The sequence below is a fragment of the Chelonia mydas genome, chromosome 2 (genome assembly GCF_015237465.2).
Source record: "Chelonia mydas isolate rCheMyd1 chromosome 2, rCheMyd1.pri.v2, whole genome shotgun sequence".
In the NCBI taxonomy this organism is placed as follows: Eukaryota; Metazoa; Chordata; order Testudines; family Cheloniidae; genus Chelonia; species Chelonia mydas.
Window position 1 is genome coordinate 200,324,283 of NC_057850.1, and position 138,848 is coordinate 200,463,130.

The 138,848-nt window shown below is 39.3% G+C and overlaps 10 protein-coding genes and 2 long non-coding RNA genes across 20 annotated transcripts; 10 read left to right on the forward strand and 2 right to left on the reverse strand.

Annotated features, from left to right (window-relative positions):
- Positions 1–9,314: 9,314 nt before the first annotated feature.
- LOC119565394 lies at positions 9,315–11,841 on the reverse strand. The gene is made up of 2 exons (XR_005224018.2): positions 11,202–11,841; positions 9,315–10,657 (listed from the first exon to the last, which is right to left on the reverse strand). It is a non-coding gene; the product is annotated as an uncharacterized LOC119565394 (long non-coding RNA).
- A 1,842-nt stretch (positions 11,842–13,683) lies between these two features.
- Positions 13,684–17,775, forward strand: HOXA11 (homeobox A11). Its single transcript, XM_007053654.4, has 2 exons — positions 13,684–14,422; positions 15,901–17,775. Exons 1-2 carry the CDS (start codon positions 13,741–13,743, stop codon positions 16,131–16,133), a joined length of 915 nt encoding a protein of 304 aa, XP_007053716.3. The 5' UTR covers positions 13,684–13,740; the 3' UTR covers positions 16,134–17,775.
- A 7,567-nt stretch (positions 17,776–25,342) lies between these two features.
- On the forward strand, positions 25,343–28,331 carry HOXA10 (homeobox A10). Its single transcript, XM_007053653.4, has 2 exons — positions 25,343–26,229; positions 27,388–28,331. The coding sequence occupies exons 1-2, from the start codon at positions 25,404–25,406 to the stop codon at positions 27,660–27,662; spliced, it is 1,101 nt and encodes a 366-aa protein (XP_007053715.2). The 5' UTR covers positions 25,343–25,403; the 3' UTR covers positions 27,663–28,331.
- A 5,976-nt stretch (positions 28,332–34,307) lies between these two features.
- On the forward strand, positions 34,308–37,172 carry HOXA9 (homeobox A9). Its single transcript, XM_027826295.3, has 2 exons — positions 34,308–34,913; positions 35,744–37,172. The coding sequence occupies exons 1-2, from the start codon at positions 34,361–34,363 to the stop codon at positions 35,980–35,982; spliced, it is 792 nt and encodes a 263-aa protein (XP_027682096.2). The 5' UTR covers positions 34,308–34,360; the 3' UTR covers positions 35,983–37,172.
- Positions 37,173–42,989: 5,817 nt separating this feature from the next.
- HOXA7 (homeobox A7) lies at positions 42,990–46,252 on the forward strand. Its single transcript, XM_007053652.4, has 2 exons — positions 42,990–43,605; positions 44,538–46,252. The coding sequence occupies exons 1-2, from the start codon at positions 43,230–43,232 to the stop codon at positions 44,819–44,821; spliced, it is 660 nt and encodes a 219-aa protein (XP_007053714.1). The 5' UTR covers positions 42,990–43,229; the 3' UTR covers positions 44,822–46,252.
- Positions 46,253–47,320: 1,068 nt separating this feature from the next.
- On the forward strand, positions 47,321–53,545 carry HOXA6 (homeobox A6). 3 transcript variants are annotated; one of them, XM_043541020.1, is made up of 3 exons: positions 47,321–47,458; positions 50,309–52,066; positions 53,207–53,545. In XM_043541020.1, the coding sequence occupies exons 2-3, from the start codon at positions 51,631–51,633 to the stop codon at positions 53,464–53,466; spliced, it is 696 nt and encodes a 231-aa protein (XP_043396955.1). In that variant the 5' UTR covers positions 47,321–47,458; positions 50,309–51,630; the 3' UTR covers positions 53,467–53,545. The 3 variants fall into 3 exon arrangements, with proteins under 3 accessions (XP_043396955.1, XP_043396956.1, XP_007053712.1); XM_043541021.1 differs by having other exon boundaries at positions 47,375–47,467; XM_007053650.4 differs by lacking the exon at positions 47,321–47,458 and adding an exon at positions 47,872–48,165.
- On the forward strand, positions 47,321–91,089 carry HOXA3 (homeobox A3). 7 transcript variants are annotated; one of them, XM_027826264.3, is made up of 6 exons: positions 47,321–47,458; positions 58,610–58,713; positions 72,213–72,396; positions 76,392–76,472; positions 87,462–88,038; positions 89,482–91,089. In XM_027826264.3, exons 5-6 carry the CDS (start codon positions 87,579–87,581, stop codon positions 90,249–90,251), a joined length of 1,230 nt encoding a protein of 409 aa, XP_027682065.1. In that variant the 5' UTR covers positions 47,321–47,458; positions 58,610–58,713; positions 72,213–72,396; positions 76,392–76,472; positions 87,462–87,578; the 3' UTR covers positions 90,252–91,089. The 7 variants fall into 7 exon arrangements, with proteins under 7 accessions (XP_027682065.1, XP_043396953.1, XP_043396954.1 ...); XM_043541018.1 differs by lacking the exon at positions 58,610–58,713 and having other exon boundaries at positions 47,368–47,458; XM_043541019.1 differs by lacking the exons at positions 47,321–47,458; positions 58,610–58,713 and adding an exon at positions 59,731–59,761.
- Positions 53,878–57,770, forward strand: HOXA5 (homeobox A5). The gene is made up of 2 exons (XM_007053649.4): positions 53,878–55,964; positions 56,734–57,770. The coding sequence occupies exons 1-2, from the start codon at positions 55,403–55,405 to the stop codon at positions 56,982–56,984; spliced, it is 813 nt and encodes a 270-aa protein (XP_007053711.1). The 5' UTR covers positions 53,878–55,402; the 3' UTR covers positions 56,985–57,770.
- On the forward strand, positions 68,640–70,698 carry HOXA4 (homeobox A4). The gene is made up of 2 exons (XM_027826280.3): positions 68,640–69,271; positions 69,670–70,698. Exons 1-2 carry the CDS (start codon positions 68,725–68,727, stop codon positions 69,996–69,998), a joined length of 876 nt encoding a protein of 291 aa, XP_027682081.1. The 5' UTR covers positions 68,640–68,724; the 3' UTR covers positions 69,999–70,698.
- LOC119565395 lies at positions 81,595–84,448 on the reverse strand. The gene is made up of 2 exons (XR_005224020.2): positions 84,313–84,448; positions 81,595–82,933 (listed from the first exon to the last, which is right to left on the reverse strand). It is a non-coding gene; the product is annotated as an uncharacterized LOC119565395 (long non-coding RNA).
- A 3,265-nt stretch (positions 91,090–94,354) lies between the features above and the next one.
- On the forward strand, positions 94,355–97,998 carry HOXA2 (homeobox A2). The gene is made up of 2 exons (XM_007053656.4): positions 94,355–95,842; positions 96,374–97,998. The coding sequence occupies exons 1-2, from the start codon at positions 95,461–95,463 to the stop codon at positions 97,111–97,113; spliced, it is 1,122 nt and encodes a 373-aa protein (XP_007053718.1). The 5' UTR covers positions 94,355–95,460; the 3' UTR covers positions 97,114–97,998.
- Positions 97,999–101,856: 3,858 nt separating this feature from the next.
- Positions 101,857–104,431, forward strand: HOXA1 (homeobox A1). The gene is made up of 2 exons (XM_007053657.3): positions 101,857–102,594; positions 103,000–104,431. Exons 1-2 carry the CDS (start codon positions 101,955–101,957, stop codon positions 103,353–103,355), a joined length of 996 nt encoding a protein of 331 aa, XP_007053719.1. The 5' UTR covers positions 101,857–101,954; the 3' UTR covers positions 103,356–104,431.
- Positions 104,432–138,848: the final 34,417 nt, after the last annotated feature.

Genomic DNA, 138,848 nt, shown 5'->3' on the forward strand with positions numbered 1-138,848 from the left:
AACTAGCTTTACTAAACTATAAATGTTTCAGTCAGGTTAAAGAGTCAGGTATTTTGAATGGGGGAAAAAATGACATCAGTGTAGTGCCGGAGCCCCTGAATGAAAATGAAAAACAGTTGTTAGAAAACCTACAAATGCAGAGATGGCAGTGTTTAAGGTTTATTGCTAGGACTGGATATGTCTACGCGGGAAGGTTTTGGAATCTGTTGAAGTGACAGGACTAGGAAGGCCTTAAACCTTGACCTTGACGAAAAAAGACAATTTGTGACCTTGACTTTTGACAGCTCATGAATAGTCGTCTCTAGGATTAGTAGATCAAGGGCGCCACCTCGCGTTTCCAACTCGTCCTTGTAGCGAGAGAGCTCCAGTGGAACGAAGGCCGGTCACCTGGCCTTTATTTTACATGTCTTACCTCTTTTTGTCCAGATGGGACACACACACACACACACACACACACACATATCAAGCTTAAGAAAGAAAATAGAACATATTATGTTGTATATGATATTGTACTTCATATCTATATTTATAGAGCTATATTATAGACTGAACTGTCCTGAAATCGGTTTTCATCTAATCTGAGCCTAGAAGACCATAATTTCTATTAAGAAGCTGCATACCAGCCTTTGATTCTTGTGAATGTCTTTGCCAGTTGACAGGACTTGTGATATGCAGAGAAATTGTCTTCAATAACGTTTTTTTCTGTCTCCTAAGGTGGTCTGCTACCCTAATTAGAATTATTGGGAAACCTTTACGGCAAATAAAAGTATCGTATACCGTACTAACTATAGACTTCTAGGATTACAGTTCAGAAATTCAAAGGAATCTACCTCTTCATAGGTCAAAATAGAGGCCTTTCTGGAGCTTAGATCTACAAGTCTGACTTTAACGCAAATCTTGGATAAGTATACAGGGCAGAAATGTCTGTTTTCCAGGAACTTCTTGTGTCTGAGAGATTTCACTTAATAGGTTTTGATATTTCAGAATATCAGCTGACTTTCTAAGAACTCAAACTTGTGTAGAAAACGTGCAGGATTTTATTTTGGTTTTTCTCGCAGGTTCCCATAGTGTGTTAGGGAAGTGAATTTTTGTATTTTTGAAATGCTATAAGACTAAATCACACAACAATCCAGTAACAAAATTAATATTTACTACGGTCACTTGTATCTCTTCACAAGTCAGCCACTATTACGTGACACTTACTAAAAATATGCTAACCTACATTTCTCTGGACTGCTAAGAAAATCATTGAGAATAAAAACATACAGTATTTCAATTACAACGTTTTATATTGACTTCTATTTTTTTAAATAACTACATAAGAAATGAAGTGAAAGTGTTCTGTAGCTAAGGGTTAGGAGAACAGGCCGAAAGGAAGAACCTGTCTTTGCAAAGTATCAAAGAGTTTCATTTTATGATTTGCTGAGACGGAATTATTAAGGGGCTCGGACAGTTATACTGCTGTTGCAATCCATTCGTTCGGAAGCACAGATTCGGATTGTGCAAAATTCTAATCATCTCCTGAGATGTGCTGTGGTCCCTCAGTACCGACTGAACTAGAAGGCAGTTAAGCGAGCTCAGCATCTTGTTGCATTGGGCTATTAGGAAGGTATTCTGCGGTCCCATTGATGTCCATGTGAGATTTGTTTGAATAAGAACTGCAGGAGTGGGTGTCTGTTGACGGGGAAAGGGGGTAGGAGAAAACAAACATCTACTGATGCATCAATCGAATGATACTGTGTACATTTTCCTAATAAACCGTGGAATGCTTATGCTTCTATATTAAGAAAGAGAGTAATCAGAATGGCCTACCATTGCATTTTGCAGGGGAACATCTGAAGGCCCAGTTCTGCTCAGTTACACCGGAGTATTTCTGGACCAATGCCATTGACTTCACAGGAGCTCTCCAGCTTTTCACTGGTGTAGCTGAGAGCAGAATCTCACCCTGAAGCTGAATTGAGTCATAATTTTTAATTTGTTTTTGTAGCACTCTAAGATGTAGTGAAAGGAAATGTAAAAGCGTTCACTATACTCTGGAATTAGTTATAATTCTGAATTCTACAGATTCCGTGTCTAACACTTTTGATCACCGAAAATATATATGAATGTAGTAAATAAACAGCAATTATGTATATATATAACCGTAACTATTTCTATATCTAGTAAATTATATGTGTATGTGCGCATATATGTATATACACACATACACTCATTCACAATATATATAGTTAGCATTTATTTACTACATTCATATATATTTTCGGTGATCAAAAGTGTTAGTTTAGATACTGAATTGTCTGCATATTTTCTCGGTTTTGTTATCATCGTAGTTTGACTGAAGAAGTACCAATACAAACACACACATTTACACTCGTATGTACTTTGTATGTATATTTTTATTTCTTTAGTTATATACTGTGTATACAACATGCTTCAAATTACATATAATTTACACGTAATTTATATATGTATTGCACAATTCAAGTTGCATATAATTTGCACTTAAATATATTATACTAATATATAGTTTAGCAAACTCTTCCAAAAGCAGTAGCAGTGACATATTACCCAAGAGTAATTGTTTAAAAATGTGAATAGGTTTAATAAAATAACTTAAAATCATTTCTAGTAACTCTTTATCAGAACTAATGAAGGAAGATTTTGTTCAGATTGACTACCTATCAGCTAAATCTGCTAAGTATCCCTGTGCTGAAACTGGGTTAGTGGATTTAAATTTCCACTGGTGTCTATATATTTTACAGTGTACGTATTTTATAGTGTAAAAAGTGTGCAATTTCAATTGTGATGCTTACAGGAGCAACATAACATTTTGGACCTGACCCTGCTCTCATTGAAATGCATGGCAAGTTCCCATTGACTTCAAAGGAAGTAGGATAAGGTCCTCTTTCCTAACAAATAAAGGTTCCTCTCCTGCTCCCGTTTAAGTATAGAAAAATCCCATTGACTCCAGCAGGAGCGGGATTAGGCCCAAGGCGCAGACGTATGACAATAATTCAAACCAGGGTCTAGCTCTTATGTAGTCTTATTGAGTTAATGGGAATACACCAACACCTAAAAATGGAAGGATCGTGCTTTATTAAGAATTGTTATCACAGTTATCGTAGTTAGCAAGACAGAATGCGCTTCTTTTTTAAGGCACATTACGTCCCCCATTAACTGTCTGGCAAGCCATCTTCCGATTTAGGCTCCGACTCTACCAAACATACAGGGGAAAGAGCAGCAGCCGTGTTAGTCTGTATTCGCAAAAAGAAAAGGAGTACTTGTGGTACCTTAGAGACTGAGCAATTTATTTGAGCATAAGCTTTCGTGAGCTACAACATCCGATGAAGTGAGCTGTAGCTCACGAAAGCTTATGCTCAAATAAATTGGTTAGTCTCTAAGGTGCCACAAGTACTCCTTTTCTTTATACAGGGGAAAGTTAATAGTCAGGTGAGTTCTTCTGGTCTTGCTGGGATTATTCACTCGAGTAAAATTATTTACTTGCTACGGATTTGCAGAATTGGACCAATAACTGACCTCACGTACGGATTTAGCATGATCAGTTGGTAATTGTTTTACTTATCAATGCGTCAGCTGATTTAATAACAAATTAAGAATGAGCTGCGCTTATTGATTTATTAATTGAATAATTATTTAAAATTGACCTCGCTATAAAATGTAGGGAGAGGGAAATTCGCTGTATCTTACTTATCGAATAATCTGCCAGCAAACATGAAGAGGTATAGGTTAAGGCCATGATTTTAAGGCACTTCACTGATTACATTTTATTCTTTTTAATTGTGAAACATATGATCGTCTGCTTTATTTTCGATTGTCTCTCTATCTCTCTATCTATCTATGCTGTCTTCTTGAGTATACATAAACACACCTATATATGCATGTGTGTGTGTGTGTGTTATTTATTACCTTAATTTACCATCCAAAAGCTGTTGGCATATACATTTTCAAGTACAAATTGCTGTTGTATTATATATTCCCGTCTCACCAATCTGACGCCAACGTTCTAAAATATGTCCGTAATATGTGTTTTATAGGTAAATATATCACCAAGGAAAATAATTAACAAACGCAATACAGTACTTCACAAAGTACTCCCATGCACATAGATCTGAGAAAAACATTATTTATATTCTCAACATTACCAGGAATATATTACCATGGGGGAGGGGGGGAGTTATTGTATCTGTAATGTTTGATAGTGTTATACACATTCAACATTGTATTTGCCTACATGTAGATATAACCCAAAATATCCTGGGAAGGTTGTTGTTGTTGTTATTTATTTATTATTATTTTATTTATTTTAAAATCAGAACAAATAAAAGACACCTAGAGGTTTTAACTTTGCTTTCCCAGATCCCTGGAAAATGCTGAATATAGAAGAAAAAGAAGGCAAACTAATGCTATATATTTAGAGCATTTATGGCAACAGTAATGTGAAGGTAATATTTCTGTCTCAGTGCAAAATGCAAAACATAATTAAAGATAAAAAGATTAGCGCAGCCTCATACTTGCAGGATTCAGCAACATAAACCTTAATTCCAAGTGTCTGAATATATTGATTTATAATCTTCTAATGCCTGACGTCCTTAGAACATTGGATTTAGAATTCCCAAAGACTAGAAATGTTTTATGATATTTGATGAGGACGGAAGAGTAAAACAAATGTTTTGTATTTTTTCCACAGCAAGAGAATAAGATGGCATTTAATCTATCTCCGCCTTTAACTCCTGGCAATAACAAAGGTGGTTTGCAATGGGAAATAAAACTTGACAGCAACATATTTCCTAAAAGGTATTAGTTTAACGGCAAAAGTATGTCTTTTTCCTTTCTTAAAAATACTTCCGTTTAAAATTACTGGATTTCTAAGAAATCATTTCGAAAGAAACCAACTGTGGTGCTTAAAACTGTACTTCATAGGGATATAAAATTATGTCAGGCTTCTACGGAAATGACTTTATTTTTTGCATGTCTGAACAAGCGGTAAGTATTTAGACCTCCAAACTATAAATTTAAGTTTACAAAATGTTGCTGTGTCTTAAGTAAAATACACATTTCAGTGTCTGTGTAGGCAGCGTTAGCAATGAAATCAAAACAGTGTTTAGTACCAAAAAAGATATGCTATAAAAAGGCGGTTTGTCGTCATTCGGAACTTTTAAATGAACTTAAAATGATGATTTGAAGAGATGTCCTTACAGATTTTCTTGTGGTTAAAGAATAGAAAAAAGGTGAAGGATAGTCGTTTTCTTTCCCAAATTATACTTGTTCCCAAATAAACTTCGGACCACATTGACTCCTTGCACATGTGGCCAGTTTTGTTCACATTACAATTATTTTCTGACGGGACAGTTCCCCCAAAATGTGGGATTGGCTTGGGTGTTTTAGCCTATTGTTGCTTATTTTCCTGGAAGCCTCCTATTCTCCCTTCCTTGCTAATTGCCCCCTTTGTAGGGATTTGGCTCATTAACTGCAGCTACGAAATGCAAATGTTCATTAACGCTCTGTGAAAAAGCACCAGTGAAAATATGGCGTGCTGAAATGCAATGGTCTTTGCCGCTCCTAGATCTGATTTGTGATTAAAGATCCCCTAAGAGAGCATCTTCCCTTCCCCCCTCTCCTCCTGCAGCGTGAAAGAAAGCACCCTCCTCTACGTAGTAAAGGTCAAGTCCTACAACGCACAATCCACGGTCATTACTGTACTGTGACCCACGGTGTATTGGGGAGGGAACGTCAGGGTGTCCAGTGATCAAAAACTCTTGGACTTTTCCTCTAGGGCGATGGGATTATACTGCAGTTAGCCTATTGCAATTACCTTGTTGTATTAGAATTTCAGTTGGAAATTTTACCAGGATTGAGAAAAGAAATATTTAGAATGTTACACTGGTGCATTTTCCAAGTAGGCTAAGCTGAAGTCTGAGAAAGCTCATGCACCTTAGCGGCTCCGTTTCTTTGCCTGCCTGAGTGCGATTAAAAACCTTTCGAGTTCCAGAAGAAATACTTTTGTGGACCAGGTGTACTGTATGTATAGGAAAATCACTACTGAGTGGGCGTCTGGAGATCTATCAATCGAGGCGCGGGATCCTAGCTATTAGTCTCCGGTTTTTGAAGGTTGCACAGGGGAAGAAGATCTCGGACGCTGGGGTAAGATTTAAATGCTATTCCTCGATCTTGCTCATTGGTTTCCCTCTCCCTGCTGCTGATGTTGAATTCAAAACAGTGTGGGACCGGTGATTTGTACAGCAATGTCATTTGGAGGGCCTCTGCGGCGGTTTTTCAGCCTTCTGCCCAATCCTCCTCCTCTTCCCTCTACTTAACCCTCTAATTTATCTCTCTCCCAAGATATACACAGAAGTACAGATTTTGCTTCAGAAGTTTGGGGGAATGAGAGTGCCGCTAATGGTGACGATCAAGCCACTGATAAAAGTATTAATTCTGATGGTCGCTTGGGGGCAAGGCTCCAACTTGCCCAAAGATGCTACGGAGCACCACATATGTGGAAACAACAAAAGGATTTTAGCATTAGAGAAAGATGGAAGGTGCTGGGAGTGTCAAACCCAAGATTAGAGGGTGCATGTAGTGACTGTGCTGAATAATTGGATTTGCATTTGTCTGTTTCTCTAAGAGTTTGCTCAAATTTAATTGAAAAAGAATCGGTTGAGTTTCTTTCCGAGTATTTTTTTTTCATTGTTTGCCTCTTTTTGTTATTATTTAATCTTGCAAGAGAATTAAGGAGAGGGGAAAAACCCTACAAGAATAAAGCCATCCGTTGGCGAATTTCCTTAATACTTCCTTAGGATGGTTATTTAACCTGCCTGGTTTTGGCTATATGTGGAATGTCCGAAAACAAATTTCCACCGGATTTTGTAACTGACCAATTTAAGTGAATCCGAAGTTAATTTTAATCACCTTGATTCAAACTCCCCAAGCATACTTTGATTTGTTTAGTATATCAGAAATTCGCCGCTGTGCCCAGCCTAGGTTAAAAATAATCGGAAAGCACAGTGGTTTAGGCCAGTCTGTTCTTAACCTTCGGGATGCCGCTGGGTAGACGTAAAAATGAATAGGTCTTAATACAAAGAAGGCTTGGATTGCTTTCAGCCGTAGCTAATGGTTGGCATATGTCTAAATATAAACAGCTTTAACAATCTCAGCCCTGCTTGTTTTGTTAGAATTTGAAAAGTTTACATACGTGCATGGTATAAAATGTATTGTTGTATTGCTAAATAGTTTCATTTATATCTATACTGATGTTTGAACCATTGCTAAACAAGTGCCAGGAAAGGGAAATTGACAATACGATGGACATGATGAACCCGGAATATTCAAGACAAATCAGATTAGGATTTTTGGGGAAACTATTTGTATAAGCACCCTTGTATTTTATTTGCATAGCTAAAATTCACAAAAGGAAGAAGACCTTACAGAACAATATAAAACATGTGTGGTAAAGCTATTGCATTTTACAATCCACAACTTCTTTTAAACTTGTGTTTTACAAATATAAGATTGTAAAAGTTACATAAGTACAGGTAACTTTTATTATAATACAGTTCTTAGCGCCCATCAAAATATGTTAATGTTCGAAGTCGTTGGTTTGACAGGCTCAGTATAATGATACTTCCTGTACCCGCCCCCTGAAACAATCCTTGATGAAGAAATGTCTTTAGGTCGGTATGTTTCATGATTCTTGAGTAGGGCTTTCCTATACAGAATGGCATAGTAGAATCAGATATTTTTTCTTGGTGAGTGGACAAAATATTGTTTAAAAACCCTGTATTTATCGCTGTTAAAATTCAGCTTAAATTAGACAAAACACTGAGTATTATAAAATCAGATTTAGCTGAGAATTCAAGGGACTGACTTTTTTTTAGGATGCACAGCAAACTGCGGATCTCCGCCCCCAAGAATAACCAAAATAAAAAGAGTTTGTCTCCCCATAGCGACATTTTATTACCTATAACTTTAAAATCTTAATACTAAGAGCATACTGTATATACCACAAGAACTGAACTTCGTTGTTGTAACCCTGAATTCCAATATAACAATATAACCTTCTATAGGAGGCAATACAATCATATTTTTCTCCCAGCATGTATTTCATTGATTAACATACCTAAGGTCAAGTTCAAGGCATCACCTGTAGCAATACTTCTAAATATATGTGGGCACTGGAATGTTCTGGCAGGGTTGTTTCTGTTGTTTAAATAAACAGCATTGCAGTTCCCAGACGGCGCATCAATTTTGTGAGCAAATATGGTTGGGGGTCAAACCTCTGTGGACTTTGCATCAGGAGATCACGAGTCTGTATATTTTATGTAAGGACAGAGGTATAGTCTTATTGTTTTATAACTCGGGTTTTTTTTAAATAAATCTTGGAGATAGTCACTAAACCACTATGATTAATTCCACATAAAATAAATCTGCCTGAAAGGTGATTGGAACCTGTTTACTACAGGTGAGGTTAATTATCCTAGTCATCTGTGGATATGAATATGGGTGGAACTCAGTTAAAAGTGTCTGACTTTCTATATCAAAGGATAACAAGCGAAGAATTTTGCTTTCGTAGACACTTTAGAGTAACTGGTTTAGACACCCATTCCCTGCACTCCACATTTATCAGAAGTCTCTTGCACCTGTATGTGGATACACGGAAATAAGTTAGTTACTGTATGTTTTCATGTATTGGAAAAATACAGCTGCACAATCAAGTAGAGAAGGGAAGATATTTATGGTACCATCGACAGTTAAACAATTTCAGAAACACCTAGATGTCCAGGATAACAACTCTTTATGCCCACCTTATTTCTGACCCTGCCTCGATTCTCTTACAGACGGTACACAAAAATACCATGACACTGTAGGCAAATATATACTTTGGGTCTCAACGCTTTCCAGAAAAATACGTTTTCAGAAACAGAATATTGAGAGAAAGACGCAGCCCTTAAAAGGGTGCTTGTGGTATGTTATAAAGAATATCTAATATTTTGGTTAAAAAGAACAGGAAAATAACATTTGAAATTGATTATTCTATTTAGTAGAATAAATTCCTTGTTAAAAGAGAAACACCTCTGTGTTTATATTTGTTACAATTATCGGAATGTTGCCTTACTTTCAGTAACAGCTATTCGATATCGAGCATCTAAGTGAATTTGAGACAGTCTTGATAAATGCTAAAACCGTGTAGCTTTATGCATATCTTCATAAGTCTTATTTAAGTACTAAAAGAGACCAAGAGAAAGGAAAATCATTTTTCCAAACACTGTAACTTTAACATGCAACATTTTCAAAGCTAATACAATCATGTACAATCTTCAACCTGGTAAGTAAAATTGTTTTAAAAAGCTTATTCGTCAGAATTAATATAATGCCGTTAAATATACCAAGACTACAGTTGAACTGTGACTCAGTTTTGTATTTACATTTGCTTTCTCTTTATATATAAATTTGCACCTCCATAGTATGACTACGATTACGTAGCGCCTGGTTTTGAACAATAAACAGACTATTCCATATCATAATCTTGGAAATGCATCTTGCTCTTTTGATAAATCCCTACTAGCTGTAATAGCAGAGGTATTAGTGTTTGAAATCCATTATCAAAATATTGTTATAATTATTTGTTCTTAAAATGTTAAAGACGTGTTTAGGTGACAAACTATATTTTGGTTATTACTGTATAGCTCAGTAGTACAGTGGTCAAAAAGGAAAAGAGAAAAACAGCTGAGTAGAGAACTAGTAAGTCTTAAATAATGTTTAACCCAAACAATCGGCAGGAAATTTAAATAATTACTTTTAAGACAAATGTTTCGAAGTGTTGCGACCTTATAGACATTTTTCATTAGAAAGAAAGAAGTTATGATGTTTTCGTTGGCCAAAATATGTTGCATATTTCCTAATATTGTCCTACTATAGTAACTGCATGTATATAGAAAGTAAAGCATACAATAGCTATATGCTATAATAATTAATTAGTGCACAATTTTGGAGATATCAAAATTATATCAAAAAGCATAATTATTGAAAATATGCTAATTTTCAAAAATCAATAAAAATGTAATATTTTAGTTAACTCGTTTTACACATAAAATCCACTTAGTATACACTTCTACTGTGAAACACAGGTATTCACCCTAATGTTTAATATAAATTATAGTGCTATTTGTTTTTATGAAAAACCCACAAATAAACAGAAAGTGGCAACGTTTTGCACATTATAGAACTTGACCTTTTAAAGATCCCCGGTATTGTTTTTAAAAGTTCCTTCTGCACACCAGATATATACAAACTCTGGACGTGACATCCTAGCTTTGTTTATATCGCTCCAAAGTATGGATTAATTTTTCTTCGCTTTATATAGGTAGACACGACCCAATCTGCCCATAAAGTCTATTTACCTACTAGCGATATCTGCGTCCATTGTAAAATGTATCTAGAATGTAATGCAGCGCAGTTGCAAAGCACATAACATGATTATACACGTTGCCCTTTCTCAGCCAGACGAAATAGTTGTAAAGGAGGAATGAATGGATTTTGCTTCTCAAAATGAAATGCCTTCTTTTGTTTTTGCTGTTCTCACCGAGGTTAGCAGGGGCAATGCACGGTGTTATTTGCTTTCTAAACGCAGAAGTCCCAATGACTGTATTAAAAGAGCAATTCAAAATTAGACAAAATAATAAACACTATAATTGTGTTTAAAACAGCAACATAACAGTTTTACTGCAATTACCTAGACATTCCGGGGCTTTAAGCGTACATTATGTCTGTTTCACTTAGCAGCAAATAAAGCAGAGAATTAACTCCGCCTTGGGTCTCTGCTTATTCTTACATTATCTGCACCTTTAAATCTTTTCAATAATAGTTTCTAATTGTTCTACAGATATAATCATTTGTCAGGATGCATTTTGTTTTCTCTTGTGTGAAAGCATGTTCTAACAAAGTACCCTACTTCTCTGGGAAAATACATAGCAAACCATCAAAACTAAGCAAGTATATTCTGCATAGGCTGTGCAGTGTCTTTTAATATAATGTTAGCTGGACTTGCATTATTAATTGCGTTCTTGCCTTCAACCCATGATTTCCCTTTGTCTCAGATAGGCATACATGAAAACAGCAAGTCAGAGTCTTTAACGGCACGACAGAAATTGAATGTAAGTAGGAGCAGGAAATAGGCACATACAAACCTTTTTTCAGAACTGCAGCCCGTTCTCTCCCCAACGTTTGTGATTTATTTAATTAAGAGGGGACTGCAGCGATTCCAAGTAGGTGGTGTCTCCCGATTAACCGTTGGTCCGTTCTGTCATGTCTGTTCTGACACAAGCTGAAGTTGACTGCCAAAAGTGCTATAAAACCGCAGGTCAGTCTAGAACTGTTTTCGGTTCTCCTAGACGCGCCGTGTTCAATTATAGCCTTAAAAGCCCTAATACAAGTGCAAGAATTTGTTTGCCATCAAACAGAGGCGGGGCGAACCTCTGCAATGGTGGCGCCTTTGTTATCTCAAAGTCACTGAAATCCTTTATACATTCCTTTTGTCTGGGAAAGGGGGAAATAGATTTTAATATCAAGAATTGAAAGGGAGGGAGAAGGGAGATGAACAGTGCTCAGAGAGCAAAATAGCCTCTTTTTTTTTTTTTTTTTTTTGGAAAAAGGCTAAAGGGGAAACTAAATAAAGGCAAAAGTGTAGAATTAAGAAAGAAGTCTAAGCATGGATGCTGCAGAGTATTTCTGCGGCTTAAAAACATTTTTACAATCCCCAAACGACAATGGAGTCTTCAGGTAGCACTTTGATGACATGCATATCTCTTACTTCCATCCACTTTCTGGCAAATATGTCAAGTTTGAAGATTAATTAATAATTTCAAGTTCAGCTCACAAACACTGAGGGAGCATAAAAGTTCTTGCAGCACACCAAAATAAAGAGTTCATTAAAGGGATATGTCCAGAGCATTTGATTTGTGATTCGTAACCCTTGTAAAATAAAAAAGGCATATAAACATTAACGCTAATAAATTAGTTTACTCCACTACAAAGTAATTACTTGATAATGTTGATATTTACAGCTTGAATTCAAATGTAATAGTTAACTATAATTTAGCGAAAATACATAATGAGAATATTTAGTCAGTGCACAACATAAGATTTGTTATTAAGTCAGTTACGATAAGCTAAGCAATAAATAAACAAATCAATGTTGACATTTAAATACCGAAGATCTCCAAAATTTGCAATAGAACTTTCCCCTGATATATATAAATATTTCCACTACATTGTGGACCTAGAAAAATTCAAAATGTTGTTGTCTTATTATTTTTAGATTTCCTTCCATTGCTCACCCAGGTCCACAGGAACAGAGATGGTGAAATATTTCCAATTTCTTAATTACGCCAACTTCACAGTAGTTGTTTGTGGCCTTAGTGTAATTCTGTTTTGCTGTTTTGATTAAAATGAGCCAGAACCTAAACATTTCTTTTCCTTCTGATATCGATCAGCAGAATAGAAAAAATGTTCCCCCCGCCCCCCAACAGTGTAAGGTTGTTCATGCCTCAAAAGGTGCTGGCTTATTTCTCTGTTTTCTTTGGCAAATATCATTCGATGGGATGTGCATTTTTGTTGGCAGATAAATACCTTTTAGTCTTTGCCCTGTACAGACCGCTTTCCACATCAGCCCTTTCATGTAACAATAGTAAAAGCTTCTCTACGTTTTTAAAATAGATCTATCTGGATCTCAACCTCCAGCGATGGTCTGAAGAAAAAAGAAAAGTATCTGAGTACTGAATGTTTGTTTCTAGGGGTTAATAGGATATAAAATATTTTTAACTAGGCTTCTGGCAATTAAACATAGAATATTTGTGAAATCGGGATAGCCATTGGTTTCCCAGGTATTTAGCAGCACTGTTTAGGCAAACAGATCAGCCTTCTCTACCCAGTGGTCTGGAATTTAAAGGACTTCCTAACACTGAAATAAAGAAAGCAACGCTTTGGAGAAAAGGCAAAAAGGGAACCTGCATGATGGGAAAAAAATGTTATTAAATATCTCGAGCAAAACTTGGGTGAAACCGGACAGGGTATTTGAGGTTAATATGTTAAAAAGGGAAGGAAGACACTGAGCGCTTCGGAAGTGGACATGAATGCGAGCATGTAATCTATTCACCATGAAAATCAGTACAGACTTGACCCTGGCACATTCTTCCAAGCAAAAGCCTGCAGGGCGACTATCTTCTGCACAAACCAAAAAAATATCGACCAATTGCTTTGGAAACATTCAATGCTAGAAATCAAATAGCAAGAAAAAATCAGTTAATTTCTTTTGAACTTCTTTTTGCAAATATACAAATTAAAAAGGTCTCACCTAACATGTGGGAATTGCTAATTCTTTCTACTCCACAGCGACCTGGTGCAATTGGTCAAACTAATAAGTAGGAAAAAGTGTCATGCGTCTTTTTGTCCTCTAAGGGTACACAAAGCAAACATGAGTTATATTTTAGATTACGTGCTTTTGGTGAGAATACCAAAGTGACGATCTGTTGCTTCCCTTGAGATGGCTACAAAGAAAAAAGGGCCCATACTTGCAGCTTGTCAATTTCAACATTTGGTCACATGACCAGCACCTCCCTGCTAAGGATGGGGATAGATTTCCACGTCAGCTTACGTCTCCAAATTTCTTACTTCACGGATCTGCTTCAAAGAGGCAGCTGCATTAGAGAATCATGTTAAGCTCAGCTAATGCGGAGAACCCGAGGTAGCCTAATGATGGATTTTGATGAGCGTGTTCCTTGTTCCTCTAACATGTATTTGCCAAGTTGTACTTACTACGTCTCGGGTCCTGATTTCTCCAGCCTCCCTTCTTTTTTGCCCCAGACCCCGTCTTCTCGCCCTATGACATACTCCTACTCTTCCAACCTACCCCAGGTCCAACCTGTGAGAGAAGTTACCTTCAGGGAGTATGCCATTGACCCCTCCAGTAAATGGCACCCCAGGAACAATCTGCCCCACTGCTACTCAGCAGAGGAGATCATGCACAGAGACTGCCTGCCTGCCACCAACACGGCTAGCATGGGCGAGATGTTCGGCAAAAACACAGCAAACGTCTACCACCCCACCACCAACGTCTCTTCCAATTTCTATAGCACGGTGGGGAGGAACGGGGTCCTGCCCCAGGCTTTCGATCAGTTTTTCGAGACGGCGTATGGCACCACGGAAAACCTGTCCTCAGCGGACTATTCGGGAGACAAGAATGGCGAGAAAATGCCTCCGACAGCTCCTGCAACTTCAAGTTCGGCAGGCGGCTGCGGCAGAGAGGCGGCAGCGGCAGCGGCGGAGGAGAAGGAGAGGCGGAGGAGGACAGAGAGCAGCAGCAGCCCGGAGTCATCTTCCGGCAACAATGAGGAGAAATCCAGCAGCTCCAGTACGTATAAAGGCAGCGCCCAAGCGCTTTATGAATGGGAGTTTGAAATCTAGCGCACCACCGCTGTTAAATTTTTATATGCTGTTTTATAAGCATATAAGGTTTATGAAGGGCCTTTAGATTTCCCCCAACAAAACTTTGTTATAAAAGGCAAGATCACGTGTTTAGTGCTGAAATTGGCCGTGAAATACCCACCGGCCAATGGATGCCTTAAAAAAAGCGTTCTCCTTCCCTTTTTTTTTTTTTTTAATAATAATAAAAAAGGGGCTCTGTGGTCAACTCTTGAAAATATAATAACGTACGTTTGTGCCTGTAAAGTCACCAAAAAAGGATCCTGACTCCTTTGATATCAAGGTAATCCAGTGATTTTATAAAAGCCATGTGTTGCACCAGAAGTCTAGTTAGGGGCTGAATTCAAAGCCATCACCATGTTAACGATTGCACTAGCATAGTGTTTAGCAGATAAAGTAGCCGCCTGAACTGTAGCAATATATTAAAAGAAACAAATTAACCTAAAGCTGGCCTTTTTGTCTAAAGGAAGCCATTTTACTTAGGCATTATGGCAATTACGTGTTGCCTTCTGTCCAACAGTCTGTTACTTACAATTGTTATTCAATCTGTCAAAGTCTGATTTTTATATGTGTTTTTTAAAAGGCAAAGCAAGTAAACAACTTTGAAAAATACCTCTACAGTGGCCTGTACCAAAAAAGGAAGGGTTTTTTTTTTAAAAAAAGGGATAAGACCAATATTTAATTTAAAGAGCTTTTGAACCTTGAAAACCTTCCAAACAGAACTACTCTGCGCACTGCGCTTTAAGCCTATTGCGGCACACTGAGAGAAGACTTTGCCCTTCTAGCGGCATACCTGCATTTTAAAAAACAGCGGAGTCAGTCAGAATGCAATGGTTTAATAGCAGCCTTAGTCGCAGTGCCATTTCCACTGATTAAAAAAGGAGGGGAAACACATTCATGGAAATGTAAAGCCAGTATCTGTAGACAGAATAAAAAATCAATTGTAATGGTCTGGAGAAAGACTGGGGTTGAAAATGTGTTTACTAAAATGTGTTTACTAACGTAATGTCAGCTGAAGTGAACCCGGTGATTAACACAGAAATGTCTGTGTGCAGCTGTTTGTTTAGTCTGTCACTGCACAGTACCAAGCATCGCATATAGCCTTTGAAAAGTGCGGGCTCAAACAGTAAGGCAAGGTACTCTCATACTTGTTCTGTATTATGCCTGTCCACGTTGCCGAAGTGACCCGTTGTTTGCCATCATTGCTTTTTCACATGAAGAAGTGTGTGCTCTGCATATTCTTTACCCTTTCCCCACAAAAAGGTCGGTAAGGTAAAGAGCTAGCCTGTAGAATAGGACCTAACCGTTATACCCATGGAGTAGGCAAAACACTTTACATAGTTGCCCCTTGACCGAGCTTTTTCCAGTACCAAGTTTCAAACAGTTCTGCCTTTTTTCATTCCACAGGTGGACAACGTACCCGTAAAAAGAGATGCCCATACACCAAATATCAGATTAGAGAATTAGAAAGAGAATTCTTCTTCAGTGTCTATATAAACAAAGAGAAACGCCTCCAGCTTTCCCGAATGCTCAATTTGACCGACCGTCAAGTAAAAATATGGTTTCAAAACAGAAGAATGAAAGAAAAAAAAATTAACAGGGACCGATTACAATATTACTCAGCTAATCCACTACTTTAAAACTCATAGCGTTTTTCAAAATGAGATTAAATTCAAATTTCGCCCTTGACAAGGTCAAGCCGCAGGGTTACATTTAAGAAGGAGGTGTGTAACTGAAGGGACTATGAGAACTATGATTTTACATAAATGTAAATCAACTCTGGACTTTTAATTTTTTAATTTTTGATATTTACGTATCAACTGGAATCGATTTGATGTTGACACACATGGCTTCTAGCGCCAACAGGCCAGCCACAATCTTTGCTCTGAGTGCAAAATTCATACCTCTTACCTTTATAGACAGTTCCGTTCGTTCTGTTATGGTTTCAGTAATTAAAAGTGGGAACTGAACCTTTGCCTATTCACTGTTTAACTATTGTTTATCTTGTTCCTTTGTTTTACTGTGGAATGTGTGTGTGGAAATTACATGTCGAGTTTACGTGCTGAGGACCACTGCAAAATAAAGCTTCGCAAAATATTTTTTTTCCTTCGGAAGAGAATTTCTATCTTAGAGCAGTGCTCCATTACTAATTGATTTAAATAAAAATAAATACATATTCCTTTACAAGGCCAATCAAGAAGGTTATAGTACAGACGAAGTGATGGAGATAATCGTGTTTTATTGGGTTCGGGGGGGAATGATATGAAAGACTTGATTATTTACTTTAAAAATATGTCAGGCATAAATTTGCCATATATCGTAAAGAAACAATCACTGAAAATAAAATGTTTAGCAGTTGTCATATTAGCTCTCGATTTATTTATAATAACTGTCTATACCTTGCCATCCTTTAGAAACTAATCATGATGTCCATATTTAAACGTTAAAAAATGGCAAAATGAATTCCAAAGTTTTAAAAGACAAAAATAAATAGAAAACTAAGATTCTGGCTTCTGGCGCACAAACTTTCTTCAGGAAATACCTGTGGAGAACGAGAGTATGGTAAATACCACACAACACTTAAATGTAACTTGGATTTGTACAATACACTAACATTGAATCACCAAAATAATTTAATCTTCTGTTTCTTTAGAAGGTTGCTTGTAAGGAATTTATTCAGAAGCCGAACAATGTAAATATGGTAATTTTGTTTTCATGTGTTGTTGTCTACTTTAAATGTCATGAGCTCTGCTTCGTCCCTCAGGCGACATATACAAAGAATCGATAGTTGTTTGGAGTTATTTTAAACATATACATATATATATATATATATAAATATATATATTGTCCTGCAGGAACCAAAGCGAGAAAAATGCAATTAAAAATATTTAAAATTCTATATCAGTTTACAAAGGATACGATAATCTATCGTGAAGGTAATTTGCTGTTGAGAGTACGTGAATGTATATTTCATACAGGAACAGTGTTTTACAAGACTTGTAAATAAAAAAAAACATTACCTATTTTGTTTTAATACATTTTTTACATATTTTTTTCCTTTGGGATGAGAGGGTGCCTTTTTTTTCTCTACATGAGCAACTAATTGGTGATAATTATTTTTGAACAATCAACTTACCAAATGGATGTAATTTCTTTTTACACAGTTCACAAAATGCAATACCTTTGTATTACATCACTGTTTTCAATATCTATCATCTATATGTATATACAGTTTTCTTTTAATATGCGAAAGTATTTGGTTGCATGTATACAATGGAACAACGCACAAGGAAATAAAAAAATGGAAATTTATATTTTTATTCTGGTGCTACATTACTGTGTATTGTTTTAGCTAATCTAAATTTTACAATCAAAATCGACTGTGCAAGTTACATGCCTATTTTTTCTAATCCTTCACAATCAGCCAAAGCACAATGTTCACACTGGTGAATAAACTTGCAGACCGAGGCTCATTTAAATCTAAATTTCAATGGATTTTAAAAAAGGAAAAAATAATGCGTTTAGTAATTCACTGTAATTATCACTCCTTTGTTCTCAGCTGTAAAATACACACAAGACGATAACTTGCTATGTTCTAGGACTTAAAAATCTATTGTTTATTTCAGACTACACATGTCTGGAAAAACCATTTAAAATTATTTTTAGTATCAGTAATGTTCGGGAATATTTTATCACCATAACCCTAAAGCGAAGTTTAAAATGAGCTGACATGTGTGCGTAAAGGAGTGAGAGCCCTAAGAACACTGTGTTCTTGGAAAAGCCTTCCATGTGTGAGAGTGGTGGAACTGGGCTGTACGAAATTGTCCTTGATCTCGAAGGGGGGAAAAACAAAAGTTGGGAAAACAATGTCTAGATGAGACTATGGTATGGAGAATGGCATTTTAATCTCTAATTCTTGTCCTAATCTTAATCAGGAAAAGAAAGTACATACTGTTTTTGAATTGTTTACTGGCTTTGAACTTCTGTATTGCTTTGGACATCACCCATAACCTTGAGGTGAAGGGCTAAATGGCTCTGGACCTCTGGTTGACAACCCCCACCCAGTCAGACAACGTCTCGTCAAAGGATTTTCTTTTTAAAAGGAGGAAAGGGGCAGTTTGCTTGCTTGTTTGTTTGTTTGTCTAGAATGCTACAATAGTATGAAAGTTTTAAAACAGATGGACGGATAGATACAACCGGAGAGAGAGAAAGAGAGAGAGAGAAATAGATGAATGGCAATGAGTGTTTAGCAAGAACCTTCCTTTCCTAGTTAAAAATTAACTGATATTCATGGCTACTCCTGTAGGCAGTTGAGTCATGGCGTTTCTCTGGTTGGGATTTGATTTCCTAACCCAATAAAAACACATCCTCTGTGTTGCTGTGACAATGTGATTATAAAAAGTGTCCATGACTTGTTTATTTGCATATATGGAATGCCCTGCTATAAACTAAGGAGAGGTTCTACAGCAATTTCTTAGATATAGAAATTAGATCTGAATAACACTTGTCTGGACACCTTCTCTAGCATCCTTTTATTGGAATAGTGAGTCTGAATTAGTTAGTCAGTCACTGTTCCTCAGGTGCTCGATTGCCACAAGATGGCGTGCTTCAGATCAATGTCAAAGCCGCAGCGGGAGAAGAGAACCCCTGGAAAAAAAATCTTGGCCTTTGTTCACTTTACATTCTAGCAGCAGCACGTTAAATTATTGCACTTTCTATGCTACGGTTGGCAAAAGTAGCTTCGGTGGATTGCTTACTTGACGCATGAAGTTAAACATTTCGCAAGGCATTCCTGAAAAATTTAATCTCGATTGACTTTGGTTTAGAAAAAGCATGAAGGTAAGTGCTTAGATCTGCCCTATGTACAGAAATTAAAATGGAATGGGCTGTTATCAAACTAGTTCTTGAAAAGTTTGCATGAGCTTTATTTGTTTTGTTTCCGTTAAGCATTTTGGAGGAGAACTATAGGGAGGAAAACTATTCCAAAAAATTGGTGGTTAAACTTAATACATGAAAGAATATTTAAGAGACTTTCTAAGTTTTAGTTGACTATTTTTTTTACTTAATAAAGTTTTGGCTAACAGTATGGAAAAATCCACTTTATGGGGAAAAATTTTCAGAAGAATCCTGTAGATTTCTTCTAATTATACAAATAGTTGCACTGGAAATATGATGAAACTTGACATTTATGTGTAGAACGCTAAGGGTCTTCAGTCAAATAGAGCTATGATAACATACACTGAAAATGACAGGTAATTTTGATGTTCTTATTGGACTTGAACCGTAGTTTGCTTATTGGTCAAAATTTTAATGGAATGGCTAGGACAATGTTTAAAAACGTCACTATTCTGAGGCAAACTTTACTCTTTTCTTAGTTGCAGCTGGCAATAGATGTTGGTAAACGTATAATTAAAGTCACTTGCACAAGGAATAAAATATTTGCGTATTAAGTCAGTGTTTGAATAAGACTAACTTTAAAATATTCACCATCTAGCTATCGCAGATAGAACACTGTTGCAGAGGGATATAAGTCAAACATCCCCATTTTCTAAGGCATGAGTTGGGATGTAGTCTCTAAAGTATCTTCTACGTGTAATTTAGCAGCTACTTCTGGTTATTTCTCCTGTTTCTACAGTTCCACGCGTCTTTAGTAAGTCTGTATTTGAAAAATGTGTGGCTCTATGTGAATTCACTAGTTTAGCCACACATTTCAATACACATGGCACCACAGTCTGAGTACTTTGCTTTTAAATATCAGATTCAAACACAGTTAACTTACACTTTGCTTTCTGATACTGTAATACTATGCAACCGAAAAAAGAGACTAATGAACCTGGTCTGCAATATTACACGAAAAGATCATTTAAAAAGTAGTTAGAGAAATGTTGAGTGAATTGTTAAAAACCCACATGCCATCATTATAGAGTGTATTTTAGATCACTATCAGAATCTATGTATTAATTAAGCAAATATATTACATTAAAAGTACAAGAATTTTGATCTTTTTTTTACTTCCACGGATAGGCGTCAATGCTTAAAAAGGCACCTCAAAATAAAGCAGGACGAATACCGAAAGCCCTTTTAGTAAATTCTATTTTACACCACTCAGATTAGGCTCAGCATATTTGATAAAATATTTTCCTTGTTGTTCCCTTCCCCCATTCAGTACTCAAATGAATAAATCAAAGAGACCCCAGCAGTAGTTAAAGCGCCCTCTGGTTACAAATTGTTTACTGATGGTCTTGGTCATAGGACAATATTTAAAAAAAAACAAGCTTGCTTCTTACAATAACTGTTTATTATTTCACATGGTTTGGGATAGCGTGTTTTGGAGGAAAGAGTCTAAAAGAAGCTCAGTATTTACTTTGCGTTAATTCATCATGGACACAATTCTACTTCTCGTGCTAGTGATACCACTTCCTATACTAAGGCGAGGTTTTTCATAATGTTTTGTCACACCCTTTTCATCTAATGGTCTAAAATTGCAATTTGAGGCCAATGTCTACCTAGCCATCTAGCTAGCTAGCTCTCAAGCTGCCTCCACCTCGAAAAGGGATATTTATACTTTACATCAAAACTGTATTTAAAGATAAGGTAGTCACAAAAAAAGACAGTAGCTATATAACTTGAAATGTTTAATATTACTGTCTGTCCTAAATCTACACTAAAATCAGATCTCTACTTCTGTACCCTATTAAGGGCTACATAGACGTTAGAAAGCACTAGAAGGCAGCGTTCTCACTGGGGTCAGTGAATAGGTAAATCCTTAAAAATGGTTCTGGTGTAATTTTTTATACTGTATAGTAATCATAGGGGTCTAAAATTCGGAAAGGGCTCATCAGAGTTATGTGCAAAATACATTGCTAATCAAAATTAGTAAAATGGCACACAAAATATAAAATATATTCAGATGATAGAAGGCCTTCAGACGGCTGCAATACAAATTAAATTGCAACCTAAATTTCAAAAAGGATAACCTGCAAAAACATCCCAAGGTTCATTTTGTCCCTTACAACGTGAAACAATTTCTAGTAAAGATAAAAATTAGTGAGCTAGTCATTTATCACCTTTCTTGGCATAGACACTGTTTCTAAACCTCCTGATTGAAAGCCGCCTCCTTTGGACCAAATCCAGAAAGAAAAGTAAATCTGGCACACATACACGGTCCTGACAACTGACAGTTCTAATATTAAATAAGTATTCACTGACTGCATTAGTTTTTTGAGATTTATACAATGTAATCTACCTCTATATACTCATATAGGCGGCGTACACACGCCCATGACAAACTTCAGGAAGATTTACATTTTAGCATATTGCAATTTTCCCACGTCAGAAACAAAAGCATATTTTAATTAGCATACAAAATAGCATCAACCGATTAACAGTGTTGTACCTTTTGCTTTGTCTAGGAAATAAGAAAGAGATAAATCATTATTTAGCTTGCTACATTTCAAAATTTCGAACTAGAGTTTGCATGTGGGTGAGGTGTCCTTTTTAATTTATTTCTTTAGTTTTTAATTTTTAGCCTAACAAATAAAAGAGTTTAACGACTCTATTAATACATCCATTACACTTTTCTTAGATCGATAAAGTTTTATTTTGATCTCGTTGTCTGTGTATGCAATTAATTTAGATTCTCCACCAAACAACACTTTTACTTGTTTTGATGCTTATTAAACTGTACTTGCTTATTTGTATTTACCTCCAGATGGTTTTGCTTATATAAACAGAATTAAGAAGAAACTATTTCTCGTCCCTTGGAATACACAATATTATTCAAAATTTCTTTAAAGTCAGGGTTAATCTTCAAGAGACACATTGTTAAGGGTTTAAAATGTAGTAGCTACACACGATGCATGCCAAATTAGTTTAGTTTATCCAAAATTGGCCATTATCTTTTATAGGTAAGAATCAAGTGAACATTATTAGTTTTACTTCACTGGGTTTGATGATGTTAGTTACTATTTGCCTTGGCCTTGTTAGCGATTAAAGAAAGCACAGATAATACACAGCAGAGTTGAGTTCATGATCTAGACTAAGTGCTTTGACCATCAAAGCAACACTGTTCATTACTATAAACAAAACAATAAAGGGAATAGATTTCTGTTTCCTGTTGCAAGTTATTCGTGAATAACTATCCTTTGGGTTAAAGTAATCAGCATTACTAATGCTAAAAAACAATCCCTCTGTGGCAGATCTTTTGCTACAAAGGATAAAAGAAAGAGTTGGGTTAAAACCTGTTTTCTTTCTTTGATTAGTCTGTGTCCTGTATTTCATCTCCCTGATTTCTTTGCTTTAGCTTTTTTAAAAAAGGCAAATCCAATTCTTGTTATAAAATGTGCAATTATTTTATTTAGGCTGACAAGGATTTTACATACTTTTTCTATCATCCTTTTTCACTTTATTCCAAAGCTAATTTTAATTTTAAAAGCTAGCTGGTTATTTAAAAAAAAAACAGTTTTGGAAGGATTTCAAGCGTTACCCTTCTATTAGTATAGTTTATAGATTTGCAATCCATTTCTATTTAATTTGGCAAATACAAAATAAACATGCCGCAATAGCAGACTCCCCCCAGTGTAAATTTTATACCTGATTTGTGAAGAGAAATACATTTGGAACGTGGAACTAAGGGTCACATTTCATTTTATTTAGATCTGTATTTATAACTTTAAGCCTATTGATAATAACCTTCCTGTATACTAGCCAATAAACTGGTTCCTTATATGGTATTAATTTTGTTAGCAGTGATATGGCCCTCACAGGAATCTGATAAGGGTTTGTCTATCACACATTAACACAATGTGGGGTAAGTCGAGTTTGGGAAATACACACAATATTACAGCAGGAAAAGAAAAAAATAGAGGGGTTCCGATAGGCTGCTTGATGTCCCCAGATCACTGCATCAGACCATTACGTCCAGCTTGGCAGTCGTATGTAAGCAACGGTATAATGCTCATTAGATAACATTTGAAAAATAAGCAGCATTTCCATAAAGATTTTATGGGCACTGCAAAGTTGTAACAACCTCTACCAGCTCACAGCTTTTCCAGCTGACAGGGAAAGAACCTTAGGAGGGCCCCTTCAGCTTAATTTGCCCATGGAAACTAACATTTGTGTCCCGCTGTTTTCTGTACGTTTCAAAATAACTTGTCTAGGGGAATGTCAAAATGTGGAAAGGAATTGCCTCGTTGTAGGCAAACACTGAAATATTAAACCACGTGAGGCTCGACAGATCAATAGATCGAGGGGAAATGTACAGAGTACAGTTGACACTGTTATTCTTGTAATATTCTCCTAGATGCTTTGAACGCCAAGGGTATGCGCTGCAGGAGTGTATGGCTGAACGCCTGCCGGTTCTGACTGACACAGTCAAGCGTGGTCAGAAAGGAAGCCAAATGACCACTTTAACTGTTTCCTTGGCATTCTTATTGGTTACGGCTGGCTTTATGGCAGAGCTGGGTGCCAGAAAGAGGCGAGCATTAAGATTTAACGAGCAATATTTATTTTTCAAACGGTTATTGGTACTCATCGGGAAGCCAAGACAACCGATCCTTTGCTTCTAGGATCTGAGAATCAGCTTTGTGTTTTACACAGAAGACCCATATGCTAAGCGGGAATGTGTCACCGAATGCTTTAAAAAATATTTAAAAATCCCACGCAGCCATAGACCTTGCACAAAATACCATAATTTCTCCAAGTCAGTGGTATGATTTTAAAATAGCATAAATGAGAGATGATATAGCTTTAAGTGAACCATCATCCAGCTATTTCATTAGAAAGTCTATCTAACGCTCCGTCTGCATGCCTGTCTGTCTACGCTCTGCCTAGGGGCTCCGCTACAATTACATATTGGCTGTACAGCATTGTCTAATATCCCAGGATTACTTGTCTTAGTATTTTACTGAGGAAATGGACGGTACATTTTCACAGATTCATAGCGAATCATCCACTTGAGAAAATTTAAAACATAATTACCAACATATAAACACATAGGGCGGGTGGTATCATGTGGGAAACCATTTTCATTGTGTAGATTTGGATTCTTTCTGTGACGTCTATCTTTTCATTTGAAATGTAAACCAGATTTAGGGAAAAATCCAAAGTGAACCATAGTATGAGAAGATGCAATCACAATACCAGTTCTGCCCCAATGGCATTAGTTATTAATTGATTCTTCAGTACTCTAGCCAACAACTGTTTATCTCTAGTACATTTCCGATTAGTTTACAGTAATTCACATTGGTGTTGATGTTATTCTGGAAATTGCTAATTTCTTCATAATTTAAGGCTACAGGAGCCAGAATCCTTTATAGCGTCAAATGGCGCAAGATAAATAAGAACAATTTTTAAAAAGTAGACAATCAAATAAAATGTCACAGACTAGCAGTAAAAACAGGGGATTCCTGGCTTTATTAATATCATCACAAACACATGCTGTGCAACGAGGCGAGCACGCCTTACTTCCGGAAAGCCCAACTGTAGGAAAAGAAGTGATAATAAAAGGTTCATTTATATACCGTTTCATGTTAGGTAATAATAAACTTCAGACTGCTCTGCTACTTCATAGCAGTGAATGTGATAATAGAAGAATATAAAGTATGCTAACACTAAAATAAGGTAGGAAATGGTTGTATACTTTTCAGTGTGCAACTGTATCTCCTCATACACGTATACCCTATATCTACCTATAGATATAGGTAGATTTAGGTGTGCGTCTATATGGAAATAGATATTACACATTAATATACATATATATTCTAAATACAGAGGTCGACCTGAGACCAGCTCTCTGCATACGAAACCAAACTGGGAGGGGTTGCTAGTAAGGCTTGGGTTTCCATTGGCTGTAAGCATTTGCCGTGGTGCGGGGGTATCTCTAATCATATTCAGCATGTTTTGCACAAGAAATGTCAGCCAGAAAGGGCTATCGGCTCCCTTCGCCAAATTATTCCACAACAATGTCATGCTCAGAGAGCCCGGCTGCAAACTCTTTTTTGGTAGACTCCTTGATCAGCTCAGGCAGAGGGGAAGGAGGAGGAGGAGGAGGCGGAGGAGGAGGAGGCGGCGGCGGCTACTATCCCAACAGTAGTGTCTTTTTGCCACAGGCGTCCGATTTGTCCTATGGGCTGCAAAGCTGCGGACTTTTCCCAGTTTTGAGCAAACGCAATGAAGGTGCTGCTCAAAGCATGGTCCCCACTTCTCATCCCTACATGTCAGGGATGGAGGTCTGGCTAGAGCCCCCAAGGTCCTGTCGCCTGGAAGAGCCTGAAAGCCAGCAGGCTACCTCCTGCTCTTTTGCTCAAAACATTAAAGAGGAGAACTCTTACTGCCTCTATGATTCAGACAAATGTCCTAAAGGTGCAGCTGCCACAGATCTATCTACTTTTCCAAGGCTAAACGCTGAGGTCTGTCCCATGAGCAACGCTAGTGGGGTTCCTGTCCCAGGCTACTTCCGCTTGTCTCAAGCTTATGGCACTTCCAAGAGCTACAATGCTGGGCAAGTTGTTGCTTCCCAGTTCACACCGCAGCCCCAAGTTCGTTTTGATGCGGCTCCATCTTTGCCTTCAGTCCCAACAGAAGCGGGGAGGACAGAGACCGAGGAGGCTTCCCCCAACACCTTGGCTTGCGTCTCCCAGAGGGAGGAAGACGCTCAGGCTTCGCCTTCGACCGCAGAAGAACTCTCCCCAGCTCCGTCAGAAAGCAGCAAACACTCTCCTGAGAAAGAACCCATAGGTAAGCAAATAAAAGCCGTGTGAGGATGATAGTTACATCACAAATGGAAAGGAGGATTCGAGCAGCCTGCAGAGCTGGCAAGAAGCGCCGCTCAGACTGACCTTCTGAACTTTTTAATATTTGGGCGTGGGGATGTAGTAAAAATTAATGTCCATCCTATAGTTTAAATGTTAAAGCCTCCGCTCTGGGCAAGCCGTAACTTGCATGCGGTTTGAACATATAGAAAAACAGAGATCCATCTTCCCAGATGATGTGAGGGTGCCTAAGAGATAACATAGATGTTTGTAAAGCATCCAAAATAAGCAATAGGCAGTGCCAATAAATAAACCTATTAACGGGGTAAGTTATATTTTACGATCCAGAATGCTTTTCAAAATAACTGGCGCGTTGAAATGTTCTTTCTATGAACTGCTATCAAATTAGACTGATGAATGCTCCACGAATATCCTTCAGTGTCTTCAACAGATAACAGGGCTGTTATTATTTATTATTGTGATCCCTTGGCAAAAATAAAACCCCAGTGGGCGATATTGTCAGACTTTTAAGTTGCTGATTATTTTACAATTGATTTTTTTTAGATATAATACAGTTGCTCTATTAAACAAAAAAGGAAAAACAAAACCATCACCTACCCCACTAACAAATCAATATCTAAATAATAGCAACAAACACTTACGAAGGTACCTTAGTTTGTTTTTAAAACTGGGTAGAAGCTTCCTAGTTAAGAGGAAAATAAGGCGAAATAGCTCATCTTGTCTTCTAGCTGCAAAGCTCGCTTATAAAGTTTAAATCCGCAGTTTTTGCTGGAGCAGTTTTGAAAAACAGAAAGAATAAACTAAACTGCAATACGAGGGTTGGGAGGGGGAGCCATTTAAAAAGCCACTTCCATTAAATTAACTGACCACTAACGTATCTCTATCACTGTAGGAGCCAACAATTCGTTTCATTAGGAAAATGGAAACTCAGGCATTCAGTTTTAATGATCTCCGCGGGCTTTTGGAGGATAGATTTTTAAAGGAAACGCCAGCTACTCTAAACAAGAGGCTGAGGTGCCCACAAGGACTCCCTAAATTAGAACTATGACCAGGGGGCCAACTTGAGGAACCCCTTTGCGTCGTGTCATCTGGTAATGTCCCTTTTTTACTTTCTTAAAACTAGGCAATTCAAAAGGAGAAAATGCAGCAAACTGGCTAACCGCAAAAAGTGGCAGAAAGAAACGATGCCCCTATACCAAGCACCAAACTCTGGAGCTGGAAAAGGAGTTTCTATTCAATATGTACCTGACTCGTGAGCGTCGCCTAGAGATCAGCCGCACAGTCCACCTAACAGACAGACAAGTTAAAATCTGGTTTCAGAACCGCAGAATGAAACTGAAGAAAATGAACAGAGAGAATAGAATTCGGGAACTCACAGCCAACTTTAATTTTTCTTGATAAACCTATTAACACATTTTTTTTATGGTTTAAAGAGCCAGTATCATTTTCCTAGGCTTTAGTAATCTGCACCTGTATGGATTAAGGATTTTATACATTCTCAGTGTGTCCATAACTTCTTTATAGCTATTTCTGGGGGGGTGGGGGGGAGCCATAATGATGCATAAAATTCTGTGTGTGTGCCGCCCTTGTTCCATTACAATTGCCTTGATGTTATTTGCTTCTCTAACCATGAAACAGAGACATATGAGTTCAAGAGCTGCAAATATTTTTTTCCACTTGAAAAAGTAAGCAAACCCCGTTAAAGGCGAGTTTCAATTTTAAACAATAAAGGGTATATGTGGACCGTGTGTAGCTTAATAACGAAAAACTGAAGCCTTACCATAGTTCTATGTAAAGGGACTTAAACTCCCCCCCCCCCCAAATGGCAGGAGTTCCAATAATTAAATGCAGGCATACTTTAAAAGAAGGGCTTCGGGGGAACTGGTGTTAGGCTCTGTTTTCTTTTTCTTTTCCTTTAACGTAACAACCAGTATCTGAAGCTTTAAAATTGGCTAGGAAAATGAGACGTCTTCTCTTTAAGGATATAAAAGATCTCGTGTTGCTTATGGACTAAATTATTACACTTACCTCTGAATTTCACCCACTCTGTCTGGTGTAGATATTGACCATAATGTAGTTTTGCTTAAATATGTGGAATTAGTGGATTTTTGTCTATAAATGACGTTACCGCTGGTAACGCATGACAAGCACACAACAATCCCCCCCGTCTTGAGAAAAAAAATAGTCCCTTTTGCTAGCTAAGTTCATTGAACATCAGAAGGACTTGCTGAGCCAAAGAGCGAGGCAGAATGTGTCCGTCTATCCTTTATACTGTGAAGTTACATGCATTAAAAAGGTCAAACGTGTAGGTGCAAAAAAGGGGGGGGGAATATAAATACAGATATGTATAAATGTCTATTATTATAAAAATGACGGTACTGGTTTAAGCAAATGCATTCTATCGTTATTATAAATGTTAGTTCTAGCTCTATCTAGTACTTACCTTAAATCGGAATAAATTAATATTGTAATGCTGCTGTGCGTGAAAAGACGATGTTTATGTTCTCATAGAAGAATAAAAGACGTGGAATGAATCCTTTTAATTTTACCTCTTTTTGTGACTGTTTATCCTCAGGTTCTACTTTATGTCTTCAAGAACTTTTACAACAGGAATAGTTGCCTAAACACCCTGCAATTACTTTAGGAATCTATTTAAATATTACCTAGACGGTCGTAATTTGTCTGGGCCATATAGCAATGGTGCAGTAAGGTTTGTCGGCTTTTGTTCAGTTTTATGACTTGCTAGTATATCTGGATTGTTGCTGTCTTGGACGAGTGGTTTCAGTTGAGTGAGGAGCTGCATAGACAGAGGAAGCAAATTACTATTTCTTGAGTGTAGCGTATTGATTTTTTATTTTATTTTTTTTTGGAAAAATAAAACACCTTGAAATATGCTGACGTCTTTGACTCCAAAGGACGGTGAAAAATCTAGCTTTAGCAGATGGCTCAGAAGAAAATCATAAAGGTGAGCACATGTAAATGAGGGTATTATTAAGGTCTTGTTCTTCTTATCAAACAGGTTCTAGCCATATTTACACATCAGTATCCTCTGCCTTTCTACCTGGCTGCATGTTGTCAGGCTTATTTAATATGCTTTCTCTTTTCTTACTGCATGTTTAAGTATTAAAGAGTTTTGCACTAGGAGGAAACAAAATATGGGGCCTGAATAAGGGCTTCAGCTAATTCTTTCTTTCGGGCGGGGGCCGGGGGGGGGGGGAGAGAGAGAGAGAGAGAGAGAGAGAGAGATAGACTTAACCCGGGCTTATGGCGAGTCTTTAGCTTTTTATGATGTACCATTACCGCGCACGGCTTTTCTTCACTTTTTCATGTGCATGGAGAATTAGAAGAAAAACTCACAAGAGATTATCTCCCTCCCCCCCCACACACACATTTTAAAGAATCCTGTCCAGAGTGGAGTCGGTGACCGGTGTAGGCTGTGGGGGAGCGAGGGGAGGTGGAATGTTTTGGTCACATTTCTGGTTTTATTTTTATAGCGGGATCCTTGCGTAAGGAACACGGCTATGGGAGCGTAATAATTAGAGCACTGAGAACTGTTCTGTGGTTTAGGTAGTTTCATGTTGTTGGGGCTCCACCTTTCTCTCTGCAGCACGAAACTGCCTTAATTACTTCAGTTGAAATCATCACCAGGTATAATAGTGCGAGTTGGCTTACTACCGAAGAAATCTTACAGCTGAAGCTATCTGTAGGCGTCAAGTCCCAATGCCATTGTTTCCTATCTGCAACGAAGGCTTCATTCACTTCCCAATAAACAGCCAAGGGGAAAATCTTGGGGAGTTCTTCAAGGTTAGCTAGTTCTTGAGTAAGCCTGCTTGCTTATGGAATTTTTTAATGTATCTTGTAGACTCCATTCAAGGTCAGGTGCGCTTTACATTCTGCTCTGCAATTGTTCTGGTTTTTTTGGGGAGGTGGGGGGGCTGGATTTTTAAATTGCGTTACAGTTTAATTGCGTGGCAATATTCATACACTCTGTTATCCTGAGTCCCTGTAACGTAGTGTCAATTTAAGTAAACAAAGGGACCGATTGCAACCAGACCAGAGACAGAGTCTCTTTTTTTTTTTTTGTTAAGATATTTTATGTCATTGTGTCACTTTTTTTATTTTTTTGCCTGCACACTGTTGTGTTATTCCGTGTCCATCTCTGCCTTGAGTGTTCCTAAAATCTAAATCTGCTTCTACATATGTCCAGGGATTAATCGTAAATTACACAAAAGTACCTTACCGGAGGTGAACCGGTAACCAGAAGTGATTTAAAATCGGCCAAAACCCATTTCCCTATAGCTCACAAGGCCTCGGTTACGATCATTATTACAGTGTGTCCAGGCGCCGACATTCCATTGAGGCTGAATGAGCAACAGCGACCTCATTGGGCCTTGTGCAGGGGATCTAGGGCTGCCGGCTATTGTGTACATAGACCAAACAGAAATAGGAGCTGCAGCCCTTCTTTAGATCACAGGCACAACATTTATCCTTAACGTACATGATCAAGATTTCTTCTGGCTGCAAGGACCTGGGAAGTATTTGAAAATTGAATATCCTTTTTGATCATTAGTTTTTAAACTATTCAGGGCTCAGATAGGCTACAGTGAATAAAAATAGTTTGGAAACTGGATTTTCACTGATTATGTAGATGTGTTATAATTAGATTCTCATATGAAGGGATGCATTTACAAAGAAAGCGTCAAACCTTTAAATTGCAGACATATGACTCTGAGTTTATATGTCTGTATACACACTGTATGTATGACGATGTATACGTATGTATGTATGCTTGTATGTATGTATATATGTATATATATATATATATATATATATATCTATAGCATAGTCTATCTATCGATCGATCGATCTATCAAGTTATAGTGTGTGTACATAGGCTTGCCTCTGCTTTATTTAAAAATTTTAATGTATAATTCTAATTTCATGAGAACTTATCCCAAGTTCTATACAAATTTCCATTATAAAATTTCTGGAACTGGTTAGTTTTAAATGGAAATAAGTTATTTAAGAGGCGATCCAGCAATTTCCATTCAATCAAGACCGAAAATTCCTACAGACTGTTTATCCAAATGCGATAGCGTATATGCAAGCTTTATAGTGCATTAGTAGATAAATTGCATTTACTATTTCCCTTCAGTTAAAAATAGCAATATCCTTTCTGTTACACTGGGTTTAAAAATCGCATCTAAATTGCAGCTTTACTGTTGTGATTATACAGATACGGAGGACAGAACCATTTTTTAAAATTTCTACAGATAAAATGTTCCTTTTCTAAATATCCCGAGATACCATATACACAGGCGAATTTTATATTAACTTTTTCTGGTGGTGACTATCTGTCTACGAGATTATGTTTCCTATAGTTTAAAATTATTTGTGATGCAAACTATATTAAATTAATAATTTCAGTAGATATTAGAATTTAAAATTGATTAAAGAAAAACTCACCATAAAGGGGGGAAAAGAAAGGAGATCATACTGAGTGTTTTAGTCAGAAACCTACCTGAAAATAACGTTATTTATTATTTATTATTATTGTAACTCCCGGTGTCTTTAAGTTTCCTAATGCTCCTTTAATCCTGCAGCGAGCAATTTTCGGAATACATAGGGTGTTTAACCCATATTCTTTTGCATTCTGTGTATGTGTGAATAGTCAAAAATGAAACACGCTGCAGCTTCAGAACCCAAATTCTAACACAAACATCCAGGACTCCTGGAGTTAAGATTATTTTTCTTAATGGAAAAAGGAAGTTCTGCAATCACATTTCACCCCAGTTGACTCAATAATAAATACAAATGACGTGGAGTTCCGTCTTTCAGTAATAGACATAGACTTGTTTTTCTATTGCGGTATGTCAGTACATGCATGAAAAAAAAGAAGCTCTAAGGAGTACATAGAACTTTATTTGCATTTTAAAAAATGGTTTGAAAAGAACTGATTGCCATTCGCCTGGTCTGTCTTTAGGGTTTTTTTATTATTATTTTAGTTTTTCTGACTGTAATGTATTAAATAATAGTTTCATATATACCTTGTGATTTCAAATCAGGATAGAAACTGTTGTTAAAAATTACATCTCAGTAAGCTTTCTGATGTAGTTGTTGGGAAAAGTTGAAAAGAAACAAAAATAGAGCGCGCTAGAGAGACCACATAGTGATGTAAAACTAATGAGAAACATATTTTTGCATGCAGAATATTCACACATGAATTTAATTATTATGCAGTTGCTCTGCCGTTTGCTGGTCTCTATGCTGAATAAGATTTTTCAAATGCAGTTGACAGAGATGTTTTCCCTCTCCCATTGGTCTCTTTTTCCTTGCAACAACAGGAGATAAGCAGCACACACATTAACAGAAGAAGATAATGAAATCAATTCTCATACTTTCAAAAATTTCAGCCATTAGTTCAATTCATAATACTGCACTTGATCTGAGAGCCGTATCACTTTTTTTGTGTGTGGGGGGGATAGGGCTGTAACCCTCCGCTTAGTTTTCATGCTATAGTGTGTGCACAGAAGTCAAAGAACGTGCCAGCCTAGATTTGCACATAAATTTGATTAATCAGAATGTGATACAACATAATGCAAGTGCCCTTTTTACAGTACAACTGAGAAGAAGGGTGCCTTTCGGCGATGAAGAAGAGAATGCTTTTTCCCCTGCTGGTTTGGTGCATATTTAAGAATTAATCGTCTTGATAAACACTCCTCCCCCTCCTCCCCTCTCCCCTCTCTTCCTCTCTTGTTCTGGTTTAGATCCGTTCTAGATATAGTATTAGCTACATTTCAGGAAGGCAGGTCTAAAAATCTCTTCCGTGCAAACAGACGTAAAAGTGGAAATAGATTCAAACAGCTTAAATACATTCAAACAATTTGGTAGAGAAATCAACCACTGTATCTGTTCTATTAAAGTCGATTTTACTTCACTCGCTTTGATTATACTTTTCCTATGATAATTTTGTGTGTGTGTGTGTGAGGTGTTTTAATATAATGTCATTGGCAAGGTTCCGGGAGTGCATATTCGTTCAAATTTCCTTTTACACCTTCTATTAAAAGATAGTTTCGAAACGCGGTAAATTTATCAGGAGCACAGTGTTCCCAGTATAATGCAAATGCATCGATTAATTCTTCTGTATCTGGTTATATGATTTTTTTTTTTGAGATTCTTCTTGTGGTTTTGAATCTGGTGCATTAGGGATTTCGAACTGGAGTTTGTTGTCTTGAAATGTGAAAAAACAATTGTTTAGAAAAGTCCAAGATCCAAGACTAGTCTATAAAAATGCAAATTTAAATATCGATTTAAAATATTTATATATTCCTCCTCTGGTCTGTGTGGTAAGGAGCAACGCTGCAGATCAGTTTCGGTAAGAGACTAAGATGAATTTGACTTTTCATTGCCAGCTCCAGTTAGCTCGGAACTAAACGGAACGGTATTATTTACAGTTAGTTCCCAAACTAAACACAATAGTATAATTTAACCTTTCCAAGCACTCGTAAATTTTTACTGCTGTGAAACACAGCGATGCAAATGAATATGCTCATAGTTACTGACTTAATAACATGCCTGTGGCTCCTGAAACAATAACTCCTTATGAAATATAATAAATATATATTTAAATACAGTATACCGCAACTGCTATTTTGCTTTTTTATTACTTCAATTATTGTATAATTTTATGTGAAGGTCTCCGATCACAAGGTTTTTGCTGGGAACACGAACCACTGATGGGATGATTAATTATGATATAAAATAGTCCGTTTAAAAAGGGTAATAATACAAAATCTGATCTTTTAATCTCAGTTGGCCACAATTAAAACAAACTTTATCGTATAACTCAAATATCCCTTTGCATAAAAACATATGGCTTTGCTATAAAAATTATGACTGGAAAACACTGACCCATTAATAGCCTGCGGAGTGATTTATACTTTATTGTTCTGCTACCCTGCCATGTGACTCCGGCAACCAATGGGCTGACAGGCAGCCTTCAACTTATTAGGTGACTGTACTTCTTGCAAGGACCAAGTAGTTACATGAAATCTGCAGTTTCATAATTTCAGCAGGTCCTGCTCTGTGTTTGTTGAATGGCAATGTCGACTTCAGGGACGCTCAGCAATTATTATGTGGACTCTTTCATAATTCACGAGAGTGAAGACCTGGTGCAGTCCAGATATGCCTCTGCTCCACTGGCACCGCCAACGAGACAGCCAGCCCTGAGCGAGCACCCCGAATTCACCCCATGCAGTTTTCAGTCGAAAACTTCAGTCTTTAGCACTTCCTGGAACCCCGTCCACCCTCCGAGCGCTAATAATGTGCCCACTGTGTACCATCCATATGTGCATCACCAGGCAACAATGGCAGCGCCTGACGGCAGGTACATGCGTTCGTGGCTCGAGCCTATGCCGGGCTCATTGTCTTTCCCTGGGTTACCTTCCAGCAGGCATTACGGCATTAAACCTGAACCGCTCTCGGCCAGAAGGGGTGACTGTACCACGTTTGACACTCACACGTTGTCTCTGTCTGATTATGCTTGTGGTTCTCCTCCAGCTGATAGAGATAAGCAACCCAGCGAAGGTGCGTTCTCTGAAACCAATGGAGAAAATGAGACAAACGGAGAAAAACCACAGATTGATCCAAGTAAGTGCAACTACAAGGGTAATGGACTTCAGGTCTCTGAGCAGGCTGCAGGGAGGTTAGCATCTCGGGCTAACTAGATGAGTCGCAGTTGCCGCTGCTCGGGTGTAGTTAGATCTTAAAGGGAACTGTGCATGTCTAAGCTCTTAAAACGTGAACTAGAATGCCTGAGTGTCCGGGCACAACACGGCCAGGCGTGGTTTCCCCCCTGTACGCACTTCTGGGAAATCCTTGGGAAGCATGGGCTTCTTTTGTCACGAGTATCTTGCAAGAAACAGCCCAGGGTGGTTACTGTAAGGATGAAAACAGAAACCTCTTCCTTTACTTCATTTTCTTGCCGTAAATCTAACGGAACAATCGGCTCCATGTTAACGCACACAAAATAATGCGTATGCAAATAAGGCGAATAAGCGACCGCGGCTTAATTGAGCCAGCTGTATAGTGTCTCGCTATCTCCTTGAAACCTTCCAGTGGTGACACGGGAGAAGGTCAAAATTAAAAACTGAAACGTTTTCCCGATGACATCCTAAGCCCACTAGTCCTCCCCGGGCGGTGAGGAGGAGGGACAGTCTATTTTAAAATCACATTCTATAAACAATATCCAGGCGAGAGTAGGCGGGGGCTGGGCTTTTACCGCGTGCGATTCTGTGTGACCTCTCCATGTGTCTGTATTTTGATTCCATTGTGCCTAACCATCCTGTATGTCTGCTGAAATGAAAGGAAAGTCGTAAACCCTAATATCAGGCTACCTACGCTTTTAAAGTCAGGGCACCGAACAGTGGCGCGACGTGGCTTCCTCCGTCCCCTGAACTTCTCCTGCTCTTTTATTGCAGATAATCCCGCTGCAAATTGGCTGCACGCAAGGTCCACCAGGAAAAAGCGCTGCCCGTACACCAAGCACCAAACGCTGGAACTGGAAAAGGAGTTTTTGTTCAATATGTATCTCACTAGGGACCGTAGATACGAAGTGGCGAGACTCCTTAATTTAACTGAGAGACAAGTGAAAATCTGGTTTCAAAACAGGAGGATGAAAATGAAGAAAATCAACAAAGACAGAGCAAAGGATGAATAATGAGGACACACAGGTTACTTTTTTTAAAAAAAGAAAACCCTCCCTGCCCCCGCTCCAACCTCACCACACAATGCGACTGTGTTCAGGCCTCGTTTTTTTTTTTTTTTTTTGTCATGGCAAATTCTAGTCGTTACTGTACCTTGTAACAGTGGCATTGAGATGTCGGTTTGCCAGTGCTACTGCGGAGGTACCGTAATACTTTTAATTTTATAATAGGAAAGAAAAAGGGGGCATTAGCGCGGAAGACTGTTTGTGGGCTTGTATAAATCTACCTGTTCTTCACTTACAAAGAACAAAACAAAAACAAAACAAAAAAAAAAACAAAAAAAAACTACCTTTTCGTAATGCACAACTATTTACGGACTGTAGAGTTTAGACGACGTAGTTAATTTAATTTGCCCTTTGCGCGGCAGAGAGAGGTCTGCTGTAATACTTGAACACTGTGTTTTACTGTGGTAATTATGTTTGTGACTCAACTTATGTGCTTGGGTGCTGTACCAGATGTGATTGTGAAAGCTAGAATTCAATTTGAACTCAGGTTGTTTATTATAAAAGTTACATAGAGTATAGCTCTGTAGTGTAATAAGTCTTTTCTGTATAACTAGACAGTAAACCTTTGATTGTAATATCTATCTATCTATCTATCCCCAGCTTATATATATAGATATATATCTATATATACCAATTTCAACAAACAAAAATAATAATAATAAAATCTCCGGGATATCTAAGAATTATGGTTCTCAAACTATTATCAAGCAGGTCATTTTAGTATGAAAATTTGATATATATAGTACTGTCTTTGTCAGCTGTATATATAATCTATATATTAAGGAAAAAGTAAATAATCAGACTAGCTTAAATATTGTTTTTGCACCAGTAAGCAGTTATCAGATTTCGGAGCTATACGTATATGTGAAAAGGGTAACTACCTATGGTTTACGTTTTAATTTTAATCAAATAATTTGAAGCTTATTGTAATGAAGTTTAATTTTATTGATAATAAATTATACACTATAAAAAGCTACATTTGGTTATTGTAGATTTGTATCGAGTATAAAATCTGGGAAGTTATGTTTATGCAGAACATACACTGTATATTTTGCAAGTTACCTCATGGCCTACTGACCAAATTGTTGTGTTGAAATGATATTTAACTTTTTGCCAAATAAAATATATTGATTCTTTTACACTTTGTGATGTTTTAACATTATTAAGAAGGCGCTCATCTGTATAACGCAACATAAAAACCAGTAGAAACTGCATGGTTAGAACAACTGTGGGAATAGGCATTTATTTGATCCAGGTTAAAAGCACAGATATATGAGTGCAAACCCTGTATAATAATATGTACTAATTTTCTTTGTTTAACCTAGAGAGTGCGTAAAAACACCCAGATACAATTATGTAATCTAGTGTTTAGAAACATATGCAGGAAACCCTTGAAATATTATGGGGTGCATGCTTTGAAGTTAACGTATTTTAATAAAGTTTTTTTTTAAAAGAACGAGACCGAAATTGTCAAGACTTTTTAGAGGGACAACAAAGTAAATAGATTACACATCTTAATTTTGGTTGGCACAGTAAATTACCCCATTATAAAATGGGCATAGCTGAACTGGCTGCAAAAGGTTTGAGAAACGCTCGCTTTGCCAATATATTATTTTTAAATCCCCTTCCATATATAATGTAATGTGCAAAATATGTCATTTAAAAAGTTTTGCAATCCGTTATTTTTCTTCTTCTTTATTTGCATCTGCAAATTTTCCTCTGAAGTGGCTTATGACACCTAAAATAAGCACGTTGCATTTTACTATCTCTAAGGGGAAAAGTTTACAGACAAGAAATTATAGTATTATTTATGAAGTCTACTTTGGTCGTTGTTTTAGTCCAACTGAGAAAATGTACCTCGCAACAGGCTAGTTCAGCAAAGCCAAATACATTAAAGAAGGTTTATTAAAGAAAGTTTATTTCAGGTGAAAGTTATTTTTTTTCCAGCTGAGCAACAAAACCAAATAGCAAAGATTGTGAGCCAGCTAAAGTTATCTCTGCTGTAGGCCGACATCTTACCGCCCAGAGAAGGAATCTTCCAAAATACGATCCAGAATACACGTCTGCTCAAGACCAGGCAAACCATATTTGTAAATATGTAGAACAAATGCTTTGTGAGTGTATCATTTTAAAGGCAAAAGTAGTCGGAACATTTATAGTCACAATTCTTGGCAGAAGATGTTGCTAGGAAAATTCAGAGCCATACAGTGCAATAAAAGAAAATGACTGCTGTAACCGTTTATGGGGTGTAAAACGCTGCAGGGTTAAAGACAAAATTTAGGGGGCTCGCAAGAAGCTTACAGAAGTGCAAAAGTGCGGTAGGAAAATCTTTCAGCCTCACTTCTTCTTCTTCTTCTTCTTCTTCTTTTTTTAAAGAAATCTCTGCTAAGTTTTGATGGGTTATAATTAGTAAAGGGGAAATAGTTTTGTTGCACACTCACACAGAAAAAAAGACCCTAATTGATCCCTGTTCCAGTGTTTTGGGATGTTCGGGACGCCCTCTGTTGTTGCAGACAGAGGAAACTTCAAAGAATCAGCATTAAGAGTGTGTAATAAATGACGGGTCTGCAAACTGTCTGGAATTCGGCTCTTAATGGGTTTACAACTGTCCAGCCACAATTAAGATTTTCTACCAAAGCCTTTTCATTTGTTTTGTCTGGCTGTTTTAGATAAAGCGGGGGTGCGGAAATAACTACCTTTTATTAGCCTTCCTCGTCTGAAATCTAAGCTGGAAGGCGAACGTTTATCTTTAATGTATTTGTGACCGGAACATTTTGTATAATTGCTACTTTTTGCCGGGCAGATTATTGAAGTATTCGCTGTCGGAGACGTAAACTGTTAGCAAACTGAAATGTTCTTGCATCATTTATTATTTGCAATGTCCTAAATAGAACAGCAGATGGCAGTATTATTCCATGAAAACATTTACAAACCCGCCATGAAGCATACTGCGAGATCGCTTGAAAGCTCCTAAAATGTCGACTTTATAGGAGAATAACTGGATCGGAAACAACTGATCTGATGTTAACCAAGGTCAACAGTTCTTACTCTGGGCTTATTGTGAATGATGTATCATTGAAAAATAATATAGTTAGTATTAGGCTTGCTGCGTTGCCTGTCTTAACCGCAGTAATTGAAAAGGTAAAGTTTCAGTCTCCGATTTTATCAGATGATATTTATTTTTAATTATCAAAGCATTAAAGCATTTCTAATTAGTTAACATAAACCTCTGATGCCTTTATACACTATTCAATTCCCTTTTCACCTTTCCTTTTTTCAAAAATATTAGACATTTTATCATTAACCCATTAATGTACAAGCAAAGTATTCCGATTTCATTCACGGCTCGTGAGAACTTTAATATTTAGGAGAAGCGGGGATTTAAAAAGTACGAACATAATGATTCGAATGTCATTTAGCTTTCTGTGAAGGGCGGAGGTGTTTTTCATACTCAAGTCCATAATGCGATTTCACAAGACGTGGCCTTTGTACGGGGAACGAACAAAGAGTCAAACTAATTCCCAAATGGAACTCTCCTTGCTGACCGTACAACCTAACCGCCTTCATTAAAGAAGAGGCAAGGCTGCAAACTTTAATTTGAACATTATTTACTGGCAACTGAAATTCTTCAACAGCTGTCTTTGATACAGATAAAACACTGCTTGGGTTCCTAGCAATTTCGGCTCTGTGGGACCCGTTTAATTATATCGTACTGATGCTAACAATCTGAGGAGATGTCTCTTCAAATTCATTCTTAAGTTCTCCGTGCCTCTTCTTTTTCTTTCCCTGGTTAATTTTAGTGTTTATCCTTTTTGGTTTTGTTGACTACGTTGTTCCTCGCTAACTGCTTTCAGAGAGCTGTTTAGTGGAATTAGGTTATCTTTTGTCAAATCAGTCGTGGAAAGAGAGAAAAACTAACCGAAAGAAAAATAAAGAAAGGGACCCTCTACACATGATCGAAAATATTAGTTTTATATCTTTCAAATTAAGGAAATCGAAGAAAATGAATCGCCCCCTAGGAGCCACCTTACTTAACTGGTTTTATATATTTCATTAATATTTATTTAAATTAAAGGCAATTTCTTGAAACCAATTCTCAGAATGAGCAAGGGATGTGAGGGTTATGTTATTTTTTCCTCATCACTTTCAGTATATTAGCATTTTTAGGGTAAAATATGTTTGAAATAGAACCATCACTTTCTCAGGTTTCTAATAAGCCTATTCACATCGAATGTCTGCATAGATTCATATTTTAAAATAACGATTTGATTATTTGTCTTGAGCAGTAAAATTATACTGAAATGAACATGTGCTTATGCATTTAAAAGTAAGTAATAATTTGGCGCGGTATGTCCCATTACCATATTGGATAAATTATAGTGGTAACATGTTTTGAAACAACAGAGTAGTGTCCAGGGTCATCGTTACATCAGAATATTGCTTAACACATAACCGATAATCGTGCAGCGCTCCCAGGTTGCGTATAACTTCTGCGCACCATTTTATCACTACCTTTTCCATTCTGGGAAAAGCTCAGAATGTCATAAGACATAGTCCGGCTCTTTACTAGTAAAAAAGAAATAAATTCTAAGGTCTTTTTAAAACATAGGAGGATATTCTGATAGCTGAAAGCTTGCGATTTACTTGTCCACTATTTTTTCTTGAATGTAATAATTCATTAAAGTGGAAAGTTGCAGTGTCAGAAATATGCTAAAGCACTATCCAGTGCTGTGTAGAATGCAGCAGATTGCCATGTTTTAGAGTCTATTCCAGAGGTAGTATTTTAAGGAGGCTTTTGTCGAATAGGTGCGGGGAAAGCACTTTCCTGGGACTCCTGGTGTGTCTTATTCAGTGCGAACTTCGTGTGAAATATTAATATTGTTTACAAGAGGTGACATTAGAAAGATGAAAGGAAAATAATCAAAGGTGGCGGTATCCATGTTTAATATCCTGATTACTTTTAAATATGTTTTAAGAAGCGAGACACACTTAAATGTTCTTTTTAAGGCTCCTCTATAAAATCCTGTCTTGCTTTATCAATACCCAAGTCTAGACATTGGTTATGTTTGCTGTTTCTTTCTTCTTGCATCTTGGTATGTTGTCACCAGAGGAGCAATTTATTGGTCTAATGCCGTCTAATTCAGCCTCTTTGATCTTCTTAGTAGTCTTCTTGGTTGCTTCGCATTCGTTTAACTTCTTGGGCCTTTATTTCTTTCCAGAAAGTCTGTTGGGATTGTAATTCTTCGTTTTTTGTAACTAGCTGTAATGAGGAGTAAGATTTCTGAAACAAAATAAAGAGGAAGCTGTTTATTCAGATGCTGGCTTTAGATTGCTAATAGTAACCTGGTTTGTACATGTTTAGCTGTTGACAAATATCTAGACGTAGTCACAACGTTTGCATACTCTTAACAACAAATATCTAAATGACTTCACTTTAGTCAATTTCAGTTATTTTTCTCCTTACCCTACATGGGATTGTTGCAATATTCGCACGTAAACAGTCCTCGAGCGTTCTTTTTTCCTTAGGTTTTCAAAACGTGAACTCTAGGGTCCGTGCGAAATATCGCCAAGAACAATTTTAACTGGTGAGAAGTTCTTTGTACACAGGGCATTAAACTCTATAATTTAAAGGAGAATTTCCGGGGCAATTCCATTGTGCTTCTTCCAGTTTATGATGTGCAATATAGCAGGGCAGTAAAAGCTGTCTTTACCAGGACTCCCTGTCTGAGAGAAGGAAACCCATTTTATGATCCGTTTAAAGGAAGGGTACGGTGCAGCATCCTCAATGGAAAGTCATTCTTATTGTTGGAAAGCGGAGTGTTTAGAAAATGAGGAACGTTACCCGTGATCTAAATGTAACTTTGCTGTCTCAGTCTTCGGATGGTAAGGTAGGTACACTGAAAGGCAAAGAAGGCATTAAACAATTAGTTAAGATCTGAAGCCCTACATGTGTGACTCCAGGACTTATCGGTTTTTAAAAGGTGTTCAGACGAGAGGTGTCCTCTTTTGGGGGGAAAGTGGAATTATTCTGCTATTAGACGTAATGAATCCGTCAGGAATACAGTCGTAACAATACAGATTTAGCAACGGAGTATTATAAATATAAAGCGTGATCGATATATTAATTCACCTTTGAAATCGGAAGAGATGAACTAAATTTCACACACGAGGTTCGGTAATGTATGCGTGTCATCATTATAAGAGCCCAGGAGTTTCAATATTCTTTCAGAATTGTTACCCAGCACTCGCTTCCTCCTTTGAGACATGCTGGTTTGCAAAAGAGTTAAAAGCGGATTTCTGGAGCAACCCCATCCTGATCCATCTTGCCGAAAGCGATTAGCAGCATGTAATATCTCAATATCTCAACACATCTGTTAGAAAAGTAGGAAACGCAATATATACTTATTTCACTACTGCAGAAAAATAATGCATGCGTGAGTAACAAAATTATTTAAACTTGTGTGTGTGTGTGTGTGTGTGTGAGAGAGAGAGAGAGAGAGAGAGAGAGAGAGAGAGAGAGAGAGACACAGTTTCAGTTTACTGCGGAGTCTTTTTAATGTGCAAGATGTGCTTTCCCCCCCGCAAACACTAAATATTGATTAGCTGAGCACTGTAGCTTTTATTAAATGGAAAAGCCCCCTACGCATATTATAATATAGTCCAATGTTATGCCATCTCGACTTGGATTTAAAAAAAAAACAGAAAGAAGAAGAAAAAAGACAGAAAATGAGGAGTAAACTGAGAGGCAGGGAGCAATATGTGCGCAGCCATACCTAATCCAATACAGCTCTAGAATAGAGAGATCTGCATCGCACAACGTGCGGTTTAAGTTTCATAACAGAACCAAATAAAACTCTGTTTATTTTACTTACTATACTTTATAGGGATCTTACAAAATATCATTTACCATGTGGCACCCTTAACCATAAGCCCCCTTGTCTTTAATTTGTTAGACATATATTTGATCCTCTTCCCCTTCCATTATAGGATACTGTGAGACACCCTGATCCATACCACCTGTGATGCAGGAGGAGATTGGAGGATGGGGTCATATGACTGGTCACGTGCTGGAGGCAGCTCAGTCCAAAAGAAAATGGGGTTTGGTGTAAATCTGGGGGTGTAATGTTATCATATATCACGCTACCTCGTAAAACCGACACTGAAGCCTACCGGACAACAAATCACAGGTCAAAATTATGAGTTCTTCGTATTATGTGAACGCTCTTTTTAGCAAATATACGACGGGGGCTTCTCTTTTCCAAAATGCAGAGCCTACTTCTTGCTCCTTTGCAACCAACTCTCAGAGAAGCGGCTATGGACCAGGGGCTAGTGCTTTCACCTCCTCCATGCCTGGCTTGTACAATGTGAACAGTACCATATATCAAAACCCGTTCTCTTCCGGATACAGCCTGGGCTCAGATGCCTACAACCTGCATTGTTCCTCTTTTGATCAGAACATTCCCGTTCTCTGCAATGATCTAACCAAATCCAGCTGTGAGAAAGCGGAGGAAAGCAACCTGCACAGCCAGGCTGAGGCTAATTTCCGGATATACCCCTGGATGAGGTCTTCAGGTATGGGGAATGGAGAGGGCAAAGCTATGGCAGCCAGGCAAATGTGTAGCCGAAATTACTGTCAGCACAGCCTTTATGGTTTTAATTATAGCAGAGGCGCCATTGCGTAGAAAGCCCGTGGCATTGTATGTAAATGAGTATCATAAAACTTTTTATTGCTCAATTAATGGGTTCTATCCTCGTAAATTTATTTAAGTCAATTTGCTATGGAATTTTAGTATTGCGTTTATTTGTGCGGTTTGATATAGAAATATGGAGAGCTGGCTATGTACTCTGGGACCCCACACGGGTAAGTGTTCCCCACCCCCACCCCACCCCAACAAAATGTACAAAAATCATATGTGGTGGAAAACGCAGAGGAAAGAGAAAAAGAGGGGCGCTAAAGAAGGGAGGAGAGACTATTTCAGGGCGCAGGGGTGCTCTAGCTCACTGTTAGTGTGAAATGTGTCATCTGCCTTTCCTGGGGATCAGGGTCTGTACACATGTGTAAAAAGGAAAGGGACCCTGAAAATATGAGCTCCATTCTTGAGTCTAATGCTAGTATGTATCTATAATCTGTTAAAAAGCCCCTGGAATGAATGAATAAATAAATAAATGGAAGTTCCAGACCCTGCTTTTCTTTTCTTTGTGAAACACTAAAGTCTGGAGGACGCTTGAGAAACAGAGCCGAGTGTAAAGTTCATCCTTTAGGAAGCAAAATGTTTTTGTCTGTAATGTTTTCTCTTCACTTTGGTATATTTCAGAGAACTTTAATTTGCCATGTTGGAACTGGGCATGCTGTCTGAGAGAAATGCCTTTGTTAGGGGCGGGGGGAATAAAGGAAGAGGATTTACTCCAGTTGCTTGGATGGCTGTTTGTAAATTCCAACTTTCCATCGAACTGATTATTTTCAGGTTTCTGGCTAACTTCTGTGCCTGTTTGCCTGCTTTCAGGTCCAGATAGGAAGCGAGGTCGGCAGACGTACACCCGCTACCAGACCCTGGAGCTGGAGAAAGAATTCCACTTTAACCGCTATCTGACTCGCAGGCGGAGAATAGAGATCGCTCATGCTCTGTGCCTAACTGAAAGGCAGATCAAAATCTGGTTCCAAAACAGGAGGATGAAATGGAAGAAAGAGCATAAAGAAGAGAGCTCCAGCACCCCAGCGACCAACGAGAACACGTCAGCAACAGCGTCTGTGGAGAAAGTGGAAGAAGAGGAGGAAGAAGACGAGTAAAGCTCCCATTTGATGAAGCAATCTCTAGTATTATGTATGCACGTGACAGTTGTAAAAGCTCTCGTTGAAAAGACTCACTGTTTTATTTTAAAAATTCTGTTCCCTTTAATGAACATCTTGAAACCGAGCATTTTCAAACATTAAAAGGTCCCCTGACTTGTCTTCCAGTCCCCACCTCCCCAAACCGCGCACATGTCCTGTCCAACCTGTTTGGAATCTCTCATAAGATCATCCGAATAATTTTATTTTCGTTTGCTCAAACCTTGGTCTGTTTTGTATGGGTACATTTGCGTGAGAGAACTGCTACTTGCACATGCAGAAAAACGTTAACTTCCAGCATAACTACCTGACTCAATTAGTCCCAATCAGTTGTTAAGGGGTAAGTGCATTAGGGTCACATAAAAAACTACCTAATTTAGAATCAATAGTTCTGCACTTCCTGTTTCCTTTTATTTAAAAAGATCACAACAAACAGGCAACATTAAACAGGAAGTGAATAAAAACCTGTAAAAATAATGAAACAGAAACCACTACATCCTACAACAATTATTTGTACTACCTATTTCCAGACTACCTATTTCTTGCTCCGCCTACCTATCTTCTAAACTATACTGTATTTTATTAATCAAAAGAAGATAACATACTAATGTGAATTGCAGAATGCTTTTAGAAACTTAAGTGTAGTCCTTTGAAAAGCACGCATCAATGGCTTTGGTATATAATTTGGTACCGAAAACGCTGAATATATTTAAATTGAAAAATAATATATTTATTCCAAAGCAATTATAAATGAAAACCATATGCTGCAATATATCTTTCTTCTCAATCCTTTACTATTCCGCGTGAAGAAGAAAACACATACTAATATTGTACAAAGCGCTTTAATATCTTCTGTTGGCTCCTACCTTTTGAAGTACATTGTTACAGGCCGTTTTGTTTTCTAGGCTCATCCTACTTAATATAGCGGAAAATGTTCTTTAAAAAGTGAATTAAGACGACCATGTTAGCGCCTCTCAAAAATCTTTTTGTCCTGGTTTCAGAATGTGTTAATATGTAATACCGTGAATTTTCCTACAATAGCAAATACTGTATATTTAAACGAAATTTTTGTCATTTATATTGTCTTGAAATCATTTGTAAGATCACGTCATAAACTGGGAAGTCTGTAATTAAATTGGTAACTTTGTAGCATGATGTATTGTTAAGAACTCTGTATAAATCCTTACTGAAGGTTTGGCGAAAGTTTATTCATAAATTGTATGTTACAATGTGTTTCGATGTGTTCATTGTGAACATTTGGATATGCCGTGTAAGTATTGGCAGTGGAGAAAAAATGTATGTGAGCTCTCTTTGGAAGTGATACCGTGTTCAAATATCTCCCACGATAAATGTGTTTTATGTTACACAGGAAATAAATATGCTTGTTGACAATGAATTGTGTTTCTTTATTAGGGAACAGTTCAAAAGAAGCATAAAATTTACACGGCCAAATAAAGAAATGAGATCAAATATATCATTTTTATCCGCAATCAAAACCAAAAATTCATAGGCGATGAATTGTTAGGAATCAGTCAATTTCTCTATCTAGATTTTTCACCTGAGTTGATAAATTAAGCAGAGATCATTCCTTAAACAAGAAGCTCCTATGTGCTTCAGTGAAATCTTAAAATCACAGTAGACATGAAACCTAACTATACGCAGGCGGAAATCCGCGTTAGCAGAATAATATTTGATTATAGACGCAAACTGCAGTGCAAAAGTTCAAAATGTTGAAGACAGGTGTGTGTCTGCGTGTCAGTCTATTAGGGCAATAGAAAAAATGTAAAATCAAAACAAATAACCGAACCGAACCGCCTATACTTAAAAATATTCTCCCTGCCCATTATTACAACTGGTAAAGCAGATACCGTATTTTAATATGGAATTTAAAAAGATCATTCATGAAATTCTCTTTAGAGGGCAAGAAAAAATATACCTATAATGATACTTTCATCTGCAGAGTAGTTCCCTAGCTCTGCTGTGTTCAGTTGCTGGTAAATGCACTAATTGCAATTTTAATAAAATTAGAACAAACTCTAGGTCTTTTAAAACTCCAGGGCTGCCTCTCTGGTAAGATGGCGCCTCTCTAAGACCTGCCTCTTCTTAGTGATGAGGAAAAGGCCATAAATCCGTTGTTGTTTATGAAAATTTACAACTTTGCAATACAACTTTATGAGTTGCTCGGTTTTTCCATTGGTCGCTGTCGGTCATGTGGATGGTAACCGTGAACATGAACTTTTTTATAATTTCCCTTGCGAGAATAGAGCTGCATTCTTTTGCTCAGCTCTGTCCTGCTTCGGATCTCTCTGGCTTTCAATCCCCCATTTCATTTGTTCTTTGTAAGGCAATAGTGAACAAAGTGTATGGAGGTTCAGCATAAGCAGCCGCCTAGAACACAGATCCTGGATGGCAATTTCCAATTCCTCCGCTGGAAGGTGTGGCATATTGGATTCAAAGCACTGGAGTGGCAGATTTTCAACTTGCAACCTGGCTAATTTCCTGCTTCTTCTGGCACCAAAAGGAGGGCGATTCGTCTCCTGTGCAGCCAAAGCGACAGCTGTCAAAGTAGCAGGGGCTCCTGCGAGCCAGAACCTAAAGGTGAGAAACGTATGTAACACTACCATAAGCAGGGTAACATTATTTTAATACCCATATATACTTATATGGGACCAATATATATATATATTTATAGACATGAATTGATACCAACTGAAGGATTACCAATCGAATATTTAGCTTATTTATATTTAACCAGTGCATGCAAAAATTCAAGCGTTTGTTATTAGCAAGGCTGAGGTGTAATTTTAATAAAGGTATTTTTAAAAAGATTTGCTATCACATTCAGATTTGTATTATTATTATTATTATTTTGTAATTCAGATTTATAAAATCATATCGAGTTTCTTTGCCCAAGAAAATGTATTCATTTTGTTTCCCAGCATTAGCAAATGCATTTGTGTTAATTGCAACTTAGAATTTTTTTAAAAAAATACACTTACAATTTCAGAAAGAGACCAATCGGCATAATATCTTCTCATTCCATAAAATTTCCAGGCGAGAGAAAGGATATTTCTGTAACAGCAGAATAGAGGAAATATGTGTATAGGTTGCTTTATCAAATGAATCATTGTATACAGTTTAACCGTGTCACGTCATGTGTTGATCGGAGCTTGAACAATATTACAGACATTTTTCTAAATACGTAGTTTATGGATGAATGGTATCTAAGGCTCGATTTTAAGCAATCAATCCTACATCAGATCCTGAAATGAAGCTTTTTCGATGTCAATTGAAGAAAATAAGAGGTACTCTGTCAATTTAGTTATGATTTTGAAAAAATGGAACACGGGGTGTGTGTGTTGGGGGAGAGGAAACAGCTCTGGACCCGGACTATTTAGTCAGGTATTGGCATCATAAAGTGTCTTTCACCGAGCTGGCGTTGCTTCCTATATTTGTGTTCTGGAAACCGCGGCATTGGTTCAGGGTTCTGCTCCTGCAATATCTTGATATTCATTACAGTAATTAAGAATGAGCTGTGAGTGCTTTAGATGTTAACATCGGTGTTGTTTGTGTTCTCCGGGCTGATAAAGAATTACATTTGCATTGCATTGCAGTATCTGCTTGACTGCAACTGCAGTGAGTGTCGGATTATTTATGGCGGAGCGAGAGACTCTCAGTGCTGCCACTGTGTGGTGGAAACAAGGCGATCCAAAGGCAGCAGCAAGTAAAAGGCTAATTGTCTGCAATCCTCTTGGAGAAATCCTAAAAATTCGGCCTACTTAGGGAAACCATTCAAACTCCAACACGCAAGGGCTATTTCTACGCCGGGGGAGCGGGGGTTTTTTGTTTTTTTAAAAAACTTTGATGTGTGTAGAATGTAAAATGTCCCAGTGTGACTTGGTTTGATGGGATAAGATTGCGGCTGCCCAGTGAGGTTACTATTACGAGTTCAATCTAAACAATGGTTTGGATTGCAAGAACTGTTTGGACTATAGGCTATTAGTTAAAGGTTGTTTTCTATTGCGCCTCTGCACATGAGAAGGATTTGTGAGTGGATTTAGATAGTATGTAAAGGGGGGTGGGTTAAGCTCAAGAGGGTAACTGCCCTGCACCTGTACTCTAGCGTTGTTCGAGTGATGGAGTCTGTTGACTGAAAGAAAGAAAGAAAGAAAAAACAACCAGCGTCTTGTTCAAGCGCGAATCCCATTTTTTTCAACTGTGTGCTGACATTTTTCCATAATTAAGAAATTAATGGGAGGTGCAGGACTGCTTACTTTGTCGCAGTTGCAGAAGTGCAGTGGTGAGCTTTTCCATATTCACTTTTCGAAGATAAATGTTCATATAAAGCTGCTATTCAACCTATCTGGCTGGGAACGCTCACGGTAAAAGCTTTATGGTGGCAGGGTTTTTTTATTTTTGGTTTTGAAGGTAACTGAAACCACGATTGCCATGCAAATTGTTTCGCTGTTACTGCAACATACCCTAACCATAACAAATGTGTATTTTCATTTATTTTGCGGTGTAGTGCGGCGGAAGCAACTGGGAAATGTTTTCATTTGTTATGCTGAGACATTAGAGATTTTGACTTTGGCTAGAACAAGAGCCGCCGATTAAGATCCCTGGGCAAATCATTTTCCTCCCATCCCTTTAAAAAAAGATAATATCAATCTGAGACCGACATAATAAAACTTAAATATTTATAACCCTCTCATTTTTCGCAATGAATCCAGTGCGTCTTCAAAGAAAAGACCTCTGACCACAACTTTTTAAAAGAAGTACGGGCGTTGGATTTTTGTATTCACCGAGTCTTAATTTTCATGGCACGTTTCCGGTCTAGCCTCTGCTGAAAAATTTCCCATATTTAAAAACCTCATTTGTATTCACAATTTCCCCCAGCACATCCGATGAAGTGAGCTGTAGCTCAGGAAAGCTTATGCTCAAATAAATTTGTTAGTCTCTACGGTGCCACAAGTCCTCCTGTTCTCCCCCCCCCCCCCCACACACACATAGTACAAATTCTTCAGGGTAGGGATTCTTCTGAGTAGCTACACATAATGTTCAGCTGTTCCCTCGATGAATATAGTTTTAGTCTAGCAGATGTGTATATAGATTAAAGTCGGAGAAGAGAATGGGGGAAAAAATAAAAATGGAAGGTAATCAACATCGCAGTGTGAAAGTCCAGCTGAGAACGTTAACAATACCAACTATTGTGGAGAGATGTTTTAACTCACTACTGTTTTATAGGTACCGTAATCATCCTCCGGAAATGAGACACGGAACCTTCCAACAACAACAGAACTCACGTTTCCAAAGCTAGTTTAGGTGCTATAGGAAACAGAGTTAGTACAAACTCCAGCACGTTTAAAAATCGGCTGTTCAGTCTGTTGTCATAGTCACGTATTATGAGTAAACACGGCTTGGAATGAATAATCTCCTTGTTATTTTTAGGAACTGCTGGAGTCGGCTGAATTAAAAGCCTTTCTGTGCATTTCACCAGCACTGCTACTGCTTCTGCCCTGGGCCAAGACTTATATGTCCGCCAAGTTGAACAGTACACGTTAAGATGTTTGTTAAAACATCAGTGGGTAATTAAATGATTAGAAACAACAGCGAAACCGGTTTGCCTCTGCATACACGTTAGCATGGCTATTTTCATTAGGAATAATTCTACCGCTACAATGTTAAAATCGTCGTTTCAGATACAGCAAAATACCCTTTTCGGATGTAAAGAAAACAAACACGGGTAACTTTATCTGACTACATCTTGTCTGGGAGCTCTGGAAACCTGTTCCAACCTCTGCCAGTGACTCCTTTTGAAACACGCATCTAAATAAATAAATAAACCTAGGAGGCCACCATTTCCTGTCCGATCCATAATCTCCACTTTCATTATCTGAAGATTCCCCTCAATAAATGCACGAGATGCCCTTCAATAAACAACGGAGAATATGGCTCAATCCGAACACAAAGGCTGGATTCTGAACTGGGGCGAAGATGCTTGGTGCTCAAGCTCGGGAGGGAAATATTATTTGGGGGCTTTCAGTATATTTAGTTTAATAAAATCATTTTCTTTGCACTGTGTTAAGAAAACAGATATTTGTTTACAAAGTCGGCCAGCTCAGATGCCATCGCTGATTCATTCCCCTTCCACGGATTTTAATTGCTCCAAAGTTTTCAGTTCTAACATCAATCATCCTCTACCTTTCCCATAGGAATATAGAAAGGACGGGGGTAGTCCAACCCCCCGGGGTGGGGAGCGAGGGGGAGGGGAGTTCGCCGCGTGATGATTTGCATATCTTCCAGAGTGAAGATCCTAACTTTGGAGAGCTGCCCCTTTTTCACCAGCTGCCACAGGGCACTGCCCCTGGGGCGCTCGCGGCCGCCGCTTGCCGCACTCTTTTAGGCTTTGCAGTTTGTTTGTTTTTTACAGTACCACTCCCTACCCATTCCCCTCCCCCCCTAACATGTCCCACCTCCCACGTTCCCTTAGCCACGTTAAAGGTGGTGTGTGTGTGTGCGTGTTGCCATCCATCTGTCGGGTGTGCGAGCTCGGGGTTGTCTGTAACTTTGCTGGCTCGGTCGCTGCGGGTCCCAGGGGAGCGGGCTCCACGTTGCGCTCCCATTGGCCGCCGAGCCGTCAGCTGGTGCTATTTGCTGCTGTCGCTTTTGGCGCTCGGCCATCCAGAAACAAACCAGTTCGATGACTACTAATAGTTATAGCCAGATGTACTAATACACAACAAATCACAGTCCTGGAGAGGGGAGAGCAAATGAGTTCCTATTTTGTGAATCCCACTTTCCCTGGGAGCCTGCCTAATGGCCAGGACTCTTTCCTCGGGCAAATCCCCCTTTATCCAGCTGGCTATGATGCTCTGAGGCATTTCCCAGCTTCTTATGGGGCAACAAGCCTGCAGGACAAGACCTACACCTCACCTTGTTTTTACCAACAGTCCAACACGGTCATTGCTTGCAATCGGGCATCCTATGAGTATGGAGCCTCGTGTTTTTATTCTGAGAAGGACATAAGTAGCGCCTCTCCCTCCGGCAGTGGCAAGCAGAGGGGACACGGTGACTATCTGCACTTTTCTCCTGATCAACCATACAAATCCGACAGTGTGCAAAGCAAAATTTTAAATGAGGAAGGCAGCGACCGGAAGTACACGAGCCCTGTTTATCCCTGGATGCAGCGGATGAACTCCTGCGCTGGTAAGTCATTTGAATGCAATAAAGAGAGAGAGTGAGAAAAAAGTTTCTTTGAGAAAGACTTTCAGAAAGGGCGTCCAAACTGTCGGAGAGCAATGACTCCTGCGAGGTAATGTGTAACACGAAACCTTTCCAGGTTATTCCAACCCTGGCATATTGGCAGCCTTAAAGCAGTTTAGGAAAAATCTGCTCCAAACTTGGCTGACTTGGTGCAGTTCCTTAGTAATAACTGAAAAATAGGCATTCACAAATTCCTAATAACCATCCCTCCCCGAAGAAATGTCTTCTTCGCTCCTTCAGTGTCAAAGACTGATGTAAGGAACATGCCCCCTGTACTGCCTACCCCCATTTATTTGTAGGACCCTCCCAAGCCCATTAGTATACAAATATTGGTTATTGAAAGCACGTTTTCGGACAATCTGTGCACATTTACAAATCACCTCGAATTTTGTCTCACGTGAAGTGAAGTTTACACAACAGGACAGTTTGGGATGGGAGCAAATGGCACTTGTTTTGAATAAGCACATTGCCTTGTTTACTTCAACTATTTCAAAAAAAATAAAATCTTCCTTCACCTTCCCCCTAATTATCTCTCGAAAGATGGGATTATGATTTATATTTATTTGAAAAGTTTCACTTTTAAAGACATTTTTTATTTTGAAGAGCCCTTTTGCATTTGAGTGCACCATATTCAGGAGCGAATGCCAGGGGCTGTTCTAGGAACTTTAGTTGCTTCTATGAGCTTTAACTATGACCATACTTAATTACAGTTCTGCTATAGTTATAGTTATATTATATAGCTATAGTTATATTAAAATTATATGATAGTTGTATACATACGCACACATATTTGTATATCTCTCACACATATGTATATATAAACGTTTTAAATATTTCTCGTTCATTGGGTAAATGCTTGTCCCAATAAATATCTGTATATCAGAATTATACCTTCAAATATGATAATGATGCTCTTGTTCATTTAGAAATGTTTAATCAGGAAAACTTCTGAAAATCAGAGTAGACACACACCCCTGATGTGATTGTCTCTGCAAGAGGAGGCGCAATGCAACTGACCACTATTTCTTAACTTGAGATCATTGGGCCTTGTTCAATGCCATAATTTTGTCTTTACTTTTACAGGTACAGTGTATGGAACACATGGGAGACGGGGGAGGCAAACTTACACCAGATACCAAACTCTAGAGTTAGAAAAGGAATTTCATTTTAACAGATATTTAACCAGAAGACGACGGATTGAGATTGCAAACGCTCTCTGCCTTACTGAACGACAAATTAAAATATGGTTTCAAAACAGGCGAATGAAATGGAAAAAGGAAAACAAACTCCTACATTCCACACAGCCCAGCAGCGAAGAAACAGAGGAAAAGTCAGGGGAGTAGAATACTCCTGAATAAAAGTTACCAGGCCTTTTCCTTTTTAGCGTTTTTTTTTTTCTTGTGTTCCTTCTGCTACTAAAATCCTATAGGTTTTTCACAGTCTGTTGACTCCCAAAGGCTTGATTAAAATATATACATTTGCAATCAACTGTGAATTTATTTTAAAATAGAAGTATTTGATTTAGAGCTATGTAGTGTATACGGTCACCTTTTCAAAGCCTAGATAACCTTGCTTAAAGTAATTCAGAAAAAAACCCAGATTATAATTATAAATGTTTTAAAGTGAGCATCGATGTCTGTATGAATGTCTCTGATACGACCGTATGGCTGTAGGCAACAGATAAGTGAGTAGATTTTTGTAATTGGAAACGTTCATATTGTGGAATGACGCCTGATTTAGAAAATCCTGATTTGATGTCTTTACTAACCCAGGCGTCTTGTTCTACTGTGTTTGGGATTTTAGGGTCTCTAGAAAAAAATGTTTTACACGTGTATACGAGATTTAATTAACACAGAGAAGGTAACGGCATTTTAAAAAAAAATCGATTTCAAATCCTGACTATTAACTTCCATTAAAATCGAGGACGAATCGCAGGGAGATTTTAAAATGCCCAGAGCTGATTCCTCTAAATTGAACAAAATCTGCGCTGGTATTAAAGAAAAAACTATGAGTTAAACTTTACAACGGGGAAATAAAAGGTTTTGAGGCGGGCAGATTTCTGCGGCTCCTGATGTGGCACTGATAGTAAAGAAGGTTTTCACTGAGCAACGAGAGGGTTTTAATCAAGCAGCAAGATTGTGGGAGTTTCAAAAAATTAAAAATCAATGGTCTGTCATGTTAAATCGTGCCTCTTTTTTCTATCTCTATTTACTTTCGAAATTCCTAGCACAGAAGACTAAATAGATAATAGAAACTAGCTTCTAAAATTATTCCAAGTAGAGTTCTCTTTCACTGACTAAAATACTTGCAGTGAAAAATATTTACTAATAGATACGTATACGTATGTGTGAATATGTGTACAGTACGCACAAAGACCCCTTTATTCGGAAGGAAAAGCTATTTGGGTTACCGGTCTGAATAGTCCCAAATCGCGAAAATATTAATGTCAAATGACCGCCCCAACATTGTATTTATCTGAAAAAAAAGCCGCCGACCATAAAACTATATAGAATTTGACTCCACTTGGAAAACTACTATACAATATTTATTTTTAATAGGTACCTGCCATTTAAAATCGTCAGTACAGCTTTTCTTAAGCGACTGCAACACAGGACTGTAATTGTTGCCAGTATGTGAGGATTTATATTTTTCAATAGGTTTAAATATGCATCACCCTAAAAAGAGGTCGAAGTTGTTTCTGTATTTAAAAATCTATAGCAGAACAGAAGAGGAAGGAATTAAAGAATAAAAGAAAGCTATTGAAAATAAAAGCAAATGTTTTCCTCAAACTCCTGCATTATTCCTGGTTTTGTGGTCTGCAGCCGATAGCCCGTTACAATTGGTACATACTAATGGAACTGTGAGAGAAATGCAATAATTTTGCTATAATGGGCTGTAACCTCGAGTCGACCCCAGCCCTGCAGACCCTGGCTGGAAGCGTGAAGATCTAACTAGTCTCCAGAGGGTGGCGCAAGAGTCCGACTGACAATCAGGAGCTGGAAGCGGGAGCGCGCCTTGGGCGCGCGCGCCAACCCTCCAGCATCCACCCAGCTCCCCCATTAGTGCACGAGTTTACCTCTAGAGGTCATCAGGCAGGATTTACGACTGGACAACAAAAGCACGTGATTTGAAGTCGTACCCCATATTTGGGTGCCTACGTAGGAGGGAACCAAGTACATGTCCCAGTCATTTCCATAATTCATCATAAATTGTGCAAGGGTGCTATAGACGCACAAAACGACCAAGAGCCACAAATCAAGCACACATATCAAAAAACAAATGAGCTCTTATTTTGTAAACTCATTTTGCGGTCGCTATCCAAATGGCCCGGACTACCAGTTACATAATTATGGAGATCATAGTTCCGTGAGCGAGCAATACAGGGATTCAGCGAGCATGCATTCCAGCAGGTACGGGTACGGCTACAATGGCATGGATCTCAGCGTTGGGCGCTCAGCTTCCAACCACTTTGGTGCCAATGAAAGATCTCGCAATTACCCAGCCACTACCACCTCTGCATCGACAGAGCCCAGGTATAACCAACCTGCAACGTCTTCACATTCGCCTCCACCTGACCCTCTGCCCTGTACCGCCGTGGCCACTTCGCCTGTCAGCGAGAGTCATCACGGGGTGAAAAACTCCATAGCTAACTCTACCAGCACTTCGTCCAATTCCAGCAGCAGCACTCACATAAGCAGAGAGGGGGTTGGCACGTCGTCTGGCACTGAGGATGACACCCCAGCAAGCAGCGACCAGGCAAGTGCCCAGAATGACCAAAGCACAGCTCAGCCTTCACAGCCCCAGATCTACCCCTGGATGCGAAAACTGCACATAAGTCATGGTAAAGCATACCCTGCTTTTCTTTAAAGAGGCTTTAATGTAAAATGCGTGGTGGCTGGGTGGATGCGAGTGTGTAGCCTGATCAGATCCCTGTGCTTGCACGGTGGGGAACGACAGTTTCGTAGGCATTAAAAATGTAAATGTAGCAACCCTAACTCAATAAAGTCTACACAACTCGGGGAGCAGAGCTATATCTGAAGTGGGAAAATGTGAATAGTGCTTGTCACGGTGTGTAATTTATTATGAGGACTGTCCAGTAGAACAGCGTAGCTAATATATATTTATAAAGAGTTTAGCAAAATAGAATGGGAGTTTTCACTGGTAGGAAGTCAGGAAAAAAAAAAAAAAAAGAACTAAGGGTGAGGACCGGGGGGTATGGGAAGGATATGTGGTTGCCTTCTGCTCTATAATTAAAAACAACAAACAAAAAAACCTGCCATGCCCCTTCTCATTATGAAACAGGAATGATATTGTTAGTTACAAAGCATTCTAAAACTAAATCTTGTGACAGATCTGAATGTCCTTGCTTTGCTCGCCTAACTCTGAAATCCCACCTAGCCTCAGATCCACAATGCATTCATCAGCTTAGCTCAGGATTTCTGTTGGTTTACTCTTCTAAAAATGTCTACAGAAAAGGTGGTACTTGTTGAGCATTTATCAAAAACAAAAACAGGACCAAGAATAACGGTACTACTGATGCTCTGGGCTGCTTTATAAAATACAGGAGCAGGTCGCTGGGAGAGACTAAATCATTCACTTTTCTGTTACAGACAACATAGGGGGACCAGAAGGAAAAAGGGCTCGGACTGCTTATACCCGATATCAGACCCTGGAGCTGGAAAAAGAATTTCACTTCAATAGATACCTGACCCGCAGAAGAAGGATTGAAATAGCACATGCTCTTTGCCTCTCAGAGAGACAAATAAAGATCTGGTTCCAAAACAGGAGAATGAAATGGAAAAAGGATAATAAGCTGAAAAGCATGAGCATGGCAGCTGCAGGAGGGGCTTTTCGTCCTTAAGAAATTGATCAATTAAAAAGTACTGAGCAGTATTAGTTGACCCTGCGCATAATGTCAGTACTAAGTTGACTTTCTAAAACTTCCTTGTGTTACTTCTGTGAAGAAACCTTGTTCTTGTCGCCCTAATTCATCTTTTAATCATGAGCCTGTTTCTTACCATTATATCGCGTGTATAAGTAGATCTGCTTCCCATACATTTCTTTGTCTTGAATGGCTTTGTCTTGAAAATTTAGATGTTTTAACTTATTTATATGAAGCGAGCTGTGTTACTTGAAGTAACTGTAAAAAAGAGAGAGAATTCCCCTCCTTTAGTACAAATGTTATGTGTTGCACTCAATTTGCTTAACTGTGCATGTGTGTTTAAGTGTTAATAACTGTATAGCTCCAAGCTGTTAAAATATTTTTATTCAAACTACCTATATAATTCTTGTGTAATTAATTCTGTTGTAGAGGTGAAATGATGAAATACAACTGAACTTGTCCTACGTGTAGTGAATAGTGAATCTGTGACGAAAACTGTGATTCCAAGCAGTATGTCCTTGCTGTGCCTTTGTATGACTCTTTGCACGAACTCCTAGAAGTGGCTCTTATTAAGCGCAGCATCAGTAATGTATGTTTTTTGTGAACAAAGTTACAAATATAGTCAAAGTCTGGCTGTTTGAGCAAACTGTGATCAGCTTTCTTTTTTTTTTTTTTTTTTTTTTTTGCTTTTTTTTGTATTTGTTTTTTAAAAAAACTGACTGGAAACAAACAGACAAAAATAAATAAATAAACTTTCTATTGTAAGTTTTCGTGATCTGATTTTGAAGCTGTACTTCCTGATCTGGTGCTTTTTTTTCTTAAATAGTGCAGATTTTTGTAATATTTTACCTGGATAGGACCTTATGCTACATTTTGCAAATGATACAAGTGCAATTATCCGACACCAATCCTTTTAATTGAAAGTTTGACCATAAGTTCCTCCTTAATGGTTTCTCGTTAGGTGGAAAGCTGCATTGCAGAACCACAATCAACACTCTCTGTGGGTGAATAAACTGGTAGCTGGTTGGTGATTGTTGAAAAACATGTGCTTTGTTAAAATACCCTCCCAACCCCAGAGCGTGTTTACCTTGCTATATAACTATTCGTGAGGTTTAATTAAGTATATTTGCAGGACAGCCACATCAGAGATCTTTGCGTCTATAAGCAACACCCTATAGCCACCTTCCCGCTTTTCACCCTTTAACGATATTTGTTTTTTCGCTACAATTAGTTTTCTATAAATGTAATGTTACTTACCCCATCAGAGCTTGAATGGTTAACTCTTCTGAGCTTCTAAGAGCAACTAGAGATTTGCACATTTACTGACTGGTTACACTGATGCCTTCCCTTAAAAGTTATAAAACAGTAAACTTTATAAGCCCCAGTTCCGGCTATATGACATTTGGGTGCCAAATGAATAGGGTTTTGTCTATGAATTAGATCGTAAAATCATCCATAGCACAGACAGATAGGCTCACTGGCTATAAAAAGTCACGTGGTGCCATTAAAGTAAGTTTTATGGTTTTGGGGAGTTGACATCCAACATTATATACCACATAACATATAATCTCGCTGACGCTGGACTTCATTTGACTCTTTTGCAGGCTACGTGTGCCTCCTGGTCATTCAAATTGTCAGTTTTAGGTACAGAAGTATCCAAATCACAAGTTCTCAGTATTCTATGAAAAATGGCTCCTTACAAGTCAAGGTAAGTTTTATGCACAAGTTCCTTAAAGTTTATTTGTACAGTGGCGAACTGGACTCTCTCTGGCTCGATCCTTTCAGGACTGTCACATTGAATACAAAAATGCAGAATAATCTAGTAAGGATACAGGTTGCGTTGAAAAGTTTTCCCCTCTCTGATTCTAACGTTCAGCAGCTAGCTCGATATTTTAACAATCAAATCAAAGTAAACCACAACAAGCGTCTTTGGCAGAGATGGATTCTGAGGCCTAACTTTAATTACTTTGACTACTGCAAAAGATAATTACTTCCTTTGCTCCATAGACTTTCCAGTTTAGAAAGGTTTTGTTTAGCAAAGAGTAGATACTGCAGCGATTTTTTAAAAAGGGAATTACATGGATTGATATTGTTTGGGAAGTGCCTTATAGAGGCATGATAACCTGTAGGCGTGCCGATGTGGTAGTAATATTTGGATTGGAAAATATTTTGCACACCATAGCAAGCATTAAAATGGCATAGATTGAATTTTCGTGTTTAGGATTCCTCTTTACTGCTCTGTGTTGTATAGTTAGCTATATCTGTATGACTGTGTATCCATATGTGTATACATGGTATGTGCGGGCACTCACAACCCCTTATAACTTTGTTATACCTTTTCCCAGAGACAGTATACATTTCCCCTGTTTTTTTCTAAGGGAACACATTGACTGTAACTTGTAATGTTAATACAAGCTACTGCAAGTCACAATGCTGCAAATTATGAAATACAGACCAGGTTATAGACAATTGTAAATGACCCCGTCTCTATATAGCTACAAATATTACTGGCTGGCAATTGTGAGGTAGGCCCCAGCTGCGTGTTTACTTCAACATTCTTTTTATTTAAGTAGACTATTCTCACCAGAGTGTGATTACTCAGCAGTAAACTTTATGGCCGGATTTAACTTTAGTCTTTGAATTTTCAGGGCTGAATGAAAGGGCGAAAGGAACTTTCACTTTCTCTCTGTCTCTCTCCTTCTTTGTAGAACTAGAGCCAGATCCTGAAAATCCTTGCTCATAAGATCATTGCTTAGGTGAGTAGTCTCACTGAACCTATTAGGACTATTGGGGTGGTGACTACTCAGTTGAGTAAAGGTTTGAAGGATTAGGCCCACAGGATTTAAATACAAATTTTGACATCTATCTATCTATCTATCTATCTATCTCATAACTAAGGTTTGGTCATTTTCGAGTACACCAGACTCAACAGAGTTCTTTAAAACTGCAGTGCAATGATATTGTTTTTCCTGACACGCCATAAATTCGAGATTAAAGAAGAACTGAGTTGTTTGTCACTAGATGATTTCTGGCTTTATTTTGTTAGATTCCTTTCTCTTTGAGTATTGTTAATTTTCGTAATATACGCTAGCTGAAACTATTATCAAAATGGCAGAAAGGTGTTAGAGTTCAGGAGAATTATGAAGATTATTATTTGCACCTTTATAACATAATACCTCTGCAAGGTCTAAGAATGTAATAGAAAATTCTTTCTACCCTTTTTAAAATTTTTTCAAATAACCAAGCATATACATTGATAAAACACTATCATATAGTCAAGGTTAACTCCTCGAGCTACTCCAAAAGATATGGTAGGTTTACAAACTTTTAATATTTTGAGTTAATTCCCAACATAAGATTAAAAAGATTGAGATACTTTTGTGTTTTAGTATCTTTCTATGAACACTAAATAAAGTTATTTGCATATCATTGCTATAATAAAATAGAAAAAAGGTAGACTTTAAAAGTGCATTCTTTATTGCACTTTATAGCCAAAGTACAAACTAGAATAATTCCCATAACAAACAGCTGGCAGTTTCATGTTACACGAATATAACAGATTCAGTATTAGGAACACAGCAAAGTTATATTTCATAGTAATACATGTAATTGTATGTCATAATACCCAGGCAGTGTTTAATGGGAAAAAAATCAAACTTACGCTAGTTTCAAAGTTTTGACTTCTTTCATATATTGGTTGTTTTCTGAATAAAAAGCCCTTATTTCTGCTATTTCATAGATTAAAACTAAAGATAATAGTTTGAATATCTTAGTTTCTTAGCTGCATTGTGAGAATTGGCACAAAGTTCAAGGCAAATGTACTTAAATTCTATTTTAAGGGACCTTAATGTCATCTGAGCTTGTGAATTATCAGTGAAGGAAGTAAAATAATTTGCTACCAACATGAACTTCTTTGAATTTTAGCTTCTCAAGCATGCTATATATAAGATACAGTGTGGATGTGTTTGGGTATTGTGAAAATATCCCAATATTTACAGATATATAAACACGCACATTGTGCAAGGAACTACCAGGCACACTCTTGAGACACAAAATAAAGTTGATTGAAAAATTACTACAACTTTAAAGTATTTCTAGTCTTGAATCACCCTCTCAATGTTATGACAGCTTGAATCCTCTTAAAACAGAATTGCATTAAGATTTTATAATCCAGACTGGAACGGAAAACTCAATACCTTCAAAACGCAAAACTCTAAAACCTTTCCCAGAACCTATCTTCAGAGGGGAAGGGGCTGGTTCCTTTATAGAGAATGATCATTTGGAATCAAGATTTAGTTCTTTTCTGTGCATATTATTTTTCTATGGTATTTTTGGACTCAGTGCACCTGAGTTTGTTTTACAGAAATCATCGTAAGTGGCGGTCTACTTGGTATTAAAATATAATTTACTAACTCATTTGAAAGAAATACGTGAGTGTAGTGTGTCGTGTCCAAGCATAAGGCTAATTAAAGTTTAGGCAACCCGTTTGTGCATATACCTAGTAATTTATAAGTCTTAACTTTCACTAAACTATAAGTATAACATGTCTTGTGAAAGTCAAATAATTTTAGGTTGGTAGATTTGTCTGAGCCTTGCACAAGTAGTAATTATTAAACACAGCGAAATTACTATTCTCCCATTTCCTTACATTTAGTAAGGGTGTGTCTGTAGAAGGGCGAGAACACAAATGTTTTCTGTCTGCTCTATGGGAAATTGACTATAACAGATTCATATGGGCTGATCATAATTTTCGATTTCCAATCGTACGTCCTGAAGGAATGTATTTTCCCCTCACAGCTAATACATATATAATAAATTAAATACATAATTAAATAAACCTTCTGACCAAGCTAAGAAATCTCTTTTCCCCTTATCTTTTTCTCTCTTTTAAGCTTCAGATAGACACAATTCAGTGTTAGAGTTTTTATGAACAGTACAAAGCTATGACTCCTACAGTAGCCTGCTTATATTTGAAAGTATTCTCCTTTATAAATGAAAGCATCCTCACTAATATTTCGGAGGAAAACAAACACTCATGAACCATCTTAGTCGTATGTATATATAGCTGCATATGTACACCATACCACATATGACATGCAGAATGTGCAAGATTTGCAAAGGTTTCCTTTTATAGTGCACATAAGGAATCTGTCCTATATCCAAAAAAATGTCTTTTCAATAATAATATTTGTTATGAAGGTTATTGGGTAATTATTGCAATTTTGTGAAACAGTCCTTGCTTGAGGTGAAGTCTGTCTCTGGATAACAAATGGCAGCCCTTGCAGTTCACTGCCAGGTTAAGTAAATGCAGAAAAGATAAATCTGCACACCCTAGGAATCACCAGCAGAGCTCGCTTTAGACCAAGTTCACAGTCAACTCGTTTGCCTAGACAAGGCTTCACAAACAATTAGAGTTTCTTTATTTTTAAATAAAGGCGAAATGACTAAGTGCTTATCAACATACAGCTACATCTTTCCCCCAGTGCTATATAGTACATTCTTTTCGACTCCATGTCCAGAACTTACCAGACTTTCACCTGCAATTGTAACCATATAGCGTCTTTCAGTTAATCTAGTCCCTCCAACGCTGGCGAAAGAGTTTGCAAACTGATTTAACAGCACTTTACAATGGTGAGAGATTTTTTTAAAAAATCCAGTTTTCTCAAAACAAACAAACAACAACAAAAACCCCAACAACAACAACAACACCACAAAAAAAAAACCCCACACTTAAAAAGCAGGGGGGAAAACAGCAGAACCATTGAAACAAACAGTCCAAGTCCCTTGCTCCTAAAAGAAGCTGCATAGCTTTTGTATATCTTTGTGGTTAGGGCGTTACAACTGCAGGTCAAAAAGTTGAGGGTCAAAAGTTTACGTTTTGCACCACTCTTAGTCATTCGCCCAGACAGAGTTTGATGTCAATGTTATAGTCGAGATCTTGACTATCAGCACAAAAGATAAAATAGCTTTGAGTTAAGCGTGTATCACAGTATGGACTCCAGGTGAACTCTAGTGGTTGAATGACCTCAATTACCAAGGAAAGGATAGAAAATTCCTCTTTTCAGGAGTAATACATGTTGTATTTCATCTTGAATTGTCAGCCACATTTGAGTCTGAATATCTCCGGCTCAGATGGACCAGGTAAACATGCATGTTACTCTGAAACACCAAAACGCGTTCCTAGCTGTATTCTTAAATATCGTGGTCAAGTAACAAAATGTTTCACACTCCTTAATATAATAATTTCCTTAAGAGGTTTAATGCAAAGACTTTTCACTTTTCAAAATGTCAGGAAGATAAGATATGTAATCCATCTATTAACATGTGTGGCGATCCTAGCAGCGTCTTCTTTTTACTATAATTTCTGTAGTAAGCACTAAACTGTACTTAAGCAGGACGTATGGTAGGTTATATTTTTAGTCCGAGGGTGAAAATCTAAAATTCAGAATTATGGGGCGATTTGTGATACTAACAGAGATTATTCTGCAAAAAAAACCTGACGGCGCTATACAGTTCCATAATTTCCAGGGCTATCAAAGCTTTCTGGAATTACTCTCAGACAGAAATTGATAGTTAAACAAGTATCAGTATTTTTAAGCTGAATTTCTTTGGGTAAAGAGCACTTTCCAAGTTGTTGAGAATTTTTCTTGTCTTTAAGACTGTGACAGTGTTGAAGATTTAGCTCTGAAGTTAAGCATGTCAATAAAAAGCAACACACAGTATTACAAAAAGAAATTGGGAAGGTAATTATAAACCAAATATACAGTGTAGCACATAAATCCAGGTCGAAATGATATTGAAGCAGTGCTTTGTTTAAGAGGGAAAGTTTATCCAAAATATTCAGATGTAAAAGGTCTGGGGAATGGGGGAGAGGTTATAATGAGGAAGTCAATTGGGAAAAAGTACCTCATCTATATCCATGTTTAGCTGAATTAGGAACAAACAGGCATAGTTTGTACGATATTCCTAGTTATCTGGATACAAATGCATTATTTGTCAGTGATACTGGTGGATCATTGCAGAAAGCAGGAGTTGTTGTAAATAAATTGTGAGCTGTTTGATTTCAAATCATTGAGAGATATTATTGGAGATTATGCCTACACCGCTTGTATATGACAGCAGTGTGGAAATATATAAATATCATTACACACCGTGTATACATTGCTCATCAAATACTGATGTTGCCAACTTGTAATAAGATAATCAGATTGCATATTTTGGGTTAAAAAGAACGTTTCCCCCACTTGAGATATTATATATTACCTTGTACTGTTAGATCATTTGTTTGTTGAAAAAAGGAAAGTCTTGGTAGTAACCTGAAATATATAACCATTTATATATATTGTTAACAAGTGGTGGGCAGATTGTTTCCAATAATAACAAGTCTTTGATACTCCCTGACCGAAAAGCTGTTACTATAACTAAATTACACAAAATAAAGGAACTGAAATCTAGTTTCTTACTTACCAAAACAATTATTTTGATGCAAATCCGTGTATTCAACATAGTTGAAAATAAAAATATCAACGAGAATATTTTTAGAGTTCAACTGCAACTTCAATAAATATTGACTTATCTCAATTATTGTTTAAATGATTCCTTTTTAAAAAGGGAAACAGAGCAGTTATTAATTTGAGATGAACGATTCCTTGCCTTTGTACGTTCATTCTTTGAATGCAGCACACACTGGTCTCTGGTGTAGAATGTCTGGTCAAAAGACCATTCATTTAAAATTCTAACACACATCACATTTTGTGTGTGTTTATTTAACCATGCCGGTATAGAGCAAGCAAATCACTCCAAACATCCAGTTGTTAGAACATATACAGTGCCAGTGAAGTAATCGCTTTATAAAATAATGAACTTGGGGGCAAAAATTCAACCATTGCCCCAATCTTGACTATTTAAAGCAACCGTTTAGCATGTTAGTTTCATAGCTAACAAATGTTAAACTGAGTAGCTGTCTTGCGGGCTTTATGATTCCCAAAGAAGAAAGGAGAGATACAGTTGATACATTCCATAACGTTTACATTTTCCCGCTATTTTTTTTTTTTTAATTTTCCCTTAGAAGTAGTGACCTGGGCAAAGCACCCTGCTATCTAAAAGACACTGTTATAGACCTTTTAGAAAAACTAAGTCCAAGGCCGAGGTGAACTTCAGGTCACCGCGTCTAACAAATATGAAAATGTCGGCTGGTGAAGGGCACGCCTTGTTGTTTAACAAAGACTGTCAATGTGTAAGATTAATAAGAAACAAAATGCACACGGTGTCACTTTTCGGTCACTTTGAAACTTGGGACAGGGTTGCATTCAAGAGGGAAAGCTGGGGCTAAATATATTCAAAATGGTTCAAATCAGATTCAAGCCAGGCTGCTCGAGAGTCTTTCTCTCTGTCCACCCTCTCTGGTGCATGGACACGTTAAAAAGTGTACTTGAATTATTATTTTTTAAGTCTTTGGTTGTAAAACTATTTTTATCCGCGCGCATGGAAGTCAGCAGATGGGCTTGTATGTTTCACGAGAACTCTGTTAGACTGTTTGGGTAGGCATGAGATTGGAGCTTGTTGGTGCATGAAGATTAGATATCGCACTATCAACTTCGTTTCAGTGAATTCCCAATCGCGTCTATCGCAAGATTAAGCTGGTAAACTTCTGGTCATATGTTAATTGTTTAAGCGTGTGAAATATGGTCTGATTTTTTAAATTAAAAATAAAGGTTTTTTGTTTTGTTTTTGGTTTGTTTGTTTGTTTGTTTGTTTTTAAAGCTGGGATGGTGCTACAAGTTGGGTAACGGGAAATATCCGAGGATGGTTCTGAGATTGTTTATTACATCCATAAATCTTGCAGTAAAATGTCGAAATGGCCGTGTGTAAGATAACACTTGGTGGTCTTGGCTGGGTTCTTGTTTATGATAACAAAACCACAAAGACAAGGAACAGGCCTTTGGAGATCCTGCATAAGCACATCTTCACAGGCTGCTGGAACCACAGGAAAAACAGGCTTCATCTGAGCAGCTGAGGTCACCTTGTAGATTTACAATCGCGTGCAAAATTGTATTATTTTCTGTTTCACTGAGAAACACAGCTACACAGTAGAAAGAAGTACAGTTGAACAAGTATCCTTTGAAGTGTAATCACGGTAAATATTATTAATTAGAACCTGGGAAGCTCTCCGAATACAACACTCAGCATACAAAATAAGGTACCAGCTTTCTTTGTATTTTACTTGAGGTTTTGAAGTACGGTAGTTACTGCAGTATTCTGGACATGATAATTAAGGAGCTCCCTTATATTAGGAGGATAATATTTAGGGTAACCAAGTTTAAAGCAATTATGCGCGCCTACGTATATTTGTATCTGTGTATGAATGTACAGCTGTGCGCCGAAAACAACGTACTGTTGGTCTCTAACAATCTCATCTTCTTGCCACACTGTACGGGTTAGCTTTATTGTTTTAATAGATATTTGGATTTTGCAGAAAAATAGTCTCCAAACAATCTAGTCCTTCCTGTGTATACTACAATTTGTTGTGATGAATAGTTGTGGATGTTAGATGCGTATGGGGGTTGTGTAACCATATTTTCTTCTACATACAAAGTAAATAGAGAAAGGTATCTTTCACATCACTTAAAAAGTTGCACAGACGTTCAGTAGGAAATGAGTAAGTAAATGTGCTTTAACTCTGCAAATTAGACATTAGATATTAGCAAAAAATAAGTAATTGTTTATGTAAGTATCACAGTATGTTGGAAATGTTCAAACATACACCAGATGATCTGCAATATATGTGTATTTATATGTGTATAATATAAATTAATGCAGTATACATGTGTAAGTATCTAGTTAGACCTAACATATATTAAATTATAATTTTATATTTATATACTGTTATCTATAAAACTGCAAAAGACAACAATCTGAATTTAAGCCATGATAGCTACTATGAGGAAAAAGATCTAAATTGTACCAAAATTTTAGCTTTATATATTCAGTTAGATGCATTTTCCTATTCTCGAAGGTGAGACTATCCATTCAGGAACAATGCTCCTGAAGAGGCTGGGAAGTATTTGTATTCGATTTTCTATAAACCAACCAACCAAAAAAAATATAAAATAAATTCTAAAAAGTTCAGTATTAACTCCAAACACACAATAGCAGATGGAATTAATTTAGTTATAGTAATTAATTAATAAGTAATTTATTATTTTAAAATAATAGTCTAATTAGTTTAACTATCAAATTTCAATTACCTACGGTCAGGCGGTTGCCTCTTTTCCTTCCTGAGCTGCAAATATTGTTAGCAGACTAATTTTTAGCAATTTAGAAGTCATAGAGTTTTTTCTGCATTCTAATTTCAGTATTGTAGGCTACTTTGTGAAAGATGTCAGTGAATTCTCCTATATTAAAAACCTCAACCCAAATCAAACCAAACCAAACCCAAAACAAACAAAAACCCGAATCGTAAATTTGTAGTTTGGGAAATGCTCTCACTCGGAAAGAAATATTCCCATTCCCAGTTAGTCCTTTCATTTTATTGGAATTTCTTTCTTTCTTTCTTTCTTTCTTTCTTTCTTTCTTTCTTTCTTTCTTTCTTTCTCGTTAATGGCACATTGCACCACTAACTAATCTATTTGGCCCTTTCTCCCCTTTTATATCAACTTCCGAATCTAGTTATATGTTATCACAGCTCTCAATCTACAAAGGGATAAAAAATTCTCAAATAACTAAATTATCATACAATAACAACGTTTAAAAGCTCTGGGGACAGATCATAGAGAAACAAATACTGATTTGCAATTAGTTGGCCTCTATTTCACAGGATCTAGCAGTCTCATTTCCACCTTGATATATAATGTATGCCCAATCCTAAATCAAGTGATTTTGAAACCGAGAGTTGTAAACTATTGTTATTGTATTTAATGTATTGTGCGATGTCAATTTCTTTTCCTGCATACTACATTTTAGTTTCTCGTTGATTTCTGATCCTCCCCCCATCTTTCCTCCCCTCTCCTTCTTCTTCTCCCCCCCCCAAAAAAAATGCTAGAGGAAAGACAATGTTTGTGCCCAGGATGAATTTGCGACTGGTAACGCCGAATTTAGGTCTCTCTCTCCGTTCCACAGGGAAGAGGGGGAAATAATTGGCCACAATAAGCAGCAATCACAGTGTAGCAAAGCTCAAACTCGCGTGGCTCTGAGCAAAATCTTGTTCTCCTGTTTTAAGAGTCCGAGGCCACCCGTGTGAGAGGCATCTGGTCGAACGGCGGGTTTAGGGGAGGTGGTTGGTGCCATGGATACTGGGATGCGCCTCGGGTTTCGCTCCCCTTTCTGGCTGCGCAAGTTTTCACCACTGCTGGGACCTCTCTCCCCAAGTGGGTAGGAGCCGCTTTGGGCTGCTGCTGCGGCTGCCGCCCTGGGCTCCCCCGGCACTCACCATCTTTCCATTTCCTGATCCGGGGTCCGCAAACAGCGCAGCAATTGGCCCTGCCGGTCAGGTGGTGGTGGTGTGTGTGTGTGTGTGTGTGTTTTCTGCGCTCGGGTTGGGGCGGGGGGGGGAGGCCCAAACTTTGGCAGCCGGCACTTGACAGCGGCGAGCGGAGGAGGGGGGGGGAGGGAGGGAGGGAGGAAGGGCGGGGGAGGTGGGGGGGGAAGGGGGCGGGGCCTCGGCGAGCCCAGAAAAACGACAACGCGAGAAAAATTAGTATTTTTGCACTTCAACAAATTAATGACCATGAGTTCGTTTTTGATAAACTCCAACTACATCGAGCCCAAATTCCCGCCCTGCGAGGAGTATTCGCAGCACAGCAGCGCCAGCAGCGCCTACCACCACCACCACCCCCAGCCGCCGCACCTGCCCCAGCACCCGGCGCACCCGGGCCAGTCTCTCCCCGACTACTACCAGCGGCCCAGCAGAGACCCTGGCTACCAGCCACCGCCGCCGCCGCCGCCGCCTCCCGAGGCGCTCTACCCCGCGCAGCCCCCCGGCTACCCCGAGGCGCCCTACAGCTACAGCAGCGCCAGCGCCAGCCCGGGCCAGGAGCAGCCACCCCCGGGGGCCTCTCCGCCCCCGCCACCGAAGGGGCACCGCGTCCAGCCCCAGCCCCTGCTCCAAAGCCACGTCCTGCAGCCCCAGCGCCACTGCGAAGCCGCCCCCGCCGCCGGGGCCGGGGCCAGCCCAGGGTGCCCCCTCCTGCCTGACAAGAGCCTGCCCGGCCTCAAAGGCAAAGAGCCCGTGGTGTACCCCTGGATGAAGAAGATCCATGTGAGCACTGGTGAGTGGGACTGCCGGGGAGGAGGGCGAGGAGGAGGAGGGGAGGACGCTGAAGGTGCTGCAGGTTGGGTTGGGTTTTTATGTGTGCGCGTTTCCTAATGCAAACGTGAGAAACCTTTTGTATCCGGGGTCCTTTATCGAGAGATTTACGAGACGCCAAACCGTTAGGGCAGTAATTATAGCCCCCATAAATTTAATTGCCCTGCCAGTGGCTCTGGGCCATGTGCCTTTGAAGCTTTTCTTCCACCCAAATGCCCATCACCATTTTTTATTGCGCTTCAATTGTTTCCTATTGTCAATAGCCTGTGAAACATTGTCTTGCAGTTATGTCTCTGATTTGAACCTGGTGTCAAGTTATTATATAATGATTCTGTTCAATTGCTTTTTTTGTGTGTTCAGTCAATCCCAATTACACTGGAGGCGAACCCAAGCGGTCTCGAACTGCCTACACCAGACAACAAGTCTTAGAGCTGGAGAAGGAGTTCCACTTTAACCGTTACCTGACCAGGAGGCGACGCATTGAGATAGCACATACACTTTGTCTCTCGGAGCGCCAGGTCAAGATTTGGTTTCAGAACAGGAGGATGAAATGGAAGAAAGATCACAAACTGCCTAACACTAAGATGCGCTCCTCAAACCCATCTACTGCTAGTCAGCAAGCCAAAGCACAGACACAGGGCCACCACCATCAACTCGATGGTTCAACACCCAACTCATCAGCCCTATAATTATTTTTATATTTGTTTTTTCAGTTGCCTATTTTTGTTGTTGACCATTTGGACCAAAACAACTGTATACAGAATCAGAAGAAACGTGCCCTGTACAGGGTACATGTTGAAACCAAAACCTGGACAAATTGTCTACATTGTACAGAGATAATGGTTCAATTCCCTTCATTCTTTTGTATTTATGAAAATATGCTGTACCTTCAGTGTGACAGAGTGCTGGATGCTGTAATGGATGAATTCTGTACCCAAGAAGGACTCTTTTGTACATAACACTTTAAAAATAAAATACAGTTAAAATAATAACTCGTGAGACACTTGTGTAAGACATTGACTTGAGTTGTGTTGTTTCGTGCAATGTTCGTGGATTCTCCAGTATATGCAGACAGAAGAAACCAAATTTTATGTCATGGAGATTTTATGAAAACTGTCCCATTACAGTCTGACAGGCAATGTTTAATGTAACAAGAGTTATTTAATTGTTTTTAAGAGTAGCCACTGCGGTAGTTGTGATATAATCGTTTCCCCCATGTCTCCTATTGCATTTATTTAAAAATATTAAAGGCTGTTGCTGTCTTCATATCTGGCACGTCTAACTGTTTCGGTTTGTGTACAATTTGTGAATTTTGGTGTGATGTATATATTGCCAATACTGGTAATAAAGAATACTCTGTACAAAAAAAATTAAAGGCTTCAAACACAAGTTCATGTAATGCTGTTTCCTAAACGTTATGCCTTGCTGATATAACTACAATTATTTAAAAATAACAGCTTATCACATTGTTTTAACTCTAATGAATCTTGTCAATACAGTTGTTTGCCTTCAAATTTAGTTAAAGAGATGCTGTTAGTTGCCTGCCTTCACAAAACATAGAGCCTGCTTGAACAAGTATATGTATTATTTATTGCCTAGATGAGCTGTGTCCTGTAGCAACCTTGCCAGAGGTTCAGTCTGTCTATTCATCTACATGTATATGGCTATTCCCACCCTATGCACAGAGAAATAGAGCTTTCACACTCAGTCAATGAACTGAAATGAACTAATTTACTTTAATAGAACTAAGACAGCTAACCATGATACACTTTAAAAATATCTGGCCAGTCCTTATTTATTCGTTCACTTGGTATTTATTGTGACTTGTCAATTCACTATGAAGAATTAAGGGGAACTGTATGGGTGACAAAAGTTTCTTTATTTCAAAGGCATCTATTTTGAAAAGTATTTGGTGTAAACAGAAAGCCTTAATAATTAAATGAAATCTGGTACAACCCAGAGGTTTAATCTGGTAAATGTGTTCAGAATGATTCTGGAAAACAGTATTCAGGTGTTTCAAAGTCATACTAACCTTCTCATTGTCAAGGATGTTGAGAAATATACCAAAGGTGGAATTATTACAATAAAATGTATACCATTTATAAGGCTTTTCATATCACTTTGTCTAGAGTATCATTGACATTGAAACCTATTAGCTGAGCAGAAGAACTTGTAAGCGGAAACTCTATCACTGTTTTTCTGCCAGAAAAAGATTAAGGGCCACATTTTATTCGCCATACTCATGAAAGTATGTCCAGGTACTAAACTGGAGTCGACGCGTCTTCTCACGTGAGTAAGGCGAGCAAGATTTAGTTCCTTTATTTACATATATCACAATTCACTCAGTAAGAAAGCACATTGGCACAACAATATTGTGAGCGTCACTGCCTGTCCCAGGGACGCATACCATTTCAATGAAAAATTTAACATGTCACTGGAAGAGTATATTCAGCATCAAAGCTATGGCAGTTGTAAATACATTTAGCAAACAGGGTTGTCTTCACATTGAACAACTAACCACCCTGAAAAGTATGTTTCCGTTACCATGCTGCTGTTTACTAAATCCTAAAACGTTTTCCATGTTAGCTGCCTCAATAAAAAAGAAACGGAATATATCTGAAGGTGGGGTAACTGCTGGTATCTCTCACTCTCTGCAACGTACAGCTCTTTGTTTTGTTTGTTGTGTGGAACATTTCCCCCCAATTTATTTTAAAACCAAATGAGCAGAAATTATCAAAAGCCCAAATCAAACATTTTAATTGAGAATAATTTATTACTGAAGACTATGCTTATAAACCTATTTTCCCTTCGTAAAACTACATGAAACCACGCGCTGAAAATAGCAATTTTACTGAGTATCATTAATCACCTCCTACAATAAATACTTCTTTGTAATTCAACAGCCGTTCTGAAAGGCATTCTCTTGGAAAAAGTCTGTGAAGACGCAAAGGATTTTCCTGGAAAAAAAAAAGTGGTCATGTGTAAAGACACAGCATCTTGGCTGTCTGCTAAAAAAATGTATACTGCCTTGTTGGAGAATCAGCCCCGGTCTGCAAAATATCACATGGCAGATTATCATCATTTAAGGTAAATTTTCATTTGTACCCCACCCCCTTTTTAAAGCTGCATAGTGTTTGATATGTGAGTGTTACTATGCTTCTCGTGTGATATAATCAGTGTTACAATCACTTAGAAAATTAAATCGCAGAGTTTAAACTCTGGCATTGTCCAGCCTTTGCTAGGGCAACCAGAAGAGTTCACTGAAAGGACAAATTTTCTATCCCATTAATTGTTTTTTTAGAGAAGCAGACTGACCCTTCAAACCCTTGACCTTTAAAGACAGTATCCTTTTAAATCCAGCTCTTGGACCTAAATGTCTCTCTTTGGCTTGCTGTCTCTCTCTCTCACACACACATATTTATCTGCTCTCGCCACAAAGGAAAGCGGCACAAAATGCTAAAGGTGGAAGTTTGTCAATATTTCAAATAAAGACAAAATCAGGTCTGAGTCACTTTAATTGTCACAGTTAGAGCCAAGCCGTTAACCCCCGCCCCTTCCCACCAAGAAAAATGGTAGTTTTTCAAGGTCTCCCTTCAGTTTCTACTTCAATCTCTGATATACCTGGTGTTTTATTACAAGAGGAACTCATCTGTGACAAGCAGCTCGCAGTATTTAATAACTATACCCATTCTCCATTGAACGTTTAGCCAGGGCTCTGACATTTTTTGGTATACTCTGAGCCCTATGGACTGCTTCTTGGTTTTTGTAAATGGGTGGGGGATGGGTGGGGGAGGAAGGAAGGTGGAGGTCTTGACAAGCTTGTCAGGAGACTCCATCTTTCTTCTCCCCTCCCTAGCCTCCATTCCAAGCCAGAAGTCTGATCATGGGCCCGATCCTGAAATCCCTTACTCACGAGTCACGCCAAGAGCGCTTACTCATTCCAGAAGACCCATTGAAACCAACAGACTACGGGTGCCAGAAGGCTTGGCAGCATCTCTGCGTTAGCATCTCTACTTTAAGACACTCTGTGATTTTATTCCATGACAGCCATGACATGAATCGACTTGAAGAGTAATAAACAAAAAGATTGGGGGTTCATTCTGTGATTTTTGGAAGCAGATATACCCGGATTTCTCTTTTGTATTCATTCTCCACCCTATTGCAGACTTTGTGAGATTGTTGAAAACAGTACTCCAATACATCTACAATTATATGTATCCTTTTAGATGTATTGCTGTTGTATGAGAAATATGATATCCGATACCTATATCCTTGATAGAACACAGAGTATTAAGAGCTTGAGTCTTATTCTTGTTTTAACCCCAGTTACTGCACTAGAAGGTGTTACATTTACTCCATTGTAGACACCCTGGGACTGATTGTGACATAGTATATACTACTTTACACCAATGTAATTCCATTGAGTTCACTAAAGTCACTAATGTAAGCAAGACCTGAATGAGGCCCACTGGTTCAAATGAATGCTTGGGTTAATATCTCTGAAGCCAAAGGAATTATGCCAGGCATTCATTTAGCCCACTAACTGTGTATTTCCTAAATACAGAAAGGAAACCTCTCTTTTATCTCTTTATTATACTTTCCCACGAGATGTGCAAATGGCAGAGCAAAAGAATTCTTCACAGACCTCCTATACCACATGAATATTGATAAACTGTGATGAGCCAATTCTTTGTCAGTTTTAAAGGCATCAAAAGGGCAAATATACTTGGTATCAGTATTGTCATCATATTATCATGTGTAATAACTGTTAGAAGAGGGATGGGCTATAATTATGCATGTTAACACAGTCTGCTGTAGACAATAAAAATCCGGAATCAAATGGCTAATTTAAAGCTAAGGTCTGTGGAACTGCCTGATCTTACAATAGCAGACAAGCACATGTTATTAATGTTCAAATGATCTCCCAAGAAACTGAAAAGCTGTCAAAAACAACAGAGATAATGGGACCTAAATAAGCAAAACAGAAACCCTGCACTAGTAGATAAAGGTGTTGCGTCTTTTCTTGTGTAGATATTGAAATTTTAATCTTTAAGGTCACGTGACTCATTAAATAATTAATGCAGATAGTCAGGAATGGATCTGTGGCCGTCAGGTCTCACTAGGAGTGATTCTCTCTGAAGTGAAACTCAACTTCCTATTTGAGTTTTTAAAAAAGCCCCGATTTGTCTTGAAAGAGTCTAACTTCTTAAGAAAGCAGTAGGGACTATGTTGGTAAGTATTTAGTGTGTACTGTATTTATAGCTTGATGACTGTAATTGTTTGTGCTAACTTTGTTGAAGTCTGCTGAGTATTTACTTAGCAAGTTTAATATTTAGAAATGTTAAATCTTTGTTTTAGCTGCTTTGTGGTCACATTATGGCTTTTTGTGATTAAGTGTTACCGAGTCAAACACATTTGATAATGTTCTAATTCACACTGTGGAAGGCTGGATACCACAGTGCAGGAAGACTGCTTTGTTCAATTTCCCTGGCATTAATAAATCACCAGCTTCTAATGCAGGGCCAAAAAGCAATGGAAAGGCAGCAAGCATTGTAAAGGAAAAGTCATGGGCAAATTTCTCTATGACTCATTAGTCTGAACGATTTATGTACGAAGTTAAAGTGCCGCAATGAATATTAGAATTCGGGATAACAACAAATTAAAAAAAAAAGTCATAGCGTTTGTAAAGTGCTTTATTGCTACTTAGCAACTCTTTCAAGAAGAAGTATAGTTTAAAGGACTGTGGCAGTATAAAATATCGTGGTGTAACTTAATAGCTCCAAAATAAATAGCAGAAAGTCGTTGGCACCATTTTCAGATGCACATTCCATATTTTAAAGGAGGGGGGTAAATCCAATCAAGACATTCGGATCAATTTTTATTCTAGTTGATAACATGATTATTGATTATGGATCAAAATGGTTAAAGAATGAGTTTTAACATCAAATAGAAGCACTCCATGCCCTCACTGTATTTTTTGGAATGATGTGAATATCAGAGCTAAGAAAACAGCAGGCAACCGAATTCAAGCTGGAGATAGCTATCTGAAAAAATTAAGTTTCAATTTGTTTATATATTTTATCAGTGAGCGCTCTAAATTTATGAAAGGGAAATAAACAGCCCAGTAAGCTATTATTGCATTATTTTCTATAGACTGTAATTCTACACCAAATTTCAAATTATTATAGTAATTATGGAACTACTAAATTAGCAAAGCAAAATCTCTTCTCCAAAAGTTCTCCCAAGACAGACTTAATATTTTCCAAGGCTCGGATGACACCCTTCTAAGAAATCGTGTTGGTTAACTATTAGCATTTACATTTACTGGCAATCTTAAGACACAATGCATAGGATTTTATTAGGAATAATGAATGCATGGGGTACGTTATTATATCTGATAAATACCTTAGTAAATGTAATCCAAAAACATTTGAAGAGTATGATTATTGGCTTCTTGGGGTCTGTAATATTATAAGACCGACAAAAAATTACAATATCTAAGTGCTAAATGTTTCTGCTTCGTCTTCTTCTTTTTCCACAACAGCTTTTAATAAAGAGTTGAAGGGTTCGATCCAGCTCTCATTGAAGTCATCGGCAGAACTCTCATAGAATTTAATGGGAATAGATTCGGGCTGGAATCCTTAAGTACTTGAATAAAAATCCTAGTGTACCATGTCCTACATTTAAACTGGAACCACTTTCTTGATTTATTCAACAGAGATGAACATCGCTAGTTGTGTTTAATGTCTGCTCTTGATTAAATGATCCTAAGCAAAGGTTTCCCAGAGGAAAATAAAGCATACATTCATGTAACAAGAGTTTGGAATGACAATATTTCCAAACACTTGGAGACAGAAGGCATAGCAGTCTACCACAAAAGGCGTGTTCAGATACCAGTGTTCTTTATTGTTGTATAAAATAATCTTTTACACATTACACCAATCAATGGATTCCCTTCAGTAGTTTTATACACATCCACGACTTTAGTCTTTTAAAAGAATTAAGCAAACCCAATATTTTTGTATGAATAAATATCTTCCTTTCTGATTCTCATTCAGGCTTTGCTTGTTGCTTATTTACAGAACTCCAGTGCACCGAAAAAGACGATTTACTGAGCGATAACAGCAGGAAACAATTCAGTCCACTGTTAGAAGTTTTAGGAGGTAAGGACTTCGGAAAGTAAAATCTGTCGTGGGATAGTTTTGTGTAGAGTTCATATTTCCTAGTGCTTGCATATGTGGGGGAAAATGCTGTTACAATGAGATTTTTATTGTGATAAATATTTAACCGAGTTGGAATTTTCCGGATTGAATCCATTCATCTTCTATGGCTGGTGAATGCGAGTGTCTCGACAGACAAAGAAATATATGGAACAGAATTAATAGCAGTCCTCATAGAGGCATTTGAAAAGGGAAAGATGCAAAGTAATTTAAAGAGCGAAAGAAGTTGGTAATTTCTTTGGCATTCTTAGTTCCGTCCAAAATTGAAGTCTCAAAGCAAGAGACAGGTAGTTGAAGCAATTTTAGTGTTGGGTGGCTTTCGTAGTTTTTTTGGTTGGTTCCCTTGAGTAGTTTTGCAATGACTCCTGTGTGATTTGGAATTAGGAACATAAAAATAAATGTTCTGATTTTAGAAACTCTGGCTTTTGCTTCAGAAAATACACCAGAGGAGCATCGGTTTTATGTGTTTTATATATTTTGGACTTCTCTGCATTGTGTGCATGTTTCTTTCATGATTCAATTGTTTTTTAAACAAATACATGTAATGCTCTTCATGGTGACAATATTATTTTGGCAATGGTAGCAGAGGATTATATAGAACTGTTTCAAATTCTTGCCAGATTTACCTGCTTATTTTTTATGCTGATACATAATTAGTGTAGTTTACTACCTTTTAAAGACTGCTATAAATTATAGGGCTACATGGGCTGCTTGTGTTGATTTAATAGCCTGTTGAAATCCTTCCTACAAAGAGACAGGCAAATATCCATTCATTCCCATTTTAAGAAAACGAAAAGAAAGCATTATTTAATAGAATAATAATTTTATCCCGCATGCCCCACATATATGCCTTTGTCCAGAAATAATTGTTATTTGTAAATTAACCATATATTCACAAGTTTCACTCAATCTCAGTAAAAATGTCTTTAAATAGGTTGTATCGTTTTTAAATGCATTCTTTCTTTTAACCTGAAAAGGAATTATCAAAATTCAGTTGAACTAACTTCATCAGTAACAAACACATATGTATCGGTAAACAACTTTGCCCTGTCGATTTCAACTGGGAGAGAACGGAAATAAAAAGTCTACCGTATATCAAATAGTGTTTTCATTTCTTCATTCACATAAGGGGATAGTCTTACCTTTTAACTAGTGACATAAGCATAACAATGAAAGGTAGACAGAGAGCAAGAATATTTCGAAATCTACTTATGTAGCCACTTAAAAGGACTATTAATACTAATATTTGCATTCAAATCTGTCACAAAGGGACTCTCTTTATTAGCACACATTTTAAAACAGCTGTTTGTTGATTTTGCTGCTTGGAATCTCAACGCAAAGCCATGTGCACAAAGCATAAAAAAATCAATAGTAAATCTTCTGAGAAAAGTAAGGTTTTCAGCTCTTAAAACAAACTTTTCAGGGCTCCAAATCATGGAGGTAATAAAACAATGTTGAGTCTCCAGGAACAAAGCAATATGTTGGATGGCAAGGCAAATCAAACCTCTGCTACTTTCAAATCCATTTGAATTTGTGTTTGAAAACTCATAATCTTGATACTTGACCAAAGAAAATGAATTCCAGAACCGGTGAAAGGGAATTATTTTCAGCTGCGGTCCAGGACCAGGTAAAGTTAGAAAGTCTCCCCATTCTTCTAAAGCACATCCTGAAGAAGTAATTCATACATCAAGAAGTTACTTTTCTTAATAATTAATTAGTTTATCCACGACATACAATATGTTAATTGTTAAACTGTAGCTTTAACATTAGCTTGATCATTAATACTAATAAAGATGTTCATAGAAATAGGTTTTTTAAGTCTATAGCCATAGCTAGCGTTAAGGCATTTAAGTTTAAGCTGTACCTCTGACTTATGATTGTGATTTATTGCTTTTGTAGTTTCTATTTGCTCAGGACTGCAAGTTCTAAAGCCATCTTTCTGCTTTTGACGCAAAGCAGTCGATAACTTTTTACAACAGACCCAAGGAAGACTTGCTGTGCTTTTTCAGCATCTGCTCCATTATCCATTAATTCCAGTTGCATTGTTGCAGAAGAACTTTTTTATGTGTTTCTTTTATGGAATCTAAAATCACTTTATTTAAAATAGCCATGAATCCATCCCTAGTAAATTTCACTCTTGGTGTAAATGTAGTACTCTGCTATACAGCTAAAAATAGCGTTAGAGTTCTGGAGTTGCATTTGCTATGTGTGTCTAAGATGCTATATTTTCCAGAATTTTTTAAATTCAAGGTTCTTAGTGAGGATAATATATAAATGTTCTACTGCTATCAAAGTCACTTCCATTAGAAAAATTGCAAATTCTTCTTCTGTTTTAATGTCACGCTGACTTTGCTGGAATGTCTACTAATTTATACTATTACTGATGGGTTTAAATTCCAATAACCGTTTATGTTCCACTTTACAATCAAAGCGAGATTATTATATACAGTTTGACCATAAAGTCTGTAGAAGATAAAATTAGTCTTTTTATACAATCTTATTATCGTCAATAAAGTATTGGTGAAGTGATAAAAGAATATAAAAAGTAAGCTAAAAGTTTTCTGTAAAAATGCTAGAGTGGGGAAAGGTTTGAGGCAAATGATATATTGTAAAATGCACAATGGTGGTAAGAAATTCAGAGTGTAAAACTCACCACAGTGGCACAGTAGCACAATACAAGTATGAAATATGTTATTTATCCCAACTATCTTTATAAGAGCTCTTTGAACTTGTGATTTCTAGTGTCTGTGGTAGGATTGTGTAAATACGAAAAACTAAGTCTTAGAGGGAAGACTTCATTCAGATTAGAAACTTGGTCATTTCATAGGTTAACTCAGGGGATGTATATGAGGGCTGTTCCTTTTTTCCTGGACAGTTAGATCATTTTGTTTCTAAATTTTTCATCTTTAGAAGCCTATAATTTTGTGCATCACTCAAATAGTTGTATAGGAAATGCGTAAGCGCAGGTTTAACAGGAAGGTCCCAGAAGATTTTGCAAAATTCAGATCGTCCACTCTGAAGCCAGGAGCATTCTTCATAGGGTGTTACAACGACAAAAATCAACCACATTATTAGAGGAGACTCTTTTTGCCTTTGTCAGGTAATTGCAGGTCTTTTTAGTTTCTACAGCTGCCCTGTTGTAAAGTGTGGGTGTTAAGCAAGCGCCATACAATAGCAATATAGAGAAGCCTGTAGGGAAGATTGGTAATCAGAGTAGTCATTAAGGAGTTCCTTATTGAAATAATAGTATCAAGGTTTGACTTTATTATTGGATTGCAAAACACGCCATCATTAAGCGTAGATCAGTGTGGCGGTTTTGTTTGGGAAATGCCAGTTAATTAGGTTTAGTATAAAAGTTCATTGTAATCACGTAATATGAAAATAATTCCTCTTACCTTGCATGTGATTTTGTGTAAAGAAATATTAAGTGTGGGGGAAAAAATAATCTCCGGTTCCTGATTTTTTTCTTTAAATTCTTCTTAATGTATTTGGTTAAGGCTTTAAAAATCAGAGGACTGCGCTTAGAAACCTTGTTCCTTCAGTGATTCCCTATTTCAAATAAAAGGATTTAAGTTGACGTATGACCACGTGAGCACATAATACAGCGCATTATTGTGGCATTTGGAGTGGAGACCCGGGCTGGCTTCGTCTGTGATTACGCTTTTCCAGTTTCTGTTCAGAGCAAGCACTGCTTTCTATTATTTTTTTCCCTCCCTCTCCCCTGCAAGAGCTTTCCATTTCGGTTGCAGCTTTCGTTCCTTATGGAAAGGTTATTGTCGAGCTGATAGGACGGAATGCTTCGTTAAAAAGGATGGATTTTATTTTAAGGTATTTCCGTTGATTGTTCATTTATGTGGTGAGTTATTGCTCGTGGAGGCAAAGGTCAGTAGAAAAGGCTTAAGGGTGTGCGTGGATCCAAATCAAGCTTCGTTTCTCCCTTTGTTTCAATTTGCTGCCGAAAATATTCAAGTCTCTCTTCGCAGCAAAGAAACCAGAGAGTTTCTCATTTTCCCCCCTAGAGATTCTGTTTTTCTTTTATAGGGATCTCCCTCCGTTAAATCTCTTTTAAAGCTACATTACTGTTGTGTTTTATGATCAAGTGGAGACTGGGAGGATCTTATTTTTCCTGAAATATATACATATCTGTGTATACAAGAGTATTTCAGGAGATTGAGAAACACCCCTGGAATGGAGTCGGGGTTCGATTTGTGGCTGTCGTTATTGTTGTTTTGTTTTCTGTGTGCTTCTTTTGCTGATTCCGGCTCCGAAAATCGATGAGTATGCAATTGTGCTGCCATTTTATTTATGATGCTTAGTGGTACTTTGTTTACCATGCGAGCAGGGCTGGATTAGCTCTCTACCGTATTGAGGTTAACAATTCCAATTGAGAAGGGATTGCCTTTGTTTCCTTAGTGAAACCAAACCTGGATTTAGCTAAGAATTATCTGGCTATGAACAAATGTCCATCCACCAATTCTAACAATAAATCAGCCTCTGGAAATTTGTTTTACTCTGAATGGGGGATCTGGAAAGCGAGGGGGGGAGGGGACAATCTCCTTTCTGTAAGGATTTACATGATCACTAAATTTCCTATCTCTACCACTATGTCATAACCTGCTCTATAAAACTACATATATCGCGTAGAGGGAAATGCACCTCAAATAACCCAAAAATGAAGGGATTCTTTGTGTTCTACAAGGGGACAAATGTTATATAAAATTACATCCACCAGTGAGTTCCAGCTTTGGGAAAGGTCAGAGTGCTGAGGTTTGATTTATGTTTCCAGTGAGTTGGGGCAGCGTGCTCGCCTAGATGCGGCTGTGTCATTTTGTCCCAAATTACTGGGCAGTTGTAATTACTCAATTTATGAGCGGGTCATGGAAAAAAATCGAACTATTAGAGACAAAACGTTCTTTACTGAAACACAAAGGCAGAGTTTAATTTAGAACGACTCCCTGCCATTTCTGCACGGTCCCAGAAAGCGGAAATGTAGAATTTGGGTTTAGCTGCCAACAGATACACTCCGAGCAGAACTGACCCAAAGAAATGCCAATTCCCCCACACATAATGAAGCATGTTCCTCTTTATTAGACATAGTGTTTTTCTTACGCAATTAAAGGAAGGGTATTTCACTCCCAACAGTGTGTTTAAAGCTAAAGCAGGTCAAACCATATTTTAAACGGGCCGAAACGCGTCGTGAAAATAAAATGTAAGCTTTAATTGCAGCCTTATTGCTTGTCATCGTTTCTGATGATTTACGACTCAGTTCTGGTGCATTTTTGACCCAGTTAAAACAATCATAAATAAAAAAGTCCCAATATAAAACGAGGAAGACCAAGAACAGTTGTGTAGATGGATATTTCGAAAGCCTTTCTGCTTGTGTAAATAATCAGAGTGTTGAGTAAATACAAAATGAAGTGTCAATTGCGATTTTATGGTGTTCGATAACACAAACTGTAATGCAGATTAAACAGGCTTGTCGCCAATATTTGATAATGCACTCATTTTCTAAGGCAACTCACATCCTTGCTCATCTGTGTAATTACTTGGATGTACATTTTATCAGTAATTTCTTCAATTCTCTCCTTTCCCCGATTTGAATAAGGTAGAATATTCTTTCCCCTAAAATATGCAGAAATTATAAATCCTTTATAATCTTAGGCGTTTCTGCCAGAACAGATCAAATCAAGATTTATATTAGCTATCTTACACCGAGACTGACAACATTTCCGTGAGTGGAGAGAACTCCGATACAATGTAAACTCTCCAGAAATACACTACATTTCAAATCTCAAATATTTAACCAAAATATAGAGGAAATTCTTCCCTCAAATTAAACCTTTGCAGTCCCATTGGCTTCTGTGGGGTATTAGGGAAGGACGGAATTTCGGCCCTCTGTTAGTGAAAGATACATGCATTTATCTTTGTATAACATGCAGTGCAAATATGCGCATTATTATATGTTACATCAAATTCAAATCCAGTCATACAAAGAAAAATCACCTGCGCGCCTTAAAATTACATCTTTGGGTAGCGAGAAAAACAGGACCTGTCTAGAGTTATTGCAAAGTAACTTTCTTTTCTTATGCAGTAAAATGTATCAAGGAAAACTATATCGCAGAAGCTCAATAAACCATTTAATTTCTTGAATTAAAATACCTTGACAATCCCCACGATTTAGAACAAAGAATCTTCCCCTTATTCCTCCCCCTTCCAAAACAAAATACATATTTCAGTCCAAACTTTAAACGCGCTAATATTAAAACATCAAATATTCCCGGAGTATCCTGAAGAGCTCCCAAAATCGTCACCGTTTCCTGAGTCCGGAGGTTTCCCCTCTTTGCTCTAGGAGGGTTCTGTAGGGATTCTGTAGGGGTTTCTTTGATTGCATCTTGCTATGTTAGCTGGAAACAGGGAGAAAGACAAATCAGCAGTTTCAGAAAAAAAGTGTGGGGTTGATTATTGACTAAAGAAGCTTTTCTTCAAATGCAACATTCAAGGGGCTGTTTGAAGCAAAATGCATACGAGTGAATTTTTGCCTCTTCTCCCCTCCTACGCTGCCCGACTTCCCCTTTCATGTTGTGCCATCGCAATATGCCATAAGGAGCAAGTGTTTTCTGTTTTAGTGCTCTGTTTACAGCTTTGGTGCATGAAGCCATAAATCTTGTATAGCCATAAATGACAAAAACCATTGGTATGCATAAGAGGCCACCCTGGCCTTATAGTGCTTTTTATTTGTCGTTTGCTTTGTTTTTGCTTTAAGGTGACACTGTGCTCCCTTGCGGTTTTAAGCATACTATTTATATTTTTAACACCTTAATTAACGAAGAAACGACAAATTTACACCTTGTAATTATTCTAAATCGCCACTTAATGTGTTTCACCCAAACCGGCTCCTTTATGCGGGATTATAGTCTTAAACTTGATTCGAACTGTAATTCGGGCTGGAATCCGAAAGGAATTCCATGGTTGTTGCTGACGCTTGTATATTTCTGTTGTCAAATTTGGGTTATTTTATTTTATTTTTTTTTTTAAAAAAAGCACTGAAGCTCAAAACATAAGCCCCCCAGATACACCTCAGCAATCTATACAGATAGGTGTGCCAACATAGGCTTAGCGTGTGTCAAATGTCTGTGTGTGATTACGTGAAACTATACACATGCACATATGGGTGGATATCTCTATAGGTATATCTATGTGTATGTATGCGTAGATCCATATCTGCACATAGGTGAATATGTCAGTATGTGCATATATGTGTGGATATCTGCGTGGGTGTATGCGCATGTGTACATCTCTACTTGCGTGTGTGTATACTCACGCATGCATGTTTAATTACTAACTATAATTAGTTCATTTGTTCCACTAAAAGCATTGCCCAGAGCACAGATCTGATAGGAGTTGCTTGGATGAAAGACATAAACTACAGATTATTAATTGTTATTGTTATTGTTATTATTGCGAATATTACTGACTAGGTCTCCCATAACTTTCAGCATCGAGGAGCTCGTGTAGAGAATATTCCATATCTACCAAAAACCGATTCACACAAAAAACTGGTCAGAGTGACCCTTTGTGAGCGCCGTTTGTCTTCATTAGCATAATTTTCCTGGACTTTAGTGACGCCTCGGTGCGGGGGGAGCTTCACTCCTTCACTCCCCTTTCTCCTCTCACTCCTTCATTCCTTCTCTGCAACCCCCACCCTGCCCCGGACTTCCCGAGGCGGCTGCGTTTTTTCCCCCCACCAGGCGTCCTTTGCGTGTAATATTCATAAGAAACATACCCATTTTCTGTGGCATTACATGAGGGAAGCCCTGAGACTTGATAGCTCTCATCTTTGGGCCCCGCTTTCTGCCCTAGGGGCTGAGCAGGGAGAGGGAGGGGGTCCGAGCCGAACCAGCGAGTCCTGAGCAGTGAGTGCTCCTCCGGTCTTGGCTGGTGGGTTCCTTGTGCAGATGACTTGAGCCGGTGCCCATCCCGGAGCCGAAGGGACTTGGCTGGGGGAAAGTTCTGCTCCCTGGGTTGTGTGTCGCCGAGCCTCCAAAGAGCATGTTGGCTTCCGCCTCAGTCGTCAGAAGTTAAGGTAAGCAGGCCACAAATACGCTGCTATCAGTTGTGAATGGCGGAGTTTATGTCCCAGTGATTTATGACCATAGACTTAAATCTCGGTTCAAGAAGAGTTCACAAGCGGGAGCTTCCTCCCAGGCAGTGACTGATACCCTGACACTTCGCATGCAGGCAGTTTCTCCCTCTTCCCTGAACTTTTCTTTATCTGTCAGGAAATCTTTAGGGGCTGCCTGCTTTTCTCTCCTGGATCAGAGTTCGGGCTGGGGGGCGGTGGGGGGGGGGGGGGTAGGCGGGAAGGAGGTTGGTACTAAGAGATTTTGTCAGATGTATCAGGGAGGGGGAAATAATGGGGAAATGGGGAACAAGTGAGGGACCTGCCCTAGTAAGGCAACTTTCCTCTGTGTCTTCTTTATCTTTCAGAGAGCTTGTTAAAGTGGCACTTGTTTAATGCACAAATATTGATCTTGTCGGCGGAAGGGCCACTCCAAGATTTTGGGGCCCAATTTTGCTTTCACACCCATGCGACCCCAATGAAGTCAGTGGGGTCGCACGGGCATAACCGAGGACAGAGTCAGGACCTTTGTCTTGAGCGTGTAAAAGAGAAACGTTTCTGCCAGCCCAGGCACCGGTTGTAGTGACAAACTTTTGTCCTCCCCTGGTTTTAGTATCTATGGCACTTATAAAAAAAGAGAAACGGCCACGTTGTACTCACAGCTTCCCAGTTTTCTATAACTTTGCAGAAGCTGCTTAACTTTGGACACCAAAACCTGAGTTGCTCTGTCTGCAAATAGATTTACCAGAACCTACAATATTTCTCTCTCAAAATCAAGTTGCTTTTTGTTTTTGTTTTAGCTCCTTGCGGAGCTCTGGAAATATTCTCCACCAGACTTTCTACTCAGCATTATCCCCCTGGACATGTTAGTCAATTTAACAAACTTTAAAATGTCAAATATAAAGTGAAGCATTTTAAATGGGCGACCATGACGCTAAGATCACTATTATTTAATTAATGTATTGTTTTCCTGAGACTGGGAGTCCCATATCTCTGTGTGTTTCAAGGGAACTAAATGAAAACTACTTTAGGGCCTAAGAATCAGGCACAGTATATGGTGGGGGGGGGGGGGGGGGGGGGGAGTTGTGCTTTATAATTGAGGAACTGGAAATTAATATGTTTATATGTATATGCTTTACAGTATATGTGTTACAGATCTTGACCAACTTATTAGTTCAATAACATCCATGGGTCTCAATTAATAAAAAAATCAAATGGTAACGCCTTTTGCGGGTTTATTAAAGTAACTAGTCTATAATAAAACAAAGGGACCATTTCTTTCTAAGTAACTTGTATCACTTGAAATACCTATATTTGTAATTATTGGTGGATATTGTGTAACACTTTCTCCCCAAAGGCTCATGTGGTTTTAGGTGCCTTGGAAAAAAAATCAAAAGACAGGAGACTGTAGAGCACTATTTTTGACCCGGTGTAGCTGTTTGTCAGCAACAGGGAGGTGGGTGGAGGTGGAGAAAAGGATTTTAATTTCTGAAAATAATGTGTGTGTAAGAGTTCCTAGATTGGAGATAACATTCAGATCTCCTTTCCCATTATTGAAGACACATCTTTAACTGGTTATTCTCAGGCAGGTAAACAGCATGAGTTACAAAAAAGATTCACACGGGCTGTAGGAGCATTTTATGGTTTGTGTGTCCATTCCCTCTCTCCAGCCAAATGACCCTCATACATCAAATTACATAGCAGTTTCAGAGACAGAACCTATTATCGTTAAGTTGGAAGGAAAGTTCAAGCCGTGGTCATGGAGATGAACGCTGGTTTTTCAGGTTCCTGGTGTTTTTTCCAATCCATCATGTTTTAACAGGTAGAATTTGGTAGCTTCCATGGAAAGAAGTAGCTCCAAAATAACTATAAAAAGTGTCCTGATTCCTTACGAACTTTTGATTATAATCGTCATTCCTAGAGAACAACATTCCATTTCTGGGATTCTTTTAAAAGTGAAAGACATGAGAGATGGAAATTCCAAACAGGCCGATTCTACCAGGCTCACTTAAGAGAAAACTCACAAGTGACAACTGGAGAGCAGTCCCCAAATTATTTACTTTGATGGCTTTGTAAAGCTGTTTGGTCCTGGTAGCTAAATCTGTGTCCCAGTTTAAATTCACTGCAGTTAAAACTGATTTATGTGAATGGGGGGAGGGGGGAGGGTATTAAATATCTAAAGTAGTACCAGCTTAATCTGCAAGTAGTGCTTCTTCCATTTAATGTGTGTCAGCTTGTATTGTTTTTGTCAAGTGTTTTATAGACAAACAAAATATGCATTAGACTGCGTGCGTGTGGATCTTCTTGAATGGAAAGGCTTTGAATGGTTTTTTCTTTTCCACGTAATATATATTTAAAAAGTCTTATCCAAACTGTAACCACAATATAAATATTAAAAATAAGATGGCAGTGGTTACGGTGAAGTACAGGAGAAAGGTTTATTACTCTCCGACAGCAGTGAAAGTGAATGAGAGAACTACTCCCCTAGTGTAACATACGTTTTCCTTGATCACCCTTATCTGGAAGCATTGTATTTAAATAACCTCTCGGGTTCCTTGTGTGATAAATGATAAAACAATTCACGGTGTTATAAACCCTGGAAAACCCCTCTCCTGGTGCAGTAAACCACATATTTGTAGCTGCCAGTAAATTCAGGCAGCTTTTATATCGAAATTCTCTTAGCCTAAGGCCAAGTCATGCTGCTAAATATTGCTGACCACTTTTTCTTTTATGGCTTTCATGTCACTTAGCTATTGAAAGTAAGATGGATTTGTACTATTTCTTCACTCTAGTGTGCTTTCGCTACACCCTAGGTCTACCAGGAGAGGCCATTGGAGGAAGAACGTCACGTGACAGAGGGGTGCCAATGTTATTCTTTAAGGGTGTCAAGACCCTGTCAGTTTGTGAAATAAATATTGGGAAACAACGAAATGCAAAAAGCGACCTACTACGACAGCTCTGCAATCTATGGTGGCTACCCCTACCAAGGAGCAAATGGTTTCACTTATAATGCTAGTCAGCAGCAATATCCTCCATCTTCATCACTTGTGGAAACTGAATATCATCGACCTGCTTGCTCTTTACAGTCACCTGGCAGTTCTGTGTCCCACCATAAGACCAATGAAATCAATGAGAGTTGCATGAGGACCATCACTAGCCAACCCATTCAGCCCCCAGTTATTTCAGAGCAGCAACAGCCTCCAGCCCAGCAGGCACCACCTCCACCTCCACCCTCTGTCTCACCACCTCAAAATGCCAGCAGCAATTCTGCCCCAGCTAACACTACCAAGAGCCCAGTTATTAACTCACCCACCATGTCCAAACAAATATTCCCATGGATGAAAGAGTCTCGACAAAATACAAAGCAGAAAAACAGCAGTTCCAGTTCAGGTATGAAATGTATTTACATTATAAGTGACTTACTTAGTCTGGCCGGCCAAATTGTGGGATCAAGTATTTGTAGTTTGTCCGAGATATGTTATCTTTTAAAAAAATATTGTGGGAGTAACCTTATTTCAAATATAACTTTTTAACCATGTATCTTCTAGAAAGTATTTCAGAATGCTTTAAAGTGACTTTGGTAAAATGCTAAACTCAGCCTTGCAAATTATTTCTAAGTTATTTAGTTTCCAGGTGCTTCTATTTTGTAGTGTCTACGCTTGATATAACATTTACCTCTTAGTCTATAACATTCCATTCCACAGGTTATGTTCTTTCTTCTATTAAATCATGTCAACATCTAGAGGCCTAGGCCTCTAGCCAGAGGCACATCCTGAATATTTTGTTGGCATAGTGCTATTAGAATAATAAGACAGTGACCTAGCCCTGCTGAATTGTAAATGGAATAAAATAGCTCATAATCATCCGCAGTCAGGATCAATGCTTTACGTATACTCAGAACCTATTCTTATTTTAGCAGACTGGCAAAGTTACAAGCCTGGTAAACAAAGATCAGTTATGAGTAAAATAAAGTTAGGTCCATAAAAATATTACCTGGGGATTATAGTATATATGGACATTATTATTACACAAGTACACCTAAATCGATAACACAAACTTATGTTCCCAGGCATTTTGTTTATATTTACCATTTCCTACATTTCCTGTGTACTGTGGAAATAGATTCCAAAACTTTAGCAAATTTTTTCTTTCATGTATTTCTTATGGTTTGATAATGTTACCATTTACAATGTTGTATGTCATGTATTATTTTATTCATAAAAACAATGTGTGTTTATATATATATGTATACATAGTACATATATGTTTATATTTATGTGTATATATACATGTATATGTTTATAATTATATTTTTGTTTGTACATATGGGACATGTGCACATGAGTGTGAGTGTGCATACAAACACACACACAGAGTTCATGTGAGTATGATGAGATTTTTCAGACCATTCTGGGGGATTCCATTCATGGAAATATCTAAATCCTCTGGACTGCTTTGAGGAAACCAACAATAATATATAACATTTAATCAGACTTTTGCATTGAAGAGTCCATAAGACTCGCTTTTAAAAAATCTTTTCTTCTTGTATAAGGATTATTTCAGGTAAACTACAATATTTGGTGCTGTGTTTATTGAGGCAGTTATAGTCATATAGTGACACTTCAAAGGTGAAGGAAAATAATGGTGAGCCTTTCAATGCTTTTAGCCTGGCATATTTTAGTTATAGAAAGAAATATGTATGTTTCACTAGGATATTTGTATACCAGAGAACTGGAATCTACAGACACTAATCCTAGCCATGGCTTCTATTGTTTCTGGTTACTGTGTTCAGGTTCCACCATGTTGATTGTATTCTTTGTGTGATTTACATAGGTGAGAGCTGTGCTGGTGATAAAAGCCCTCCAGGGCAAGCCTCCTCTAAAAGAGCACGTACAGCTTATACAAGTGCCCAGCTGGTAGAACTGGAAAAGGAGTTCCACTTCAATAGATACCTCTGCAGGCCAAGAAGGGTAGAAATGGCTAATTTGCTCAATCTCACAGAAAGACAAATCAAAATATGGTTTCAGAACCGCAGAATGAAATATAAAAAGGATCAAAAGGGAAAGGGCATGATGACCTCTTCAGGAGGACAGTCCCCAAGCAGAAGTCCTGTGCCTCCAGCTCCTGGGGGGTATTTAAACTCTATGCATTCTTTAGTAAACAGTGTTCCCTATGAGCCCCAGTCTCCTCCATCATTTAACAAGCCTCATCAAAATGCCTATGGCATCCCTGCATCATATCCGGCTCCTCTCAATAATTGTCCGCCTCCTCAAAAGAGATACACGGGGACAGCAGCGGTTACTCCTGAATATGATACTCACCCTCTTCAAGGCAACAGTTATGGAAATCCACATATACAGGGAAGCCCCGTCTATGTGGGGGGCAACTATGTGGACACCATGACCAATTCTGGGCCTTCCATCTTTGGTCTAACTCATCTCCCTCATCCTTCCTCTGCCAACATGGACTACAGTGGGACTGGGCCAATGGGCAACAATCACCACCATGGACCTTGTGATCCACACCCAACATATACAGACCTTACTTCTCATCATCCTTCTCAGGGAAGAATTCAGGAAGCGCCCAAACTCACCCATCTGTAACAGACATGAGTTACTAAGTGGAATGAAGTCCCCAACTTTTTAAAAGTACTTCCCACCCTTCCCTCCCATCTCCCTCTATTTTTGTTTTTGTTTTGTTTTGTTTGGTAAAGCGTTCTATAGTTTACGTGACGTAGCAATATTTGTTGCTTGAATTGCTCTATAGTTTCAATAGTGGATATTTATCTTCTTGAACTGTAGCCTTGTGTCTCGCTTTGGGAGTATACATAGGCTTTATACTTTACTTCTACACTTTTATCAAAACAGGGTATATGAACAAATTTTCTATAACAATAATTCTGAAATGTGAATTTGTTCGTACAAATTGATTGATTGATCCCACAGGGAAGCAATTTTTTATTGCACTTCTTTTAAATAGCGAGAAAGAAATCAAAGGCGCTTGAACAGGGGCTCCCTGGACAATTATTAATACGTGTTAAGTCTTTCAATGTGTGTATGCTGGTGAACATTCAGATTTATTTATATTTTTTTTAAAACATTGAATAATCTAAGTGTTTAAAATTTTATTTATCCCCATCTGTTCATATTTATATATATATATAAAATTCTGTACCATGAATATTCAGGAGGTATTTACCTGGCCGTATGTTAGATGGCATATTGGCATAAGTAGGAAATATCATTTGAAAGGAAACTATTACTCCTTTATTTAAAAATATAATAATGCAATAAAATCTGAAAAATTGATCACAAATTGAATAATTTATGCTTGTAACATCCAGCTAAATGGAAAATGTGTAAACCTGAAAAGACTAGATTTGTTTTGAAAGTTATACATTCCTTGCTGCTCACATTCTGACAAAAATAAAGTTTTTATTCTGAATAATAAAGAGTTAAGAAACGGTTATTTGTTCAAAAAGACCCAAACCATGTGATCACTAAGTGAACAGATATAGATACACACACACACAAATATCCGATACCCAACCCACGTAAACAGCGCCTTCTGTTTTCCTTATCAAGGTTTTAAAACTGCAGTGAATTGGCAAATCCCAATATGTCTTATGAGCTGTGACAATTTCAGCGTTGAAAATACCAAGGATGCAAACGATCCGCCTTTTGTGTCCATAACGCTAGGTGCTGAGCTGCCGGCATGCTTTACAGGCACTGCTATTGGGAGGATATTTTTGTCTGAATAATATTTATTTGGGTCAGAAACACAACCATGTTTATTTCGCAAACAGCACTACTCCACATAAAGCTCGGGTGCCCGCGCCGAACAGAGTGATTCCTGAGACAGTGTTCGTAAGGGTAAGCTGGTCCTTGGTCTAGGGATGTTGGATTTCGCCATGTTGGGCTTTTTTTCCCCCCTGCAGGAACCCACTTCACCAACAGCCGTCCATATGGAAAAGGCTCTTCTCGCCTCTGCACTGGAGGGACCTTTGGAAAGCTGGGAGCTTTCTACTCCCACACTTTTCCTCCCAGGGTCAGAACAGACAATTCATCGCCTGTTACATTGTGCTGGGAGGAGGGGGAAATTAAATAAAGCAAAGAGAGCTAAGAATAAAAATAAGATAATGCACATGGATATTTTGAAGGCACAAATTAAAAAAAAATTAATACTGAGAAATACAGTTCATCACCCCACTAGAGAAGAAACCAGAATAAACCAGCTGTTTAGGTTTGTGTACACTTTTTGGAAGCAAAGCTTGTTGTTCAGGCTCATAAACAGGATTACAATGTAGTTCGGGATATTTTCTTCTCAATATGTTGCTTCCTATTCGGCTATGATTTTAAAAAAATGACCCGATTTAGTATTTTTTTTCATTTTTGTTAATCTGGTTTCCCACCCCACTTCACCTCCTCCCTTTTCTGGCCATGATGGGGGAGGGGAGACAAGAGGGCTCTAGCTTTTGGTTAAAAAACGCAATATTGCAAAATACTTACTCTCTGCATGGTTTTCGATAATAAATTAGCAAGCTATTCATTTGCAAGGCTATTCCGATAGGAATCTGTATTAACTGGAATCCAGAGAAGCGAATCAACATACTAAAATAAGATTTTTATTTCATAATACTATGTGACCTTATTTTTAAAATTCAGACTATAAATCAGGAGGGACCTTAATAGATTCGGGTGAAATATACACATGTATGTATATAGACACATAAACATATGCCAAGTAGATATTAACCCATGCTGTTCAGTGTCTGTGTCTTTTAATGCACAGGAAAAATGTCGCCATTTTGGTCTCACTCTAAAATATTATTAATCGTGAGTCTTTATCTTGTTCTGAGAATCATCCTTGCTTGAAGTTTGTTGAAAATATTATAATGTATCCACGAATCTATATATAAGTGTTCTGCAAAAAATATATATAACATTTCAGTCAAAGAAAACGATTTTGTATGTATTTATTTTGTATACATATATATATATTTATACCTCAACTGATGAAGAGGTTGCCTAGAATCTGTCTGATATTTTTCATTGAATCATAATATATATTCAAAACTGACCTAGGATAGAACATTAATGTGAAGACGAAGAAAGTATCTTTTGGCAATTGATAAATCCAGAAAGGATTATTTAGGAAATGTTTCTGTTTTATTTAAACAACTCTTGTTTTAGGCAGGTTAAATAAAATCAAAGGAAATGTCAGAATCTATGAATTCTTCATGTGTTGCTTCTTTTAGCACAGATAATTAAATTTATAAAAATATTAGAAAGAATTTGGCTTTCCACTCCCCCCCCATTCCAAATACATATATGAGCGCAATTTCCCCTACTCTTTCCAGAAAAAATATATATCATACATCTAGTTTGTTTCCATTTTTAAATTTCTATATTGGATTTTTTTAAAAAATCTATTGATTAACACATATTTATAAAGGCAGAGTAATAGATTTTTACAAGTATTTTGCAGTTCACTGTCCGAAGAGAAAAACCTTTTGTTCCAGGTGGTTTTTGTATTATACCGACCCACAAGAAAATAAATAGGATGAATAAATAAATAAATAAATAAATGCGCAGAATACCTACACCCACACGGTTTTTACTTACAAAGGCTCGTTACACTCGAAATCTCCCTCTATTTCTCTCCTTTTATTGTTTTTTTCATCCTACTGTTAATTCCAACATTTTAAAGTAAAAATAACCCTCAGCACCAAGCCAACTAGAAACGTATATTCCCACAGTACTGAGAATAACTCTGTAGAAGTACATTTTAAAAGGAGCCCTTTTCAGTGTTTACTTGCGTTTCTTGCTCTCCTTCTTTGCTCGGTCACATTTGATCTTGGAAAGAGCAAGAAGGTTTAAATGTGTTCTTAAGGGCCAGTAGCTGTCAAACCTTTTGGCGGACAAGATTGATCACGCGCAGGCATCACCAGAGCTTTGTTTGTAGTAAAAGCAAGAAAATTAAACCCCCAGCATTTTCCAACAGCATCTATATTTATAAGGCATCCCTTTTGAGGTATTAAATGACAAGTCTCTTTCTATATTTTATTTAAACAACCTAACAAAACAACCCCCCCTTTAAAATGCCCCAACCCCATTCCTCCTTTCCCAGCCTTTCCCAGATATACTTCATCTTGTGGATTTATTAGCTTCAGACCGAAGGGTTTTGGTCAGTCTAGGACAGAGTGGAGGTCTAATGATCAGTTTGTTATTTGAACCGCTTACAAAGATTCTGGCGATTCCTTTCAATGCAATTCCGAAACAGAGCAGCTATTGCCAGCGCGAGGCTGATTTGGCTTCCTTGGACTATTAAAAAAAAAAAAAAAGCACAACAATGATGTTTTTCATCTTGAATATAAAATGCTACACGAAACAGATATGGCCTGCGTGCTGTGGAAAAATAAAATTCCGGATGTGGTCATTGTGTTTTAATAATAACAACAACAATTAATAATAAATAGCCATTAGCATCATACTTTTACCACTCTTCTCGATTTGATTGGAAAGGTTGTTTCAAAGCCTCAGCGTTCAGTAGTTTAATAGCTTTGTAAGTTGTAAATCAAAACGATTGTAAACAAAGCAAATGCTTTTGGCTCATACACGGTCATTCAAGTTAGAATCCTTGCAGCATTTCCCCCCGATGTATTAATATTTATATATATATATCTGACACTACCTTCCAATATATTTCCCTGCAATTGAACATACTCACCAGACCCCGTCTAGTACGGTTATTAAGTAAAACATGTCAGCAGAAGCGAGTGTAGTTTACAAACTAATGCACTAGATTGCTTAGAATATTTCCAGTGTATCTATATCTATATGGTAGAGATAGAGATAGATAGATATAGTGCACTTCTGTGAAGTCAACTGCAGTGAAAAGTCATGACCATAAAGCTGTTTCTATGTTATTCTTCCCATAGGAGCAAGGCTGCTGCGGAAAATCCTGCTAAACAATGGGCTCAGAGATCGGCGGCCAATTGTTCTCCATACTGTACATACTCTCTCCCCCCAAAGCAAAAGTGGCATAGAGATGCCAATTCGGGAGCAGTAAACTAGCTTAGGGGGAAGTGCTATTCCCCGGGAAAAAAGCAAGACTCTCTGCCAGTAACTCCTGCCTGGGTGCAACTTCTTATGTGGCTGAGATGTGGGGGCCCTAGGTGTCAAAACTTTGAAGATTAATGGATTACTTTGTTAATGACTCAAAGCGTCAGATTGAGGTGCTTAAATGATTTGCGAGGTGCAAAGCGTTTTCCTGACAGTCCCAAACAATGAGATGAGTGTGCGGGAGGAGACAAGAGGGGCAGCAGTCTGCAGGACAAGCAACCACACACACACACATACACACACACACGCACACACATACACACACACACAGATCATTTCAGATTAGGACGCAAAGCCGATAGAGACAGATATATAATTTCCCCCCTAAAAAGTGTAAATAAAGCCTTTCTGGCCCCCAATGAGGCGTTCCTTCTCGACTTTTTTGGATCAATCAAACAGACAGTGGCTTCTTTTGATTAAAGCCCAAATTGTCATTGGGCAGAGGCAATCATGTGACAGCCAATTCGGTCCAATTTCAACCTTGTCTCCATGAATTCAATAGTTTAATAGTAGCACGGTCCCCATACGGCTGTAATCAGTGAATTAGAAAAAAAACACCCCACCAGCGATCTTCTATGATATATTTTTTTCTTCTCTCTCTCCTTTTTCCTGGGCCTTTCCCCCCTCCCCCCCAAAAACCCTCAATAAGAGGGAACTTTTTCTCCAAGGGGGCTGCGAGTTGAAGGCCATGAATTTCGAATTTGAGCGAGAGATTGGTTTTATCAATAGTCAGCCATCGCTTGCTGAGTGCCTGCCATCTTTCCCCCCTGTCGGTGATACATTTCAAAGTTCATCAATCAAGAACTCGACGCTTTCACACTCGACACTGATTCCTCCTCCTTTTGAGCAGACCATCCCCAGCCTGAACCCAGGCAGCCACCCTCGCCACACCAGCAGCAGCCGTCCCAAGCAGAGCCCCAATGTCAGCAGCAGCAGCCCGGTGCCAGCCGGCGCCCTGCAGCCTCCGGAATACCCCTGGATGAAAGAGAAAAAAGCCTCCAAGAAAACTACCCTCCCGCTTGCTTCGGCCTCAGCCTCAGCCACTGGACCAGCCTGCCTAAGCCACAAAGGTCAGTTCAAAAACTTTCCCTAGAGCTAGCTCTTTTCCTTGGATTGTTACTTTCCCAACTTCACTGGAAATGGTTTGGAGGAGAAGGAGGAAATAATCTGGTGGGCTCCACAATGTTATTAAAACCCCAAACTTTCCCTAACTTGTTTAATGTGGGATGATTTATCTGAGTTGCAGCTGACCTCCTCTTGTCTTGCTGTCCTAGAGTTAGGATATTTGACAGTAATGAAGAGTGATAGATTGCTCCTGCTCAGCTAAGCAGCTGATGCATTAATTATAAATTGTAGTATGGCTAATATAAAGTTTGCTCTGGTAGGTTTGGGAGCTAGATGCAATAATTTTATTGAGGTGGAAAGGGGTCCACAGTATCGGGAGCACAGGAGTGCAACACAATGGATCTACTGCAGCCAAGGGCGGCCATTTTGTTGCAGTTGATATTTTATGCTATATATATACATATTTCTTTCCCCCCTCTGAGGTGGAATGTGCTGGGATGCTAAAATTCAAACTGTGCATTTATCTGTTTTTACAGAGTCTCATGAAATCCCCGAAAGTGGGAACGGTGGATCTAGGAGGCTGAGGACGGCTTATACCAACACCCAGCTTTTGGAGCTAGAAAAAGAATTTCATTTCAACAAGTATCTCTGTAGACCAAGGAGGGTTGAAATCGCAGCTTTGCTGGATTTGACTGAGAGACAAGTAAAAGTCTGGTTCCAGAACAGAAGGATGAAGCACAAGAGACAGACCCAGTGTAAGGAGAACCAAAACAGTGAGGGGAAATTTAAGAGTCTGGAGGACAGCGAGAAAGCAGAAGAGGAGGAGGAGAAATCGCTCTTTGAGCAAACCCTCAATAATGTCTCAGGCGCTCTTTTGGAAAGGGAAGGTTACACTTTTCAACAAAATGCACTATCTCAACAGCAGGCTCAGAATGTACACAATGGAGAGTCCCAAAGTTTCCCAGTTTCGCCTTTAACAAGCAATGAGAAAAATCTGAAACATTTTCAGCATCAGTCACCCACTGTTCAAAACTGCCTATCAACAATGGCCCAGAACTGTGCAGCTGGCCTGAACAATGACAGTCCTGAGGCCCTAGATGTCCCTTCTTTACAGGACTTTAACGTTTTCTCCACAGATTCCTGCCTACAGCTTTCAGATGCAGTTTCACCCAGTTTGCCAGGATCTTTGGACAGTCCTGTAGATATTTCTGCTGACAGTTTTGACTTTTTTACAGACACACTCACTACAATTGACTTGCAGCATCTGAATTATTGAGAAATTAAAGACGTCCTGGCGCCAAGGGTTATGGCTTGTTTCAAATTACTTTCTTTTATTTTTCTTTTCCTGGTCAGTATTTTCTGTTTTTAAATTCCCTTTACTGTGTTCCAGAGCCATTTTTACTGTTTCTTATGAAGTTTTAATTGTGTTCAGTTTAACCTAGCCACATTCTAGGTCCCTCTATGAAAGCAATATATGAGGCCTGTAAGAAAGTGATCATATAGAATTGTATCTTCACTTTCTTTTTATTTTTGTATTACATTAGGATGCGTTGTCATAAGTATTTTTGGTAGAATAAATTCTTGTTTGCTACAAGTAGCTTTCTTCTCTCTCTCTCTAGACTCAGACCATAAGTGGTATTTCCCCCCACCCTCCTCTCTTTATTTAAGTTCAGAAATGAAATTAAGACATTCTGGTCACAATCTCTCTCCTTTTGGTAATTTAATATATTTATTAGAGAGAGAAAAATCACATTTAAATTCTTTATTGCAAAGGTTCTCAGAAGTCAAGTCAAAGTACCCGGTGATTCTCACAAACAAAAATAATAACTAAAACGCCCACAGAGCTCACATAAAGATTTCTTCCTTTTAATGTGCACATAACAGGTTATTCTGTGTGTGAATACAAGTTTTGGGTTTTCTAAACTGTGACAAACACCATACATATGCAGCTTAGCCGTTACAGACAAAATAGAATCTATTGTAAATGGGGAACGTGCCTGCTATAGAACCTGGCTCGTTACAGGGGTGGAAGGCTCTTTTAAAGCATCCTGTTTTTCTATAACTCAACATTTAGGTGTCCAGCAAGTCGTTTTCTGAAACACTTCTTTAAAAATAAAAATGCTAACAAAGTACGCCTCCGATTAGCTCCCATGTGCTGAAAGGTCCCAAGAAAAGAAATCTAAAAAAGAGAGGAAATAAAAAAAATGTTATTATCTGTAAAAATACGTTTAGGATGGGCTTAAATTCTTAGTGCCATTCTTCAGGGGATTTCTGCGAGGTCCAATAACAAAGAAAGTCCCTTTCTTTTTAAACCGGTTTGCGGTGCCAAGGGTTGATCATTAAAACTGGAAGCTAATGGTTAACATGTTTAAATTTCAGTTGAACCACTTCAGCGGCCCACTGTCCAAAAATGTGTTACTTCCTCAATTACAGCAGTAAAGAAGCTCATTAAAAACTCCAGCTAAATTGGTAAGAATATTATTGATATTAATCACCCAGTTCAGAAGGGGAGCGTTTTTTACTCGGCTAAAATCAAGCAACAGATGCTTGCAGGTAGTTTTGCTGCCCACAGATCCTTGATTTTGAGTATTCCGGAATATATCTGAAACACAGTGAATGGATTCATTTGTCTCAAGTACTTTGTTTCCATTTCATTTGTGGTGTGTTGTTTCTCTGATCCGCAACACGTTGCGGATCTGAGATGCGTGGGCAATAGCTGGAAGGGGTTGGATGCAATTCTTCCTACACTCATAAATCACACTCTTTCTATGAATGAGAATGTCATCAAAGAGATCAATGGCAGGAACACATGCACAAATAAAAATCCTCTTACGTATTTGCCGGAGCCGGGGATCCCCGTCTAAAACCATTAAGTTAGAAGGCGTTTAGTCATAATTCATTTTTATTGCTCGTTTAAAACAACAGATTGGCTAAGCTGCGGATGCCACAAAAACCTCGGGCCTGCTTCTTTTCTTTCGCCTCTTCAGCGCTTTCGCTTTTGTAAGAGGGCAGTTTCGTCGAGTATTTTAACGCCTGTTACAAGGTTCCAATGGGATTTAATTGTTAATATATGATTGGCTTTTAGATATTTATGTATGATGTATATACAAAGTGATGTCATAGCATCTTCTTAAACGAACAGAATTGTTTAGGAAAAGACCAGTAAAAGTCTCTCAAGATATATTTAAAAGCAATATCTGTAAATCTACCTGAGATAGCATTCCTCTAAGAAACTCATTGTAACCCCTAAATCTTGAGTGTGTGTGAGACACAGAGTATTGTTTGGGGAATGTCCCAAGAATGTGCATCAGGCGCCAGAAATGCTTCAAAGGCTTGAATTGCTGGAGATGCAAACTCGACTTTCTGCAAACCACGGTGGATCGAACCCACAAAGGAGGCAGGGTGGGGGCTAGCGGAAAGATTTGACTGTTAAAATAGCAGAGCTCTGAATTTGTGTGTGTATTTGCGACCGTGTCTGATGGCAACTTTTCTCGTTGGGGGGATGAAGAGGTATTTATCCCTGGTGTGTCCCCTTCCCTTTATGTTGCACTGTGGCTCTGTAATGGCAGCAGCATTCGAGGCATTAGAAGAGAGACAATGTAACAAAAGACGCGGATTTCTTCAAAACAATGGTGCAGAAACGAAGGGAAACGATTTAAAGGAAGCAGAGGAGAGTAACAGAGGAGCTGTTATTTGGCAAAAATTACGGGTAAATATATAGAGAGGAATTATATGTGCAGATAGATTTGCAGATAGATTGATTTTAAATAGAGAGAAGTTTACTGTTCTTTTAGTAAACAATTCTGTTCTTTGAATATGATGATATAACATCAACGATGTTTATAAATAAATTATACATATACGATATAATAAATAGTTTTGTTAATCGTTAAAGTAGTGAAGAAAAAAAACTGGAAAAAGCCATCTCTTTTATAGTTAACAGATACGCCAGCCTGTGTTAGCACCTGATTTGTACAGCAGTTATCACAACTGATTGACAAGAATTAAATAAGACAATATTGCAGCCAAAAAGGGTGAGCATCCTTCCATATATGTTTGCTGGACTTCCTCCCAGCCCCACTCACGGATTTTAAGAAAGCCAATGTTTTCAAACGGCTATCTAGGCATGTTTGTAAAATGTAAATAGAAGGACAAATCTTTTTATGGATAAATTTAGGCGGGGGACCCTATATTCGTTTTCCGGTGGCGTCAGGACGGCTGTGGAGGTGAAATGGATACAAGGGTGGCCTAGCTGGAGCTTCGAACACTTTTGGTAACTTATCACTTGGAAGAGGATGTTGCACTTAGTATGTGTGGGTGGCTGGAGGGAGGGGGCTGGCGAGTCGAGGGGGAAATAGCCCTTTATATTTTAAAATACAAATAACAATCAGTCGGGCATGGTGACAATGCAAAATCTGCCAAAGTCGAAGTGCATCTGCATAAATCCACACACAGTTCTCCAGGCTGAAAAAGACAAGAATAAAACTATTTGCGAAGTTACGTGGATGGCTCCACATGTTTGACCAGCTCTGTAACTGCCTGTATCTGTCTGAGCAGATAAGGTGAACGTGAAATCAAATGCCAAATACCAACTATCACCCATGCTGTTCTAACCGTTGGTCCTATTTTCCTTGTCTGGAACAAGAGAAAGTTTTAGTAAACTCTGAGATAGATCACACAGGGTGTGTGCGTGTGTGTGTGTGTGTGGGGGGGGCACCTCTGGCAGCAGCTATCTGGTTACTCTCCCCTCTACTCTCTGTATACTCTGTGGTGGAGTATACAGTGACAAAGAGAGCCACCAAGTGACAAAGAGAATTAATTAGAGTTAGGGACTGCAGTGGCCCTTCACCTCCTTTTCTCTCCCCCTCCCCCTTACCCCTGGGCATGTCATCCGGTGCTTGGGTGTGTTTCTCGTTAGGAACTGTCCCTAGATCTCATGCATTGTGTGTGTGTGTGTGTGTGTGTGTGTGTTCACAGGCGCCGCGGGACCCCAGCAGATGGATTGCAGAACCTGGAAAAGCTTCCAGCCTGGCCCACGTTTGCAATCGTCATTCATTTTCCTACACCCCCCCCCCCCCGCAGCCCCGAAACCGACTGAGCTCACGTAGCCTCTGGTTAGCTGGGCAGAGCCCCAGATAGGGGCCGAGGCAGCGGCGCTCCGGCCGCTCGGCGCCCCACGCCTGGGCTCGGTGGCAGAAGCCGGGCGAGCCCGCCTGCCCGCAGCACAATGGGGTTAAATTACAAAAGCGCCTCATTTCCATGCTAATAACATCGGCGCGATGGGGAAGGGGATGGACAAGCCCCTTTAACTCTTGGCTGGTCGAGAGCGGGGCTCTGCTGAGGCTCCCGGAAAGGGGAAACCCAGGCGCGGTCTCCCCCCCCCCCCCCCGCATGCCCCCAGCCCCGAAACGCTGCGCGGGGCTCCCTTCTGCACAGCCCGCTTGCCCGTCCAGCTGGGCCCCGCACAAGGACCGGCCAGCCGGAGGGCAGGGGCGACTGGCTGTCCTGACAGCACCAGCGGGAGTGCCGCACTCTCGAGCCATCCGTGAAGGAGATTCACCCCGGAGCGGTGCTGGTGGTGGCCCAAATCCTCCCAAGCGCGCTCCGGGGAAGGGAGCGGCCACCAACTGCTCTGCGAGCAGAAAGCCTGAGAGCGCCTGTCTTACCTGGGCTCCTCCAGCTGGGTCTCCGAGCCCTGTAATCCATGCCGCAGGAGCACCCCCCCTCCACCCCCCTCCAGAGGCGCCTCCGCCTCAGCTGCTGCAGGCTGAGCGCCTGGGCTCACACTGTCTCTCTGGCCCCGGCTCTGAAGCCCCAATGAACTGGCTAAGGGGAAGGGGGAGGAGGACTGGGGGGGCGGAGGGGGGGGAAGAGGAGGTGGTGGTAGCTCCGCGTCACCTTGATGGAGGAGCGCTCGGAATTTAAATGCCACTGGAACGGTGATCCATCACCAACAGGAGCAGGGAAATTTTAGCAGGAGGCTCAGCCATTGGCTGCCGTCCTCACGTGTCCCCCTCTCACTGTACATTCATATCATTTTTCTCCTGGCCCCATGGAGGAAGTGAGAAAGTTGGCACGGTCACCCAGGACTCCGAAGACCCGGTCACTCGGTGATAAATGGACACGGCGAGGATGAGTTCCTTCCTCGATTACCCCATCCTCAGCGGAGAGTCCGGGGCATGCTCTTCCCGAGCCTATCCTCCCCCAGATCATGGGATTACAACTTTCCAGTCCTGTGCGGTCACTGCCAGTAACTGCAACGGGGATGATCGCTTTATGGTTGGCAGGGGGGTCCAGATAAGTCCCCATCACCATCACCATCACCATCACCAGACCGGTGCCTTCCAGCATCACAACAACCTGGGCATGTCCTACTCGCACTCTAGCTGTAGCTCGGGATATGGCACCCAGAACTTCACCGCGGGTTACAGTCACTACGCACTAAATCAGGAAGCAGATGTAAGTGGAGGGTATACCCCATGCACCCCGGCCGTTTACTCTGGAACTGTCTCATCTTCCATGGTCCAGCATCACCACCCCCACCAAGGTTATGCTGGGGGCACGGTGGGTCCCGCTCAGTACATTCACCCCTCATACGGACAAGAGCAGCAGAATCTGACTCTAGCGAGTTATAGTAATTCCTTATCCCCTCTCCATGCCAGCCACCAAGAAGCTTGTCGCTCTCCTTCTGCAGAGACCTCGCCTCCAGCACAAACCTTTGACTGGATGAAAGTTAAAAGAAACCCGCCTAAAACAGGTTAGTCGTGATTTCAGAGCAGGGGGCTGTTTCTTTCCTCTTCCACTTTCTTTAATAAAACAAAACGAAACCAAACTCTTCTGCTTTCTGACCTAGAGTGTACAGGTGCCTTGTTGTTTATGGGTAAGGAGAGCTGAGACCACTGAGTATGGACAGGTTCATCCACCTGATATAATGGCAGTTCCATGCTGGGTTTTTCTGTGGTAATATTTCTTGTAATTGGTAAACAACTTATCAAATTTCCTTTGATACACACTAGTGGCCGCCTTTATGTTAGCACCTCACACTCCATCACTCACTGTCCCTCTTTTTAAGAACTTCTTGTTCCATATCGTTTTACCTGTGTGCACATATTGATTATGTCACCTATATATCACTTATTGAACTTTTCATATACTTTTGCAGGGAAAGCTGGAGAGTACGGATACGTAGGTCAGCCCAACACCGTTAGAACCAATTTTACCACTAAGCAGCTCACAGAACTGGAGAAAGAATTCCATTTCAACAAGTACTTGACAAGGGCCAGGAGGGTGGAGATAGCTGCTTCACTGCAACTTAATGAAACACAGGTGAAAATCTGGTTCCAGAACCGTAGGATGAAGCAGAAGAAAAGAGAGAAAGAGGGGTTGCTACCCATTTCCCCTGCTACCCCGACAGGAAGTGAAGAAAAAACAGAGGAATCATCAGAAAAGTCCAGTTCATCCCCATGTACCCCTTCACCAGCTTCATCTACCTCAGACACTCTAACTACCTCAAATTGAAATATTTCTGGCCCCCACTGTTTTAGATATACGACTCCCACTCTAAAGCCACATCTTTAGCAAAGCTTTATTGATTTAAAGTATATTTTAATCTTTAGGTCATCTTTACATCAATCAACTTGTTTCAAGAGAATTTGGTTTTAGAAGGCTCCCCAGCTGTTTAGTCTATGCAGAACTAAACAATTAAGTGGTTTCCATAATCAGGTTTCTGATGATCACTTATTCAAAATTCATATTTTTTTAAATTCCTGCTATTTGCTACAGAAGATTTGTTGGCACAGTTAAAAGAGGTCTCAGTAGTTCTCAGCAGAATAAAATTGCAAGGACATTTCTATATTTTTCCTTACATAAAGACAAGATATATGGAGTACATAACCTCATGAAGAGATGCACTATTGAAAGTGTTTACACAAATTATAGAACTTTCATCCTTTAATTTAATGTATTCTTTTTCGTGTGTATGAGTTTGCTGGTTGTAAATACTTTGTCCAAGAGATTTATCTTTTTACAGATTTTCTAGAAATGATGTTTAGATAATCAGATTAAATAGGGTAGGTGCAGTCTCAAAGGTGGAATCCGTTTTATATTGTTACAACTGATGATCATATCAGCTAAATTTGTTAATGCCATCAGATACCTCAAATAATAGGCACCATTTCTTTTAATGAACTGGAAGGAAAAAGCTTCAATTGCACTAGGTTTTGTAAACTTTGCTTGGTGTGCTCCCACCCCACTTCCCCCCATCTGTGCTGGATTATATGGGACCTAAGGGTATATTATCCAAAAGACCTGACCTACTCCTATTTTCATATTAATCATTCCTTAGACTTGATGTCTTTTCAACCAAATCGTCAATGTGATGAATGGCCAACTGAATGTATATTTTATGTGATTCGTGTATGGAACTTTGCATGATGCACAGTGCTTTGACGTACTTAAGGTACACTGAGTTTTATCAGTTGTCATTATTTGTGAGCAAACCATCTTCCTGATTTTCTGTACAATCATTAAAGGTTCTGAGATTCTGTAAGTGATGAATCCAGAGCAGAATTTACGGGTCCTAAAATGTCTGTAATAAATATATTCCCGTTTCAGGTATACTTGGTTTGGGTACTTTTTTTTGTGCCGTTGTTAATCATACTTAGCTCAACATTTCAGTTTCTTCATTTTCACTGATGTGGCCTTTGATATGCTACTTAATAAAAAGTAATTTCTCCTAATCATTACTGTGCTGAGGTCAGAACTCTGTAGCTCCTTTCAACCGTGCCACATCGCACAAGCCAGAGTCCTTTTTCATGTTTCACCAATACTATCTTCAGATAGTATAAGAAAACTCCCCTCTCTGCTGCAGCACGAGGGAATTTATGAACTAGATCTATCTTTTGAAACACAAATCCTAGCACTTCCTGGTTCAAGTGCTAACCTTTTCACCTCCAACTGAACGTTGACATATCTATAAACAGAGCACTCTTCAAAAGCAGAAACTGTCTTCAGCCAGTCTTTCTTCACATCGTAGGCCAATAGTTAAGAGAGTCACATTTCATTATCGCTAGTATAAAGCTGACCCAAGAAATGCAGCTCCATTCTCCCTCCTCTTTACATTGCCAGTGACATCTTTAAGACGTTAACAACCCGACACTTGGGTGCTTCTTCTTCATGGAGACGGAACTCTAATGCTATACATTTGCACCTTATTTCAAAGAGAATTTCACCTCCAGGTGATACACACAACTTGTTCGTGCCAAAAAGCCCAATAATCTACACCGATTGGATGCTTCCACTGTGCATAAAACAAGTTCTTTCAGGCAAATTTTAGGAAATCCTGAAATACTTCGATTCAAGTTAATACAGTTTGCAGACTAAAAGAAAGCTCCCCCTTCCCCCTCCCTCTTTTTATTGACTATTTCAGGGCTGAGTACAGACATGTTCAGCTAGACATGTGAGGTATAAAATTGATGCTAGCTTTTGAATTTCAGCCCAAACAAACAAGTAAGATTTTATTTCTCCCCTGCACATCTGCAGGCGAGTTTTACAAAGGCTGGGCTGCCCATAAAGCGGCTGACTCTGCTTGGAGGCTCTATAGAGCGTCAACGACAATTTCTTCACTTCAGTGTCAAAAAAGACAAGCCTTGATTTGCACGCGCGTCGGCCATATCAAGAGGACAGAGATCTGGACTAGCACAGGGCTGTCTCCAAAGGGCGCTGTGAACGTAGCAGAACTTCAAAGCAGGGGGAGATATTTCTTCCATCCCCCCGCCTGGTTTATACTTTACCTTTTGTTTATTAGTGTAAGGCCACAAAGTAAAACAGATGGCTCTCTTCCCGATCCTTTAATGTGTTAAAGTGCCATTTGCATGCCAATGAGGTGATTTCAATATCGAAAACTGTATCCAAACACGTTGGAATTTGGTTCTGCAACCTGGCTCCCCGGCGATGGCTTAATGGAACAGAAAGATAGCACGCACTATACTAAATGTAGCAGTCCCTGCTTGTCACTGCCGAAATCTGCAGGCAGGCGCGTCATTTCCAAAGAACGCTTCACCTTTCCTCAACGAAAACCTGGGTATCTTTTTGCAGCCCAAATAGATTGCATCAAAGGGACCTAACAGGTCGGGCTTCAAAGTCTTGTCCTGGGCTTCGCTACAACAAATCGTTAATAAAGAAAAATGGAATGAAAATCTGTAGACTTCCGACTCCTGATATTTGTAACTGAAAGTAAAGAGGACGACATAAAATCATGGTAACAATAAAAGCATGATTTAACCTGACAAGGAGGTTCATTTTCTTTTAAATCTCTTACAATTCGTTTGTTTTTACTATAGTCTTTTTTTTTTTAAGCATCCAAATGTCAAACGAAGTTTAGCATCTTTCTATAATACTGGCGTTCACCTTTAAAGTTTACTTTTGGAGGCTGTTGAGATGCTTCGGTGTTTTCCTCTGGGGCTATCAGATTGAAACAGATCAATATTTACTCAGTCTGAAAGGGTTGTTGAAAAGGCAGCTAACAACAAACTGCTTAGCTGCTCACCCCTGTTTAATCTCAGGTTCACCGAAAGTTCAAGCAGAAATGCATTCAGTGATGGGTCACTTTAGAATGAGTCCCAGTGGTTTATCTCAGGGCTCTGGTAAGGGCAACAATTACCGATTCAGCCTCTCTCTACGACAGCGGCAAATTTCCGATTATTCTTTTGCTAAGCGATGTTTATTAAAAACTTAAAACATTTTCTTCTCTTTTGCGGAGAATTTGCTCCCCCCGCCGCCACCTTTCTGTTTCGCCCTCTCCGTAATGTTGGTAAAACCACAAATACTGTAGCTATTAAAATAGATTGACATAGATTCCTAAAATAAACCCTTTAAAAGATATAATGAATTTTAAAAAGGTCTTTCAGAGACTATCTTTCAGGGAAAGCACTGCATAAGATTGAATGGGAGAACATTTGTGTTTCAATAATAGAATCGGGATCTTAATATCTATCTAGAGCTATCTACAGGGAAGCGTGCGGGAGGAATTTTCAGAACTAATTTAGACATTAATTTGTCTAAACCGTGTGTTTTTATTCTCTTCTGGTCCACCATTTACAAAATAATAATAATAATAATAAAAAAGAGTTAAAAAAAACATAGATCTAGGACGAAAGTGGTGGACGTTGCGGCTAATTGCAGCAACTTTTCAGAGGTCAAAGTTCACGTAATCACTGCATAAATGCATACTTAATTGGAATTTATTAGTCCTTTTCTAATGGCAGCTCACGTTTTGGATGTAGTCTTGAAAGCGTTTCCATGAGCATATTGGTTCTCAGGAATTATCGCTCATAAACTCGGGAAATTGACATGTTGGTTTCTTTTGAGATATACAGTGTATAAATAATATATTTATATGACGAAACAGAAGCACAGCGTAAGTAATACTTATTCAGGAGCTAACGCTATGGCAGCGGAGGATAGATAGATAGATAGATAGACAGATAGATAGATAGATAGATGTTAATCAGAGAATTTCATGATTTTGGTTTTAGAAAAAAAAGTATTCATAATATTTTTCGAAAATAGCTCTATTGTATTAATTTAGAAATTGGCTAGACATAGCCTAAGTACATTGATAAATAAATGAAGCGAATACAGCAATAATTTAATGTATAATAATTGAATAAATAATAATATAATGTATCATAATATTAAGCCTTTCTTTCTTTCTTTCTTTCTTTCTTTCTTTCTTTCTTTCTTTCTGTCTGTCTGTCTGTCTGTCTGTCTGTCGTTGAAAAGCACACATTCAATATCTTTCCCGGCATGTTACTTAGCTGGTTTTCACTGTTTAGATTCCTCTTTTATGGCATATGTGTCATAAAATATTTCGGGCCATAGCGAGCTACTCCTCTTTCAAGCGCAGAACGCCTGTTATAGTCAAGGGAGCTTTTCAATAAAATAAACTAAAAATAAAGAGCCAAATCGATGTGCTTCTTTGTGCTTAAGAATTTCGGGACAAAACCGGTTTATTCTGATCACGTGAGTAGTCCTATTTGCCACGTAACTTTAAAGGGATTACGGGCATGAGTAATATGAACAGAATTTGGCCCGAATAAGGGATCTGCGCTATTTTTATAGGTTGGTAACATAGTTAAGCATTTACTACACATACTGTACATGGTGTTTCAATTATTATTTTACAAACTATCTTTGATCCCTTTTGGATTTCCTCGCAAGTGCATATCTAAATTTTGGAAAGGTAATCAGGATTATTGATTATTAGAAGTGTTCAGCTGGCAATCAACCTTTACCATAATAAAATCGAGATTCAAGGACATACCAGTTTCTTCGCAGGAGTTCAGTTTAAAATATGAAATGAATACACTGTATAAAACTACCTAGCCAAAATTCAAGAAAAACACCATCCCGGACAGATGGTAAACAAACGACATGAAGGAAATCCCTATAGCTTTCTGTTTTACCGCTTGCATGCATATGATAGGTAGTGTGGTCCAATGGGAACCTTGGGTGCAACAGTTGTACCACGATTCCGGTGGAGATCTGAACACATTATGTTATCAGAACTCGAGACGTATGTCTTAAAACTTCCGTCGCCTTCTTTACTGTTGGGGCTTCCTTAGCAATCTGTAAAAAGAAAAGGAGGACTTGTGGCATCTTAGAGACTAACAAACTAATTTGAGCATAAGCTTTGGTGCGCTACAGCTCACTTCTGAATGCATCCGATGAAGTGAGCTGTAGCTCATGAAAGCTTATGCTCAAATAAATTGGTTAGTCTCTAAGGTGCCACAAGTCCTCCTTTTCTTTTTGCGAATACAGACTAACACGGCTGCTACTCTGAAATTTAGCAATCTGTGTTGCCATTAGTTTAACTAGCTATGCTTTTCTTCACACATAGATTTTAAATTAAAACAAATCCTGGGCTTCCATTTCCTGGACCATTTATTCCGAATAACCTGCACAAACAAAAAGCAGAACTTAATCACGGGTTTTTAAAAAAATGAATAAAAGTTAAAAAAAACCACACCCTGCTTTGAAGGAATACTTTGTGAGCATATTTTAAAAAGCTCATTGGAACGTACAGCTGGCTTTAATTTGATCGTACAAAATGACACGTATAACGAAATTTCGTTTTGTACAGTAATCACAATAATAACTAGCTGACTTAATGCTCTCAGGCGCTGGGCTGCAGCCATTGTAGTCAATGAGATTTTCACCTTTTACTTTAACTGGGACCGAATGGCGTGTTAACTCCAGATGTTTCATAAAAGGTAAAGTACTATGTTAAGGCGTGTTTTTAAAGTGTAATTCCATCCAATGTTTAAATATGTACACATCAATAAAGGTAGTGTAGCCTTTGAGTTCCAACTATTCATACAATATATGTTGTTATTTAAAAATATTATTCAGATGAAGGCATGTTTTAAATCTATTTTTAATCATAGATTTAAATTGTTTTATTACAAGTTACTCTTGTATATACCCCGACTGTTATTTTTTGTTGTGAGAATTCCAGCCAAGAACACGCCTTTACAAACATCAAAAACCATGAAGGTAGCGAAAAGTTTTTAATACCATACACTAAGCTGGTTTTCTTTCAAGTTTTTTCTTTCAAGTTTATTTGCTTACAGTTCCCCCTCCCCCCTTTTTTTTGCTCTAAGTGTTATAAAACTTCACAAACCTAGAATGGTTGTAAACCTTTGCACACCTATGTAAACTTTCAGATTGGTTTACGGAAGTGCTCATTGTTTAATGTAAATATTACCCGGCCGATATTCTCAGATTCTACAAGGATTCTGCACGGAAAAAAAGTGAAAACGAGCAGCAGCCGAGCAAGATATGCAGGGTGGCGTCCGCAGTAAAAGATGACTGGAGCGGGTATGCAGCAAGGGCCCGATCCTGCGCCCATTAAAGCTAATGGAAAATTTCGATTACATTCAGTGGGAGCAGATTCGGAGCCCTCGGACTCCAGCTGTTACTACGCAAAGTCTTGAGAAAACACAGACCCCCCTCTGCAGTGAGCTGCTCGATCATTGCCTGAAGGTGTTCTTGCCTGTGGGAAACTTTTGACAGTCTAGCTTTATAAAAAGAAAAGGAGTACTTGTGGCACCTTAGAGACTAACATATTTATTTGAGCATAAGCTTTCGTGAGCGACAGCTCACTTCCGATGAAGTGAGCTGTCACTCACGAAAGCTTAATCTCAAATAAATTGGTTAGTCTCTAAGGTGCCACAAGTACTCCTTTTCTTTTTGGGAATACAGACTAACACAGCTGCTACTCTGAAATCTAGCTTTATAGTCACTCCTAGAGTGGACTCCTACTGCAGACACACGTTGCATTGATTTCATAGGGCCGAATCCTGCTGCCCTGACTCAGGGACCCAATGGGATTTCTGCCCGAGTGAAGACTACAGGCCTTGGCCCACAGTGGTGGAGGAAAGTGCTCAGCCACACAGTCTCAGAAGCCACCATTTCAAAACAAAACGAATGAGGAAGCATCTTCTAAGTGGTTCATCATTTCAGTCTTCAGAGCAGAAGCCGAAAGGAGCTAGAAAGACCCACCTAATGCAGAGAGGTTAAGTGTATTGTAGTCCTCGTTTTTTCTTTATATCTTTGTAGGCCACTGTGTGATGACATTTAGAGGTCCTTTCTAAGCAGCTGTTTTCCCCAAGGCTCTGTGCCAATTGATCAAATTGGGGGGTGGGGAGGAGGTAGGGGAGTTATTTTAAAATGCAGGTCCATAGTCAAGAGCGAGCTGAAGCTAGGGCCCCGATCCTGCTATTTACATTAATCATGGGAGTTTCGCTATGAACTTTGGTGTGAGCAGGATCAGACCCTGGTATCTGAAGTTTAATGATCGAAGCTCAAGAGGGGATAGAATTAAGGACAAGCCATGCTTTATGGATGATACTACTCAGATACTATGGTGATTAGGGCCATATGGGGGATAGGGGGAAACAGGGTTCACATCAGCGTCCATTGGTGGCTTCATGATTGGTGCATGATTGCTTTTCACCCAGAACCTCTGCTTTCTCCAAAATGATAGCTACAAAGCCCAGGCAGATTAATGGAGTATCCAAAGTGATCACTTCTGATCTCCTTTGTCTATTAATAAACCAATCACCCCAAACCGGATAACCCTCCTTTTCTCTCTGTCAACGCTGCTGAAGTCAACAATGTACACTGGAGAAGAGGGATTGGACATGCCATCAGGGTCCTACAAAGGGGCGGACCTTTTGGGGTTACTTGGTGACAGATGTTGACATTTACAGCGAGCTTAGTAAACAGAAAATTGGACTGGACTTTTTCATAGCACATATGTTTTTCATCATCCCTCTTCCAGCTAATACCAAAGAAAGAAGCTTCCCTCTTCGGACTGATCATCTTCTCTCATCTTCAACAGTCATTCAGCTCTGGTGACATGGAATAAAGAGCAGAGAAAACACAAGAAAACCAGGTTCTTCTTAAACTGGAGGAAAGGATGGAGGGTGGGGGTTACCTCCTCCTGGACACCCACAGGCATCAAGTTGCAAACTACATTTGTGTAAATTCTGAAAAAATACTTCTGGAAAAATCACGTTAAATAAATAGAATACATCAGGAAAGATTCTCAGAGAATTAATAAGGTGCTTGGCTCAAAAGATTTTCTGATGAAAAGGAATCTGGTTGCGGCTTCAGGAAGGGGATAATTTATAAGACTGGGGAGGGAATTCATACCTGGCTTTCACTGCAAGTCAGAAATATGAATGAGCCAAAGCTTTTCCTACAATGGAATCCTGACCTTAGAATCATAGAATCATAGAATATCAGGGTTGGAAGGGACCTCAGGAGGTCATCTAGTCCAACCCCCTGCTCAAAGCAGGACCAATCCCCAATCAAATCATCCCAGCTAGGGCTTTGTCAAGCCTGACCTTAAAAACTTCCAAGGAAGGAGATTCTACCACCTCCCTAGGTAACGCATTCCAGTGTTTCACCACCCTCCTAGTGAAAAAGTTTTTCCTAATATCCAACCTATACCTCCCCCACTGCAACTTGAAATATCAGGCTTATTTATTTTTAATAGGAATAAGATCCAGCCATAGTCTAGGATTAGTTTCTCAGCATAGTTGTAAAATACTTTTTCAGGCACAAGCAAAAATGGTGGGAAATTATTTTCTTCAGCCCTATTGGTCCATCTTGACAATGGTCCATCTTGAGAACAAATCCCAGCAGATTTGACCTGGAATGTCAAAAAACCCAGGGTTCATCCATGTATCTGGGGACAGATCCATTGTAAAATAAAATACATGGGTTAAGGCAGTGTTGAGTTCCTCATCCTGGTCATAGAAATGGGGTAAAAACTCATTGTAACTAGAACCCAAAAGTGATCCTGTCTGAGATGCGTGTCATAAAGTGTGCACATGTATTTCATTATACAGTAATCTTATCTTGGAGGGACATCACTTCAAGCAATGGAACATTAGCCTTTAAGGGCCTAATCCTGCTCCCATTGGCGTCTTGCTACTGACTTCAGTGGAAGCAGGATTAAATCCTAAATGTCTACAAAATGTGGCTATACTAATAATGTATGGTCATTCTCAAAAATGTATGGTCATTCTCAAAATACTCCTGTGTAGTCAAAGAGAAGTGATTCTGTTATAGATTCCAATAGACTTAAAAAAATAGCTTCTGTTTTGTATATTTTGGTATCTAACTGTCAGATATTTGCTAAATAAATATAGGACTCAGTAGAAGGTACATTACAGTTGCATTGTTTATATATACCTTCCTTCATGAGTAGTATCACAAGATGCTTTACAGAGAGAGTCAAGTTAATGGCAAGACAAAGGTTTAAAGATGCAATTTAAAGAAAGGAATTTGCCCTTAGTCATAATTCTCTGATTTGCAGTCCTGTAGTCCATAGGCAGGCCAACTCCCACTGGCAATGGGAAGCTGGCCAGTTTTGCAACCGTAGGCTCAAATCTGAGTGTGATCTACCGTGGTTGTAGGCACAATACAGAGATGTAATTGCATCTAAACCTTTTGATCTGCGGCTAAATTGATATTAGCAAGATTTAAATCAATTTAAATGCATCTACATGAAGGGACTGAACTTGTTTAGATTTAAAATCAATTTTAGTTAAAGGGGTGCTTTCTAGTAACTAACTTTCTAGTATAGACAAGGTCTTAGGTATTGCATTATTCATCGCACTGCAGACCTACATATGGAGATTCCTTGCTCCTTTTTGTGTTGATCTCCATTTCCAGAATTGTTGCCTGCTCTTACAGCACTGACTGAAATAAAAAAAACAAATTACACACACACAATATTCAGCTAATAAATTACAAAACTACATGTATTGCCCCCAGGGTGTCTCATTTACCTGCAACAACCACTTCTGTATCTGAGCACATTATTCAGGCTAATCTTAGCTGCAGTCTTAGTCTATGATCCTTTTCATTGCAACAGCAATAGGAGTAGGCCCCATAATAACCAGTCTTAACCAGGTTATAATTATAATCTATAATAGGGATCCATCTTGCAGTCCTTACTCATTGCAGGCAGCAGGAGTTTTGTATAAGAAAGAACTACAGGCCTGGACTCAGTAGTGACTATCTATTTTTCAGTGTGACATTTTACAAGAAGTTAAAATAATAGGTGAGAAGTAGTTACTATAAATGCAGCATTAAAAGCAACAGTGAACCCACGGTATAATTGATCTCTCTTTCTGTCTCTTTCTCTCTTACTTTATAAAACTAATGTACTCTAGCAATATGAAGCTACCTACTTTGCTAATAAATCTGCTGTTTCAAGCCAATGTTTCCTTTTACATGTAATTTATAGTTATATTGATTTTAAGCACTGACTCTATAGTCCTCTGCTGTTGTATTAAAAGATGAGTCCTAACTGAAAGACAAAATGATCTTTGGCTAAAGTGCATAATAGAATGTTTTGGTTGCAACAAAGCAGATTTAATCTGATGAATGACAAAATGAAAAGCTTTGAACAATATTTTAAATGACAATTTTCAGTTAAAAAAAAAAGTTGTTAATGAAGCTGTGGAAAGCTGGCTTGCAACGATCAGTCCAAAAGCAGATGTTCTTTTGCTTTCTTGTTGGTATTCTGGTTTGCAGGGTGTACAGTAAACATCTCAGTGAATACACAAGCATGTCCAAACATTTCAGCCTGTTCCTAGATTTTTTTTGCCTTGAGGATATCTGCATATCTGACGGGGACTTCAATGGGAGCAGGATCAGGTCTAAAGCCATTCCATCTAGGAACAAAACAAATGTTTGCATGTGCTTGTGGGTGTAATCAGTGCTCCTTTGTGGGCTTTGCAAGTCAGAATGGGTGAAGGCTTTGCTCACTTTTCACCTGTAGTCTCTTATTTCATTAAGTCCTCCTTTCCTCAGACAGACTGAAAAATCATCAATAGATTAATGGGAGATCTCAGACATACTGTATATTGTGTCTGAGTATATTCATGTTATATATTTAATGCCAATTAGATAAGGATGCTGTTAATTCATATGCTATCACTTTACAGAACTAAATAAAATGCTCAAGACCCCCCCAATTTAAACACCTTTGAAGATCACCTTAAATGGTAAAATGTATGAAACTTCCAATTTAAGTGTGCAGTGTATATATCAGTTCTTCTTATGATTATGAGAACGTCATATATATGTTCTTGTTTTTAATACTTAAGGCAGGCCCTTTTTACACTTTCCAATATCCCTTTTGAAGGAGCAATGCCAAAACCAACAGACTCAAACTCTGCCCTCTATAGACTTTAAAATATACATCTATTTTTGTTTCTATGTATTCTCCAGAGAGAGGGATAAATATCAACCCTCCAAAAATTAGACCAGATGACACAAGCAAAATGAATAAAAGTAAACTGTGATTAGAAGCACATTAAGTAATCCAGACTTTATTGTACACTTATCATAGCAAGGAGTTTGTAAGAAAGAGGATTATTATTATCATGGTCAAAAGTTTTCTCCCAAGCTCCCCATACTTTCTAATATCTGATATAAAGTTCTCCAGTAACTTTCAAAGAAAAAACTTCCTTTAATCACTAAAGGTCAAATCCTGCCAATCTTATTCAGTCAGAAGACCGGTTGATTTCAGTGAGAAAACTGCCAGAGAAAGGACTGCAGAAGTTGGTGCACAGTTATTTATTTAAGAGACAGACACAATCTGAGCTCAGACAGAAAAAGGGAGAAAGGAACGAGGTCTACCAATGGCCATTTGATCCCAATGGCTGCTCAGTGTCCAAAGGAAGGCAAACTCCCCCAGCCTACCCTGGCAATATGATCAATTTAACTGGGCATATGAATAAGAATAACCATAATTAGTCACTGAATCCTTTTTGGTACTCTGAAATACTGCTGCTGTTGGAAACATTACCTTTTCTTGACTCATAGCTAGATGAATTCTGCCCATACCTCCAAGGCCAAGAATGGCAAATGTTATGATTGCCTTCGTAGGGGAAAGGAAATAAAGAGGCTCTCCTTATATATAACCTACACGTTTCTTTTTTTACATATATTGGCGTGTCCACATGTTCTCCAGCTGCCTCTCAGTATGAATAAATCCTCAGCCAACTCTGAGATAATCTTTTAGGGTATGTCTACACCACAGTTAAAAACCCACAACTGGCCTGTGCCTGCTGACTTGGGCTCCTGGAGCTCAGGCTAAGGGGCTGTGTAACTGCAGTGTAGATGTTTGGACTTGGGATTGCAGCATGAGCTCTGGGTGCAGCATGAGCAACTTGCAGGGTCCTAGAGCCTGGGCTTTAGCCTGAGCCTGAATGTCTACACCGCAATTCAACAGCCTCTTAGCCTGAGCCATGTTGTGAACCTGAGTCAGCTGCCATAGGCCTGTTGTGGGTTTTTAATGACAGTGTAGACATACCCTTAGGCACTTGTTCACTGTGATAAGATTCACCAATAGTGTCCTCTTCTCCAACCCTTATCAGCTTAAGTTCTCCAGACTATCATCATAGCTAAGACTATCCATTGCTTTTGATCAGTTTAGGATGCCTTCTCTGGAACTTATCTAGAATTTGAAATTGCTGGGAAGGCAAAGTGCTCAAACCAGGAAATAGTATTCCAAATGGGGCATCACTAGGGCCTTTTGCAACAATTTATTTTCCTTAGTCTTGTTTACAATTCCTTTTTAGATGCACCCTACTAGCCTTCTCAGGTGTAATGTAACAATGCTTTCCTATTTTGTCTATTATTAGCTTGAATCCTTTGAAACATTGTCTTATGCACATGTGGTTTGTCTGTAACCCTGTGTGGCTAAAGATTGATTTTCTTTAAAAGATACCTTTTATCACTTGATGAGGTTGATAGAAAATGGAGGATTTTTTTGTTTTGGACACAAGTGCATAGGATTTTTTTTTAAACCCTGAACAAAACAACACAAGAATTGTATGTTGTGGTTATGAATCAAGGAAGATGTGCATGCTTCCTTCCACTTCCCTGTTGGAATGCCCAGAATATTCATATTGGGAGCAGGACACTTCATTTTCTAGTACTTCTACCTACCTTTCCAGAATGGTATAGTTTTTAACTGGACATTGGTTCTGAGAACTGATAGCCATTAGGACAAGGCTAGAGTGTGCATTTCACTTCCCGTCACACTGGCTTGCTATTTGTTTCATCTCATTCATTTCCCCCTTATCATTCACTGTAGAATTCACAGACTCAGACTTCTGCTCTAGGGGAGTCATAGAGGCTGGTAGTTTACCTTGTCAGAAAGGATTCTTCCAATGGTTGCCAATTTTCTTTCTCCTCTCCTCTTCCTCAGCATTGCCAGTAAGTGCTACCGTCTGCTTGGGTGCCTAGGTTTGCATGCAGTGAACTAGGCCAGGCTTTTTAAAAAGTCCAAGACTGTTTTGATGATTGGTCGGCCTAATGAAGATTGTTGTCTTTGCCTGGGGGTGGGGCTGGAGAGCACAAAGTAAAAATGCAGGTAATTCATTGTTTTTGAGTGATCTGTTTGTTAAAAGAAGATTTTGCTGTTTAAAAACAGTGTTCACTCATTATGCAGCCACTCTTGTCTTCTGCTAGTCTCCACCTCCCTAATATTCTTAATCTTAGACAGAAAGATGTAATATATTGTAATGCTCCAACTGGTCTGAAGACACTATCAATTTTATATGTGATAGGTACATGCCAAAATCAGTGTAATTAACTGGAATGACAATCCTGTTAAATGTGTTCATGCCACTGCACTGGCAATAAAGCACATGTAAATTTACAATTAAAGCCTGTCTTTCCTTTATACCACAGAGACTTGTGACAAACATTAAGAAGTTGTATAGGCCCATGGATCTGAAAGAGGTATTTATCACAATAAAAACACCAGGTGATACATTACCCAAGTTAAAATGTCTTCGCATAGAATTACTCTTTTTGCTGCATATTTTTGACTGAATAATAATTACCTTTCCACTTTGAAAGGATAGTTGCAAAATTTTAAAATCTTCTATATTTCCAAGACATATGAGAGCCATAATACTTTATGGGAAAAGTATTTAAAATAGCTCCTGTTTTATATAATATAGCAATTTGTATTTTAAACGAATGCTGGCTGCATTGGACTTTACACAAACATATATGAGGATAAGTTTTCAGTAGTTCTACAAATCATTTCCCTGGACTGCATTTGGATGTTGTAACTACGTCTATACCGATCACTGGAAAGCATCAGCATAAGTAAGATGAAGGTGATTTAAAGTGCATTTGAGAATCAGGCAGTGAATTGACAGCCATCTTTAACCAGCATGACCCAGGAATGACCCTAAGCTCAGCTGGTTGTGAGATAGTTGGGTCTATTATGGGACAAAGGATCATATGTCTGACAGGATGCAGAGAACACATTACAAGATCACAGCTGAGTAACAGCGCAAGACATAATGTACATTTATTTGATGAACAATATAAGCAAATCTTGCCAAGAAAATTGAATGTTCACTTTTTTGTTTATTTCAAGTAGACCTCTTTTCTCCTCCTATTTCAAGAAATTCCTATTTGTTAGCTTTTTCTGGTCTAGACCTAAAACATGTTATCATGATGGTAGAATTTATTAAGCAAGGTAAATTCATACTGATAAATTTATGAAACGTACATATATCTTTTCATTTTGTTTCCTATTGCCAAGTAGGCTTGACCAGTTATCTGCATCTAGTAAATGTACAATTTCTAACATCTTTGCCTAAAACCATGTACCTAATTTTGTCAAGCATGATGACTCTGAATGTCAGAATAAAGGTGGTATCTTGACACCAGCAATACTGATTGAAATAAGAATTACAGGCCCAATTGTGCGTATACTTAGGCATGTAATAACTTCACTCATTTGAGTGGTGCCAAGTAAATGTTTTTGGGTGAGTTTTTTTTTAAATAGTTGTCCAGGAAGAAGTGGAACTGGTGTAACTTTGCATGTCAAACCTAATCTGCCCTTAGGATAATGCACTACCAGAATGATATCTGACATCACTGGTATATATAACTTGTTTCAACAACGGAAAAAGGCGGATTATGAATGGGGGAAAGGGTGATCTCTATGATCCTGAATACTAATACTTAGCTCATATGTAAGATTTCAAGGTACTTTACAAAGGAAGGTAACGATCTTTGTCCTCATTTTACAGATGGGGAAACTGAGGCACAGAGCGGCAAAGTGGCTTGTCCAAGGTCACACAGCCTGCCAGTGGTGGAGCCAAGAATAGTACCCAAGTTTCCTGACTCCTAGTCCAGCCACTTAAACATGAACTGTGCTGTCTCTCTGCAGTGACTTTTTGAAAAAGGGAAGAGGAGTTATTGATGTTAACATTGATCCCAAAGGCACATCACAGCACAAAGAGAGGGCCTTAAAGAATAGCCTCTGCTGTTGACTTAATGTTGTCAATAGGACTCAGATCAAACGAAAGCTGTTTCCATCAGTCCCCCAACATTGCTGATCCAATGTCCATTGAAATCAATGGAAAAACGCCAGTTGGCTTGGACTTTAGATCAGGCCCAACCTGTGTCAAAAGAAAGCATAGCTGATAATACAGTAATGGGTATTATCAGCTGTCCCATTAGTTGGGTTGCAAGGTGGTGTGGTTTGAGAGATGGGCTGGAAAAACAGAAATGGAAACAAAGTGTTCTTCCAGGGGCAGGGCCACCTGTTGCTAGCTCTGGGGAAGAAGCCCTTCTGCGAGCCACTGCTCTAGCAGCGTTAAAGTTGGCTGGAATTTTTGACGGTGCGGTCTCACCTCAACCCTTTGGATGCCCTTGATGCTACCATTTCAAATGTTGCCAAGAAGTCTAGCCAAAGCAAATAGGAGAAAAGAACAATGTAACTTGAATCTGCAGAATTAAATAAATAATTGTACTTCCTCCCCAAGCAGACTTTGTGGCTTGGTGAGCCTTAGAACCTAACCGGAATTTTGTGAGATAGCCAGACTGAGCAAGGTTATTTTACCAACATAGTTTTCCAAGGTTCTGGGGTTTTACTCTGCTTTTCAGGGCCAGTGTATCCCAATGCTTAATCTAAGGCAAAATCTGGCTCACAGCGTTATATAGACAGCCCACTATTTACAGAACTACTGTGTTTTGTGACCTCTTTTAATATATTACTGTTTTATATTTGATCTGATTGCATCCAAAAGGAAAGTGACAAGAAGTGATTCAGTATGACCTCGTTAACTTGGCTCACACTGTTAAATGGATGACCACGATTAGAAAGGCTCTGCTAAGGCAATGTTTCCATCATATTACCTATGGATAGTACCATAATCTTGCTATAACCAGCTGCAAAGATTTATGCACTCTGCTAACTTGCATACTACAACTGCTTTCTGTCTTCTAAATATTGACTTTTGTGCCAAAAACAACTTTATGCAACAGGAATTAATCTTCTGCTTGACTCATGTATCTTTACAGACCAGTTTGTCTTTAGGAAATAGAGCTCAAGAGAGTCTTATGATTTAGAAAAGTACTTTGGAAGTTGATCTAAAATATAGTCTGAGATAAGCAGGGGCATTGTTCAGGTGGCATGGGGGTTATATTTTGCCTTCCAGTTTTTTCCTAACAGTACCATCCATTTGTTGTCTGGACTTGTTTGAAATTTTAAAGAAATTGCCAGACTCTGTACCCTAAATCTTTTTGTGTGTGTGTTTATCACATTTTCTATTGTAAATTATCTATAACATTATCCAAATGATTTTAATTCACTTGATTTTCTTCATCAAAAAAATCCTGCAGCACATCCTATTTATCAAAACCTTTATAGATGTTAGAAGATATTTTTCTCAGATAGGCATCACATAGCCAGAGAAGCAAAGCACATCCCCCATTTGCTGTGAGATACTAAATTCACAATATTGCCAGATTATAGCGCTAAAGACAATAAATAATGAATTACAGAGTAGGGCGTTGAGTGGGTTAAAACACAGAACACTGGCTTGTCATTTCCAAGGTTCTTCTAAAATGTACTCATACAATATAATGCATAAATTAATACATTTTGTAAAGTAACTACATTACTAGACCTAAAAATGGACCTACAGTATCTTGGCAGTTGTCCTGTACTGAAGTTCAGACGTTAAGAATTCTAACTACAGATTTATTTTTTGTAAATCAATCGGTGTTACACGTGCAGAGAGAAAGATTCATACATTTCATAGATTATAAGGCCAGAAGGGATAATCTAGGTTGATGTCCAGTATATCACAAGACGTAGGAATTAATTCTTCTTTGAACCAAAGCACGTTCATTTTTAATATAAACAAAACCCTTAAACTACAGACAGTTTGCAGTACATGCAAAACCATTTTTGACCTGAATAAGTATGGTGCAATGTACCTACCATTTCTGTAAGAGTACCAATCTCAGATCTGATCCCAGGGTGATCTGGAGGATATTTACTTATCTTAATAACTTCTCTTTCTTATTTTTTAAATTAACACTGTCCCTGCCTCAGAGAGAATGAGAGAGACTCCCAATACATGATGATATGGTGTGGCATAAGGGTGAGATTTTCATAAGCACTCAGCTTTGGCCTAACTATACTCCCACTAGTCTTCAGGACTATCCAAACTCCAGGAAAGAGTGGTGGTTTAATGCAATAGTAGTTCAGCCATGTTACATATTCTGTATATAGTATAGTTGTATATTCTCATTCAGGCCAAATTCCCATTGACTTCAGTGGAATTTTTCCCTGAAGGATGACATTAGTGCTGAGTCCTTAATAACATTTAGTGAAATTCATCTTTACACACCCCTACGCAAATTCTGAGTAATTGGGCTTTTAGCAGGATCTCTACTAGGGATGAAATTAATGCCTCCACAATACAGGCAATCTACAGGACTGTGTCACAGCCCCTACACAGCTGCTCATCTAGCTCACTGGCTGGAATAGTGATGACTTCTGGGCCTCTCAGTCCACGTAATCACAAATTCTATGGCACTATCCTTGGTACATACCCCAAGCACTCTTAGGGCTTGATCCTGCACCCATTGATATCAACAGTAAAGCTCACAATAACTTCCATGACAAGACCATGCACTTATACACTGTTCTACTTGCAAGAGTGTATGAAAACTTTGTCTACAACTCGGCGAGAGGGCTTAAGTGTGGAGGGCCGAGGGAAGGCATGTCATATCAATGGTGAATTTCACCATAAATTTAAGGTTTACATTTATTAGAGAAAAAGTCAGTGGAAAATGCGTCATATGTGTGATGTGGCCAAATTAACCCTGCATTAGAAACATTAGCATTTTTCATATCCTGAAATCCCATAGTTGATTTCTCAAACTTAATATGAAATTAACTAGTTTTTTACATTTAATTTGCCTGATTCCTTGATGTTCAAGAGGTCAAACAGGTACAAAGTGTTCTAGCTGCCTAAACTTTGTGGCACTCTGAAAAAAATGAATGAAAAATGTTCTAATGTTCATGCTAGATTATTTCACACGAAAGTGTTCAAAAATTTAAAATGCTGGAGCAAATTTTCTTCAGACTGGAACTGTTTTTCCTTATTCAGTGTGGAAAGCTGAGAAAATTAAGCCAAGACTAAATGTTTAGCTTCATTTATTTCTGAGTTAGAGTGGTGTAAACATTTCATATGAGGAAAGTATATCTCTTTCATGCTTACTAATCTCAAAAACAGCTGGAAGGGTACAGCTCAAATTTTTATTAAAAAAACCAACTTTGGGGCTTAGACCAAATATAGAAAATTTCAATCCAATAGGAATGTATTTGAAAAAGTATGAGCAAATGAAAAAGGCAGATATTGCAAATGGAAACTGAAATTCAGCATTAACTGTAGAATTCATTATCCATAGAGATATACAGTACATATCTATTTACTTACTTCATATGCAATACACAATAAATGAACTTGTGTTCATATTCCAATATTAGAAACATCATCTGCGCATTGGTGTGTTCATAATGGCATGCACATAACTCAAGCATTTGTAATGTACAGTTTTGAATGGTAGTAATAATCACTTTACAAGAAAGAAAGAAAGAAATTACATAGTTGGAATCCCTAATCTGGACATAGTTGTAGCTCAAAAACACATATTTTTAAATGCCTGAGATACTGTGCATCTGATTATAAATAAACAATTGCACAGATGCTATTTCCAGGTAATGTATGTCTATATCAGTTTATTTACTGTATCATATTCAGCAAATTAATGTATTTTGAGCTGCAAGAATGATTGATGTGTGAAAAGAAGCATGAATTGCGGTTAGAAACATTAAGTTATGAATTTAAATATTGTGTGACAAAAGCTATCAAGACAGGTAAATTTTAGATTTAATATTAAGGTCCTGGGGGCAGGGACCATCTTTTTCTGCTTTGTTTGTACAGCACCTAGCACAATGGGTTCCTGGTCCTGATGCGTACTAACAATGCTCTGGTCCATGACTAGTACATGACTACTAGGTGCTATCACCATACAAATAAATAATAATAATAACCTTCTAAGTTTTGCTTTGATGGCTTAAGATAGTTCCAATGGGCAAAAACTCACACCAGAACCTGTACAGTGCCTTATACTGCTCTTTATCTGCAGTGAAATTTTCACTGATATCAATGAGAGCTGTTCACATGAATCAAGGCTTAGAACTGGTCATATTTTGGGCAAAGTTGGCAATATCTGTTCAGATGAAACCTGATACTATATAATATGAAAGGTGTCACCTCTTCTCCTGGAGGTAGATAACAGTGTGGATACATCTGCTCTATGAAGGAGTAGAAAACTGACATTTTAAATTCTGTCAGAATTGAAATATTGGATGTAATATCTTATCCTTTAGAATAAAAACATTACTTTGCAACTTTTGTAATGCCTTTCAGTCTCGGTTCTCAAAGTGTTTTGTGAACCTTAATTAATTAAGTCTTATAACATCTTTGTGAGAGAGAAAAGTATTATCACGGAATCATAGAAAAGTAGGGCTGGAAGGGACCTTGAGAGGTCATCTAGTCCAGTGGTTCTCAACCTTTCCAGACTACTGTATCCCTTTCTTGCGTACCCCCAAGTTTCACCTCACTTAAAAACTACTTGCTTACAAAATCAGACATAAAAATACAGAAGTGTCACAGCACACTATGACTGAAAAATTGTTTACGTTCTCATTTTTACCATATAATTATAAAGTAAATCATGACCCCCAGGTTGAGAAACACTGATATAGTATATAGAGCAGTATAACCAAGTTATTGTCTGTATGAAATTTTAGTTTGAACTGACTTTGCTAGTGCTTTTCATGTAGCCTGTTGCAAAATGAGGCAAATATCTAGATGAGTTGATGTATCCCCTGGAAGATCTCTGCACACTCCCAAGGGTACATGTACCCTTGGCTGAGAACCACTGATCTAGTGCAACCCCTTGCTCTGAGGTAGGACCAACTATACCAAGACCATTACTGTAGCTGAGACTTGACCAGTGTCTACTAGAACAGGACAGGTGCTTCCAGTGCCTTACATATGACACTCTTGATAATATACGCCAAAATGATATTTGTCTTTTTCACAATTACATCACATTTTTGACTCATACTCAATTTGTGATCCACTATAACCCACAGATCCTTTTCTGAAATCTACTGCCTAGCTAGATATTACTCATTTTGTAGTTGTGCATTTGATTTTTCCTTCATAAGTGTAGTAATTTGCACTTGTCTTTATTGAATTTCATCTTGTTGAATTCAGAAAAATCCCCCAATTTGTCAAAGACATTTTGAATTCTAATCCTGTCTTCCTTCTCAGCTTGGTGTCATCTACAAATTTTATAAGCATACCCTTCACTCCATTATCCAAATCATTAATGGAAATATTGAAAAGTACGAGATCCAGGTAAGACTCTTGAGGGACCCCACTAAATACCTGTTCCCAGTTTGACAGCGAACCACTGATAACTACTTTTTGACTATGGTCTTTCAATCCAGTTATGCACACACCTTATAGTAAATTCATCAAGACCACATTTCTCTAGTTTGCTTGTGAAAATGTCAATTGAGGCTGTGTCAAAAGCCTTCCTAAAATCAAGATATACAATGTTTACAGCTTCTTCCTTATCCACTAGGCCAATAACTATGTCAAAGAAGGAAATTTGATTGGTTTGGCATGATTTGTTTTTGGCACATACCTATTGGCTAGTCCCTAGAATCCTATGTTCTCTAGATGCTTACAAACTGATAGTTTAATAATTTGTTCCAGTATCATTTCAGGTATGGAAGTTAGGGTGACTGGTCTATAATTCCCCAGGTCTTGTTTGTTTTCCTTTTTAAAGATAAGTAATATATTTGTCCTTTTCTTGTCCTCTGGGACTTCAACCATTCTACATGAGTTCTCAAAGATAATCACTAACGGTTCTGAGATTGCTTCAGCTAGTTCCTTAAGTACCCTAGGGTGAATTTCATAGGCCCTACTGACTTGAATACATCTAAGGGTATGTCTACACTGGCAGAATTACACTGCCGACAGTTACATCACAGCTCAGAGAGCGCTGAAGGGAAACCACTCTTGTGTGTTCACATCAGCTGCCTGCTCAATAGTGTGTTCACATTTGCGGCACTTGCATTGGTATTCGGAGAGGTGCACTCTGGGTGGCTATCCTACAGAGCACCTCTTTCTCTTCTGCCACTAAGAGTTGTGGGAAGGCGGAGGGGGTGCGGAGCATCCTGGGTCCTGTCCCAATGTCCCATGATGCATTGCTTCGCATCCCAGCAATCCCTGTGATTCCATTTGCATTTGGCACCATCTTTCAGCTGTTTGTGTACTGCGCACTCTGCCTCTTTGGTCTGCAGTAATGGATCCCGCACTGTTGACCAGTATGCTGCTCACACTAACACATCACAAGTGGCAGTGGAGTTATTCCTTAAACTACAAAGGCAAGAGGAGTTCGATATTGATCTCGCCACATGTAGTAGCTACAATATGAGATTGCTTGTGGCATTCATGGAGGTGCTGACCACAGCGGGACACAGCTTTTGGGCTTGGGAAACAAGCACTGAGTGGTGGGATCACATTGTCATGCACGTCTGGGATGACAAGCAGTGGCTGCAGAACTTTTGAATGAGGAAAGTCACATTCATGGCACTGTGTGATGAGCTCACCCCAGCTGTCTACCCATGCTGGTAGCATCGGTGCAAGGACACGAGAATGAGAGCTGCCCTGTTGTTGGAGAAGCATGTGGCGATTGCACTGTGGAAGCTGGCTACTCCAGACTGCTACTGATTGGTCGCTAACCAGTTCGGAGTGGGAAGGTCGACCATTGGACTCATGTTGAGGGAAGTGTGCATGGCCATTAATTGCATCCTGCTCCAAAAGACCGTGACTCTGGGCAAAGTGCTTGACATTGTGGATGGCTTTGCACAAATGGGCCTCCCTAACTGCAGAGGGGCGATAGATGGCATACATATCCAATTCTGGCACCAGACCACCTAGCCACCAAGTACATTAATCAGAAGGGGTATTTCTCTATGGTTCTCCAGGCTCTTGTGGATCACCATGGGCGTTCCATGGACATTAACGCAGGCTGGTCCAGAAAGGTGCATGACACATGCATCTTTCGGAACACTGGCCTGTTCAGGAAGCTGCAAGCAGGGACTTTCTTCCCAGACCAGAAGAGCACAGTAGGGGAAGTCGAAATGGCCACTGTGATCCTGGGAGACCCTGCTTATCCCTTAATGCCATGGTTTATAAAGCCATATATGGGGCACCTTGACAGCAGCAAGGAGCGGTTCAACAACAGGCTGAGCAAGTGCAGAATGACTGTTGAGTGTGCTTTTGGCTGTTTAAAGGCCTGCTGGCGCTGCCTATATGGGAAGCTGGACCTGGCCAATGACAATATTCCTATGCTTATAGCCGCGTACTATACACTCCACAATATTTATGAAGGGAAGGGTGAAAGCTTCGCTCAGGGCTGGACTGCTGAGGCTCAGTGCCTGGAGGCTGAATTTGAACAGCCAGAGACCAGGGCTATTAGAGGGGCACAGCGCAGGACCATAAGGATCAGGGATGCCTCAAGGTAGCAATTTTTAAACTGAAAGCCACTAAAATTTGTTACTATGCTCAGGAGTGCCGTGCTTGTAATGCTAGGAGATGATTGTGATTGGTGCAGACAATTTACTATGAAGGTGTAAGAAAATTGCCTGTTGCTTTGTAGGGCTCTGTTTGCTTTCAATTAAAGGAATAAAGATTGCTTTCAAACCAAAACAATTCTTTTATTAAAAAACAACAACCGGAGGAGAGAGACAAACAAAAAAACCACAACAGCACTGTGGGGGATGGGGAAGGGAGGCTGCCAGAGGAGGTGGGGTCCCAGGACGGTTAAAGATTTGTGTATGTCCAGGTATCATATGCAACCTTGTCCTTTGGAGTACAGTGCATACTCAAAATGGTGAGTAATCGCAGGGGCAGGGGAAATCAGCGTTCCAGGACCGTACTGTACACTTGACATGTGGCTCTTGGGGAGAGCCAGCAGTGTAGGGGTGGCCTGATAATCATTCCTGTCCCCACATTTTCCACAGGCTGTGTTTATTATGGAAGATATCTTGCTGCTGAGGGTGAGCAGGGAATCAAGGGAGGGTCTTCTCCAAGACTGTGGCTTCTGCCCTGGCCCTCATGCGGCTTGCCTGTGTGCAGCAATGATCCCCCCCACCCAGTGATGGCAGAGTGGTACCATTAATGGGGCAAGAAACAAAGCAGCTCTGCCAAAGAACCTGTGGCAGTGGATTGCCCAGTATCTCCATGAGAGTTTCATGGAGATCTCTGAGGCAGATTCCCCTATATGGGAGAGAGTCAATCAACACCCTGTTCCGCTGCTCAGACTAGGCATGTGGTGGTATGTGCATCATGCAGACAGAAGTCTGCTTTCTGCAACCCTCCTGCCCACAACAACTTGCTTCAGTGATTCCCCAAATCAAAGCCACTTACCAGGGGCCTCCTTTCCTGCTTGTGCTTTGCCAGGCTCCAACCGCCATGACTGGCTAGCCTCCTCCAAGATAGAGAAGAGTTCCTGGCTGCATGCTTCTCTGAACACCAAGTCGTCCTCTGCCGCTGGGTCCCCATATCCCTCCACATCCTTGTCCAAGATTTCCTCCTCCTGGCTCGGTCCACTCTCGACTGGCACGCAAGCCACCAAAGTATCCACAGTGGCTTTTGCAGTGGAGGTGGGGTCACCACCGAGTATCGCATCCAGCTCTTTGTTGAACAGGCAGCTTGCGGGAGCAGCACTGGAGCAGTGGTTTGCCTCCCGTGCCTTGTGGTAGACGTTCCACAGCTCCTTCACTTTGACCCTGCACTGCAGTGTGTCCCAGTCATGGCCCCTTTCTGTCATGCATCATGAAATCTGTCCGTAGGTATCATAATTCCTACGGCTGGAGCGCAGCTGGGACTGCACAGCCTCCTCTCCCCAAATGCTGATGAGGTCCAGCAGCTCAGCATTGCTCCAAGCGGGGGATTGCCTGGTGTGTGGAGCAGGCATGGCCACCTGGAAAGATGCGCTGAGACCATTGCACGTGTCACTGAGCAAACAGGAAGGGGACTTTCAAAATTCGCAAGGAATTTAAGGGGTGGGGCTCACAGTTGGTCACCTGATGGCAGGGCAGTAGAGTTCAAACCAATGACCAGAGGGGTGAGAACAGGCATTGTGGGACACCTCCTGGAGGCCAATCGCAGGGCTGTAATTGACCGGGGTGTCTACACTGGCACCACGGCACTGTAGCCCCGGTGGAGAAAGCTCTGCACCTCTCATCAGGGTGGTTTTTTTACAGTGCTGCAACTGCAAAATTTCTTTGCATGAAGTGGCTTGGCAGTGTGTACACCTCGGGAGTTACAGCGCAGAAAGCTGCTTTACTGCACAGAAACTTGCCAGTGTAGACAAGGCCTAACTTATCTAAATATTCTTTAACTTCTTTCTCTAGTATGGCTTGTGTTCCTTCTCCTTTGTTGTTAATATTAATTGTGTTAAGTATTTGGTCACAGTTTACTAGTTTAATGATGACAAAAGCAAAATAGACATTAAACACCTCAGACTTCTTGATATCATCCATTATTAGCTTTCCTTCTTCACTAAGTAGAGGACTACACTTTCTTTTGTTTTCTCTTACTCCTAATGTATTTATAGAACATCTTCTTATTGCCTTTTATGTCCCTTGCTAGATGTAACTCATTCTGTGCCTTAGCCTTGCTGATTTTGTCCTTACATGCTTGTGCTATTTTTTGTACTCATCTTTAACAATTTATCCATATTTTCATTTTTTGTAGGATTCCTTTTTGATTTTCAAATAATTAAAAAGCTCCGGATAGTGTCATTCTTCCTATCTTTCTATCTTCCTATCTAGTGTCTATTCTTCCTATCTTTCCTTCACATTGGGATAGTGCTATTGCACCTTTAATATTGTCTCCTTGAGAAACTGCCAGCTCTCTTGAACTCTTTTTTCCCTTTGATTTTCTTCCCGTGGGACCTTACCTACCAGATCTCTAAATTTGTTAATTTCTGGTTTTTTTAAAGTGAATTGTCCTTATTCTGCTGCTCTCACTCCTTCATTTCCTTAGAATCATAACATCTATCATTTCATGGTCACTTTCATCTAAATTGCCTTCAGCCTTCAGATTCCCAACCAATTCTTCCTTGTTAGGACATTTTGTTTTTTGATGTATTACTTTTCCAACAGATATCTGGGTAGCTAAAGTTCCCCATTAATACCAGGTTTTGTGTTTTGGATATTTCTGTTATTTGTTCTATAAATGCCTTATCCACCTCCTCCTTCTAATTTGGCGATCTATAGTAGACCCCTACCATGACATCACTCCTATTTTATCTCCTTTATAATATGCATTTCACACTTGGATAGTCACAGCACACATGGATAGGTTAAGTCTTCAAAGGTGCACATGCACCTGACCACCTGATTTAGGGCACACGAATACCTGTGTGTGTGTGTAAGCTGAGTTTTGCACAGTTGTACGCAAATGTGTTTACTCAAGACCTAGCTTGCAAGGCCCAAATGAACTCATGTCTGAGGTTGCACTTGCCTAAGCTGGCCATATGAAAAAGTGCACATGCGTTGTTGAAGATCTGTCTCTAAGGGGCAGATCTAGCCCCCTGTATTGGGCTCATAGAGTTTTGTTGCTGAAACAGTGTCAATTTCCCTATGCAGGCATTTAGACGGGGGGACTGGAGGTTGAGGCTAGGCAGCGGGTGTGCAACTCCACAGAGTTCAGCTCCTTGTGAGTTTTCTGGCCTGCATTGCAAGGAAAAAGGGAGACAGCGGGCATGGAGTGTGGGACCGCTGTCTGTTGCTGAGCAGATACCCTGTTTCTCATCCGCCGCACATTCCACACAATGGTGTGAGGGACAGAGATATAAGGCCCCCCATGTAGATTACTTTAGCCCCTGGCAACTTCATGGCATCCTCTCATTCAACTCTTACCTCTCGCCCGCAGCCTTTGCCCACTCCCGTGCACCTACCAAATGCCTAGCTTCACTATCCAGGCCAGTTACCAGGTACAGGATTTTAGCTGAAGTGATTGTCCAAGATCACATAGTGAATCAGTGGCATATCCCACAGGTACAGATGACTGTAACAAAACTTGCAAAGAGGCTTGGCTTGATTCACCACCGCAGGCCCAGGAGCATGCAACTTTGAACCCCTGCATCTCCTCCCACCAGATTCCATCAGTGGAAAGCAGCTTTAATTTACAGTAGAGGCTGTTCATGATATGTGCTGTGCTGAATGAGCACATTTCCTGAATGCACTGGCCACATATCCTCCCCTTCCCACTTTGGGTATGTCTACTCTGCAGAGGAGAGCATGCTTTCCAGTGTGAACAGACAGACATGCGCTAGCTCTGCTTAAGCTAAGGTGCTAAAAATAGCAGTGTGGATGCAATGGCCTGGGCAGCAGCTCAGGCTCGCCACCCGAATCAGCACCCAGAGGGGTCAGACAGGTTTGTGCTCAGGTGGCTAGCTTGAGCTGCTGCCCACGCTGCTGTAGCCACACTGCTATTTTTAGCAGTCCAGCTTGAGCACAGCTAGCACTTGTCTGTCTACCCAGGCTGGGAAGCACCTCCCCAGCAGCTGTGTAGCCATACCCTTTCTGGGAGCCACAGATTGGCTCTGTGCCTCCGGGTGAAGCTGGAAGCACCTTGTCGTGCTGTGCCCTCACTCCGCCCCGGACTTTCTAGCGGACGTTCTGTCACCAGAAAGCGCAGCCTGAGTTCCTGTGGTGAGGCAGTGAAACAAGTTTCCTAAACTGCTCTAATCATGTATACATTCAAATCTAGAAACGTGGAGATACTTGCCCTTATATTTTATGCTGGTTCAGTTTTACCTTTCTAGGAAATAATCAGCAGTATCTGAATTATTTATATATTAGCCAGAATTGCCTCTCTTTTCGAAAAGAGGTTTTTGCTGGGAAAATGACTTTGTCTGTGTTCACCATATTTGATTAAACATATATCTAGATGTAAGACAAATAACCGAATGAGTCAGTTGTATGTTGAGAAAGTTTTAGCTACCTCATGTAAAAATAAGCAGCACCATAGCCATGTACTCTCTGGTGCTGCATTCTGTTTGATATTTTATTTACCATAAGATTAGGCAAACAATTTTTTACCTGCTGCTGCCTAATATCTTCTGATGATTTAGGATCCAATCCCACAAACACAGGGGGCTACTGGACCGTGTAAAACTAGGCACATGTGAGGGGTTGCAGGCCCAACTGTGAAAATTCATCTCACAGCAGAGGACTCCTGGAGGCCTTTGGTAGCAGCTGAGCCCAGCTGTGGGGCAGTGTGATTGCAAGAGAGGAGCACAAGCTGAGCAGCCACTCCTGGGTGTCTTCGCACTTTCAGGGAAGGTCTTCACTGGCTATGAATAGATCGTTAGAGGGAGCATCAGGGAGGGCTTGGAAGGGGCCATTACACTGATAACTATGCAGATCCCACGACAAGGAACCTTTTCATAGGAAGATTAGAGGGGGCGGCAAATCCGTGCACAGACTAGAATAGGAGCCTCTGAAGCCCTGGACTATCTGCTCAAGGCTTGTCTATTCTATTCCTCTGTGACCCGTGGTGCCTGGGGCAACCCTCCCCTGGGAATCCCAAGGTCAAGGCAGGCTGCAAAAGGGAGAGCAGATACTCCCAAGACTGGTGAGTAACCTTGAAGTTAAACTCCCTAACTGGTCATAGACTGTGCTTCTGATCCCCCTCACTGGTTATCAAGAAGCAAAAAAGAAATCACATATCCCCCTTATTGCATTCAAGTTCTCTGGCTCCCAACCAGCACCTAGGTCCAGTACAGTGAAAAGTTATTTAAAAAACTCTGCTCACATATACAAACTGTTCTTCTGACCCCAAAGGGTCAGCTACATTACCAGGTCAGTATAGGTTTGGATCTTAGCCAAAATACCACACTGCCAGCCAATCCTTTAGTGTCTAAAACTAAAGGTTTATTATAAAGAAAAAAGAACAAGAAGAGAGAGGTTAAATGGTAAAATATTCACATACATACAAAGATTCAAAGTCCATATATCAGGTTCCTAGCAGTTTTGGTGACTTTGCTGGCTTGAAAGTCCCTCTGGAACACATCCACTGCTTGGATGGGTCATTCAGTCCTTTGTTCAGAGCTTCAGTTTGTAGCAAAGTTCCTCCAGAGGTAAGAAGCAGGACTGAAGACAAAATGGAGTAGATGCAGCTGCCTTTTATAGTCTTTTGCCATGTGGCCTGTACTTCTTTTGTTTCAAACACAAGTTGACAAGCACATGGCTTGAAAGCCTTAGAGTTCTGTCCATAGGCATGTCCCTGAATGCCTTGCTGAGTCAAAAGGTGTATCTGCCTTCTCCCAATGGGTCAATTGTATAGATGATGATCCTTAATGGGGTACCAAGCAGGCTAGGCAGTGCTGATGCCAAACTGTTTGGGGGTGTCACCCAGAAGCATGGCACAAGTTTGAAATACAGACATACATATATATCTATAACTTATAATACAAAGGTGGTACAAACACATAAATGAGATTATCATCTCTGGAAAATTATAACATTTTTGTATATACCTTATATGGCCTATCTGGCACAACTCATTGCAATATTACAATATTGATATTCATAATATCCTCAGGTGTCCCCCAGATTCCATACAGCATCACATCCTCCACTCCCACAGGATTCCCTGCAGAAAGCCCGTTTACTCAGTCCTGGTACAGCAAGGGCTGAATTTCATCATTAATGCAGAACTGTAGGCCTTTTAAAAGAAAATGTATGATGTTTAATTTATGCCCTGACCCTGCAATCAGCTTGGCACGGGTGGCCATCTGAGGCCATGTCAAGCCCCATTGAAGTAAATGAAACTCTAGCCTTGTGATGCTCATTGCTGGTTCAAGGCCTTGGACAGCTTTCATAGTTGGATATGCTGCTTACTCAATACATGAACAGACAGCATTGCCTAGTGCTTAGGTCAGTGGCTTGGAAGACAGGAACCCAAGGTTCTGTTATTGACATGGCTACAGCTCTGCTGTGTAACCTTGGCTAAGTCATTTCATTGCTTTATACCTCAGTTTCCCCATTTGTAAAATGGGGATAATTATCTTTACCTTTGCAAAGTACTTTGAGATCTATGTGGTATTGAAGAGCTAGGTATTATTACCGGTAAGCGAATAAGTGCTTTAACTAAAATGAAATATAAATAATTGCTTAAATACAGGTTCCATGGGACATCAGTGTTTCTGAAGGAGCTGTTCCAGATTTTAGGTAAATAATACAGATTTTAAGCAAATGCATAGATTAAGAAAACCTGTGTACCTACCTATTTTTCTGGATACCATATCTAGGAAAATGATTGAAAAGCAAACAATGTACTTAAGTATAAAAAAGCCTGTGTAAATGAAAGCCTATCTGTATTTTACTCAGTTGTGATTAAAGGTATTGTGGTTTAGGAGGAGAATATGATGCAACACATGTTTCATTGGCACAAGGTCTGGGTAAACTCTTACTCTGTTTTAAAAGCCACCTGTTATGACAGTTCTGTGTGTAGAAATGACGAAAGAAAATTATGAAGGAAATTCAGAGGCACTGCTTTGAGAGAGGAAGGATGAGTTAACCTGGCACTTGGGAGACCTGGGTTCAGTTCCCAGTGTGATCTTCAGCAAGTTACTCATGTTATATCTACACTGCAGCTGGGAGCAAGCCTCCCAGTGCAGGTTGACAGGTTTGTGCTAGTTTGCTTAAGATAGCAGTGTGGGTGTTGCAGCTGCAGCAGAGACTCAGGCTAGCCACCTAGGCTGAGACCCAGGTGGTTGGGTGGGCTTGAGAGCCCAAGCTGCCACCTGAGCCACGATGTCCATGCTGCTATTTTTAGTGTGCTAGCTCAAGACCTACTAGTGTGAGTATGTCGACATGGACTAAGAGTCTTGCTCCTAGTTGCAGTGTAAATATACTCCTTAAAGGTGCTGAGGTGCCCATCTACCACTTCAGATGTCTAAGCACCAATTAGGTGCCACCAACATTTTCAAAGGAGCCATTCAGCTGTCACATAACTCCTCAGGTGCCTAAGTACCCAGTTCATCTAAGTTCCTGCTGGTAGGCATTCACTAAGTCACCCATGAACTGAAGCTGCCCCACAGCTAATGATCTGCTCATAGGCCTAGCTCAAGCTGATGTCCTGGAAGCCCCAAAGTGGGATCCTCAAACTAGACTGGGTAATGCCTATCTTGCCAGTGGGTCCAGATTCCATAGGCATGCTCTGAGCACACCTAACACCTATTAACTGCTAGCCCCTAAATAAGGAGGGCCAGATGCAGGCCACTGGTGGGGGTGGGGGGGGCACCAGAGTGCCACACAAGAGACAGGGAATTGTAGGGTGACTGTGAGAGAGGTATTGCGTGTGAGCAAGAGACAGAGGGAGAGACGGTTTTGGCTGCTAGTGAATGGACTAGCTAAGTGGCTGACCTGGCTCAGGTGCCTAATTCCAGAACAGCTGAATCACTGCTGATTGTCTATATACATTCAGTTATTTGTTCCAAGGATCTTTTGTTTTTGTTTTTTTACTTAATTGAATTAGAAGGAAGTGAAGCAGGGCTGATTGCTAAGGCAATCAAAGTTTATTTAGTGAAACATGATTACTGCAATGAATATTTGAGTATGAACTTTGTAGGTATATGCAGTGATGGTGCTAACATCATGGTCAGGATAAAAGTGGATTAGTTTAACCAATGACTACTCTAATCTCATCAAATCTCTGTCTATGTCACAGAGCTGAATTTAGCATTGGGGTTACCATCAAAAAAATTGGAAGAATAAATCACTTCAAAATTTTCATGGACAAGGTACACTCATTCTACAGCCAATCTCCCAAAAATCAATGGGAACTTAGTGCTTGTGACTCTGAACTTGGTGTACAACTTAACAAGATTGGAACAATTCTGTCAGTACATCAGGTGGCTTCTTGTTTTAGAGTGGTATCAGCTGTGTGGAAAAATTATGCAGCTCTTCACATGCATTTCAAATATGCCTCTGAAAATCAGTCATGTGATGCCAAAACCCAAGAGACTTTCTGGGGGCTTGCTAAGTCATTGGCTTCTGAAGAGGTTGTTTTAAATTGCAGACTTTTGATGGACTCTCTAGAGGAGGTAACTAAAGTGTTGGAACACTTACAAAGAGATGATGTCATCTTAGCTCGAGCATGGCCGGTGATCAATAGGACTGTTTGGGCAATAGAGAAAATGAAACAAGAAGCTTTCCCACTATACTGGAAACACAGTAAGCTGTTTCTGAACAGATTTTCAAGTCAATACCGCTGTTGACAAGTGTTTCTGCAACCAGCCTGCGAACAACCAAAAACAGTTTCTCCAAAGCTACTGGTCATGAGAGGAGAAATGTTGCTAACTGTAGTTCCAGAGCATATAGGGACTTCAGGTCTGAGAGCAAGGCATGATGGGAAGGAGAGCCAGGAGCTATAAGAAGCATCTCTTCCCACAAAACAGAAAGAGCTGTAGAAGAATTAGCATCTTTGTGGCTCTCTCCACTGAAAGATAACAAGTTAAAGAACCCTGTAGAGAAGAAGTATTTGGTGGCCCTGCAGAAAAGGCCTTTTGAACTTATTTATCAGTGGAACATTGGTTGACCATCAGGATTGGTGCTGGGAACCCAGAGTGGAAGCTGGTGACTCGGAACAAGGTGAAGGAAACAGTCTTGGGCAAAGAGGCAAATGTGGACTTGAGGCCCAGAGTGGGCACTGACTTATTTCTTAGTACAAAGAAAAAGAGTACTTGTGGCACCTTAGAGACTAACAAATTTATTTGAGCATAAGCTTTCGTGAGCTGCATCCGATGAAGTGAGCTGTAGCTCACGAAAGCTTATGCTCAAATAAATTTGTTAGTCTCTGAGGCGCCACAAGTCCTCCTTTTCTTTTTGCGAATACAGACTAACATGGCTGCTACTCTGAAACCGGTCATTATTTCTTAGTGGAACCCAAATCAAAACTTCTGAAGGAAGGGAGGGCATAAGCTCCCTTCACATGCCTTCCTCCTTTGTTTCCTCTCCTTGCACCATGCCCACGTGGGAGCCGAACGCAGACCACCTGTGAAGAACCAAAGAATGAGGTGGGCTTTGCCTTGATTGACATCTTTACTGGATTCTTGTTGCCCTGAAAGGGCAGAATTTTGGCTTAACCAGAAGGTTGAGCTAACCAAAGAACAAGGGAGATAGAGGCAGCTGTTGGCTTTGCCTTGATTTCAAATGCTCATAAATTATCTCAAAATTTCTTTGGGGGCTGAAAGCTTCCATGCTTGGTATCAATTCAGAGGTGATGTTTTCTCTTCTGAAAATGTGAGGAAAATTCTTTGATCCAGTTTTGAGCAATAGAAGAGTGAGAAAATTTAACCTTTTCATATTCAGACAGTAACTCAGAAATAGCTGAGCAAAAAGAACTCTGAACTTGTCCTTTGGCAATTCCTCTGTGAGGACTAGCTTCCAAGTTAAAGGCTCAAACCCACAATCCCTTTACAGGACTCCTACTAACCACGGAGGGCTTTGGAGGGTCAGATCCTCACTTTAGAAAAATATATAGCTTTATAACTGACTGAGAAACAGCTTCTGCACATGCTCATGACCTTACATATAAGATGGACAAAACTGTATATTCACCCTGTTTGTCCTGACCATCCTCCACAGGACCATGTGTCCTAGCATCCCAGACTGACGCTAGGACAATTTACATAAGGGAAACTGTAACTGTTTTACTAAAACACATTCATTTTCACAGTTAACTGCATTGTGCATATCTCTTATTTTTGTTTACTAGTTAAAGCACCAGATTTTTGTTAACTGGATTATGCACTTAATGTGTTCATCTATGCCCTTAAAAATGAATTCCACAAAGGGATCTATACTGGCTTAATTAAATGAAAGGTTTGCAGCTAATTTTATTGTTGTAGTTCACACTTACCATATTTTGGAAATTTTCCTTATTTTAAAATGTATTGAGATCTGTTTTTTATTATTGTTATTTATTTGCGCTTGAACTCTTTGACAGGAAAGTAACATAGCTAAATTCAGACTATTTGGGATGACAATATTTACCCTTCTTTGGGTATGTCTACACTACAAAATTAGGTCGAATTTATAGAAGTCATTTTTTTAGAAATCGGTTTTATATATTCGAGTGTGTGTGTCCCCACAGAAAATGCTCTAAGTGCATTAAGTGAATTAACTCAGCGGAGCGCTTCCACAGTACCGAGGCTAGAGTCGACTTCCGGAGCATTGCACTGTGGGTAGCTATCCCACAGTTCCCACAGTCTCCGCTGCCCATTGGAATTCTGGGTTGAGATCCCAATGCCTGATGGGGCTAAAACATTGCCGCAGGTGGTTCTGGGTACATATCGTCAGGCCCCCGTTCCCTCCCTCCCTCCGTGAAAGCGAGGGCAGACAATCGTTTCGCGCCTTTTTTCCTGAGTTACCTGTGCAGACGCCATACCACGGCAAGCATGGAGTCCGCTCAGGTAACCGTCACCGTATGTCTCCTGGGTGCTGGCAGACGTGGTACTGCATTGCTACACAGTAGCAGCAACCCCTTGCCTTCTGGCAGCAGACGGTACAATACGACTGGTAGCCGTCATCGTCATGTCCGAGGTGCTCCTGGCCACGTCGGCCAGGAGTGCCTGGGCAGACATGGGCACAGGGACTAAATTTGGAGTGACTTGACCAGGTCATTCTCTTTAGTCCTGCAGTCAGTCCTATTGAACCATCTTATGGTGAGCAGGCAGGCGATACGGATTGCTAGCAGTCCTATTGCATCATCTTCTGCCGGGCAGCCATGAGATGTGGATAGCATGCAGTCCTTCTGCACCGTCTGCTGCCAGCCAAAGATGTAAAAGATAGATGGAGTATATCAAAACAAGAAATAGACCAGATTTGTTTTGTACTCATTTGCTTCCCCCCCTCCCCTGTCTAGGGGACTCATTCCTCTAGGTCACACTGCAGTCACTCACAGAGAAGGTGCAGCGAGGTAAATCTAGCCACGTATCAATCAGAGACCAGACTAACCTTCTTGTTCTAATAAGAACGATAACTTAGGTGCACCATTTATTATTGGAACCCTCCATGAAGTCCTGCCTGAAATACTCCTTGATGTAAAGCCACCCCCTTTGTTGATTTTAGCTCCCTGAAGCCAACCCTGTAAGCCGTGTCGTCAGTCGCCCCTCCCTCCGTCAGAGCAACGGCAGACAATCGTTCCGCGCCTTTTTTCTGAGCGGACGCCATACCAAGGCAAGCATGGAGGCCGCTCAGCTCACTTTGGCAATTAGGAGCACATTAAACACCACACGCATTATCCAGCAGTATATGCAGCACCAGAACCTGGCAGAGCGATACCGGGCGAGTAGGCGACGTCAGCACGGTCGCGTGAGTGATCAGGACATGGACACAGATTTCTCTGAAAGCATGGGCCCTGCCAATGCATGCATCATGGTGCTAATGGGGCAGGTTCATGCTGTGGAACGCCGATTCTGGGCTCGGGAAACAAGCACAGACTGGTGGGACCGCATAGTGTTGCAGGTCTGGGACAATTCCCAGTGGCTGCGAAACTTTCGCATGTGTAAGGGCACTTTCATGGAACTTTGTGACTTGCTTTCCCCTGCCCTGAAGCGCATGAATACCAAGATGAGAGCAGCCCTCACAGTTGAGAAGCAAGTGGCGATAGCCCTGTGGAAGCTTGCAACGCCAGACAGCTACCGGTCAGTTGGGAATCAACTTGGAGTGGGCAAATCTACTATGGGGGCTGCTGTGATGCAAGTAGCCCACGCAATCAAAGATCTGCTGATATCAAGGGTAGTGACCCTGGGAAATGTGCAGGTCATAGTGGATGGCTTTGCTGCAATGGGATTCCCTAACTGTGGTGGGGCCATAGACGGAACCCCTATCCCTGTCTTGGCACCGGAGCACCAAGCCGGCGAGTACATAAACCGCAAGGGGTACTTTTCAATAGTGCTGCAAGCTCTGGTGGATCACAA

What these genes read in the sequence shown, in the direction of transcription:
- HOXA1 (XM_007053657.3), top strand. Translation starts at nt 101,955, where the DNA reads ATGGACACGGCGAGGATGAGTTCCTTCCTCGATTACCCCATCCTCAGC. An exon ending in AAGAAACCCGCCTAAAACAG is followed by an intron (nt 102,595 to 102,999) that starts GTTAGTCGTGAT and finishes ATACTTTTGCAG; the next exon opens with GGAAAGCTGGAGAGTACGGA.
- HOXA6 (XM_043541020.1), top strand. Translation starts at nt 51,631, where the DNA reads ATGAGTTCCTATTTTGTGAATCCCACTTTCCCTGGGAGCCTGCCTAAT. An exon ending in GCGGATGAACTCCTGCGCTG is followed by an intron (nt 52,067 to 53,206) that starts GTAAGTCATTTG and finishes TTACTTTTACAG; the next exon opens with GTACAGTGTATGGAACACAT.
- HOXA2 (XM_007053656.4), top strand. Translation starts at nt 95,461, where the DNA reads ATGAATTTCGAATTTGAGCGAGAGATTGGTTTTATCAATAGTCAGCCA. An exon ending in AGCCTGCCTAAGCCACAAAG is followed by an intron (nt 95,843 to 96,373) that starts GTCAGTTCAAAA and finishes CTGTTTTTACAG; the next exon opens with AGTCTCATGAAATCCCCGAA.
- HOXA10 (XM_007053653.4), top strand. Translation starts at nt 25,404, where the DNA reads ATGTCAGCCAGAAAGGGCTATCGGCTCCCTTCGCCAAATTATTCCACA. An exon ending in TCCTGAGAAAGAACCCATAG is followed by an intron (nt 26,230 to 27,387) that starts GTAAGCAAATAA and finishes TCTTAAAACTAG; the next exon opens with GCAATTCAAAAGGAGAAAAT.
- HOXA7 (XM_007053652.4), top strand. Translation starts at nt 43,230, where the DNA reads ATGAGTTCTTCGTATTATGTGAACGCTCTTTTTAGCAAATATACGACG. An exon ending in CCCCTGGATGAGGTCTTCAG is followed by an intron (nt 43,606 to 44,537) that starts GTATGGGGAATG and finishes GCCTGCTTTCAG; the next exon opens with GTCCAGATAGGAAGCGAGGT.
- HOXA9 (XM_027826295.3), top strand. Translation starts at nt 34,361, where the DNA reads ATGGCAATGTCGACTTCAGGGACGCTCAGCAATTATTATGTGGACTCT. An exon ending in AAAACCACAGATTGATCCAA is followed by an intron (nt 34,914 to 35,743) that starts GTAAGTGCAACT and finishes CTTTTATTGCAG; the next exon opens with ATAATCCCGCTGCAAATTGG.
- HOXA3 (XM_027826264.3), top strand. Translation starts at nt 87,579, where the DNA reads ATGCAAAAAGCGACCTACTACGACAGCTCTGCAATCTATGGTGGCTAC. An exon ending in AAACAGCAGTTCCAGTTCAG is followed by an intron (nt 88,039 to 89,481) that starts GTATGAAATGTA and finishes TGATTTACATAG; the next exon opens with GTGAGAGCTGTGCTGGTGAT.
- HOXA5 (XM_007053649.4), top strand. Translation starts at nt 55,403, where the DNA reads ATGAGCTCTTATTTTGTAAACTCATTTTGCGGTCGCTATCCAAATGGC. An exon ending in AAAACTGCACATAAGTCATG is followed by an intron (nt 55,965 to 56,733) that starts GTAAAGCATACC and finishes TTTCTGTTACAG; the next exon opens with ACAACATAGGGGGACCAGAA.
- HOXA11 (XM_007053654.4), top strand. Translation starts at nt 13,741, where the DNA reads ATGCGGAGAACCCGAGGTAGCCTAATGATGGATTTTGATGAGCGTGTT. An exon ending in GGAGAAATCCAGCAGCTCCA is followed by an intron (nt 14,423 to 15,900) that starts GTACGTATAAAG and finishes TTCATTCCACAG; the next exon opens with GTGGACAACGTACCCGTAAA.
- HOXA4 (XM_027826280.3), top strand. Translation starts at nt 68,725, where the DNA reads ATGACCATGAGTTCGTTTTTGATAAACTCCAACTACATCGAGCCCAAA. An exon ending in GAAGATCCATGTGAGCACTG is followed by an intron (nt 69,272 to 69,669) that starts GTGAGTGGGACT and finishes TTGTGTGTTCAG; the next exon opens with TCAATCCCAATTACACTGGA.